General features: G+C 43.6%; 1 protein-coding gene across 4 annotated transcripts; it reads right to left on the bottom strand.

Moving 5' to 3' along the window:
- Positions 1-34,878: 34,878 nt before the first annotated feature.
- CTTNBP2NL (CTTNBP2 N-terminal like) lies at positions 34,879-133,118 on the bottom strand. Of its 4 annotated transcripts, none has more exons than XM_073557292.1 (6): positions 132,952-133,118; positions 101,816-101,964; positions 81,021-81,128; positions 53,799-54,032; positions 46,942-47,049; positions 34,879-45,465 (listed from the first exon to the last, which is right to left on the bottom strand). In XM_073557292.1, exons 3-6 carry the CDS (start codon positions 81,117-81,119, stop codon positions 44,002-44,004), a joined length of 1,905 nt encoding a protein of 634 aa, XP_073413393.1. In that variant the 5' UTR covers positions 81,120-81,128; positions 101,816-101,964; positions 132,952-133,118; the 3' UTR covers positions 34,879-44,001. The 4 variants fall into 4 exon arrangements, with proteins under 4 accessions (XP_073413393.1, XP_073413392.1, XP_073413391.1 ...); XM_073557291.1 differs by having other exon boundaries at positions 101,836-101,964; XM_073557290.1 differs by lacking the exon at positions 101,816-101,964.
- Between the last annotated feature and the right edge of the window lie 11,061 nt (positions 133,119-144,179).

The following is a 144,179-nucleotide window of genomic DNA, read 5'->3' as shown; positions in this document are numbered from 1 at the left end:
CAAATATTTTTAAAGTGTTTTATATTACTATTGCAAATATTATTGTGTGGTGTGTGCACCTATCTCTTGCATTGCCACCATTATACCAACCATGTTTTGAATAAAGGTTTATTTATAATTACACCATGATTTTTGACCAATCAGTTCGTCTCTCTCTCCTTGGTATTCATGTCTTTCCTAATAGTCTCTTCTTTATAAGTCTGGCAGGCATTTGTGATCACATTACTTTGGATTAACCATTTATCCCCATTAACTTTGTTACGTATACTACACGCCCTACCCAAGTTTATTGTCAAACTTTATATTACACCATGTAGTCTGCTATTTGCCATCATGTAAGAAACATATTCATGAAGCCTGTGTGTTAGGCCGGAGTCACACTAGCGAGAAATACGGACGAGTGCTATGCGAGAAAAAAATCGCATAGCACTCGGACCAATGTTAATTTTTGGGGCAGCTCCCATCATCCGATTTTTTGCTCTGCAGTTTTATGCATGTGAGCGAAATAGCAGCATGCTGCAATTTCCAGCGTATCTCGGCCGAGAGTCGCCAATGCAAGTCTATGGGTGTGAGGAAAAAAAATCGGATTACACATGGATTATGCGTGTGACTTGCGAGGAATACGGAAGACTTCTCCAGGTGACAGGAAATTCACTCATCCTTTATCAGGAAGTTTTGGCATGCAAATTACCCTGGCACACTCGAGAGCAATCCAGGAAGCACACCTCCACGGAGTCTAGCATCATGTCCAGACACATCAATGCCGAGATGCTGCTAGTTCTGGTCCAGGAGAGGCCAGAACTTTGGGACCAACGCGATGCACATTATGCGGACCGCGCACGGAAGGAGGCAGCATGGAGGACAATCTGTGGCCATATGTACCCTGATTTTGAGGAGCGACCTCGTGAGGTCCAGCAAGAAATTAGTAAGCACAATCCCAAAAAAATTTCTATAGTTTAACATGAGGTAACAAATTACCATAACCACATCATATGTGATGTGTTTTGTAATATGTGGCATATTTCAGACTAAACACATGCTAAAAGTAGCAGCCCACATTACACTGAAGCCAACATGTTGTAAGCCATACAATGTGATTGATAGTTAATATTTTTTTCTTTGCAGTGACTGATGTCACTAGATGCTGGCGGAGTTGCTGGGACCAGTACGGGTGGGAAGGGCAGCTTTTTGAGCGGAGTGGAGATGCAGCCCCCAAGAAACGCAAATATATTTATTTTGACAGCCTCAATTTTCTGGCACCGGTGATGGATCTCAGACCGTAAGTGCATGCATGACCCCACATCTTTTACACATGCTCTAATGGGCATATTTAAACTTGCTTCTAAAATCCAATTTTTGTTTAACAACAGAACGGAGTCAAACCTTACTGAAAGGAAGACTGCTTCTGACTCCGAGGTCAACATTGACCCAATTTGTGAAGGTGACAAAGTGGCTGGGCCATCTTCAGTACCAACAGGCAGCAACCACCCACCACCACCAGCAGAGTCTTCTGCCACACAGGAGGCTAATCCCGAGGATGAGGAAGGGGCCCACAGCAGCAGTCCAACCATGCCTCTGGATACCTTACGCCAGCCTTCAGCAATACCATGCTGTGGGCGACGCATAAGGGTGCTTGCCACCATTGGCACCCGGGGGGGTAAGTTGACACAGGGGTGTTGGACTATGTGTCCAGGGCTGCCCATGACGATGGTTAGGAAGCATACTTCCGCAGTCTGGCATGCTGCTTGTGGCCCCTTCTGCATACGGTGAGGCTGCGGGCCAGAGGTTCCATACAAATCCTCATCAATGCGTGCACACCCCCATACAACCCAACCCGTTTCTGGAAAGGTGGCAAATGTCATCAAGCAACCTTCTGCCGCTGCAAGATATTCCAGAAGAGCAGCCAGGAACAGATGCTGCAGCACCTCCGCCATATATGACACCGCAGACACAGGCCACCCAAGCCCAACATCAACCCCAACCTGGGCCCATGTATGAGTATTCAGCACCAGCCCAATATGGCCACTTGAGCAGACCCACTGTTGGAGGCTGGTCCCAACATGTGTCTGCTCGACATGGCCATATTGGGGGGTATGACCAAATGGGTCACTCCATTAACCAGGAGTTAATGCAGCCACACCCTCCACCCCACTATTATGCTCAGCCACAGGATCGAGCCTTTGTCCAGAATCCTACCTACCCATCTGCCATACCACAGATTGACAGTCAGGTTGGGCAACAACCTAGGTCCCGTTCGGCACATGCTGGCCTCCCGCCATCACCACCCCCAACCTACCAGGACCTGTAATTTTTTTTTTTGCTGTCCTGTAAGGTTTATCTTTATTTTTGTGTTTTTAGTATTTGCATTGTCCTTTAATACTTTATTATTGGCCCTGGTTAGTAGGCCTAAACTGCCATATGATGTTAATATGATGTATTTTTTTTTTTTAACTATTTTTTGAGTAAAAACATTTAAAACAATATGAGTGTCATGTGGTGTTAGGACGACATACGTTATGTGATTTGTATCAAAGACTATACATAGGTTTAGGGAAAAAAAACCCACACACTACAAACAGTAGCATTACTATATTTAATTTCTAACAAAGGGAAAAAAACACTATATAGAAACAGCATTAAAACCTACACAAAAGCAGAGCTTCCAGACCAACATAGACCAATGTACAAAAATGTATGATATAAAAAATCATGACCGCCACGTGGGTATGCATATGCATCACAGGCTTCCTACAAATGGTGGTGCGGGTTACTGACGTTACAGGAAACTTTTCCTTGACCCACACCATCATTGGAAGGCCGATGAGGGTCATTATTTTGATATCCAGGAAGTCAATGACCTCCCTGGAGATCTTGTATGTAAGTTTTATATTGCGGTCGTTCTGATTGAGGATGCCGATGAACTCATAAGGAGCAGGCTCGGGACCCTGCCAAGCCAACAAAAACATTCTCTATGTACCTGTACCAGCACAGAGCATGGGAAGCGGCACATGCACCATCCCCGAAGAGACCCCTCTCCCAGTAACCCAGGAAGAGATTGGCATAAGATGGCGCACATGCTGCCCCTATCGCCGTGCCTTGTTTCAGTAAATAAAATTTATTCTTAAAAGTAAAAAAAATTGTGAGTGAGAACAAATTTCAGCAGCTCCATGATCATGGAACGCAGGGAAGGATCAAGATCCCCCATGCTAAGGAAGAAGTGTACAGCCTCCAGACCTTCCATATGATTGATGCTGGTGTACAGAGATTAAACATCGGCCGCACGAGGAACATGTCCGGCTAAAGCACCAACCCATCTATTTTCCTCAGGACGTCCGTGGTGTCCCTGAGATAGGAGGGCAGGGTCTCAACTATTGGATGCAAATAATGTTAAATAAATTTGCAGACCTGATCACGTAGCCCTCCCATGCCAGAGACAATGGGACACCCTGGGGGCTCAACTGGGTCCTCTTTTTGCAGTTTGTCTACTTAGCATCTCATTCCCTGGGTAGTTTTTCTTAGGATTTGTGGTGCTTGGATAGTGTCCATTTTGAGTGGATTTCAAGTGTTATTTTTTGTCTCCTCTAAAAATTACTTCATCTGTAATTACTGTGATTATTGTTTTTTTATATGACTTTAATAAAATATATTTTGTATATCATACATTTTTGTACATTGGTCTATGTTGGGCTGGAAGCTCTGATTTTGTGTAGGTTTTGATTATGTAGGGAGTTGCCCATTCCGTTTGTGGAATATGAAGATTCTTGTTACCCATTCTGTAAGCTTAATGAAATAGAAACAGCATTATCTTTCCAGGGAGTAGGTCCTTCTGGTGAAACAAAATAAATGGTTAATACATCACGCACTTTTAGTGCAGAGGGCTGATGACGTGGATGAAGGACATGTGTAGTAGACAAGTCAGTATTTGGTGAAGTTGTGAAGCAACACACACGCTTTTATCACCACATTCACATTGCCTTCACCAAGTTGAATGGATGACTGCAGGACCCGCCATTTGGCACAGAGAATGCTGAAGGCACACTCCACCAGACGTTGGGCACGGGAAAGATGAAAATGATTCTGCGCCGGTGGTCCAGGCCTCTCCGTGGATAGGGCCTCATGAGGTTGTGTGATAACTGAAAGGCCTCATCTGCAACCATCACGTAAGGCACCACTTCCATAGTAGCCCGTGGTAGGTGACGAGGGGGTGGAAAATCTAATTCATTATTGCGCAGCCTCGACCCATAATGGAAGAATTGAAGACTCTGGAGTCTCCAGTTCTGCCATAAGCCCCAAAGTCTACAATTATAAACCTGTAGGCACTGTCGACCAGGGCCAACAGCACTACAGAAAAATACTGTTTATAATTATAATATTGGGACCCTGAGTTCGGTGGCTTATGCACACGGATGTGCTTCCAATCCAGGGCTCCAATACAGTGTAGAAATTGTCATGTGTCCTGAAATCGACGGGCTATACGCAACCAGTCTGCCATTTTGGGCTCAGGCGTGACCACTTGATGGAAGCAGGACCAGATTTCTGAGCACGTAGACCAGACAATGCCTGAGATGGTTGATTTTCCTATTAAAAATTCTAAAAGCCCAGTAGAAAGGAAGCTAAAAGTAAACAGAAAAAGAAAAAAAAATTTGAATCCATGCCACCAAATACTAGTTTAATCATTGCTAAAAGTTATAGTCTATAACTAATAAGCCATGCATTAACAACATTAAACTACATGCAATGGCTTTGATCTTTATTATACAAGCATATATTGTAAATGTATAAATGTGGTTTTTGATACATACAAAAAAATGAGCAAAATAAGTAAGGTATAAGGCCATGAAATAAACTAGACTGCTATAAACATCATCAACATAGAGGATTAATACATACCGTAACGTAAGGATAAGCCGCTCTTCTGCAGAAATACATTTGCGCATCCTGGTGTCCTTAAAGGTGATCCCAGGGCACACAATCTCCAGCAAAATATCAAATGTGGCAAGGCTCATCTGACAATATTGAAAGAACTTGTCTGGATGGCTATGCAGAGATACATAGAGACGGTGGAAAAGGCCTTTAGTGAGCTGTCGCCTCAAAAGTGGATAGACCCACATTCGTCTCCGCCTCCTCGGATCCACAATCGCTGGGTATGGCTCCCCAAAACGTTGGGACAAAACCCAGTTGTAAATCACCCGCTCAGTTGTGTTAAAAGTCTGTCTGACATGTTTGTCACAAAGCACAAATAACACAACACAAACAGAATCTACTGCAAAGATTGGAGGTTTCCACTTGTTGTAGAGCCAATAAATAGGGTTCTTGATGATGATTTAAATTACTTTCAGGCCTAAAAGCAGTTATTTATCCATTTTGCAAGGTGACGAGAAAATCTTGCTATATGGATGTCACACGGATGCTTAGATGGGAGGAAATCGCACCCTCTCATCGCACACGGATGACATACGGATCATGTGATTCTCGTCCGTGAAAAACGGACTGATATTTTATATGTCGTGTGTAGAAATGAGCGACTTTGCCTTTTTTAGGGTCGAGTCGGGTTTCATGAAACCCAACTTTCGCAAAAGTCGGGTCGAACGAAATCGGCCGACTATAGCGAAAAGTCGGAGGCCGACTGAAACACGAAACCCAATGCAAGTCAATGGGGAAGCAAAGTCGGCAGGGAGTGGAGGACAGTAAACAAACTTACAGTGCCCATTTCAATGCCAAAAACATCAATTCTTATAACTGAAGCTTGTCAACCTTAATTTACTTCATAATAATAGTTACGCATTGAAAACTGGGGGTTATTTGGCTAAAGTTGTGGGGGGGTAGGGCTGGCTCCAGGTTTTCATGTGCCCTGGGCCAAAGAGTGTCAGTGCGCCCCTTTAACACATACCACAACTCATGATGCTCTGATACGGCACAGAAATATAGGTATAGTACAATGACAAATACTTCACTGCTACATGACATGACTGATCTAATTTAAATTGTACAATAGCTCAAAAACAGGACAGTATATTACTCCATACAGTGTTATGGCCACCATATTGTGCGCCATACAGACTAATGAGCCCCATATATTTCTCCATACAGAGTAATTGGTCACATATAATGTTCCATATAGTATATGATGAGCTCCACATAATGCTACAGTATATGATGGTCCCTATGGACGATGATCCAGTGTGTTATGGGCCCAAATAATGCTCCATATATAATGGGCCCCATTTCTAATGCTCCAGTGTATTATGTGCCCCATAGATGCTGCTCCAGTGTCTGATCTGCCCCATTTATGATGCTCCAGTATATGATGGGCCTCATGGATGATGCTTCAGTGTATGATGGGCCCAAATAATGCTCCATATATAATGGGCCCCATTTCTAATGCTCTAGTGTATAATGGGCCCCGTAAATGCTGCTCCAGTGTCTGATGTCCCCATTTGGAATGCTCCAGTATATGATGGGCCCCATTTTTAATTAACCCAGGCATAGTATGTGAAAAGATCTCCATGGAGTAATCTGAAGTGTGTGCTGCCGCATCCTTCACTTTTGGTGTGGGTGAAGGACACAAGGAAAGGGGTTGCTCCTGACCAGAAGCCTGCACTTACAACTCAGTGCTTGCATTTTTTTAAACTTCAGAAGAGGAGGTGATAGAGCTGGAGGCTGTTTCAGCAATGTAAGCCAAAAACAGTTCCTGATGCTATGGCTTTAAAAGCAGTCTACCTACTCCCAGAAAAGGGAGCCTTACAGGCCTTCCAGAGCTACAACATGACGCAGGCTCAACACCTCCTGCCTTAGCTGCTATTGTGTTTTTTACACTACCAGCAGATGCACCACCACCACCATCAGTACCAGGTGGCCCCCCATGCCCACGTCCGCATCCTCTTCCACCATACTTCCTCGTGTTTTGGAAAATGGACCCAAAATACCAGCAGATATATGGTACTGTATCAGAAGCGTACAGCTCTATACAGTCTAAGGATAACAGTAAATCTCCGTATATATTTCATGAGTCATACACAGACGCTCACAGGCTCAGAATGGATTATCCAATAAAATAAAAAGTTGAAAAAGGGTACAGTATCACCAGATACAAGGTATATATAGTATAGTGTAAACATTCTGAATCTCTGTATACATTTCAGGAGGCAGACACATAGAATCATAGAATCGTAGAGTTGGAAGGGACCTCCTGGGCCATCTGGTCCAACCCCATGCTCAAAGCAGGATTCGCTAAATCATCCCAGACGGATGTCTGTCCAGCCTCTGTTTGAAGACTTCCATTGCAGGAGAACTCACCACTTCTCATAGCAGCCTGTTCCACTCATTGTCAAAAAGTTTTTTCTAATATCTAATCTGTGTCTCCTCCCATTAAGTTTCATCCCATTTCTTCTAGTCTTTCCTTGTGCAAATGAGAATAAAGATGATCCTTCTACAATGTGACAGCCCTTGAGATATTTGTAGACAGCTATTAAGTCTCCTCTCAGTCGTCTCTTTTGCAAGCTAAACATTCCCAAATCATGCAACCTTTCCTCATAAGACAGGGTTTGAAGACCGGTCACCATTCTGGTCGCTCTTTTCTGAACTTGCTCCAGTTTGTTGATGTCTTTTTTAAAATGTGGCGCCCAAAACTGGACACAGTATTCCAGATGAGGTCTGACCAAAGAGGAGTAGAGGGCAATAATGACTTCACATGATCTAGACTGTATGCTTCTGTTAATACATCCTAGAATTGCATTTGCCTTTTTTGCTGCTGCATCACACTGTTGACTCATATTCAGTCTGTGATCTATTAGTATACCCAAGTCTTTTTAACATGTGCTGTTGCTTAGCCCTATTCCTCCCATTCTGTATATGCTTTTTTCATTTTTATTGCCCAGTTGTAGTACTTTGCATTTTTCCCTGTTAAAAACCATTCTGTTAGTTCCTGCCCACTGCTCCAGTTTATTTATATCTTTTTGAATCATCTCACTCTCTTCTCTAGTATTAGCTATCCCTCCTAGCTTTGTGTCATCAGCAAGTTTAATCAGTTTACCTTCAATTCCTTCATCTAAATCGTTGATAAAGATGTTGAACAATACAGGGCCCAGGACAGAGCCCTGTGGTACCCCACTTGAGACATTCTTCCAACTGGATGTGCAGCCATTTATGACCACTCTTTGGGTCCGATCGCTAAGCCAGTTATGAATCCACCTAACAGTTGCCTTGTCCATTCCATACCTAGTCTTTTTTCAATAAGGATTGTGTGAGATACTTTGTCAAAGGCTTTGCTGAAGTCAAGATATATTATATCTACAGCATTTCCCTGATCCACCCAATCCGTGATTCCATCATAGAAGGAAATTAAGTTAGTCTGACATGACTTATTAGTTACAAACCCATGCTGACTCTGTTTAATCACTTCCTTCTTATCCATGTACTGACATACATGTTGTTTAATAATTTGTTCAAAGATCTTTCCTGGTATAGAAGTCAGACTCACTGTTTCCTCACTATATTTCTGTTTATAGATATCCTGGATTCTTCTATTCCCTTAATAGGACAGTGAAGAACTGTTGATGTTGCATTTCCTTTCTGAGAGAAAACAGATGCAAAATAGGAATTTAAAAGTTCGGCCTTTTCAACATCCTGTCTTACCATTTCATCATTTTCATCCTGTAAAAATCCTATAGCATCTTTGATTTTTCTTTTACTCTTAGGCCCAGTATGGATTACACAAGAATATGAAAAGCTGTAAATGGGTAATGTAACACAAGCGTACAGCTGTATACAGTGTTGGAGTAATCTTAAAGCTCCAAATATATTGCTGAAGTAACAGACAGACTTTCACTGGCTCATTATGGATTACACCAGAATCTAAATAGCTAAAAAGGTTACTGTATCAGAAGCGTACTGCTGTATACAGTGTTGGCCAAATTTGAAATCTCTGTATATATTTCCGGAGTCACCCTCAGACGCTCACTCAGTCTTGGTTTGACCATAATAAAAAATGTTGTAAAAAAGGTACTGGATAACAAGATAGCAAGTATATATATTATAGGGTACAATTGAAATCTCCGTATACATAGTCCCGTAGTCACTCTAAGACGCTTACTCAGTATGGATTTGACCGTAATACTAAATGTCAAACAAAGGTACTGTATAACAAGATACAAGCTGTATCGAGTACAGGGTAAAAATTGCTATCTCCGATTCACCGTATATATAGAAGGCGTAAACCACACATGCTCACTCACTATGGATGATACCGTAATACAAAATTTTGAACAAAGGTACTGTTAGGCATCAGGTTTCTGCATCTGCTCTGCAGGAATCCAGAGCCTCACATTCTGCGGTCTCCTGTTGTCTTTCTACTGCAGAGATTACTTTGCAGCAGACCGCTCCAGAGACTAAGTCCCTTTGTGCTCCTACTGGGCATGCTCACGAGGCGATCTCCCATTGGAGATCGGGAGTCATGTACCCAGGTCCTGCTCCAGATCTCATTGGTCCATCTCGGAGATCTGGAAGGTCCCGCACGGCTAGAAAAAGCGCTAATGACCGTTCGGCAATGCGCTCGTATAGACTATACTGCTATGTGTGAATGGTGACGGATGTATGATTCTGGTGACTGACTTATTATGAAACCCCTTCCCTCTGATATTACGCATGTGGTTAGGGAATTAGTTCAGTAGTCTGCGCCAGTCTGTGGCAAGCCTTAGGCCACTGTGCACACCGCACCTCTGCGCTAGCATCCGACATAACACCTGCTTGTAGCGGTGTCTTCCAGCGGCAGTGTCCTGCGCCGTGCTGCAGTTAGAGCCCTTCTTGGTGTTCGCAGTAGTGATGCCGCACACATGGTAGGTCTAGGTGGACACAGCCCCTCTATCTTAGTTCCTGCTCCTGTGACCGTATACCATGTGTGCATTTACCTGAGGCCTGTGACTCTAACAGGCTCAGCCTTTTGTATGTTTTTGTTGCGGCGCCTCTGTGTGTGAACAGAGCCCCCTCTGCACATTTCAGGTGAAGTTGAACCCGTGCGCATTATATCGCCATATTGCTCGTCTGCCATTACTCAGCAGCGGTTGTAACACCTACTGCATGGTGGACCCTGAGCGGCGAAAGCACTTTATTATTATTTTTATTTAGTGCGTTCCGCTGTTCCTAACAGGTACTGTATCAGCACATACCAGGTGTGGCCAGTCTAGGGGTAATTGTAAATTTCCATCTATACTTCCGGAGTCAGACACAGATACTCACAGGCTCACTATGTATTACACCAGAGTTTAAAAAGTAGAAAAAGGGAAATGTAGTCGAAGCGTACAACAGTACACAATGTTGTGGTACTTTTAAATCTTCGTATATATTTCAATCTCAGTAAGCCATTCCAGACTCTCCGCTACTGGAAACTACATGGATACAAGTACAGATGGAAAGTCGAGTGTTAGCAGAAATTTGGGAATTACTCATTGCGGGAAAACTTCCCGGTAGATGTTGCAGAGGCGATGCAGACCCTCAATTACTGTGTCTGTGGAGACAGCGAAAACGTTTTTTTGTGAAGGATTGCTTTATCGCAGTAGCGTGGATCACATCACCGTTACTTGTCTCCATCAAATTGTGATCACAGGGAGAGATGTAGACATGGTCCTCACTACCTATCATGATGTGTCTGGTCAATTTGGAGTGCAAAAGACAGAAGCCACAGGCCGTAGGCGATTTTATTGGATTGGCATGAGAGGAGACATTGAAAAAAGCTGGCAGGAATGTCACACGTCTGTGACTATCACATCTATGAAAGGTGATCATAAAGCCCCACTGCATAGCTTGTAAGTTGACGTCCATTACAAATAGTAGCCATTGATCATCTGAAAGTAGAGGCCAGTAGCATAGGCCATAGCTACATCTTAACCATCATCAATCAATACACCAAATTTCTAGTGGCTGTCCCTCTGAAGGATTTAACTGCCCAGACTACACAGTGGTGGAGCAGGGAGAGGTAAGTATTGCAACTTGCAAGTGCTGTGGCCATGACCAAGCAGGGGGAACACACTCCTGGTCGACGGTACTGGCACAGGGCCCCTTATAGTACGCTGGTGTGTCTGACGGTGAGTGGGCCCCCCCACCGTCAGAGACACTGTATTGTACTATGAGGGGCCCTGTGCCAGTGCCGTCGGCCATCAGTGGGCCCATCCATCTGTTCAGAGCAACGGCACTTGCCCGGGTGCGCCAGATGTTGACCCCAGCCCTTGGGGGGGGTGGGCAGCCCAGTTAGGGAGGTTTAAAAAATGGCATATGTTAATGTGTTGTCTGGACATTCAGCTGCTGCAAAGGGCAGAATTGGGCAAGTCCGAGGAAGAGGAGGACAAAAGTGAGGAAGTTTTCTGGCAACCTATGTGTCATCAGGGGAAGTTGAGACAAAATCCTCTGAAACCCATGCATGGTTCATTTTAAAGAAGGTTTGATCAGCAACATTTTGGGTTGACAGACGGGTCCTTTTTTCTGTCAGGATTGATCCAGCAGCACTGAAGACTCTTTCAGATAACACACTAGCAGCAGGGCAAGCAAGCTCCTGTAAGGCATATTGTGCCAATTCAGGCCACGTGTCCAGTTTAGAGGCCCAATAGTCAAAGGGGAATGACCTGTGAGGGAGATCATCGATATGGGAGTAGTTTGTAACCATAGCTGACAATTGCTGTCTCCTGTCACTTTTAATTGATGCAGCATTAGCAGTCATGTGAGCGGCACTTGAGAAATCATTCCACAACATGGTCATTAACCTCTGTCTCCAATGCCACTTCGGCTGTGTGCACCATGAACCTCTTCCATTGTGCCCACTACGGCTCGTGGGAGAACCAGCACCGCTGCTGTGCTGGGAAAGCCTCAAACGGTTTACCAGAGTTGCTTGTTTGTTTGCCAATATTAGCTCTAGGTTCTCCAGTGGCATGATGTTGTGTAATTTGCCTTCGTAGTGTGGATCGAGGATGCTGGCCAGCCAGTAGTCGTCATCCCTCATCATTTTGGCAATGCGGGGTTCCCTTTTTAGGATCCACAAGGCATAATCGCACATGTGGGCCAATGTTCCAGGTGTCACTGATGCACTGCCACTGCTGGTTGGAGGAGCACTTTCTGGCAAATCCACATCCCTACAGTCACGCACAAACACTGTACCTGACCTTGGAACGCCAACATTTTCTCTTGCCCCCTGAGAAGCATCCTCCTGCCCAAAATATTCATCCCCCTCTTCTTCCTCCACCTCATCTAGGACAGTTCCCTGACCAGACAATGGCTGTCATCAAGGCTTCCCTCCTCCTCCGCTGCAGACGCCGGATCCTTTATGTGCGTCAAACTTTGCATGAGCAGACGCATAAGTGGGTGCTCATACTTATGATGGCGTCGTCTGCGCTTGCCAGCCATGTGCATTCCTCAAAACACTGAAGGACTTTACAGAGGTCTTTCAGCTTTGACCACTGCACACCCGACATTTCCATGTCTTCCCTCTAACTGCCTGCCCGTGTATCCTACCACAAATGCATTACAGCCTGCCTCTGTTCGCACAGCCTCTCAACCATGTGCAGGGTGGAGTTCCAACTGGTTGCAATGTCTATGATTAGGCGGTGCTTGGGGCTTGGGAAGGTGGAGCAATCACTGCAGCTTCTGCATGAGTGAAGTGGACGTTTGAGCGACAGATGTGCGAGCAGTCTTCGCACCTTATGGAGCAGGGATGTTAACTCCAGATAATTATTAAGGAAGCACTGCATCACCAGGTTCAAAGTGTGAGCCAGGCAAGGTATGTGTGTGTTTTCCATGGGCTATGGCTGCCACAAAATTACGGCCGTTATCACTGACTACCTTGCCTGTCTCAAGATGTAGACTGCCCAGCCATGACTGTTTGTCGCTGCAAGTAGTCGGCCAGTACCTCCGCGGTGTGTCTGTCACCCAAAGACATCATCTTTAACACAGCCTGCTGACGCTTACCACTAGCTGTTCAATAGTGGGACACCTCATGTGCAACACTGCCAGCTGCGGATGTAGTGCTCGTGCGACTGCGCTCTGTGGAAGAGCTTTCACTGATAGACGAGGAGGAGGAGGAGCGAAAGCCTACAGCAAACTGTTTCCTATACCGTGGGCTAGGCAGCACTGTTCCACCACCGCTGTCCCCAGTGGAGACTGCATCCACATTAACCCAGTGCGCAGTGATGGACACGTAACAGCCCTGGCCATGCCTACTGGTCCATGCATCCGTTGTGAGGTGCACCTTTCCACTCACTGACTGTTTTAGTGCATGGACAATGCAGTCTTTCACATGCCGGTGGAGGGCAGGGATGGCTTTTCGAGAAAAGAAGTGACGACAGGGTAGGTCATAGCGATGGACAGCGTGGGCCATGAGGTCGCAGAAAGCTTCGCTTTCAACCAAACGGTAGGGCATCATCTCTAATGGGATTAGTTTGGCAATGTAGGCTTTCAAACAGTGTACGCGGATGAGAGGATGAGTACTTTCTTGTCCTACTCAGAGTGTCTGGTAGGGTGAGCTGGACTGGAGAGCTGCATATGAGGGAAGTAGCAGTGGACCAGATGGAGTGAGAGGGGGTTGGTGAGGGTATTGGTGGTGATGGCCTAGATTCAGTGTTGTGTTGCAAAACCATTGTGATTTCCTGAGTGCTTTGGCCTTGCGACGACACCTTCATATTTAGCGCTGGTGGTATGCTTAATGGTGGCGGTGGTCTTACAGTGGGGGTAGCGGAGCATTGTTGGCTACCTTCAGTCGGAGCAGGTGCACATGTGCTACCTGAGGTTTTGTAGTCCGTCCATGCTTGCAAGTGCATGTTGATTAAATGTCTAAGCATGCAGCTGGTATTCAAAGTTGTTTACCTCGGCTAAAGGTCCTTCTGCACTTCTTACAGGTAACCTTTGCCTCATCAGTAGGATTTTGGACAAAGAAGTGCCACACTGCACTCTTCCTACTATGGTATACATTTTCTGGCCTTGCACGCTGTGCTAAGTTGACCATCTGGCCAATCTGTCCTGCAACTCTTTTAGTTTTTGTTCCACGTTTTTGGACAGCTACGGGCCTGCCAGATAACTGCTGCTGCGATGTCAATGCCTGCTGCGGATCCTTCTCCTTATCTGAACTATTGCCTGCGCCACCCTCCTCCCCCAATGGATGCCAATCTGGGTTATCCATCACCTCCTCTGCAAAGTCATCTGCACCTTCCTCTTTGTCACCATGTAAGGTGGTATAGTATGCGGGTAGGGGCACCTGAGTTTCATCAGGGTCAGATTCTGGCTCAGTAGACTGCGACGGCAATGTAGTGCTCTTGGTGAATGTACCAACAGAATCATCTAGCAGTGGCTGTGCATCCGTGCACTCCATGTCAGATTCATCTTGAACAGGGGAATTCAGGATTTGACTGGTTAACCCAGGCATGGTATGTGAAAAGAGCTCCATAGAGTAATCTGAAGTGTGGGCTGCCACATCCCTAACTTTTGGTGGGGGTGAAGGACACAAGGAAAGGTGTTTTTCCTGACCAGAACCCTGCACTGACGACTCCGTGCTTGCAGGTTTCGAATGTTCAGAAGAGGAGGCAATAGAGCTGGTGGCTGTTTCGGCAATGCACGCCAAAACCTGTCCCTGATGCTCTGGCTTTAAAAGCGGTTTTCCTACTCCAAGAAAAGGAAACCTTACAGGCCTTCTTGGGCCAGACGATGACGCAGGCTCAACACCTCCTGCCTTAGCTGCTATTGTGCTTTTACCAGAACCAGCCTATGCACCACCACCATCAGTAACAGCTGCGCCCCCCTGCCCACGTCCTCTTCCACCATACTTCCTCATGTTTGGGAAAATGTACAAAAATACCAGCAGAGAGATGGTACTGTATGAGGAGCGTCCAGCTGTGTAAGGTGTATTAAAAAATTAAATCTATGTATATATTTTATTAGTTACAGACGCTCTCACAGTATGTATTTGACCGTAATCCAACAAGCAGATATACAGAACTGTATCAGAAGTGTACAGCTGTATTCGTTTTTTGTGTAACTAACAATCTCCGTATATGTATTTACGGAGTGTCACACACACACACGCTGACTCTGTATAGATGTCACTGTAATGCTAACGGCAGATATACAATACTGTTTGAGAATCGGACAGCTCTATACGGTGTCTCTATGGAAAATTGTCAATCTCCGTCTATTTGTATACGGACTGACACACGCTGTTTCTGTCTAGTTTTGACCGTATCAAACAGCAGATATACGAAACTTTGAAAAGCGGACAGCTCTATAAGGTGTAGGTCTGGAAAAATGGAAAATCTCCTCGGCTTGTTTTTCCAGAGTCACACCCAAATAGCTTCTATTCGTCCGTGATACCAGCCCATACACGGTAGTCTGTAAGGAGCGTACACCGCTATAAAGTGTCTGTATGAAAAATTGTCAATCTCCGTCTATTTGTATACAGACTGACACGCCATCTCTGTCTAGCTTTGACCGTAATCAAACAGCAGATATACGAAACTGTTTGAAAAGCGGACAGCTCTATAAGGTGTAGGTCTGGAAAAATGGAAAATCTCCTCAGCTTGTTTTTCCAGAGTCACACCCAGATAGCTTCTATTCATCCGTGATACTAGCCCGTACACGGTAGTGTGTGAGGAGCGTACACCGCTATACGGTGTGTGAAAAAATGAACGCTCGGTAACTCACCAGAACAAAATAATAAAAGTTGGAGTGCTTTGAAAAAAAGCAGCTTGAACAGCAGTGTGCACACAGCAATGTAGCTATCAGGTAGCATTAAAAGGCAGCCTAATCGCCACCAGCGCTGCTGAACACAACAAAAATCCTCCCCTTTCACTGCACACTAACTGTACAGTGAAAAGCACTAAAAGCAGAAGCAATTTTTTTTTCTTCTTCCCTGCCTAACGCTCTCCCTATTCAGAATCAGCAGCAGCACCTCTCCCTATTCTAAGATCGGCAGAAGTAAGATGGCGGCCGGCGGTCACGGCCTTTCATACCCACTGTGACGCCACACAAAGCCAGTCAATCACTTCAATGCCCTTCTCTAAGATGGTGGTGGCCGCTGCCCATGTCATCACGTTGCCCACAGTGTGCGTCCTCCGTCATTGGCTGAGAAAAGGCGCTGGAAGCATTATTTGAAACGCGACTTTGGCACTCGGCTCGGCGACCTCATGGCCGACCTCGGGTTTCGATCGGCGAAACCCGACTTTAGCTTATGTTGGCGTTTTTTGAATTTGACCGACCTGTTTCGCTCAACTCTAGTTGTGTGTGGTTCCAGAACTTCATTAGGATATTGCTGGACCACACAAGTCTGTTTTTCTCCATTCTCACTGGATGGGAAATGAATCCCAGAAACGTTAGTTAGTACTGCTCTAACCGGGCTGATGGGCTGGAAAAAAAAATAAACATTTTTCAACAGTATAAAACAAACTGACTTTGCATGAGTCCTACTAGGCAAAAGCAGCATGGAATTTATTTTTTTTTATATACACATGTATTTTTTGCATTACAGAAAAAAAGGACTAAAATGCTATAGAAGGCTCAAATCTGATCCTGCAAACTGATAAAAAGTGGTTAGTTAATCCTACAAGAAAAAGAAATAAAGTGTGATTGAGACCTAATCAGAGGATATTGTATTTTATTGTATGCTGATTTTATCTGTATGTTTAATTCTCAAGGAAAATTGTGTTGCATTGTCGTGAAGCAGCGACACACCTGGCAACTTCCCCCAGCATTTCTCCTGGATTATTGATGAAACAGGTGTCTCCAGTAATAATAGTTTTGTGTGGCATAAATTTTAGCAATAAAATGTCTACTGCTTCGCAAAAAAACTGTTGGCATGATCTTTCCAGCTGACTGCTGGACACAACATTTTTTGTGGTGTTGGTGCCCCATTGAGGTTACATTGCATGGATTCTTTTTGGTTTCAGTATCATGGTGGTGGACCCATGTTTCATCATCCATGATTTAATAGAAGTCTCCAGGATTTTCACTAAGCACGTCTAAATTTTCTAAGCTGCTTATGCATCAACATTCATGGCACCCACCGGGAACTGACTTTTGACAATCAAAACATTGTAAGATTCTGGAAACCATACCAGATTAAATGACTAGATCAAGAGCTATAACACTGACTGAGACCCGACAATCTTCTACAATCATGGCCTTCACTTAGTGGCACATTTTCTCCGACGATACTTGGACAGGTCGCCTTGAATGGAGTTCATCTTAAGTTGGTTCCTTAACCCTTTTTAGGCTAGTTGGCCCAAAACTTTACTTGGTAGAAGGAAGGTGCATTACCACCAAAATAGCCATCCATCTTTCATGGATTTCTTTTCTACCTTTGTAAGGAAATTAATAATGGAACAAAGCTCCATATTCTTCAATGTCCTTGTAGAGATGTACTGTACTGCACTTGCCATCCTGTCACTTCAAGTGCTTTCATCAGACTGAGCTTCTACTGTGTCTGTTGCATGTCCGGACAAGTCTCAATATACACAAATTCTCAGCTCACTAACACTGACTGAACATGCTGGGGTGACTTATTTAACCTATTCATGACATATGACATAATTACATCATGTCATGTCGCTGACTTTGATGCAGGCTCTGAAGCTGAGCCCACATCTTTCCCTGCACATGAGAGCTGCTTTCATCAGCTGTCATGCGCCTTTAAGAGCTGTGGGTGAAGAAGAGCTCCAGCCATGGCTGTTAACCACTTAAATCCCAGTTAATCTGACAGTGGTACGCAACACGCTCTGGCCAGAAGCACATTGTTCCAGCGCACTGGTCACGTGATTGTGAGACGACAATGTGTTGTCATGACAATTGGTGGTCTGCGGAAGACCACTGAACTTGTCATTACAATGCGAATGTGAATGCTGGCTCGTGACCAGTTTTCTTGGATATCTTGATTTCTGGTACACATTGCAACGCTGTAGCCCTGCTATGTATAGCAAAAGCGATCGGACGATTGCAGCTTTGAGTCTCATAAAGGGACAATTTAAGAAAGTAGAAAGTAAAAAAAAAGTTTAAAAATATGAACACCCCCAACAAAACTTTAAACTATCCACCTTTTGTCCCATTGAAAATAAAGCATTAAAAAAAAAACACTTTAGGTATTGCTGCATTTAGAAATGTCCAATAAAAATATATATTTGCTAGATTAGTAAACAGGGTGGCAAGAAAAAAAAATAAAAACACCAGAACTACATTCTATTGGCCACCATAACATTGCAATAAAATGCAACATCAGGCGATCAAAACATTATAATCTCCCCAAAATGGCATCAATAAAAACATCAGTTCAAGGGGCAAAAATTAAGCCCTCACCCAACCCGAGACTCTGAAAAATAGAAACACTACGAGTCTTGGAAAATGGCCACCGGAAGTACTGACTTGCCAAGCTGCTTAGTAGAGTTGAGCGAAACGGGTCGAAAAAATTCAAAAGTCGCTGACTTTTGGCAAAGTCGGGTTTCATGAAACGAAACCTGACCCTAGGATGAGGTCGGCCACGAGGTCGGCGACTTACGCGCCAAAGTCGCGTTTCAAAAGTTTGTTTTGTGCTCTTTTTCAGCCAATCAGGATCCACGGACACTGTGGGCAACGTGATGACCTAGGCACGGGTCACCACCATCTTTCAGAAGGGCATGCAAGTGATTGGCTTGCTTTGGTGGGCGTCACAGGGGGTATAAAAGGGCGTGCACGCCGACCGCCATCTTACTTCTGCCGATCTTAGTATAGGGAGAGGTTGCTGCTGATTCTGTAGGGAGAGCGTTAGGCAGGGAAGAAGACAAAAAAACTGCTTCTGCTGCTAGCGATTTGGCCTGCACAACACACAAGTCACTGTGTGTGCAGTGCAAGGGGAGGCTATATTGTGGTGTATCAGTGGTGTTGGTTGTTGGGCTGCCTTTTAAGGCTTCCTGACACGCTGGCATTGCTGTTTACCCACTGCTCCGCAAACTGCTTTTTTAAAAGCAATCCAATCTCCCTTATCCTCTAGTCACTTTTGTCACAGCTGTGCCATCGAGCGTGTCACATAGCGCTCAGATATCAGTGGGCCTCACACAATCCACAAGTGTCCAGTGTCCAAAAGTGTACGCAGAGATTCAAAATCTCCATTATCCTCTCGTCACTTTGGTCACAGGCAGCTGTGCCATCGAGCGTGTCACATAGCGCTCAGATATCAGTGGGCCTCACACAATCCACAAGTGTCCAGCGTCCAAAAGTGTACGCAGAGATTCAAAATCTCCATTATCCTCTCGTCACTTTGGTCACAGGCAGCTGTGCCATCGAGCGTGTCACATAGCGCTCAGATACCAGTGGGCCTCACACAATCCACAAGTGTCCAGTGTCCAAAAGTGTACGCAGAGATTCAAAATCTCCATTATCCTCTCGTCACTTTGGTCACAGGCAGCTGTGCCATCGAGCGTGTCACATAGCGCTCAGATATCAGTGGGCCTCACACAATCCACAAGTGTCCAGTGTCCAAAAGTGTACGCAGAGATTCAAAATCTCCATTATCCTCTCGTCACTTTGGTCACAGGCAGCTGTGCCATCGAGCGTGTCACATAGCGCTCAGATATCAGTGGGCCTCACACAATCCACAAGTGTCCAGTGTCCAAAAGTGTACGCAGAGATTCAAAATCTCCATTATCCTCTCGTCACTTTGGTCACAGGCAGCTGTGCCATCGAGCGTGTCACATAGCGCTCAGATATCAGTGGGCCTCACACAATCCACAAGTGTCCAGTGTCCAAAAGTGTACGCAGAGATTCAAAATCTCCATTATCCTCTCGCCACTTTGGTCACAGGCAGCTGTGCCATCGAGCGTGTCACATAGCGCTCAGATATCAGTGGGCCTCACACAATCCACAAGTGTCCAGTGTCCAAAAGTGTACGCAGAGATTCAAAATCTCCATTATCCTCTCGTCACTTTGGTCACAGGCAGCTGTGCCATCGAGCGTGTCACATAGCGCTCAGATATCAGTGGGCCTCACACAATCCACAAGTGTCCAGTGTCCAAAAGTGTACGCAGAGATTCAAAATCTCCATTATCCTCTCGTCACTTTGGTCACAGGCAGCTGTGCCATCGAGCGTGTCACATAGCGCTCAGATATCAGTGGGCCTCACACAATCCACAAGTGTCCAGTGTCCAAAAGTGTACGCAGAGATTCAAAATCTCCATTATCCTCTTGTCACTTTGGTCACAGGCAGCTGTGCCATCGAGCGTGTCACATAGCGCTCAGATATCAGTGGGCCTCACACAATCCACAAGTGTCCAGTGTCCAAAAGTGTAGGCAGAGATTCAAAATCTCCATTATCCTCTCGTCACTTTGGTCACAGGCAGCTGTGCCATCGAGGGTGTCACATAGCGCTCAGATATCAGTGGGCCTCACACAATCCACAAGTGTCCAGTGTCCAAAAGTGTACGCAGAGATTCAAAATCTCCATTATCCTCTCGTCACTTTGGTCACAGGCAGCTGTGCCATCGAGCGTGTCACATAGCGCTCAGATATCAGTGGGCCTCACACAATCCACAAGTGTCCAGTGTCCAAAAGTGTACGCAGAGATTCAAAATCTCCATTATCCTCTCGTCACTTTGGTCACAGGCAGCTGTGCCATCGAGCGTGTCACATAGCGCTCAGATATCAGTGGGCCTCACACAATCCACAAGTGTCCACTGTCCACAAGTGTGTGCAGAAATTCTAAAACTCCCCTGTCCTATAGACACCTTGTACCTTGTTTTACATTACTATATAGTTTGTTGGATTTTGTCTACATTTCTACCAAAAATGAGGAAGGCTGGTGGAAGAGGCCGTGGAATTGGGCGGGGGTTGGCAGCTGGTAATGATGGTGTTGGTGGTGGATCTGATGGTAGTGGCAAGAGCAAAATAGGACCGAATGCAGGAGGTGCTGACCCTGCGTCATCGTCTGGCTACATAAGGCCTCGAACGCTTAGTTTTCTAGGAGTTGGCAAACCGCTTTTAAAGGCAGAGCATCAGGAAAAAGTTTTGTCTTACATTGCTGACTCAGCCTCCAGCTCTATCGCCTCCTCTTCTTCAGTTGTAAAAAGTAAAAGCACTGAGTCGTCATTGGAGGCTCATGTTCATGAACCACACCTTTCCTTGTGTCCTTCACCCCAACCAAGATTGAAGGATGACGCAGGCCATACTACTGATTACTCCATGGAGCTGTTTTCACATACCATGCCTGGATTATCAAGTCAAATGGTGAATTACCCAGGCCAAGATGAATCTGACATGGAGTGCACTGATGCACAGCCGCTGATGGATGATTCTGCTGGTACATTCACTCAGAGCACTACATTGTCCTCGCAGTGTACAGAGCCAGATTTTGACCCTGATGAGACTCAGGTGCCCCTTCCCGCACACTATACCACCATACACGGTGACACAGAGAAAGGTGCACATGACATAGAAGAGGAGGTGATGATGACCCAGTTGTTGACCCAGATTGGCATCCATTGGGGGAAGAGGGTGCTGCTTCCAATAGCTCAGATGAGGAGCATCCACAGCAGACATCGACATCGCAACAGCTGTTATCTGGCAGGCCCGGAGCACTCCAAAGACAGGTTCCAAACATCAAAAGAGTTGATGGACAGCTTGTCCAGAGGGTCAAAAGATCACAGCGTGCTAGGCCGCAAAATGTCTGCCAAAGTAGGAAGAGTGCAGTGTGGCACTTTTTTGAACAAAATCCTCATGATCAGGCCAAGGTTATCTGTAAGAAGTGCGCAAAGACCTTTAGCCGAGGGAAAAATCTGAAAAATTTGAATACCAGTTGCATGCTTAGACATTTAACCAGCATGCACTTGCAAGCGTGGACACAACACCAAACCTCAAGTGCCATATGTGCAACTTATCACAACGAAGGTAGTCAGCAACGCTACATTGTTTCCCCCACTGTAAGCCCATCAGTTAGCACAGCAGCAAATGTTGAGGTGTCGTTGCAAGGCCACAGCAGTCAGGGAATCCCACTGTTATATCAACGAAAGACTGATTCTAGGCCATCAGAAAGAACACCAACTCCATCACCATCATCAACCCTCTCTCAGTCCGCCCTGTCCACCGCTACTTCCACCATATGCAGCTCTCAAGTCCAGCTCACCCTCCCAGACACTATGAGTAGGTCAAGAAAGTACTCAGTCTCTCATCCGCGTACACTGGGTTTGAACGCCCACATTGCCAAACTAATCTCGTTTGAGATGATGCCCTTTCGGTTGGTGGAAAGCACAGCTTTCCACGAACTCATGGCCTATGCAGTACCACGCTATGACCTACCCAGTCGCCACTTCTTCTCTCGCAAAGCCATCCCAGCCCTCCACCATCATGTGAAAGACCGCATTGTCCATGCACTCAAGCAGTCAGTGAGCGGAAAGGTGCACCTCACAACTGATGCATGGTCCAGTCGGCATGGCCAGGGCCGTTACGTGTCCATCACTGCGCACTGGGTTAATGTGGTGGATGCAGGGTCCACAGGGGACAGCGGTGGTGGGACAGTGCTGCCTAGCCCACGGTATAGGAAACAGTTGGCTGTAGGCGTTCGACCCTCCTCCTCCTCCTCCAGAAGCGAAAGCTCGTCCACAGAGCGCAGTCGTACGAGCACTCCATCTGCAGCTGCCACTGTTGCACACGATGTGTCCCCCTATCGAGCAGCTAGTGGAAAGCGTCAGCAGGCTGTGTTGCAGATGATGTGTTTGGGCGACAGACACACCGCCGAGGTGCTGGCCGAGTACTTGAAGCGACAAACTGAGTCATGGCTGGGCAGTGTACATCTTGAGGCAGGCAAGGTAGTTAGTGATAACGGCCGTAATTTTGTGGCAGCCATAGCCCTTTCAAAACTCAGCCACATACCTTGCTTGGCTCACACCTTGAACCTGGTGGTGCAGTGCTTCCTCAAAAATTATCCGGAGTTAACAGCCCTGCTCCAGAAGGTGCGAAGACTGTGCGCGCACATCCGCCGGTCGCCTGTACACTCCGTTCGTATGCAGAAGCTGCAGCGATTGCTCCACCTTCCCAACCACCGCCTCATTATCGACATTGCAACAAGGTGGAACTCCACCCTGCACATGGTGGAGCGACTGTGCGAGCAGAGGCAGGCCATAATGCATTTGTGGGAGGATACACGGCCAGGCACTTTGAGAGCAGACATGGAGTTGACAGGCGTGCAGTGGTCGAAGCTGAAAGACCTTTGTAAAGTCCTTCAGTGTTTTGAGGAATGCACACGGCTGGTAAGCGCAGACGACGCCATCCAAAGCATGAGCATCCCACTTATGCGTCTGCTCATGCAAACTTTGACGCACTTTAAGGAGCAGGCGTCTGCAGCCAATGTTGATGAGGAGGAAGAGGAGGAGGGAATCCTTGATGACATTCAGCCATTGTCTGCTCAGGGACCTCTCCTGGACGAGGTGGAGGAAGAAGAGGAGGAGGAGGAGGATGATGGGGATGATTACTTAGGGGAGGAGGATGCATCTCGTGGGGCAAGTGAAAATGTTGGCGTGGCAAGGTCTGGTACAGGGTTTGTGCGTGACTGGAGGGATGTGGATTTGCCAGAAAGTGCTCCTCCACCCAGCACTCGCAGTGCATCATTGACACCGGGAACATTGGCCCACATGTCAGATTATGCCTTGCGGATCCTAAAAAGGGACCCCCGCATTGCCAAAATGATGAACGATGACGACTACTGGTTGGCCAGCATCCTGGATCCACGCTATAAAGGCAAATTACAAAACATCATGCCACAGGAGAACCTTGACCTAATATTGGCTAATAAACAAGCAACTCTGGTAAATCGGTTGCTTGAGGCATTCCCAGCACACAGCAGCGGTGATGGTTCTCACACGAGCCGTACGGGCCGAGGGCAGCTTGGCAGAGGTGTTCGTGGTGCACACAGCAGAAGTGGCGTTGGAGACAGGGGTTTCATGACAATGTTGTGGACTGATTTTTCAAATACCGCTCACACAACTGGTAATACTGCATCGATGGAAAGTGACAGGAGACAGCAGTTGTCAACTATGGTTACAAACTACTTTTCCTCCCATATCGATGTTCTCCCACACAGGTCATTCCCCTTTGACTATTGGGCCGCTAAACTGGACACCTGGCCTGAATTGGCCCAATATGCCTTACAGGAGCTCGCTTGCCCAGCTGCAAGTGTGCTATCGGAAAGAGTCTTCAGTGCAGCTGGATCAATCCTGACAGAAAAAAGGACCCATCTGTCAACCCAAAATGTGGATGATCTAACCTTCATTAAAATGAACCACGCATGGGTTTCCAAGGATTTTGTCCCACCTTCCCCTGATGACACATAGGGTGACAGAAAAATGGCTTGCTTTGGTCCACCTCTTCCTGGTACTTCACCTATTTCGCCTTTTGCATCAGCTGAATGTCCAACATCAACATATGCCACTTTCTAAAACTCCCTAACTGTGCTGCCTCCCCCCCCATGGCCAGGGTAACTGTCATGATTTGTAGTCTTGCCCTGTCCTGTATTTTGTATAATAGGTCATTTAACTTTCCTCTGATTCATTTGCTGTAAATTAACCATGTCTCCTTCCCCCAATACTTTGCAATGTCTTGTGATGTACCTGGACCATAATCTAATTTAGGCTTGTGTCAACAGCTAGTGGAACTTTGGCTATTGTTTTCCTAAGCAGAAGATAACCTACAATACACATCCTGTAGACTCAGTGGAGCCCTTACATTTCTAGAATCTTCTGATGGACCAAACCATTGAATAGTAGGTGTGACCCCCTACCCCCCTTCAGATGGACTGATCCCAGGAGCCCTGACAATACATTCTTGCTTTAAGATCAGATGTGAGTTGGATGCTAAAAGAGAAGGATGAGGCTGTCTGAGGAAGCTTCGGCCTCTGTGTGATCGTGGTGGATTTCTGGGACTCTTAAAGGACTATGGTTTTGTGATCTGGCACAAGGATTGTCGGGAGGTGCCCCCGAATCAGTTTCCTGTGGACTTATTTTGGGACTCTGCAAATTACCTTCGTGTTGTTCCTGTTTTTTGGTCAATAAATCTGTTGGATTATTCCCAGGCCTGTTGTCCCTCCTTGCTCTGGAGAATACTCCCGTCACAAACTGGTTGGCAGCGGTGGGATCGGAGCAGAAGAAATGGAGGACAACGGCCCATCAACTTCTGGAACCAGAGCATCAGAGTACAAGAACTGGACTGCAAAGAACCTACAAACAAAGGCCCGTGAACTGGGAGTCAGCTGCAAGGGACTCTCCAAGGAGCAGCTGATTGAAGCTTTGGAAGCAGTTCGCCTGCAAGATGATGCTGAGGAAGGATCCTCACAGCAAAGAGAGGAAAGGCGGCAGTCGGAGGTAAATACCCAAAAAAGTCAGTGGGTTGTGTGGTACGAGGAGGAGATGGCCTTACTGGGAGAAGAGGCTACCATAGAAGATAAGAGGGAGGTCATGCGCACAGCCAAGGAGAGGCAGCGCAGGATGGAGGAGAGGGCAATGCTGGAGAGGGAGATCGCTTTGGAGGCAGCGAGAAGCTCCAGACAGACTGTACCCACAGCATCCCCCATGAGGGAACTCCCCAGAGTGTCCCGCAAAGACTTCAAGCCGTTTAATGAGGCTTCCGGTGACATTGAGGGCTTCTTCCTGGACTTTGAGCATCAGTGTCGATTAATGGAAGTCCCGGAAAGGGAGCGCGTCCGACATCTTGTGGGGCTCTTAGAGGGTGGAGCTGCCGCAGCCTATAGAGCTATGGACCCTCGGTGGAACTGTGAGTATGCAGAGATTAAACGGACTGTTCTAGAACATTATGCTGTGACCCCAGACACTTACAGGACCCAGTTTCGTACTTTAGCCTGTAATGAGGAAGTGTCTTTCAAGATGTATGCCCACAGACTCAAACAAATATGTAATCGCTGGCTGGAGGCAGAGGAGGCCTTAACCTGGAACACCTGTCTCCAGGTTATCCTAAAAGAACAATTTTTTGCCCAGTGCCCCGCTGAGATCAGGGAATGGGTGCGTGAGAGGAAACCTGCTACAGTGGAAGAAGCTGCATCTCTCGCTGATGAGGCTCTCACCATCAAGCCTCGGTGGAGAGTTCTGTTGGAGGATGGAGAGAGGCCTACCAGCTCCACAACACCGGTGGCCCCCAGTTCTTCTGTCCCCATTGTTCCCCGTTCCTCTGAGCCACCACCTCGTGTTGATACCTGTGTTAATGTGCCTCCTGTTGCTTCCACTGCGTTTTCTGGAATACGACGAGGAGAGGAAGTAGCAGAGCGCAGGTGTTATGGTTGTGGGCATCCGGGGCATCTGCAGGCCTCATGTCCAGCCAGCTCATGGAGGAATCGTCCTCAAACCCCTACAGCACCTTCAGGTGGGAGCCGACCGGCAGGTTCCCTTACTCCTCGCCCAAGAGGACGCATTGGATGGAGTGAGACACAGCACAGATGCTATCGATGTGGGCAGCCTGGGCATCTGCAAGCCTCCTGCCCAGCTGTTCAAATGAGGATTGATCCTGTACCCAATCATATTATTAATTATGTACAGCCAAGTGCCATGGAGGAAGACGTGTCACCACTAAGTGAGGACTGGCCTAGTGCCTCACCCACCCATGTTGCACCACTAGGAGTTTATGGTGTGCGACCCGCAGCTATGACGACTTCAGCTCATCGAGGTAAGCACTTGCAGGAGGTCGTGCTGGATGGACAAAGACTTGTTGGATTTTGTGACTCAGGAGCTTTCCTCACGCTGGCTGATCCCCGAGTGGTTCGGCCTGAGGCAATCCATAGAGGACCTGGAATTGTCATTGAACTGGCTGGTGGACAATGGAGGACTATTCCCACAGCCACTGTGGATCTGAACTTTGGTTTTGGGGTCAGGCGATGTTTGGTTGGGGTGATGGGTGGTCTGCCTGCAGCTGTTCTCCTGGGCAATGATGTGGGAAAGCTACGATGCCAATTCGTGGCTGCATGAAGCCACATGTAAGTTACGCCATGCCTGTGTGTACTTAACCAGTGACCTGTAGAGGTCCCTAGTACGTACACAAATTAGGAGGGGAAGGGATTGTCATGATTTGTAGTCTTGCCCTGTCCTGTATTTTGTATAATAGGTCATTTAACTTTCCTCTGATTCATTTGCTGTAAATTAACCATGTCTCCTTCCCCCAATACTTTGCAATGTCTTGTGATGTACCTGGACCATAATCTAATTTAGGCTTGTGTCAACAGCTAGTGGAACTTTGGCTATTGTTTTCCTAAGCAGAAGATAACCTACAATACACATCCTGTAGACTCAGTGGAGCCCTTACATTTCTAGAATCTTCTGATGGACCAAACCATTGAATAGTAGGTGTGACCCCTACCCCCCTTCAGATGGACTGATCCCAGGAGCCCTGACAATACATTCTTGCTTTAAGATCAGATGTGAGTTGGATGCTAAAAGAGAAGGATGAGGCTGTCTGAGGAAGCTTCGGCCTCTGTGTGATCGTGGTGGATTTCTGGGACTCTTAAAGGACTATGGTTTTGTGATCTGGCACAAGGATTGTCGGGAGGTGCCCCCGAATCAGTTTCCTGTGGACTTATTTTGGGACTCTGCAAATTACCTTCGTGTTGTTCCTGTTTTTTGGTCAATAAATCTGTTGGATTATTCCCAGGCCTGTTGTCCCTCCTTGCTCTGGAGAATACTCCCGTCACAGTAACCACCTAGCGCACGACACCGTGCGAGTGCCGTTGCCCTGGACAGGTGGGTAGGCCGACTCTTGGGCGCGGGCACTGGCACAGGGTCCCTCATAGTGCAATCAAGTGTCTCTGACGGTGGTGGTGCACACCCGCCGTCAGACACACTGCTGTACTATGAGGGGCCCAGTGCCAGTACCGACGCCCACGAGTGGGCCCCCCTTGCTTGGGCAGGGCCCCAGCATTTGCAATCTTTACCTCTCCCTGCTCCTCCGCTGTGTAATCTGGGCCGTCAAATCCATACTGTGCCTGACACCGTCTGAGCCTGCCTCCTGAAACATATATTTTGAATGTGTACGCTATCCATACATGTTATCCAGGGATACGGTACCCTTTCTAACCTTTGTGCAATCACGTGCAATCCATACTGGGCCTAACACCGTCTGAGCCTGCCTCATGCTGTATAGACATATATTTTGAATGTGTACGCTATCCATACATGTTATCCGGGGATACGGTACCCTTTCTAACCTTTGTGCAATGACGTGCAATCCATACTGGGCCTAACACCGTCTGAGCCTGCCTCATGCTGTATAGACATATATTTTGAATGTGTACGCTATCCATACATGTTATCCGGGGATACGGTACCCTTTCTAAACTTTGTGCAATCACGTGCAATCCATACTGGGCCTAACACCGTCTGAGCCTACCTCATGCTGTATAGACATATATTTTAAATGTGTACGCTACCCATACATGTTATCCAGGGATACGGTACCCTTTCTAACCTTTGTGCAATGACGTGCAATCCATACTGGGCCTAACACCGTCTGAGCCTGCCTCATGCTGTATAGACATATATTTTGAATGTGTACGCTATCCATACATGTTATCCGGGGATACGGTACCCTTTCTAACCTTTGTGCAATGACGTGCAATCCATACTGGGCCTAACACCGTCTGAGCCTGCCTCATGCTGTATAGACATATATTTTGAATGTGTACGCTATCCATACATGTTATCCAGGGATACGGTACCCTTTCTAACCTTTGTGCAATGACGTGCAATCCATACTGGGCCTAACACCGTCTGAGCCTGCCTCATGCTGTATAGACATATATTTTGAATGTGTACGCTATCCATACATGTTATCCAGGGATACGGTACCCTTTCTAACCTTTGTGCAATCACGTGCAATCCATACTGGGCCTAACACCGTCTGAGCCTGCCTCATGCTGTATAGACATATATTTTGAATGTGTACGCTATCCATACATGTTATCCGGGGATACGGTACCCTTTCTAACCTTTGTGCAATCACGTGCAATCCATACTGGGCCTAACACCGTCTGAGCCTGCCTCATGCTGTATAGACATATATTTTGAATCTGTACGCTATCCATACATGTTATCCAGGGATACGGTACCCTTTCTAACCTTTGTGCAATGATGTGCAATCCATACTGGGCCTAACACCGTCTGAGCCTGCCTCATGCTGTATAGACATATATTTTGAATGTGTACGCTATCCATACATGTTATCCAGGGATACGGTACCCTTTCTAACCTTTGTGCAATCACGTGCAATCCATACTGGGCCTAACACCGTCTGAGCCTGCCTCATGCTGTATAGACATATATTTTGAATGTGTACGCTATCCATACATGTTATCCGGGGATACGGTACCCTTTCTAACCTTTGTGCAATCACGTGCAATCCATACTGGGCCTAACACCGTCTGAGCCTGCCTCATGCTGTATAGACATATATTTTGAATGTGTACGCTATCCATACATGTTATCCGAGAATACGGTACCCTTTCTAACCTTTGTGCAATCACGTGCAATCCATACTGGGCCTAACACCGTCTGAGCCTGCCTCATGCTGTATAGACATATATTTTGAATGTGTACGCTATCCATACATGTTATCCAGGGATACGGTACCCTTTCTAACCTTTGTGCAATGACGTGCAATCCATACTGGGCCTAACACCGTCTGAGCCTGCCTCATGCTGTATAGACATATATTTTGAATGTGTACGCTATCCATACATGTTATCCAGGGATACGGTACCCTTTCTAACCTTTGTGCAATGACGTGCAATCCATACTGGGCCTAACACCGTCTGAGCCTGCCTCATGCTGTATAGACATATTTTTTGAATGTGTACGCTATCCATACATGTTTTCCAGGGATACGGTACCCTTTCTAACCTTTGTGCAATCACGTGCAATCCATACTGGGCCTAACACCGTCTGAGCCTGCCTCATGCTGTATAGACATATATTTTGAATGTGTACGCTATCCATACATGTTATCCAGGGATACGGTACCCTTTCTAACCTTTGTGCAATGACGTGCAATCCATACTGGGCCTAACACCATCTGAGCCTGCCTCATGCTGTATAGACATATATTTTGAATGTGTACGCTATCCATACATGTTATCCAGGGATACGGTACCCTTTCTAACCTTTGTGCAATCACGTGCAATCCATACTGGGCCTAACACCGTCTGAGCCTGCCTCATGCTGTATAGACATATATTTTGAATGTGTACACTATCCATACATGTTATCCAGGGATACGGTACCCTTTCTAACCTTTGTGCAATGACGTGCAATCCATACTGGGCCTAACACCATCTGAGCCTGCCTCATGCTGTATAGACATATATTTTGAATGTGTACGCTATCCATACATGTTATCCAGGGATACGGTACCCTTTCTAACCTTTGTGCAATCACGTGCAATCCATACTGGGCCTGAGAACGGCTGGCGAGCTGTTAAGCAAGCTACAGCACCTGTCCAGACAAGTACAGGGATTCCCTAGCAAGGAGACTTATTTGATTGTTTTCAATGTTGGGACAGCAATTTTTGGGGAGCACTATACTCTGGAGAATGATAGATTGGGCCCACCATACACTGGAACATTCCAAAGGTGGACATCAGACACTGGAGCAGCATTTACAGGGCCCATTATACACTAGAGCATTAGAAATGGGGCCCATTATGTTTGGAGCATTATTTGGGCCCATAAGACAGTGGAGCTTCATCCATGGGGACCAACATATACTGTAGCATTATGTGGAGCTCATCATATACTGTTTCAAACATTATATGGGACCAATGATTCTGTATGGAGAAATAGATGGGCCTCGTCATGAGATGTAAAAAGTGAGGTATTTTTCATTGTACTATACCGCTATTTATCTGCCGTATCGGAGCATGATGAGTTGTGGTATGTGTTAAAGGGGCGCTCTTTCGCCCAGGGCACATGAAAACCTGCAGCCAGCCCTCCCCCCCCACAACTTTAGCCAAATAACCATTTTTCAGTGCGTAACTTATATTATGAAGTTAATTAAGGTTGACAAGCTTAAGTAAGAAGAATTGATGCTTTTGGCATTCAAATGGGCACTGTAGGTGTGTTTCCTGTCCTCCTCTCACTGCCGACTTTTATTCCCCATTGACTTACATTGGGTTTCGTGTTTCGGGACGACCCCGACTTTTCCCTATAATCGGACGATCTTGCTCGATCCGACTTTTGGAAAAGTCGGGTTTCACGAAACGAAACGCGACCCTAAAAAACCAAAAGTCGCTCAACTCTACTGCTCAGTTTTCTTGTATTGGCCAAGGCTTCCTACTACACATCTGCCTGCTATTCAAGTCAATAGGAGAAGGATGTCCGGACGGCAGCCACTACAAGAAGATGGCCAGCCAAGTTAGTACTTCTGGCCCATGGCCACCTCTGTAGAAACTGATAACAGTTGATTGGCATGTGTGCCGGACCCTGGCTGATCAGACATTGATGTCCTATTTTAAGGAAAGGCCATTAATGTAAAAGTTTTAAGCTCTTTCCACAGATTCTCGATTGGATTCAGGTCTGGACTTTGACTTGGCCATTCTAACACCTGGATATGTTTATTTGTGAACCATTCCATTGTAGATTTTGGTTTATGTTTGGGATCATTGTCTTGTTGGAAGACAAATCTCTGTCCCAGTCTCAGGTCTTTTGCCACTCTTCCATAAAGGCCAGATTTGTGCAGTGTACGACTGATTGTTGTCCTATGGACAGACTGTCCCACCACAGCTGTAGATCTCTGCAGTTCATCCAGAGTGATCATGAGCCTCTTGGCTGCATCTCTGATCAGTCTTCTCCTTGTTTGAGATGAAAGTTTAGAGGGACGGCCGGGTCTTGGTAGATTTGCAGTGGTATGATACTCCTTCCATTTCAATATGATCGCTTGCACAGTGCTCCTTGGGATGTTTAAAGTTTTGGAAATCATTTTGTATCCAAATATGGCTTTAAACTTCTCCACAACAGTATCACAGACCTGCCTGTTGTGTTCCTTGGTCTTCATGATGCTGTGTTTCAAACAGAACCCTGAAACTATCACAGAGCAGGTGCATTTATACAAAGTCTTGATTACACACAGGTGGATTATATTTATCATCATTAGTCATTTAGAACAACATTGGAACTTTCAGAGATCCACAATGAACTTCTGGAGTGAGTTTGCTGCACTGAAAGTAAAGGGGCAGAATAATATTGCACGCTCCACTTTTCAGTTTTTGACTTTCAACAAAAATTTAAAATAACCAATAAATTTCGTTCAACTTCACAATTGTGTTCCACTTGTGGATTCTTCACCAAAAATTTACATTTGGTATCTTTATGCTTGAAGCATGATATGTGGGGAAAGGTTGAAAAGTTCCAGGGGGCTGAATACTATATATGGTTCCTCTTGCAAGAATTTAAAGTCATATTGTATCTGACTCATTCACTTTTTTAGCCTTTAATTATTATATACTTTGATTATGTCCACCTGGTGGTACACATCCCGAGCTCTTGTGGTACCCAAACGATCTCATTGTGCAGTTGAGGTGACATTTTTCCGGTCTTTGAAGCGCATCCCACAATATTTTTTTTCTGTGTGGAATGCATATTGACTGATCGCGCACACGTGGTCTCCACTTCCAACCGATGGAACACATACACGGTCGGCTGTTTTGGAACTCATGTCTGTTGCACATGCTCTCTGACATTTTTTGAGTGGATACGCATGTTTGGCTTCAATGGATGGAACTTTATGGACGCGGCTCCTCCTGAGCAGGCGTTCTATTAGTAATGGTTGGACCTAGTGTTCTGTGATTGCCGCTGACAGCTGTCTGCAATCGGGAGAACTGCAGTAAGTATACTTACTAGGTATATATATCTGACATGATGGATCTTTCTCTGACTTCCCCTGACGAAGCTACACGTGTTAGCGACACGCGTTGGGACTTTTTGGGCCTCGTTATACTCCGGGTTGTGGCAAGTATATGCTTGATAGTGTATATTCTCTGTAGCTGTGAGCAATGTGTGATAATGCAAATTGCTTACAGCAATTATTTACCAACTTTGGTGTCTCTTTTAGACTTTAAGTTGTTTTGTATTTTTTCCTTTCCTCTCCTTTTTTTCTGTGATTGTGCAATATTTGTTCGCTATAAATTGATTTAAAAAGAGGGGTGGTCTAGGAGGCAATTGCTGCAATTCACACATTTGCCGGATGCTTTTGTATTTATGCATCGTTTTTTTTCTTGCCACTGCTGGCTTATTTGCATGGGAGTTGTACTTATTGAACTGAGGATTTATTACTTTTATTAGCCCTTTAATTTATACTCTATTGGGAGTTTGTGCATGTCTATATATGCTTTTTATGGATGTTTTAAAATGTTATATTTTTTGCACTTTATGTTCTCAAAACCTATTTTCATTTGCTATGTGGGAAATGTGCAATTTTATTTGCGCACTCTTTCTTTTTTGTCCATTACATGTTTTCATGTGCAATAGTTGCACCCCTTATTATTATTTTGTAACTATTATGAGCGGTGCCCGCTAATCTCTCTTTTCCATCCTATCAACCTTGCTGCAGCATTCGGGTGAAACTGAGCAAAAAGTATAGCCCTGAACACTTCAGAATTCATGCGGCTGCTTCTATCTTCAGGCACAATCAATAAACACTAAATGGCCAGTTCCATTAGAAGCCATGCATGCTCATGCCATTTCACTGCCTCCACTATGTTTTAGAGAATGTGGTGTGCTTTGGATCATGAACTGTTGCAAGCCTTCTCTGTGCACTCCTCTTCCTGTCATTCTGCTACTGGTTGATCTTGGCTTCATCTGTCCAAAGAATGCTTTTCCAGAACTAGGTTGGCTTCTTTAGATAGTTTTTTGACAAAGTCTAATCTGGCATATTTTTATGGTTGATTAATGGTTTGCACCTTGTGGCGAACCCTTAGTATTTGCCATCATGAAGTCTTCTGTTTATGGAAGACTTGGGTACTGAAACTACTCCCTGGAGAGAGTTCTTCACTTTGTTGAGATATTGTGAAAAGGTTATTTTTTTTATTTCCTAAGCTCTCCAGTGCACTTTTTTGCCCAATGTACCAAACTGTCGATTTTGCCACTCCTTCCTTTTTGATGTACTTTTTTTTTTCTTCAGCATAATGATGGTCCGTTTATTATCTATTGAGAGCTCCTTTGATCACATGTTGTGGGTTCACAGCAACAGCTTCCAAATGCAAATGCCACACTGTTGCAAACCTTTTACCTGCTTAATTGATGATGGATTAAAGAGGGAATAGCCCATTTAGCCCATAAAGGAGCTTTTGAGATAATTGTCCAATTACTTGTCTATTTAAAAAGGGCAGCTACATATTAACACATAGGCCACTGCCCACTTATATATCAGTATCTGAGTTTATTATTTCAGCCCTGCTTGATATATACGTACCCCAATTAATCAAAATTATACAGCATTATATGAACAATATTAGCATCCTAGTGACTTTCCCTTAGCATCTCAGTGTCTTCAGCAGATAGTTGCTGATTGGGGTTCAGCAAAAAGAGCTGTAATGTGTTAAAGAGCTGTAATTCCTAAACCCTTACTGCAATTAGCATGAGTATAACCCCCAATGTTGATTATATAACTGCATCTTAAATATTTCAATTTTATAATATATTTTGGTAAGCAGATAAAATGCCAAAACTTGTATCACTGTCCAAATATTTCTGGACCTCACTGTTTGAACATGAACAGGGGTTTAACACTGAAAAAAAACAAAAAAAAACCAAAGTGGTTTGTGGGCAGTCTTAACATACTTTGGCACATTCCCTTACCCAGACTCTTGTTGCATTCCATACATGAGTTTAGTTACTTACAAAATAAAAAAACAAATGAATTTGAAGAAAAAAAAATCTTTATTGGGTAATGTTTGACGTATTGCTGAGAACAATTTGTATTTTCTTTAATAGTGTTATATTTACATGTTGGCCATTACAAAAGGCACTTAATTAATCCCATAAAAAGGAAAGCCAGCACACCAAAACGCATTTATATTTTCACCATCCACCTAGCCTTTATAGTAGCTGGTTCTACAGATAGCGTTATAAAGCAAAGATATTTAAAAGAGTTACTCCCAATAATGAGAAATCATTGCTTGTTACAAAACGCTAAACAGTGACCCTGTATTTTCTCTTAGAGTATTGCAGACTGGGTCCTAGTTCATGTGCTGCTTAAAAATTTGGATTAAGTGATGATAGACTATCAAATTCAGTGGGTGCCATGTTAACAGCGACTGTTACTAAGAATTTAGTATGGAAGCTCAAAGATAAGTTTGCATTTCCAAAAAGGTCCAAGCACTACATCATCACTGTAATCCTAGTTATTTCCTACTTTTATTTGCATAAAACCATAAATATACAAGAAACAATCATCTGGAAATATTTACATCTGCAATAATTGATAACAGTACATTGAATGTATTATGTTCCTATATAGTTTTTTATGTGCAATACTTTCATTTATAAATGCTTTCGTGTATTGGTTAATCAAGGTTTCGTCATACAGTCCTGGGAAAGTAATTGCCACTCCTCAGATGTTACCAATTACAATTAATAAAGTTCTTCACAAGGAGTCCAAATGCTTGGGAACCACTTTTAAAGCTGTCTCATCTTTTAAAGTGACGGCATATCACATTGGGAAATGCCATCACTTTATCATCAATGGGGTCCTTTACCAATGCAAAGAATGAAGTTAGTAGAGTGCTAAGGCAATGTGCTCCCTTTATCGTTTTTCCAATCTACGTCAACTACGACCACTCAGCGCTGAGAACCGATTCAAGTGCATAGGGCTATGCCTTAGTTTCCTATGCAACTACATGGCAGATTTATCGATTCAATTTTTTCCCTTAAGACAAGTATTGTGATAAATATACAATAAGTGAAATCTGAAGGGGGGAAATATTTTAAGTACAGAATAACTTGTATGAAATCTTTGGAATACAGTTTTGTATGAAAATGCCCATAGCATTTCATGTTAAATATAGGCAATTACTAAACATGCCAAGTCTAATTTTTCCCCAAACCTGAATGAAACCAAATCTTTATCAGGAAGAATTAATAAGATGTTTTTATAATCAAGTAATCTATTCGCAAAATACATTGTCCAGTGGAATAAAGAAAGGATGCCGGCAGGAAAAAAAAATAATTTGGCCTCCTTTGGTTTAGATAACTCCTTTGTTTTACCAATGGCTCCTACAAATAATTTCCCTTCTCACAACTTAGTTGGTGAAATTTTGCTCGATAGAATCTTGGGGTCCATCTTAATTGGGTTTCACCTCTCTACAGCAGCTGCAGGAGTGGGATCAATATGGCATGTATGACAGCGATATATAATCTTGTGAATGCAGATGAAAATGTATTTATGTACCAAAATTATTAAATTAGTCTTGTTTGGAGTGCCTTGGCTATTATAACTACGCCTAAAAAAATACTGTTTGTCTCATTATTTCTCTTATATTTCTATCATTTCTAATATTTTTATTTTATAGCTTTCCTAACATGGCAAGAAATATTTTTATTCACGGTCAATGGCTGATGTTTCGCTTTAGTGCGAAACTTTAAAGAAGGTCCCTTACCCCGATCTCCCATAAACAAAAACACAACAGGGGTTGGTCCCTTAAACAAATGCAGTTGGTCAACTTTATCAGGAAAAAAAATGTATATATTACAAAGTGACTTCCTTGTGTTAGGTTATTGAATAAACACAAATGCCCACCAAACTTATAGGCCCATTTGGATGTGTCACTTTTGGCCTGTTAATGAGCTCTGATTGACCATATATGAAACGATCAAGGCTCATTTACTGGCCAATTCACTTGGCCAACAAAAGCTGTATGGGAAGAGTGATCATTAATACTTTCTGTCTTCATACAGCATCTTGTTATGTCTACAAATGCTGCCATCAACAATTACATTTATGCCAGAAGAAACTGATCACCAGGATAAAGATCAACATATTTACATGGGCCAATAATCGGCCTATGTAAGGAAGGCCTTTAGGAGGTTAAAACAACTCTTCAATGGCTTTCATATGTGCCTGAACATGGTTCACATTTCATTTTACAGTGTCTTAATACCATTGGAAAGTTTAGCTGTATTGTCCCAATCAAATTTAGTTTAGGCTGTGACCCTAAATGAGTGAATTAAGTAAAAAGATATAGTTTCTAGTGGCAAACTATAGGATAAAAAATAAGGTTCAATGGAACTATCCTCTGCTAGACCTATAAAGTGTAAGAGCCAAGGCCTAATGGAGGATCCTCTGCTGGGCCGGTCCAAATCTTGCTTTAAAATCAGACGATCCTACACTAGTTTTCCAACATTTGGCTTTTATAGCAACACTAGAAATAGGCCCGATGCTATCACATCGGTAGTGCGGAGCTATTCCCCACACAGGGGCAGTAACAGCTGGGTAGAGCGCGCAGTTGTGGCTGTTACTGCGCATGCGTGGGAATAGCGGTGACAGACGTTACCGCTATTCCCGCGCATGTGTAGTAACGATGCAGCTGTTACTGCGCCTGCGTGGGAATAGCGGAGACGTGCATGTCACTTGCGCAGTCGCAGTTTATGGCCTTGCGGCCTCGAACTGCGCCAGTGTCATTGCCGCGGTGCCTTATGGGATTCGGGGACAGCGGCCAGAAGTCCCAACTGGCGATAATATAAGATTATAAAAGATTGACCAGTGTTTGGCCAGTATTGCTACCTTTTCAATTTCCATAAAAACCAGCAACTTTGAATGGTCACTTTTTCATATATTTTTTCTCGATAGTTTAAAGTAATTCAGATTAATCTAGAAATTTAGGGCTACAAAAGAGGTGCGTCATGTAAAAGGCTCTATAAAGCGCTAAAGGGAATCTATCACCATGTTTTTGCCGCCTAATCTGAGAGCAGCATAATGTAGGGATCAACAATAGTGCAGCTTTGATAAAAATCACAGTTACCAGCTGGAGATTATCAGTAGAGGACTAGCAAACTTGCAGCAAGGTAGTCAAGCAGCTGTCTGGTAGCCCCCACCACTTACTGGCAGCGGTATAAACTAGTTGGTAGATCTGCAGCAGTCAAATGAGATTTTTACAAAATGACTGCAGCCCATCAAGACAAATTGGTGGATCAGGGTCTCTGTCTTTACATTACGCTGCTCTCAGATGGGCTAGCAAAAACCTGGGGACTTTTTACTTTTATTAAAAAAAAAAAAAACACAGCATAAACAAGGTATTTTAAGTCCATGTACCAAAAAGGAATACATAAAGAGTCAATGCATTTCCTAACAAATATACAATAAAATGTCATACATTCCTAAAGATATGCTTACATGAAAAAAATGTACTTAGGCAGCACAAAATAAAACATGAACAAAATAAGAGGCCGTAAAATATCACGAGGCTCTCCCAGAAAATAAAATAAAGCATATTCCATTAAAAAAAACTAATCAAAAACCTTTACTTGGAAAATAAAAACATTTTAAAGTATAACTCCACTGATAAAATAGGTAGTACCCAACCTTCCCTCAAAATTTTTTTTTTATATACATTTTAGAACAAAATAAACTGATCAGTGATGAACTGTTCTAGGGTTTGTGGTGAGGATCCAGTGGAGACTGAAAACAACACATGTTTATGCTAAAAGTATAGAAATAAAAGTGACTGAAACGGGTCTTTTTCAGTTATATAAAAGCAAAGGAGTTATCCATCGCTCTTTCCTACATGGAAAATCCTGTACAAACTTTGAAGAATATACAGACCTTTATCAGGGTGAATTACTCACTGACCTTGGCAGCACAATCCAGCTTTAGGTGAAGGGGTACAAAAAGTATTTTCTGGGAGATCTTGTGGTCACTGCTAATAGCACACATCCCATTATTCCTATGAATGCCTAATATTAGTGGAATGTTCAACAATTCCTATGAAACGTCTCATATCAAAGGTCATTGGTAATCAGGCAACAGAAAACTAACATAATAGTATTTGTCCTGGATCCCAAAAGTAAAAAAATAAAAATTAAATCTGTGCAAAAATTGTAAAAGCATGACCTGCTGAAATTTGAGTTCTAGCAATCTGTTCTTTCCATTGATTGTAATAATGACATGTATAGGGTCTGTGAAAACGACCTTTCCATAAACAGTAATGCACTTTATTGGAGAATAACTCCATAATAAATCATGTGTTGGACATGAGGGATTTTTTGTTGCTCACAGATATGTATGCATTTTTGACTCCTTGCATCTCTGCAAAAAGGTAAGCCAATAGACGCAATAGCTGTAACATGAAGCAGATAGTACAGCAATATACAGGAGACTGGTTTTCCATAATCTCCGGTATGTTGTTATTTCTTCATCCAAATTACAGGTTTGATGAGCCCACTAGTGGTCATTAGGAGTGACAAATACAGAACGTCACTTCTGGCTTGCTAATAAGTTGTAGTTATTACTGAACAGCAGAATTATATGAATATTAATAAGTAGCAAATGTCACCTTTAATACTGTATCTACACTTCAAATTTCAGTGTGTAGGAAGCCGAGACCAGGACATGCGTTACCCAAGGCACTTTGGACAAACACTATACAATAAAATTGTTCACATTTCCTCGTCAAATGTTGGTGATCTGTGGGCAATGTGTTAAAATGAGCCATATTCTGAGGGTAAAACATGATTTATGAATAATACATATTACTGTGTCCTCTACTGAATGTACTACTTTTTAGTGGTAGCAGCTATTAGAAAAACAAAAATTGGAAACAAGCCAACACAAGATTATAGTTAAATAGAAACTCAGATTATAGACAAAAACTCTGAATGATGGTCGATAGCAGGGTTGTTTTTGTCCAAAAGAGATCTAAAAATTTCCCTTAGTAGCAAATTCTCTATACCAAGGTAAGACAAGATAAGGATTTTTGGACCTGTTGGCAGTTCTATCAGTGACAGCGGTCAGTCACTGACTGTTCCCATGCGCAGTCCTAACATCCCAACTTTAAATGACTTGGGATATGTTCACATGCCCAGTAATGACCAGTTAGATCAGATCCAGGAGAAATCAGTTGTGCCGACTACTTTAGTCGGTTATTCACTAACTGATCTCTGCTGGTTCCAGCTTTTAACACTGGAGTCAATGGGCAACGAATATGACAAGGAGGCATCTGTTGTCGTCCATTTCTAACGGATCCAGCAAGTGAACTAGACACGTGAACACAGCCTAAAACTCAGACTGTACTATCTTTTCTCACAAATCTGTATATCAATCTACTCAAATACCCCTGCTCAATAACATGGTGCCCGCTGATTGTACCAAGTTTTCATGGTGACAGATTCCCTTTAAGAATGATTTATCAAAATATTTCATAAAACACTTAAAATACTACATGTACTCCATATTTGTCTAGTCACTGATATACACAAATATCATTCCACAGTCGTTTTTGCAGCTAGATTATTGTGGCTAAAACACCAACCAGAAACTGTAATATGCATTCTTGTATGCTTATCTAAATAAGATCACGACACACAGGGAAATTCTGAGGATATCAAATACAAGCCTTCACAAGAACCCGATTCACATTCCCACAGCAACAATACTAGGCACAGAGGCAGCATGTAAGCCATTCACGGGCATGAATACAACATTGCTTATGTTAAGTGCTGCCTCTGTCTCCAGCATCATATCCAAGTAAGATGTCATGAACTTGCAAAAATTGTAGATTAAATGTAATTTTAAGGCACTTGGGGTTAGTTGGAAACACTGATCCATACTTGTCGTGCAATTGCTCCAGTGCAGTAAGCAGCAGTGCAAGAATAATGTATTTTGATTACAATGAAATGGGGGTTTATACAATAGTCACTGACACTTTCCCTAAATCAAATTTTTGGCTAAAATTAACTCTGGCAAATACCCAAGGTAATAAAAACAAGTAGAATTGAAAAATTAATAGTAACAGGTATGCCCCCGTGCCCCCACCGGTGGGCTTGAATTCTGTTGCAAAACTAAATGTTAAGGACGTTTTCAGACTTATCAACTCCTGGGAAATTTAAAAAGAGACCAAAATATAAAACATCTCAAATATATAAATATAGCATTTGGAAAACAAAACAAAAAAAAAAAACACCTGTTTAATTTAGTGATAAAATCTCTGGCCCTTTTGGAAAGGGAGACTGAAGTAGGGGCTCTCTCCCATCTCACTATTTTGACAACTGTGTGAGACTTCTTGCTTCTGAGCTGGGAAACAACTGGGTGGGGGAGATTAAGAGTGCACAGGTGGGACTCTGTGATGTGATCTTACTTCATAATGTATGTGCTTCTATAGGAAAAAGATGTAAGATGTATTCTTAATTATTGTAGAGTAGGATACAAACTGCAGCTGGGGTAAATCCTATTACAGTTTTCTTAGTGTGTTGTGGATGTCTGTACAGAATTTAGTTTTAGAGAAGCTGCCAGCAAAGGGTTAATCTGAGACTTTTTACAGTTTCACCTTTTATAAGCAGCAATGTCCTTCCTATCGCAGATTAATCCTTTAGGAGAAGCGGTCTCTTCCTCCTTTAGCTGATCGTCATAATACATATTGACAATATATCACATGACTGGTAATAAAAATAGTCTCCTGAATTAAAGCATTGAGCTTTGTTGACTGATTTGTGTATCACAGATTCATAGATGAATTAATTCACTAGGACACTTGAATCTCCCATTGTATTCTATGGACAAGTGAGCCTGCAAAATCGGTTAATTCTTGCCAGATCTCAGCACAAGGCTCCATTTACCATTCAGCTGCTGTACAGAGTCTGTCCTATAACTGATCGGTCCTCATTTATATCTATACCCATGCTCCCTTGGGTGAAAAAAAAAAGGTGACTTATACATCCATGATATTAACCGAAGGAAAATTGGGGTGAATATTCAAAGGTAAAACATATATGGGGGAAATCCATACAAAATGCATGTTTTGACATACAGTATATCTCATTAGGTCACAATATGATGCCTGTAAACTTGTGTCTATTATGGAGGAACCAGACTCTGGCACCACTCGGATGTTCATCAACAAAAATCTCCATCATCACATTCTAAATAAACCATTATTGACTTGAGTGGCTAACTGATTGTTTCTCAACTTGCCAAAGATTTTCTGGATGTGCCAAAAAGATGTTTTAGCCAGGAGGTTGCGGCTGGTTCAAACACGAATCCACTGATATTAACTTCTGACACATTATCTAGAAAATAATATTAAAAAAAAAAAATGTTTTTGGATGGACTGGCACTCTAAAATCTTCTTCATCTTTATCAACATGGGGCATCCGTTTGTTTTCAGATACCATTGTCTTTAGAATTTGTTTACATAATGCATATAATATTTTTTACCGCAACCATGTACACCAATGGTATGACATAACAGTACACATTTTGAATAGCAGCCTTGGTAAAAAGTGACATTTACTGTTGAGTCAACTGGTCAGAAATTCTACACATGATCATCTCGTCTCCATTAATACGTAGCTGAATGAGCAGAACGCATGGGTTATAGTAGAAATCCCATTTCCCTGGAGTTACATAGTACCTAGGCTGTACTTGTCCATCTCCAGCAGTCCTGTACTGATTGAATGAAGCACAGGCGTGCATGTGGGGCCACTGCTCTATTCCAAGGGGACATTTTAGAGCCTTATTCTTAAGATTGATGTCAATCTCAAAAGCCCTGTGAATAGGTAACACCTTTAAATGTTGGGAATAACCCTTTAACATGCATTTAGTGTTTTAAATTGGCTCTATTTTTATTGAACCATAAAGATTAAAGCTAGAAATGTTGACAACATGTAGATAACCGATATTTTTGGGTAGTTTTTGAAAGGTACTGACTCACCTTTGAGCACATACAATTCTAGAAGAGAGTCTTTTTCCCTTCACAGAAACACTGCCTGTATGCAAATTAGCTCTCCTCCAGAAAGTAGAAAACCACCTATAGATGGAGCAAGAGTAAAAAAGCTTTCTTCCTTCTGGAGGAGAGTCGTTGTGCTTGGGTATCGGTGGTAACTCCAATCTGGCTCATTTCATACGATGTCCATGATAAATGACAATGGACACTGAACAGATAAACTTTAACTGGAGGAAATCTTGTGCTTTGATTCAATAAAATACAGATTTTCATTTCAGATTTGTGGAAGATCCTTGGCACATAATTACTTGTGTTCCTTCAGCTACTCAAATGAAGAGTATAACACTTTAAAAACTATTTCTCTTAACATACTTTAGCAGTCCAATGCAATCTGAATAAAAAGCGATTACAGCAATTATGGTACAGGGGTAAATGAAATCATTAAAAATACTTCACAATACGATTCCTACAAATCTGCCGTCAACTGCTCTAGTGCAGCTTGTCCCTTTGAACCGTCTGACAGCAGATCTCGACCGAGTGCTAGGGAGAGTTTTCTGTCCAGCTTCCGATTGACATGGGCTTCAGCATAAGAATTAGCAAAGCATCATATTTCCCTTAACAACTCATTACCCTGGAGGAACCAACTTAGAGAAGTGCTCTAGATCAATAATATTCCTTTAAAAAAATTAAAAATGAAAAGCCTCCATAGAGAAAAAAGCTTGACTGCCAACAGGTCATTTGGCATTTCTTATTCAGTTACGTCAAATCTGAATCTTCAAAAGCATCGATTTTCACAGATATAGGTTAAAATGTGAAATTCATGGAATTGTAATTACCTTTACACAAATACAATTTGTCACCATCGTGTCTCATTCTCTTAAATAAAACAAATGAGAGAATGTAATTTTTTTTTTCAAAATAAGACTAAAATTTGTATGTGGTCTTAAAGTTGAAACTCCATACCCCCCAAAAAAACAAACAAAAAAAATACATATAATATACCATATTTTCTACTAGCAAAATAAATAAGTTTGATCGTCTAGACTGTATACATTATTCAGGTGTGAACTGTCAAAATTGACAGAAGGTCCAAAAAGCTCTGTAATATAATTAGCTACCAGACGGTAACATTACTTCAATTTCCTTCCCGTTTGTTATAATGCCATTGTTGGAGCAGTGGTTACTTGATACATCCACTGAAGCTGCGAGTGAGGATGGTTGGGTCGGTGCTTTGGCTGGTGGGATAGGGGATGCAGGGGATTGGGCTAGACCCGGCTTCTTTGGAGGAATGGGTGGGGGGTTTCCTCTTTCCACTCTTGATATGGTAGGGGATTTTATTCCTGGAGAGACAGGACTGAGGGGACTGGAAACTTTCAAGGGATTTGGAGAATGGCTCCCATCACTCTTTTGGCTGGAGGGATTGGCAAGAGTCCTATAGTCTGTACCAAAGGGTGAGCTATTAGGAGGCGTAGTTTTGCCAGGGGTTTGCTGGCTTGTAAAACGCGACAACACCTGAGTGACTGTATTGCGAGCCAGCTGCTTGGCAGCAGAGTTATCTGCCAAGGTTGGGGACAAGTCCCTGGAAGGGGGGCTCTGCAGTCCAGAAACATGTTGATCATGTTCAGCTTGAGACTGAAACTTGTGGCGGGCAGCATGAAAACGCTGGTTGATGCCAGCTTGATAAGGAGACTGGTAACCAGGACTACCAGTTGCCCCAATCAAGCGTCTTGAGAGAACTGGAGAGGAGCATGGAGAGGATGTTAACGAAGAGGTTGCAGTACTGCTGGGAGAAGAGGAGGCCCCACTAGAAGGAACAGGTGTGATCATGTGTAAAGGAGATTCCACTCGGACAGGTGATCCTCCATTCTCTGATAAACTGTCATGACAGGTCACTTTCTCTTTAAGGCTCTCCCCCACATTTAACTTTAGGGCATGTTCAGTACTCTGGGTTGCTGTGCCACAATGTCCATTTACTTTCGAACAAGGCTGAGGAATTTTACTTGGTGTTGACAAAGACATATAAGCTTTTGGTAAAGCATCAGGGATACTCTTATCTTGCTGTACATTTTCAGTCTGGCAGCATACAGAGGAAACCTCTGGCTTCTCTGTAGGGATACTAACACTAGATATAATTTCCTTGATGTACTTTTCAGAGGTCTCTTTGAGGTCAGAAACAGCTGTCATGTCCTTTACAAATTTCTTCAAGGACTCCAGCTCCTCCTTCAGAGCTTTGGTACGATTTTCTTCCCGATTCAGCTTGGCCCTTAGCTGTTCCCGTTCAATGTCAAATTCAGAAAGCTGCTTCTCCACCTGAGCTTCCATCTGTAAGCTACGTTTCTTCTCGATAGCCATCTCGTCCTCAAGATGACTCACCTTGCTCCTTGCCTTCTCCAACTTTAAGTTGACATCTTCCACCCGTTGTCCTTCCTCTGCTGCTCTGTTATTTGCTTTTGTGCACTCTTTTAAAAGAACGGAGGACATTTTTTTGTGACAAGCTTTTTCTTCTTCTAACTGAGCTGATAGTTCCTTCTGTTTCTTCTCGAGCTTCTTCACTTGTGATTTTTCAAACTCCAACTGGCATATGATTGGTTGGCAGTAGCAATTTAAAAAAAATAAATAAAAAGAGAAAAAAATTAGTTACATTCCGCTTTGTGACCATTTCTGATGCAATATATTGAAAAACACTTTGGAAGCCCCTAGAGATATAGAAACAGAGAGATGTACAAACATATTTAAAATAAGTACAGGTATGAGCTGCTGCAGAGTATGATCTAAAATTGGGCAAAAACATTGTATAAACAAAAAAATTCATAAAAAAGTGCCCAAAATGTACGATGCGCTAAAAAAGGCATACCGTATATGGCTCAAGGGTCTTTGTACCATATTAAAGAAAGTGGTGTTCCAAAACTGTGCTGCAGTGACATGAAATGAGAATTGCAGTTGCAGCCAGTGCTCATAATATGTAATTACTATAAATCTAATGATTATTTCATTTTAAACATGAACTTCACCATAAAATGTGTAAAATCGCTCAAAATAATCTATTCTGTAAAAAATGTACAATCAAGTCCATGCTGTATTTCATAAACATCAAGTGGTGCAAACAGTTGTGTGCTCCTTAGTCTGCATCATTGGTGTCAAAGACAACCCAAGTATCCGATAAAGGTATAAAACATTTCTAGGCAATTCTACTGCAGTGGCAGAAAGGTCTGCTTACAATGACTGATTGGTGGCATGATACGTCCGCCAATTGGTAACTTTTACCAATCGGCGGTCGTTTGACTACCTGTTTACACAGGAAGACCAAAGCAAATGACACACACCAAGCCATCTACCCATCTACACTACATCGCTCAGTCTGCATAGGCATCCATGGCTCTGGTCAGTGGGAGTCCTGTTTAAATAAGACGATGCACCAGCAAAAACTATGAACTTCTATGCTGTACAAAAGAGGCTTTCACCCGACGAGCGAGCGTTTTGCTTGTTCATTGGGTACTCGGCAGCCATGGGCAGTACCTTGTATGTGATTGGTGTGCATGTGCCACCACACTATATAAGGCTGCCATTTTATGCTTTGTGTATACTTGATAAAGACCAATTGTGGTTGAAACGTCACATCATGGCGGAATAAAGGCTTTTTTTCTTTTTCATCACCTGGACTGGATGGTGGTTCCTTTCTATTGTTTGTTTACACAGCAAGGCTCGCTCACGATCGTCTTGCAGTGTAAATGCGCCTTTACTGCATAACTCTTACACTTCATAAACCATGTGAACTAAAAACTGTTAGAGCCACTTTTGGCAAATTCACAGGCATAAAGCATAAATGTGGAGTTCACGAAAGCAATGAAAAAGTATTTTAAAAGAAAAGTATACAATAGATCTTATATACAGTTTACTACGTTACTGCCTCTTATAGAGCCAGGAATAATCTTTCATTGGAAATGGGGTGTTTGGCATCCTCCTCTTAGAAGTTTTTACCATCCCCTGGGTCAACATGAATCGTAACCATTGGTCAAAACCATGAGTGGTGGGGTTTAGGAGAGTGATCACCTGCTGAGCTAGCCGCTCCCGCTCTTTCTCCAGCATGTATGTCACATCATCTCCATCAGCTGCATCTTGAGCGTGCCTCCTCCGCTCTTCCTCCAAGTCTAGAATAACCTGTGGAAGATGATAAAGAGGTCCAAGTCAGATAATGCATAAAGTGACCCTTTGCCTTTACTTTCTCGCTCGATCTTACAGCAGCTGTGGCGAAACATAGGCAGCATTTAATTCATATGATCCATGCACAAGAGTCCATGGTAGATGTACAGCTCCAGCAAGCTACTGGGGGCAAAGCAGACCTAACACAACATCTCGGGAAGGAAAGTTGTGACGTTTTGTCACTCAGCAGTTTCCCCTCATACACAGGAAAGCTTAGCTGAACACACCTGTGTTTCTTAAAGGGATATTCCCATCTTCAGGATTCTCTCTCAATATGTAGAAGTTTTAATAATAATTAGAAAATACCTCCAAATTAGTATAGTTCTTCTGATTCTCCATGCTGCTTATCCTATGTGCAGGGCATTGCGGTAGCTTAAGAATCCATAGTTACGGTCACAAATAGTGACAATTAGCTGTTAGTGGTTGTAAACATAAATACCTAGGCTACTGCAATGCCATGCACAGTTGTAAGAGACATATTGAATCAGAAGAACTATGCTACATTTATAAATGAAGGTATTTGCTATTATTACTACACCTAATACATATTGGCGTAGGATCTTGCAGATGGGAATATGTCTTTAAGAGTGCCGCAAACAGCATCATCTAGAGACAATTTTTCTCCCAGGCAACAAAAGGATCGGCCATTGAAAATCAGACATGTCAGATTCATTTGTCCCCCATCATCTGTCAGGGGTGAATTTTGAGGCCGCAATACACATTACACTGTTGGAAGATTGCATAGGTACCGCGGTAGGTCCGACAGGCATTGGCCTAAAGCAGAGGTCTCAAACTGCATTCCTCAAGGGCCACAAACAGGTCATGTTTTCAGGATTTCCTTGCATTGCACAGGTGATAATTTTATCACCTGCACAGATAATGATTCCAGCACCTTGTGCAATGCTAAGGAAATCTTGAAAACACGCATGGTTTGCGGCCCTCGAGGAATGCAGTTTGAGACCCATGGTCTAAAGGTATATTGGGGCTTTTATACAAAGGACAGAAATTGTAATAATAAAGTATCTGGGTCAGCTTTGTTTTCTTGTAAAAAGGTAACAGATGCCATTCCTGTTGCACTGTATTAATGGCTGCAAGAAGAATCTGGTTACACAAAGTTAAAAATTCTACATTTGGGAAAAAAAGAGGACTTAAAACTGTTTTAAGTTAGCAACTTGTGAGAGGGCCACAAGGGGGAGCCATTGTAAGGGGAGTGTAAAGTATTGTGTAACAAAAACAAATACTTATTCAATAGAAAATGTACTTTATTAATAATACCTTATTAAAAAGGAAACTACATATATGTGCATGTATATACTTACTAATATATATATATATATATACTAGTATATATATATATATATACACACACACACTAGTGTATATATATATATATATATATTATATATATATTATATATATATATATATATATATATATATATATATATATATATATATATACACACACACACACACACACACACACACACACACAGTACAGACCAAAAGTTTGGACACACCTTCTCATTCAAAGAGTTTTCTTTATTTTCATGACTATGAAAATCGTAGATTCACTCTGAAGGCATCAAAACTATGAATTAACACATGTGGAATTATATAATTAACAAAAAAGTGTGAAACAACTGAAAATATGTCTTATATTCTAGGTTCTTCAAAGTAGCCACCTTTTGCTTTGATTACTGCTTTGCACACTCTTGATGAGCTTCAAGAAGTAGTCACCAGAAATGGTCTTCCAACAGTCTTGAAGGAGTTCCCAGAGATGCTTAGCACTTGTTGGCCCTTTTGCCTTCACTCTGCGGTCCAGCTCACCCCAAACCATCTCGATTGGGTTCAGGTCTGGTGACTGTGGAGGCCAGGTCATATGGCGTAGCTCCCCATCATTCTCCTTCTTGGTCAAATAGCCCTAACACAGCCTGGAGGTGTGTTTCGGGTCATTGTCCTGTTGAAAAATAAATGATGGTCCAACTAAACACAAACCGGGTGGAATAGCATGCCGCTGCAAGATGCTGTGGTAGCCATACTGGTTCAGTATGCCTTCAATTTTGAATAAATCCCCAACAGTGTCACCAGTAAAGCACCCCCACACCATCACACCTCCTCCTCCATGCTTCACGGTGGGCACCAGGCATGTAGAGTCCATCCGTTCACCTTTTCTTCGTCGCACAAAGACATGGTGGTTGGAACCAAAGATCTCAAATTTGGACTCATCAGACCAAAGCACAGATTTCCACTGGCCTAATGTCCATTCCTTGTGTTCTTTAGCCCACACAAGTCTCTTCTGCTTGTTGCCTGTCCTTAGCAGTGGTTTCCTAGCAGCTATTTTACCATGAAGGCCTGCTGCACAAAGTCTCCTCTTAACAGTTGTTGTAGAGATGTGTCTGCTGCTAGAACTCTGTGTGGCATTGACCTGGTCTCTAATCTGAGCTGCTGTTAACCTGCGATTTCTGAGGCTGGTGACTCGGATGAACTTATCCTCCGCAGCAGAGGTGACTCTTGGTCTTCCTTTCCTGGGGCGGTCCTCATGTGAGCCAGTTTCTTTGTAACGCTTGATGGTTTTTTCATTGCACTTGGGGACACTTTCAAAGTTTTCCCAATTTTTCGGACTGACTGACCTTCATTTCTTAAAGTAATGATGGCCACTCGGTTTTCTTTACTTAGCTGCTTTTTTCTTGCCATAATACAAATTCTAACAGTCTATTCAGTAGTACTATCAGCTGTATATCCACCAGACTTATGCACAACACAACTGATGGTCCCAACCTCATTTATAAGGCAAGAAATCCCATTTATTAAACCTGACAGGGCACACCTGTGAAGTGAAAACCATTTCCGGTGACTACCTCTTGAAGCTCATCAAGAGAATGCCAGGAGTGTGCAAAGCAGTAATCAAAGCAAAAGGTGGCTACTATGAAGAACCTAGAATATAAGACACACAGTATTTTCAGTTGTTCCACACTTTTTTGTTAATTATATAATTCCACATGTGTTAATTCATAGTTTTGATGCCTTCACAGTGAATCTACAATTTTCATAGTCATGAAAATAAAGAAAACTCTTTGAATGAGGTGGTGTGTCCAAACTTTTGGTCTGTACTCTCACACGTCTAGACCCCGAGAGTGTCCTAGGTTATGTTGTGAGGCAAAATTTTAACCCCGTGCGTTCCAATTCACCAAACAATTTTGCCCCTATCTACATAATGGGGAAAAAGTGTGTGTGTATCAAGCCCCACCCCTCATTATGATGTCATAATGGTTGCCATGGCGACGCTGATGTCATCATAGGTTGCAAGCCCCGCCGCTCATTATGATGTCATAATGGTTGACTATGGGATGGAAGATGTGTGATGGGTATATGGGCACTGGACTATGGGATGGAGGATATGTATGACGGGTATATGGGCACGGGACTATGGGATGGAGGATGTGTGATGGGTATATGGGCACTGGACTATGGCATGGAGGATATGTATGACGGGTATATGGGCACAGGACTATGGGATGGCGGATATGTATGATGGGTATATGGGCACGGGACTATGGGATGGAGGATATGTATGATGGGTATATGGGCATGGGACTATGAGATGAAGGATGTGTGATGGGTATATGGGCACACGACTATGGGATGGCGAATATGTGCGATGGGTATATGGGCATGGGACTATGGGATGGGGAATATGTGTGATGGGTATATGGGCATGGGACTATGGGATGGAGGATGTGTGATGGGTATATGGGCACTCGACTATGGGATGGAGGATATGTATGATGGGTATATGGGCACGGGCCTTTGGGATGGTGGATATGTATGATGGGTATATGGGCACGGGACTATGGGATGGAAGATAACTATAATTTTCTATAACTAACCACAGTTAGTTACTATGCCCGGGCAGCGCCGGGCTCTCCAGCTAGTCTAATATATAAAGCTCAATGTGTGTGTGTGTGTGTGTGTGTGTGTGTGTGTGTGTATGTATGTATGTATGTATGTATGTATGTATGTGTGTGTGTCCGGGATTGGCATCCGCACCGTCGCAGCTAAAATTTGGCACAGTCACACGTCTGGAACCCGAGAGTGTCCTAGGCTATGTTGTGAGGCGAAATTTTTACCCCGCGCGTTCCAATTAACCAAATAATTTTGCCCCTATCTACATAATGGGGAAAAGTACGCGTGTGTATCAAGCCCCACCCCTCATTATGATGTCATAATGGTTACCATGGCGACGCTGATGTCATCATAGGTTGCCAGCCCCGCCGCTCATTATGATGTCATAATGGTTGACTATGGGATGGGGGATGTGTGATGGGTATATGGGCACTGGACTATGGGATGGAGGATATGTATGATGGGTATATGGGCACGGGACTATGGGATGGAGGATAATTATAATTTGTTATAACCAACCACAGTTAGTTACTATGCCCGGGCAGCGCCGGGCTCTCTCTCGCTCTATATATGTGTGTGTAGAGAGTGAGAGAGAGAGAGAGAGAGAGAGAGAGAGTGTAACTAACTGTGGTTGGTTAGAACAAATTATAATTATCCTCCATCCCATAGGCCCGTGCCCATATACCCATCACACATCCTCCATCCCATAGTCAACCATTATGACATCATAATGAGCGGCAGGGCTTGCCATGGCAACCATTATAGGGGCAAAATTATTTGGTGAATTGGAACGTGGGGGGTTAAAATTTCGCCTCACAACATAGCCTGGGACGCTCTCGGGGTCCAGACGTGTGACTGTGCCAAGTTTTGTGGCTGTAGCTGGGACGGTGCGGATGCCAATCCCGGACATACACACACACAAACACACACACACACATACATACACTTGAACTTTATATATTAGATATATATATTACACACACATACACACCACGTAGAGAATCAGGACTCAACTATTGATGACACTACCTATTCGCGGAGCTTGACACCCTAAATGAAGCATGCAAGTTATGGCGCCCCTGCACACAGTTGTCTCAACCTGGTAAACACTAGGTAGTCCTGTGTACTACAACCCTTCACAGGATATGTGTAGGGAAGGTGACCTGACGGATGGACAGACCTGTCAGTATAGAGAAGGAAAGGTTTGCACAGTTCAGATAGTTGTCAGTTACTACAGTGGGGAAACAGCTAGGAAAGTGTAGTGGACGTGCAGTACCTGGGTTGACCATTAGAGGGCAGGGAGGAGTGTGAGCAAAGGACTTGACATCAGCTTAGGAAACCGTTGGTCATGGGGGGCGGAGTTACAGGGAACCAGGAAAGGTATAAATTTGAGGGAGGGTTCCAGAAAGTTCCAGTCCCCAGGGGGAGCTCAAGTGACAGGAGGACTACGACAGTCTGTGCACTCTGAGGAAAACCAAAGCAGGGGAGACTGAGGAGAGAGAACGTCAGGGGGGTGGTCCTGACAGGAAAGTACCGCAGAATAGACGAGGCACTGAGGTAAAGCATACCGTATTGAGAGAGACGACTGTTCTGTAGAAGTACTGTTGGTTTACGGGCCTAAGGCGGCCACAGTGACGGATCTGACAGGATCGTCGAAGAGTGAAGAGTGAAGAGGGGACAGTGTATACATACACGTCCCCAGTGTAAAGTACGGTGTGCGGGAAGAGGCTCTGGGAACGGAGGGCCGATAAGTAAAGTGAAGAAGTGAATTAAAGTGCGGTGTACTGCGGAGGCTGTCAAGTGGGCGGCAAGAGAGAATAAAACTTGGACCTGTTGTACCCGATATTTGCCTCCATCGTGTCTCTGTTACATCTCTGCGCGGTAAGAGAGGGACCACCCCCCAGCTCAACCCACCGACCCTACATATGCAATATACAAAATACAACAATATGGTAGAGAATATGAAAATGCATAACCGGAATATCTAGAAGACAGTAACAATGCATAACACAAGGATACTAATACTACAATATATACTTCTCCAAAAATTGCAGGAATGCAACATACCATTGTCAGATATATTCAATACTACAAAGTGTCAGTGCCCATTATAAGATGCTGAGAGTGCTCAACTGATACCACAAAAAGAGAAACGCTCTTTTTAATGAAAGTGCGAATATATAAATCAAACAATTGTAGTACGTCTTCGCTTGTTGTTAAATCTGGAAACCTCACATAGCTACCACCAGTTCACCGTGAACTCACCGCTACCTCCTAAAAAGCCTTCTGATGAACCATGAACAAGAATGGGGAAACGAGTTCAGGTCAAAACACGTATAACACAACTAATGGAATTTTCTCTGATTTTTAGCTGTGAAGGCCCAAGTTACAGCGTTTTCAATGCACTTTAAACATTGGGATTAGTTTTGCTCTTTTTGGTAAATTACAAGGGGGAAACCTGGCAGTTTGATGGAGATTTGCTGACATTTGAAGATTGCCTTTTAGAAAGGCACACGCCTCACGAAAAAACAAAGCTGAAGAGGTGACATCACAGAGTGCTTGACATTCCATCCGGCTGTCAAGGCTCAGACAGATACACCAGGCTGGGATTTGAAGGCTTTACAAGCGGTTTCATTGTAGAACTCAACCTTCAAATATACATAAAGCCTTGCACACAGCAGAGCTCATCCAGCTCCTAAAAGGAAACTTTTCTTGCTGAATCTACAGATCAGAGAGTGCTAAAGGAACTTCCGGGACACACAAGTGGAAAAGAGATAATGCCATCATATATCAAAGCATCACCTTTCTGTGTCTGCTCTCAGCTGCCGCCAACTGAGACAGCATCCGCTCCTGCATAGTCTTGCATTGCTTCATCACTTCGCTCAAGACGTACAAGGGATTGGAACAAACAGGAGGTGGCTTCTGTCCATGATTATCTTCCTTAAGGATCTCATAATCCCTCTGTAGGGCAAGCAGCGGGTCGCTGATGTTGTATTTGCCATAGCGTTCCTCTATGAATTGGTCTTTATGCTGGGCCTGGAAAATCAAAGAGACACAAAATAGCAGAACTAAGAAAAGACAAATTAATATTAAAAAAAATATTCTGTACGGTAGAACTGTGTCCCTACTGATCCATATTATCAAGCCATAAACACTCAATGTGCCATCATATAGTAAGTTGTGATGAGCGAGTATACTCGTTGCTCGGGTTTTCCCAAGCATGCTCGGGTGTCCTCCGAGTATTTTAGCGTGCTCGGAGATTTAGTTTGTGTCAACGCAGCTGCATGATTTGTGGCTGCTAGATAGCCTAAATATATGTGGGAATTCCCTAAGAAACAGGCAACCCCCACATGTGTTCGGCCTGTCAAGCAGCCGCAAATCATGCAGCTACGCTGACACAAACTAAATCTCAGAGCACGCTAAAATACTCGGAGGACACCTGAGCATGCTCAGGAAAACCAGACCAACGAGTATACTCGCTCATCACTAATAGGAAGTATTGTGTGAGAGGAAACCGGAGAACCCGGAGGAAACCCACGCAAACACGGCGATGAACCAGCAACTACTCTTACATCATTTAATCCCATTTTTTATGCATGCCTAAATATTGATGTTGCCAGCACCTCTCCCTGTATAGAAAAGGGATGTGCATACTATTATATTTAAGAACTGCATTTAGACCAAACAATCATATTAATCATTCTGTGCCCCAATACAGTTGCTTTAGCAGATGTAAGGGTATGTGCACATGACATGTAAGACACCAGTGGACCTGCCGAGGTATTGCTAGGCCGTTTTTTGCGAAGGCTCCAAAGTAATTGTGTTTTTACTGTATTTTCAACTGTTAAAAGTGGATGGCTTGGTTTGGAAGCAAGTGACCTTATTTTTTCAATCTTTCTGAACCCTGGAGCAGTTAAAAGATGTAGGAAAAAACTGGACAGGTGCCCAACAATGTAGTTTGTATATTTTTTTGCGGCGATTTTGCAGCGCTTTTTCAGATGGGAACATTTTTTTCCACATGCCCTAAAAAGATCTTTTAATGATCACAAGCTGACTTTTTTTTTTTTTATAAATTGTTGATCAGAGACCATTTGTGCAGGTGGTCTAAACTGCGTCAATAAATCCTCAGACTGCAAAACCCGCCGACCCTAACGTGTTTGGGGGTGCCAGCCAACGAACTTTCAGGAGATGTCGATCTGGCATGTCCCAGTTAGGACTTCCAATCGCTTTGTTATCCTGTTATCCAAGAGATAAGCCACTGGCAGAGATGTCCGGCAGCAGCTTTCTCAGACAGAACACAGGAGCGCTCAGCACTTCTTTTAGCAAAAGGAAACCGGCACTTTAATGGACTTCACCTTAGAGATGTGAAGAATCATTTAGCTCAAAACCATTAAACAAAGAAAAGCTACGCAGCAAATTAAATGTGTGAAACGTTGTAAAAGTGCTCGGTAATGGAGCCTTACTTTAAACAAAACATTACACTTAAGGCTCTCTACAGATTGTAATAGCTATTCAACATGTGGCATTGCCAGCCAGTATTGTAATGTGTTCACACAGAAATGGAGACTGTACGGTAGTCAGAGGAATAATATACCAGACTGGGTGGGACCGTGGTGAAGATCTGCTGTTAATTTTTCCCATAATCTCATGTAACCAGACGGCAACTTAAAACCAAACAGACACGTAAAACTTGTTGTCACAACTAGGAAGTGAAACTTAATGGCGATGCATTCTGGCTTTAATTTGTGTGGGATCACTCAGCAGTAAAGCCATCAGCGCTCTCTAAGTCTGAGGACAAGTAATTAGAGTCGACACAGCAGCGCGCGTCAGACTCCTCATTTATAGATGGGATTTAAAAGGCATTTCCCAGAGTGCACGTCTTCTCTAGCATTTCTGAGGCCCCATGATCTAACACAGCTATTACATGTGTTGTCGTAGGTAAGACAGTATAGCAAAAAACCTCAAAGGGGATGTATGCACTCAGTGAAAAACCAAGCAATGCGCTGGAACGAGAATGTATCTGACAGTATTGTTTTTTTCGCAGTTTCAGGACGCTGCAGACAGTATATCAATGTGATGTCATAAAACACTACATAATTTCATTATTTGTGATACGGAGCGGTATAGCACTGGGATTTGGTGTGATAGAGTGTGTGTGTGAGATCGCAGCTAGGTGGTGTAACGGCAGCCATACTGTTGGTGACCAGTCACACATAGAAGAGTTGTCCAGGTGCGCAACACCTGGAACAGCAGAAGAGACCTGGATTACATAAAGTGCTTTACCATGACCGCGTTATTACCCAACCAATTAGAACCTAATCGGTTCAGGTAAGTCAAGATCCGTAGTAACCAAGCAAACAAAGCTTTAGTAATCCCAGAGGCGGTAAAAAAAGGTGTTCAGAGCTTTTCTTGTGGCATTTAATATTACTCTGCAGAAGATTGCAGCTCATGCTTCATTGCTGCGCACAGATCAGTGCCTGAAAAGTGACACTTCACCACACCCTTATCTTCTGTGTTATACAATCTCTTCTTTATTGGCTGGTCACCGCCCTGATCAAATGCTGAGCGAGGACCTTTGGAACCTATTGTGCTAGATCAGTGGGTGTGCCATAAAACATATGTTGTTTATGCCCAATAAAGCCAGCTTTACTGAGCGACATCCTACCTGCTTCTTATTTATAGGTTTTCCTGCTCAGGTCACTGTTACCAATGATCACGGTATGTGCTCATCACCCATATGCTCTGACACAATCCTAAGATACCTGACATACTTGATTACTGGGTCAAATAGTCTCTCATACTTAGTTAACAATACAATAATTTAAAGGGACTTTTACATGAAGCTTTTCTGTGTGAATACTGCAGTTGGACCAATATTGTCTTAGGGATACAGCAAATATCCAAGTCCCCATTCTGTCGTCGATTCCTCCTGTGGTTACAATTAGTCCAGTAATTAGAATGTGGACAGTACTGGTAACCTGAATCAACACAATGACCCTATGACAAAGCTGAACGAGCAAAACAAGAGCACAAACATTCGTCACATACAAGTAGGTGTAGTGAAACAGGCTTGGGATAGCGACAAGCAATAGTACCTAGTGATGAGTGAACAGAGCTCGGATAAGGTGTTATCAGATCATGATCGGGTGCTAAACTGAGTGACTTCAGCGTGCTTGAGTAATATGTTTGAGCCCCGGTGGCTGCATGTGTCGCTGATGTTCGACAGCTGCAACACATGTAGGGGGATTGACTAACAAACTGGCAATCCCTGCATGTGTTCCGGCTGTCGAACAGCCACGAGACATGCAGCCGAAGACACTCAAACAGGTTTTTAGAGCTCGGCAAAGACACTCGGTTAACACACGAGTTATGGTGTTATTCGAGCACGTTTGCTCATCACTAATGGTAGCCAATCAAGGCAGCTTATAACACAGGATAATGATCTTTTATATATTTCTTATGTTCGAGCAACTGAATTGTCCAATATCGCCCACATCTACTATATTAAATTATCTGTCTGACCTTTCATTCTAGGCATCTATGCTAACTGAACAGCAAAAGAGGTCATCCCCTCCTGACACATAGTGGACATCTTCATTATGATGGATCAGATATACATATCTGCCCAAGTAACAAATTTGGTAATAATCACATAAACAAGTTACCATGCCATAAAAAGATGCACACTGAGGGATTAAAAAGAACATTGAAATTCCCCTGGCATTGCTGCAGCTGATATCTTAGAATGATCAAATAGAGGAGATTGTCAGCATTCTACAGATTCTCCACCCTTACTGTAGAGCAGAGTTCATTACATGGATTAAACTACGCTTGTCGCCAAGTTCTGTTACCAACGTCATCTGAGGGGTGCCAAACTGAAATGATCCATATGTTTACCTACACCAGTCCATGGCATGACCTACAATTCTCGGGGGTACGGACCCTTGTGGAGATCCAGCTGGTATAAAGAATGGAAGACTGTAATATCAAACAACTAATCCTGCTCTGTATTGACGAGGAGCAAGAACCACTAGCTACAATGGGCATTTCTGTTTAGAAGATACCCTTTTTCATGGGTTGGACATTGAACTGCTGGGCCACTATCTAAAAGTGGCCATGAGAGCGAGTCATATTCCTCCTGGAGAGAGAATTTGCATATTGATCTGCAGATTTCGATAAACACCAATTTTAGAGTCCGGTAAAACACATGATTCTTAGGGTGCCTGATAAGGAGGTATGTCCAAGACGGTCAACTTCCCTGCTTAATAATTATCCACTCGAATGGGACGGAAGAAGCAAAAATTAGGTAAGACTTAGGTTTCTTGCTCTGCCTGCATGCTGACTTTATTACAAATAACCCTTTAAATTAGCAAAAAAAAGAAAAAACATACTATAAATTATTGCAATTTCACTTGGAAACTCATATCGAGCAGGATGTATTGGGATCCATCTTGGTTCAGTTTGTTGATTCTATTTATCTTCATACTTTGAAACCTTTGAAGGATTGTTTGCAAAAATACCCCAAAAGTTATCCCCGATCCATAGTTCAAAACTATCAGACCTCATTGATCAGCAAGTCATGTTTGGGGGATAACTTGTTTTTTTTATGGGAACAATCCTTAAAATTGCAGTACATTTTTACACCGTCAGTCAGTACTTGACAACAGCACCATAATATAAACAAGATCTGTAAAATGTATTATACGTCAGTAGGGGTCATATCTTAAGGTTGAATCAGATTTCATTCCACATGACTTACATAATGCAGAAATAGAAAATGCCAGTGGACAAAAGTCAAATACAAAAAATACATGGTGTTGACCATATAAAAGAAATAGAATACATATAACTTGCAAAATCTGAAATATCCATTGTGACAAATATTCTGTGAAGTGTTCACCCACAAAAATAATGAAAAGGTTATCCTTGTGAAAAATTATGGTAACTATTATTTTGTAACGATGTCCTTGAGAACACTATCGGAACTGAAGACATGACCACACATAATAACTTACTATTATTAGGGTCCAGTTTCTAATGGTCATTAGCTTTATTTCCATGCACAAGACTTTGCCGCCTGCTTACAGTATATGGCTTCAGTCAGGTAATTATGGGCACTACTAGAGATCTCATCTGCTCTGTGGACAAATGTTGTGCTTTCCTTCCCTAATACCCGTGGTTTTTTTTTTATCATGGGAACTACGTACTGAGGTCATGGGACCACAGATGAGTTCCAGATGGAGTTTGTCGTTTTAATACATAAACCAATGGTCTCAACTCCCACGTATGGGCCGACTTATAATAAAGTGTTCCATTAGCTAGAATATGGCCATCTGATTCTGCACCACAGCCACTTTTATATATGTCATGTCATTATAAGTAGCAAATGTAAGTGCTTTTTACATATTAGTTCTTCATATAGATGTCCTAATTTATAATCCAGCAATTGCACAGGCAGAAACGGCTTCATCTAAACTTTCACTCTTTACTTATATGCAAGCTCCCGAGAAAGGAATTTGCACAATTGTCCTAAGAAAGGAAAATAATGTCCGTTTAATAGGTCATAGATTAAAGGCGTTTATCAACCCGATAGATATAGTGTGGCATATAAGTGTGCACTGTATTGATATGCTAGGTAGAGGGGCCCACCTTAGGTGACTGATGCCACGTTTAGTCCTATTTAATAAGCCCATGGATGTGTTCTGTAAAGTGCATCCATAAGCCAGTATTCAACTATGCAGAAACTGGTCTATTGTATTGGAAGAAGATTGGTCTATGAGTGGAACCTAGCAATAAAATTGTAATTATTACAATCAATACTAGCTCCATCTCACAGTCAGCCAGTGTAGTAATTGTGTTGCAATATAGCAGAGCTGTGAGAGCTGCAGCAAATGTGTATGTAAGAAAACAAAGTTACATGTCTCACACTGGTAACATCCCCTTTCATTAAAGGGAATCTGTCACCCCATTTTTGGCCTATGAGCTGCGGCCACCAACATCAGGGGCTTATCTACAGCATTCTGTAATGCTGTAGATAAGCCCTGATGTAACCTGAAAGATAAGAAAAACGAGTTAGATTATACTTACCGGGGCGCGGGTGCGGTGGGTGTCGCGGTCCGGTGCCTCCCATGTTCATACGATGACGTCCTCCTTCTTACTTCTCCCTCGGCTCCTGCGCAGGCGTACTTTATCTGCCCTACTGAGGGCAGAGTAAAGTACTGCAGTGCGCAGGCACCGGGAAAGGTCAGGGAGGTCCGGCGCCTGCAAACTGCAGTACTTTACTCTGCCCTCAATAGGACAGATAAAGTACGCCTGCGCAGGAGCCGAGAGAGAAGGAGGAGGACGTCATCGTTTGAAGCTGGGAGGCGCCGACCGGACGGCTACACCCATTGGACCGGACTCCCAGGTGATTATAATCTAACGTGTTTTTCTTATCTTTCAGGTTACATCGGGGGGCTTATCTACAGCATTACAGAATGCTGTAGATAAGCCCCTCATGGCGGTGGCCGCAGCTTATAGGGCTACAATGGGGTGACAGATTCCCTTTAAACATAAGCCCGGAGGCAGATTCTCATGCAGATCGATGTCCAGCCCATAGGCCTGACCAGCTCATTTACATATAAAACATGGATTTCTCTGCAATAAGACATTAGATTGCAGATATCAAGGTATAAATTTAGTCAACATCTTATGACCTACATGCCTATATAGACAGCTCAGGAGGGTTGATCCTAACAGATTCTCTTTAATTCATAAAGCAAGGTCCATAAAAGCAAGGTGGGCGAGTTTGGTGTGGCCCGGCACAGAGCACTAACCACATCAAACACCCTTGGGATTAAATAAAATGGAGATTAAAAGCCAGGACCTCATATCCAACAACATTGTCAGACCTTACAAATGCTCTCCTGGATGAACAAAAATTCTCACAAACACAAACCAAAATCTTATAGAACGTAAAGATTCAACAGAATTTTCTTAGAAAAAAAGAAGCTGCAAAGTGGGAATCAACTCCATATTAAAGCATATAGATTGAGAATAGGAGTTCATAACTCCTGTAGGGGTAATGTGTAGGTATCCAAATACTTTTGTTCATTTAGAGTATCCGATTGCCTCTTTCCCCACCTCCCCATTATATCAAACCATTATGTAAGGGGTGCCCTATTCAACCGAACCGGAGCAGAGCTTTAGTTATCGACAATGGTCACTCCACAACTCTACTCTCCGTTTACATCCACCTACCATTGGAGCTGTTAACATCTGATCTGGGTGTGGGATCTCCATGAATCTAATATAATGACTAGGGCAACAAGGCTTCAAACTACTTTTCACTGGCAATTACTAGATAAAATGTGTATGGGACTAAGCTGTTATCTCAGCATCATTTTTGCTTTTTATGCAGCGAAATTGCTTTTGTTCCATAAATAAGAGCACGGAAGGAAATAAACAAAAGTTCTGGAAGTAGGAGCAGCACATACTTCTGTATTATCAAAGAATGACAGGAAATGACTGGGGAGATGAGAAGCGGGAAAGTACTTTCCTAAGAGCTGGGAAATTTACCAGGCTGGGCTCTCTATATGACTAGGATAAATTCCAAATAACTGCATCAGCCACCAAACAAAACTATGCATAGTGGCCCTTCAAACCCTTCATAACCCTGCTATCTATAAACATTAGTGGCACACATATACCAATTTAGTACTTCCTAATTAGTCTTAATTTCCTACCATGCTGCTGCTATGCAACTCCTTCACATAGCTGGCTGTGCTGCTGCTCACAGATTCAACAGCACACTGTGCTTGGCTGGTGTCAGCTCAGGGCTGACAATCATCTTTCTCTTTCTACCTTTGATTGCTAGAATTTCCTGCAGGAAAAGGGATCGGGTATACAACATGGCATAGAAAACTGCCATTAAGTGCCACATTAGAAAAGAGTCAACCGAACCCACAGATTCTAGTGGTTTGTACCATCACTGAAAATTAAAGCAGAGTCATTTGGATGTAAGGAAGAATAGCCATTTTGTTGATGGCTATTATTTTGTATAGACACCATCAGAGAGGAAGGCGAGGACTCCGTCTACATGGGGATGGATCATACAGGCATGCCCAATGGCGTGTAGAGAATGCCAAATCTGCAGGAGAAGGCTCAGTGGTCTTACCACAAATATACAGTCATAAAGGCTGAACAAAGACAGCATGAGATGGGGGTTGAGACACAGGGATGTGTCATTTATTAGACTATGTGATGTTTCAATATACCGTAACTTATTATGCTTTAATATTTCCCGGCACATTACAGACATTATCATTGCTGTCCCCAAAGGGGCTCACAATCTAAATTCCCTATCAGTATGTCTTTAAAGTGGGAGGAAATCAGAGGACCAGAGGAAACCCATGCAAACATGGGTAGAAACTCCTTACTGATGTGGTCCTTATTGGAATTTGAACCCAGGACCCGGGCACTGCAAAGCAACAGTGCTAACCACTGAGCCACTGTGCTGCCCGTAAATGTTTTATCAGGAAATTTTCACTCTCTAGATCATGTTGAGCTCTGGTCCAACCACACACCCTCCTTTGACAAGCAGTTCACCATCAATGGACAATGTACACAGAAAGCTGTGGTGTGGGTGGGGTTAGCTTACTCAGCTTTGGTGTGGGTGGGGTTAGCTTTCTCAGCTCTGCTACATCTAAAAACACAGATTGTGTCACAACTAGTGCACCCAGTAAACCAAGTGATACAGTGTTGGAATTGGTGGATTTTGGTACATTATGATGCTCTCAGATGAAGTACCAAAAACCTGGTGATAGATTACCTTTACATCTTGATCAACCTCTTAAATCCTAAAATAAATTAGCTGCATATCAGTAATATTGGCAGTACGGAATTAACAAATCTGGTGAGCAATCAGTTGCTCTTTTTTAATAAACTACTGAACGGGATTCTATGTTTCACTGCATCCAGAAATCTGGGAAAAAAAAGCTGTTGACTCTTCCGCTACTTGGAGGATACAGTTTTTACAAGACCACCTCATGCTTGTATTTAGTCTATTAGAGTAGTCAGCGTGTGGCTAAGAGGTTACTGTGACGTCAGAAGCACACACCAGCTTAGTGTGCAGCACATGGCTTGGCATAGAGGCTCATTCAGCTACTTCTCGTCTGCCTAAATCTTACATTCCAAGTGGAGTTTCCCTACAGACAGAGTGCATTCTGTCAGAGCACAAGAAAATAATGGCTATCATTTAAGATTTCTGTATCTCTTATCGGAAAGAATGATTAACAGGGATTTCCATGAGGTTGATGGGTCTGTGGTATAACACGCTATGGAGCTAACCGTTATCTGCAGCCGCTAAGTTGGAAAAAAAATGAGCCCAACTTTACAGTAGCTGAAATGGGCTAAACGCCAGTGCTGTATGAAAGACGTTCTGTGCCTGGAAATGTCATTGCAGCCGGTATAAGGGAAGCCTTTATGATACCAAGCACAGTCAACAGGAAGGGAAGTCGGGAGAAGGGGCCTGGGAGAGTTCAGCGAGATAGACCTGACATGAGGGAGGTAGACGCTGATAACGCTCGAGCTAAATCTTACATATTTATCACATTGCTTTAAAAGTGGGGGATTTATAGACGGCCATATAGCTAGAAATATTTCAAGTATTCACAGCATGTGTACTGATTGCATAAGGACTTTAACATTTATAAATTAATTTCATAGCACAGGACTGATAGGCTTCCCAAAAAAGCAAAGGAATTATTTGCACAAAAAAAACCCCCAGAATCAATTTAAGCAGGAGTGCACAGTATTTAGGCCATGTATATTTGCAGAAAAGTTTCTCTGACATAAATTTCACTTCTCAAAATGTGCATGCAAAGACAAAGATAACCTAAAATGTTTATAGTTTATTAACAAATGAGCCAAACAAAACCATTAAAAACATGTAAAAAGCGCAAATGGCTATAACTAAGGTATACCAGACCCCTGAACTATAGCGATTAGGTCTAATCTGTTTGTCTGAAAGATGTTCAATGGGTAACCAAATAAAATACCAAAATATTAAATAAAATAAGGTGCTTAAGACATGTAAATTACATCCTACACAGGAAATCCTAGACCCTCAGATAAGAGATATAGGAGATATATTTATATGCATAACATTTTGGCATTATACTTGGTTACCCATTAAACATCTTGCAGACAAATGGATTAAGTCTAAGCACTATATAGTGCTGTGGTCTGTTATAACTTTGTTATAGCCATTTGTGATTTTTAAATGTTTTTGTTTGGTTTGTTTGTTAATAAACTAGAAACATTTTTTAGGTGATCCTTTTCTGTGCATACTACTTTTCTTATACATTCTCAATACTTTTCTGGTATGTGACAGGTAGATCCCGGTAGCATTTTGGTGGTGCCCTTCATTACTCAAAATCTGCATGCGTCCCGAATTCCACCCTACGCATTGCAATCTGTGAAATCTGCACGTACGGTATTGTATGTCAGGGTACGTCCACACGGGATATATATGACGCGGCATATTCTCAGCAAACCGGCACAGGAAATATTTGCACCAGATTTTGTGGATAATGCAACAGCTTCCACTGTGTTAAAAAAAAATTGCAAGGGACGAGGAAAATGTGCAGAATAAATTAACGTGCTGTGGACGCAGCACTGGACTATTCACTCTGTGGGTTTTGTCCGCAGAGCATGGATGAAAATTCTTAAATTTCCACAGAGCTAATTCAGTAATATGTATATACAGTAATTATCCCTCGAAGGGATAGTATTGGGGCTATGCTCTTCATGCAGGCAGAAAGAAAGAAGGATTTAAACTGTTCTTATACACAGAGAATGGCCTGATCTTGGGTGATCTTCTACCAGGCAAAGGAATTAATTTTATTGTAATAATTATCTAATGATAAGGGGTTGTCCCCTTTCAAAAAAAAATTTGCACCCTACGACAGTTTGAAATAAAAAAAATATATATTTTTCTATACTCATCATCCAAGACAACTTTAAGAATTCCGGAGACACTTGCACTACATCTACTTGTAAAAGAATATGCCGTTTACAGAAGCACTATCACCAACATTTTAAGTCCCTGTGTGAATATGAATATATATATATATATATATATATATATATACATACACACACACACACACACACATACAGCTTTGAGTAAGATGTACATTGCTCTTTTATTCTAAAAACTACTGACATGTCTCCAAATTTCCAAGCAATACATTTTGTATTTATTTTCATTTATTGTCAAACTACTGTGTTTTCTCTTTTTAAATCATATGACAACCCAAAACATACAAATGACCCTGATCAAAAGATCACATACCCCATTTCTTAATCCCGTGTATTGCCCCCTCTATCAATGACAGCTTGAAGTCTTTTGTGGTAGTTGTGGATGAGGTTCTTTATTTTCTCAGATGTTAAAACTTCCCACTCTTGTTGGCAAAAAGCCTCCAGTTCCTGTAAATTCCTGGGCTGTCTAGCATGAACTGCACACTTGAGATGTCCCCCAAGTGGCTCAATGATATGGAGGTCAGGAGACTGAGATGGCCACTCCAGAACCTTCACTTTGTTCTGCTGTAGCCAATGACAGGTCGACTTGACCTTGTGTTTTGGATTGTTGTCATGTTGGAACATCCAAGTACGTCCCATGCGCAGCTTCCGGGCTGATGATTGCACATCTGCCTCCAGTATTTGCTGATAACGTGCTGCATTCATCTTTCCTTCAACTTTGACCAAGTTTCCTGTGTCTTTGTAGATCACACATCCCCAAAACATCAGAGATCTACCTCCATGCTTTACCGTAGGAATGATGTCCCTTTCATCATAGGCATTGATGACCTCTATCCAAATGTAACATTTATGGTTGTGGCCAAAAATTTAAATTTTGGTCTCATCACTCCAAATTACCTTTTTCTAGAAATTTTGAGGCTTGTCTCTGTGCTGTTTTGCGTATTGTATGCAAGATACTTTGTGGCATTTGCACAGTAATGGCTTTCTTCTGGTGACTCGACCATGCAACCCATTTTTCTTCAAGTGCCTCCTTATTCAAGTGCATCTTAAAAGAGCCACACTTAGTTTTCAGAGAGTACAGTATTTCAGCTGATGTTATTTGTGGGTTTTTCTTTGAATACCGAACAATTTTCCTTGTAGTTCAGGGCAAAATTCTTGTTGGTCTACCTGACCGTGGTTTTGTTTTTAACAGAGACCCTGATTTTCCATTTGCTAATCACAGTTTGAACGCTGCTGACTGGCATTATCCATTCCTTGGATATCTTCTTGTATCCCTTTCCTGTTTTATACAGTTCAAATACTTTTTCCCGTAGATCCCTTGACAATTCTTTTGCTTTCCCAATGATTCACAATCCAGAAACATCAGTGGATGGATGAAAGATGCAATAGTCTGTCTGGATCCCAGAAACTCACTCAGCTTTTATGCGCACACACACTGATTACAAGCAAACAGATCACAGGTGAAGATGTTACCTTTAGTAACCATTCAAACCCATTTGTGTCAACTTCTGTGCATGTTATCAGGCCAAAATCACCAGGGTATGTGAACTTTTGATCAGGGTCATTTGGATGTTTTGGATTGTCATTATGATTTAAAAAGAGAAAACACAGTAGTTTGACAATAAATGGCTTCACCCAACCATTAAACATGAGTGGAGAAAAAGTTTTGGCGTTATCATTCATATTCGCTGGAAAAATTCTGCCGGGGGATGTAAACTTTTGAGCACAACTGTATATATTATATATACATACATACACACACACACACTACATTGTGCTTCCCGTGCGTTGTACACGCAGCAGTATCTGTACCAATCAGCACTGGTGTCACTGTCTGCACCTTCGGAGAAATCGAACATTAAGAGGAAGTGAAAGATCAGCCACAGCCGTAACTTCCTCTTGTTGTTCAATTTGTTTGAAGGCAGGAACAGTGACACTAGCACTGAACGGGCGGCGGGCTCATATGCCATAACAACGAGCCCCAGGATTGCGAGTGCTGACATCGCTGGAACGGCGACGGCACCGGAGGCGAGTATAAACTTTTTTTTTTTCTTTCGGGGCCAAGCATGGGGTATGAGAAAGGTTTGTCCAAGCAATGGTCAACTTCTTTAATATATTCTTTATGGCAAACTAAAACAGGACAGTTTTGCATGGGCAAAAACATTCATCTAGATATAGTAGAATGAGAACAACATCAGGAATATAACAGCAATTAAATGGACATATACAAAAGTATTTGCCAAAATCCATTAGCCAAAGTTAAAGTGTAGAATGCAGGCCACATCTGGCCCTCTGGCTGTTCGAGTACAGTCTGAGGATTGAGACAGTCAAAAGGATAAAAAAAAGTGGCCCAAGTGCGGCACCATGCCCTCGCCCGCCCGCATCCCGATGTGATTAGCGGTGAATACATTGGTGGAGGATGAAGCCACAGGCACCTTCTACCACCAATCAGCGTGTGCAACAGACAGCATATTTGCAAAGGCACTTTTATTGCCCACTATTGAGGGAGTAATTGCAATTATGGGGGTATGCTGTTGTAGGTGTGGAGGTATCTAAGCTCTACAGGCTGACTCTTTGCAATAATACTGGGTGACATATTTACTCTAATGTTTGCCATTTATGGAATTTTCTTAAATTATAAGGGTATGCTTTTGTAGTTGTGGAGGTATGTAAGCTCTACAGGCACACCTGCCGTAATAACATTAGAGGGATATATACACTTTTAATTGAATATCCTTGAATATCTCCTGAGTATGTTGATTTGTCGTTTTTCCGCTTTTGTCTGATTTCATTTTTTGTCTGGTTTGAGGCACCAACAAATATTCTGTTTTATTTTTGTGTATTTTTTCAATAAAAATTGTGATATTAATTCTGTGTATGACACTTCTTGAACGAATTCATGGCTCAGAGGCTATGAGATCAGTATGTTTATTGACTATGTGGAGTGTTACCTTCCCCTTGTGCAGGGAAATGGTTCTGGGTTGTATGTTCATCAGAATTAATTTCAGCCTATTGGTTCGGTCCTCCACAATAGACAAGGGGTCTCATGTGGCTCTTCAAGAAAATGAATTGTCCGCCACTGGTCTAATGTGAATGTGGGCTCCAAAACGATTATTTCGGTGGAGAGAAGGATCCGGCTTCGCAATTTCAGACTGCCAATCATGTTGTTCTTTAAGAGAGAAGCCACCTCCACAGATGTCCAGCAGTGGCTGTCTCATAGAGAACAGAGGATCCCTCAACTTGGAAAGTTGGCTGAGGTAGGCGGTGGCCAAACCACTGTCCATCATCTAACGTGTATGTGGGTCTTTAGGCTATGTTTACATTCTTTCCAAAATCTTGCTCAAAAGAACGCTAGGAAAATTCTACCTAGGGAATCCAATTTACTTTTCATGTGAGGAGTTTGAAATCTATATCTTCCCTGTAGATGTTTTGACAAATGAGGAAGAGGATTAGACATTTAGTGCCACCTATTCGAAGTAGCAATCCTAAAAGTCAATATCGACCCTTTAATGAGGCTTATGTATGACTTTGGAAATTTGAGATTATGGTTTGGCTTTTGCCCTGACATGGTGTTTTGCGGTACTGCCCCTCGTCAGTGCAAGAAGGTAATGCCAGCACCAACATTGTTTCTGATATCACCATATGGTACTTACTGAATTGATTAATGAACCCTGCGAGTTGTTATTTGGAGAAACTTAGTGAATATGTAACTACAAGATCATAGAAGCAAGAGACAAAGACATCTCAGTTTTGCTGAACTGGTCTTTGTGGCTTTTTCCTGGCAGCCTGTCACTTCTGCTGCTGGCCACAGCTCCAGATGCTGATGAAATCATTGCCTAGCATACTAAGCACTTCCTATTTTGCGGCTGCCTAACCTCCCCCCTCCTTCCTGGCCTGCTCCATGACATTTATAATAAAAATCACAACATTAAGGAGAGGAAAGAACTGTGATTGATCTCTTGTATCAAGGCCTCATACAACATTCAGTCATCGTCCACTTATGAATGCACACAAGTGCTGGAAACGATAAATGCCCAAATGTCCATGTAGAAAATCTGAGCTGCCCCTTTTTCTGCCAAGCAAAACTTTGACCATTAAGGAAAGGATTTAAGGATAAATCCTGGGATTTTTTTCCCAGCAATAGATTTTGAAGGACACTGTAGTTTTTCATGGTGCAAATTTACATGTGACTTTTGTGTCCCTTTTTGTTGAAAATGTGGTCTATTTTAGAAGACTATCCCATTTCTTTTTTAATTCGGGAGTAAAAAGCCTGATGAGCAGCTGATCCTGTAATATACACTGCTTAAAAAATAAAGGGAACACTTAAACAACAGAATATAACTCCAAGTAAATCAAACTTCTGTGACATCAAACTGTCCACTTAGGAAGCAACACTGATTGACAATCACTTTCACATGCTGTTGTGCAAATGGAATAGACAACAGATGGAAATTATTGGCAATTATCAATACACACTCAATAAAGGAGTGGTTCTGCAGGTGGGGAACACAGACCACATCTCAATGCCAATGCTTTCTAGCTGATGTTTTGGTCACTTTTGAATGTTGGTTGTGCTTCCACACTCGTGGTAGCAGGAAACAGACTCTACAACCCACACAAGTGGCTCAGGTCGTACAGCTCATCCAGGATGGCACATCAATGCGCGCTGTGGCAAGGTTTGCTGTCTGTCAGCGTAGTGTCCAGAGGCTGGAGGCACTACCAAGAGACAGGCCAGTACACCAGGAGATGTGTAGGGGGCCGTAGGAGGGCAACAACCCAGCAGCAGGACCGCTAACTCCACCTTTGTGCAAAGAGGAACAGGAGGAGCATTGCCAGAGCCCTGCAAAATGACCTCCAGCAGGCCACAAATGTGCATGTGTCTGCACAAACAGTTAGAAACTGACTCCATGAGGATGGTCTGAGTGCCCGATGTCCACAGATGGGGGTTGTGCTCACAGCCCAACACCGTGTAGGATGCTTGGCATTTGCCACAGAACACCAGGTTTGGCAAATTCGCCACTGGCGCCCTGTGCTCTTCACAGATGAAAGCAGGTTTACACTGAACACATGTGACAGACGTGACAGAGTCTGGAGACACCATGGAGAGCAATCTGCTGCCTGCAACATCCTTCAGCATGACCGGTTTGGCAATGGGTCAATAATGGTGTGGGGTTGCAGTTCTTTGGAGGGCCGCACAGCCCTCCATGTGCTCGCAAGAGGTAGCCTGACTGCCATTAGTGTTGTGAATTCTCTCTCCGGCTTTACTGAAGGTAGTGGAGCTGGTCAGATTGACAGAGGGGATGCGAGTTCTCTTTCTGGGCTCCCTCTGGTGGTTACTGGAGGTAGTGGAGCTAATCTGATTGACAGAGGCTTGCCACCTGATAATGAGGAAGACGATTGGAGATCTGGGGTTTCTGATTGGGATTTAAGACAGCTGACTCCCTCCTCTATCCCTGCTGGTGGTTTTCTTCCTGTTCCTTCTGAGGTCTGATGTCTCCTGCTCTTTCCCTGCATGGTTCAGCTATGTGGTTCATTTGCTATTCTGTTTCCATTTGATCTAGTTTTGTCTATCTCAGCCAGCTCCGGCTGGGGCTGTGCTGAATCACCGCCCATATGTTACTGCTTGTGCCAGTTTGTTTTGTCCCCCGTTATATTGGTCCCTTTTTGCTTTGCTTTCAGAATATACCAGAGTGCTGATTGTTGTGAATTCGCTTTCTGGCCTCCCTCAAGGTTATTACTGAAGGTAGTGGAGCTGGTCAGATCGACAGAGGGGTTGCGAGTTCTCTTTCTGGGCTCCCTCTGGTGGTTACTGGAGGTAAAGGAGCTGATCTGATTGACAGAGGCTTCCCACCTGATAATGATGATGACGATTGGGCTTTAAGACAGCCGACTCCCTCTATCCCTGCTGGTGATTTGCTTCCTGTTCCTCCTGGGTTAGAAATAAACATAAGCCCAATACTTTCAACAAAACACAATGCGGCAATCCATGGAAATAAGCCGCCATAATAATATTATGTTCCGCTCCTTAAACATACGACTTTAGGAGAAAAAAGGAAGCAAACGCATCCAAGTAGTATAAAAATATCAAAATCCTTTATTAAATGCGAGCACAGACAATATATATATACCGTATATACTCGAATATAAGTCGAGATTTTCAGCCCAAAAAATTGGGCTGAAAGTCCCCCTCTCGTCTTATATTCGAGTCATATACACCGGGGGGTCGGAGGGGGAGGGGGAGCGGGGGTGTCAGGTCATACTTACCCGTCCTGACGCTGTGTCTTGAGCCCCCAGCTTCTCCCCGTGCTCTCTCTTCCTGCCTTCAGCGGTCACGTGGTGCCGCTCATTAAAACTCATGAATATGCGCATATTCATGAGTTTTAATGAGCGGCACCACGTGACCGCTGAAGGCAGGAAGAGAGAGCGCTGAGAAGCTGGGGGCTCAAGACACAGCGTCAGGACGGGTAAGTATAGCGATACTCACCTGTCCTGCGTCCATGGCTGCTTGCTGCTGTCTGTGTCTGTCATCGGTCAGTTACTTCAGACAGCAGAGGGCGCGGTGACGTGGTTAGTGCGCGTCGCGCCCCCTGCAGTCTGAACGTCACTGACTGATGACGTGGCAGATAGCGGGGAGCAGCCATGGACGCAGGACAGGTGAGAATCTGACACCCAGCGACGGAGACGTGAGTATGTCATTTTTTTACTTTTACATGCAGCAGCAGCATGGGGACAGCATATGGGGGAATCATCTATGGAGCTTCTTATGGGGGCAGCATATGGGGGGCATAATCTAAGGAGCTTCTTATGGGGGGGCAGCATATGGGGGGCATAATCTAAGGAGCTTCTTATGGGGGCAGCATATGGGGGGCATAATCTAAGGAGCTTCTTATGGGGGCAGCATATGGGGGAATAATCTATGGAGCTTCTTCTGGGGACATCATATGGGGGAATAATCTATGGAGCATTTCCCACCCTAGACTTATACTCGAGTCAATAAGTTCTCCCAGTTTTTTGTGGCAAAATTAGGGGGGTCGACTTATACTCGGATCGACTTATACTCGAGTATATACGGTATATATATAAATAACCAGCAAAGAGCAGATGACAAATAGACACCAATATTAAGAAGGCAGGTGGGGGTGAAAAAAAAAAAAGACTGCACCTGTATATAACATTAGCCAGGATAGTTTGTAAAATATGCCGACACAAGGGCTGTTACAAATGCCAAATAATCGCCATATAGACTGGACAAAATATCCTCAGGGCAACCAGCCGATGTGTAATCAGGCAATAGGGCTATTGACGGCAAGCAGAATCCATAACATTCATCATAAGTTACATCATATATCGGCGACAGTGATATGGAAAAAGCTTACCAGGTGCTGCACAGTTACCCCCAGCCGTGGAACAAACCTCCGACATACGTTTCACGCTCAGGAGTAGTCCTTTGGGGTCTGCTCTGGGGCAGTTTAGATTTCCCCTTTCTTGCTTCAGGCTTAGTTAGCTCTCCGGCTGTGCCGAGGCGTCTAGGATCATCGTAGGTACACTCCACGGCTACTGCTAGCTGTGTGGACAGGATCAGGGGTCTGCAATCCGCTTAGGTACCAACCTCTCTGGTTTTCTGTGGCTTAGCCTGGACCTGCTCTCCTCCTCGGTGACCCATTCATAACAGCTGATATAGTGGGGGCGAAGTCGTGCGACTTCAGTGTTTTTTGTGCATCAGACGTGTTGGACTTTTTGCAGGGTTCTTTGCGTGATTGCAGACAGTGTCTTTCCTGTCCTGTCTAGTCAGTGTGGGCCCCATCGTTTGCTCAGTCTATTTTTCTGCCTGCGTTTGTGTTTTCATCTTGTCTCACCGACAATATATGTTTGGGGGCTATCTATTCCTTTGGGGTCTGCTCTGGGGCAGCTTAGATTTCCCTTTTCTTGCTTTAGGCTTAGTTAGCTATCCGGCTGTGCCGAGGCGTCTAGGATCATCGTAGGTACGCTCCACGGCTACTGCTAGTTGCGTGGACAGGATCAGGGGTCTGCAATCCGCTTAGTTTCCAACCTCTCTGGTTTTCTGTGGCTTAGCCTGGGCCTGCTATCCTCCTTGGTGACCCATTCATAACACATTAGGTACCGAGATGAGATCCTCAGACCCCTTGTGAGACCATATGCTGGTGCGGTTGGCCCTGGGTTCCTCCTAATGCAGGACAATGCCAGACCTTATGTGGCTGGAGTGTGTCAGCAGTTCCTGCAAGATGAAGGCATTGAAGCTATGGACTGGCCCGCCCATTCCCCAGACCTGAATCCGATTTAGCACATCTGGGACATCATGTCTTGCTCCATCCACCGTCACGTTGCACCATAGATTGTCCAGGAGTTGGCGGATGCTTTATTCCAGGTCTGGGAGGAGATCCCTCAGGAGACCATCCGCCGCCTCATCAGGAGCATGCCCAGGTGTTGTACTGTAGGGAGGTCATACAGGCACGTGGAGGCCACACACAATGCTGAGCCTCATTTTGACTTGTTTTAAGTACATTACATTCCACTTTAATTTTGTGTGTGACTCCAAATCCAAGCCTCCATTGGGTAATAAATTTGATTTCCATTGATGATTTTTGTGTGATTTTGTTGTCAGCACATTCAACTTTGTACAGAACAAAGTCTTCAATGAGAATATTTCATTCATTCAGATCTAGGATGTGTTATTTGAGGGTTCCTTTTATTTTTTTGAGCAGTGTAGAATATCTAAAGAATGGCGGATAGTATACATGGAGAACCAATCCTACAAAGGACAACCTTTTTCCTCTTCTATGACGTCCATATTCTCTGCAGGAGCTAGAGTTCCTCCTACTCTAATCTACTATATAATTGTCTAATTCTGTCTCTGTCTGTCTGTAATGGAAATCCCACCTCGCTGATTGGTCGCGGCAGTTAGGCCACGACCAATCAGCGACAGTTGCTTAGTCGTCGCGGCAAAACGGCTGCATTGCTTATTGTACAGGCACATTACAGCCGTTAAAGGCATCACTGCTGCGTCGCTCATTACACAGGCACAGTCCTGTACATATTCTGGAGTACAATACATTAGGTAACAGCAGAACAGTGACTGCAGCTCTGGGTGTAACTTGCGTACAATACATTAGGTAAGAGCAGAACAGTGACTGCAGCTCTGGGTGTAACTTGAGTACAATACATTTGATAAGATCTGAACAGTGACTGCAGCTCTGGCTGTAACAGGAGTATAATACATTAGGTAAGAGCAGAATGGTGACTGCAGCTCTGGGTGTAACTGGACTACAATACATTAGGTAAAAGCAGAACAGTAACTGCCTCTGGGAGTAACTGGAGTACAATACATTAGATAACAGCAGAACAGTGACAGCAGCTCTGGGTGTAACTGGAGTACAATACATTAGATAACAGCAGAACAGTGACAGCAGCTCTGGGTGTAACATGAGTATAATACACTAGATGGTGGCCCGATTCTATCGCATCGGGTATTCTAGAGTCTCTGTTAAAATAAAAAATAGTCATATACTCACCTTCCGACAGCCCCCGGATTCTGTCCCGCCTCTCACCACGCTCCCGGCATCTTCCGGTCCCAGTAATGATTAGCAAGAAGGGACAGAGATGACGTCACTCACGTGAGCGCGACGTCATCAGCGGTGTTTCGCGCAAAGCACTACTGGGACCGGAAGATGCCGGGAGCATGGAGAGGAGAGAAAAAGTCCAGGGGCCGTCGGAAGGTGAGTATATAACTTTTTTATTTTAACAGAGACTCTAGAATACCCAATGCGATAGAATCGGGCCACCATCTAGTAATTGTATATACTCCCACAGTACACTGTGCACATACTGGCTTGAATTACACATGTAAGAAGTGTTTATTTGCAGGGATACGAAGGATTTTCATAGACTAAATATTAGATTCACATGCAATGTCCATATAGTAAAAAGCACTATACCCGAGGACCAGCTGGCCACACTGACTTAAGGGCCACTGTGACCGATCACAGGATGGGATGAAAACAAATTTTGTTTCTAACAAGTGGATTTAAATATTTACTGCTCTGAGCCCTTATTAAGGCATTTAAATCAGCTCAGGGGTTTAATCTTGGCACACAAGCCTTTCAGAGTCCTGCTAAAGAGCTCAGAGCTCGGCAGCACTTCTGCAAATGGCCCATATTGGGAAATCAAATCCTTGAATGGCGTGACAGAGCATGTGGGTAGGGCCGTCTCACTGGGATGTGCGCAAAGATACATTACTGATATCATTCCTTATCTTAAAGCCGCAGGTGTATTAAATACAGAAATAAACAATGTGTGCCCTACAAATCCACACATCACTCCAAGTCAAAGGCTACGTTCCCACAACATGCTGCGGTTTTGAAAAACGCACCACAGATTGTGTACGCAGTGTTAAAAAGAAGCACAGCGGGCATGAGATTACTATAAATCTATCCACTTTGCTACAACTGCGAGACGCTGCGTTTTTGACAGGTCAAAAATGCACCAAAAGCTCATTGTGGGAACGTAGCATAGCTGTGCCAAAAATTGTACAAATATATAAAAATGGCACAGGAATTGCAGCAAATCACACTGCATCCGAGAGCTAAATGACAGAATTAAACCTGAAAAGAATAGGCGGCTCACATGCCACAGTGTAGGTTTAAAAGGACAGCGAGATGACAGATCGAGGCCAGCTCAGTCGCGTGTCACAGATAAGGAATGGCAATAATATTGTGCAAACGGTAGTGAGGAATGCAATGACGTGATCTATCCACCCGCCATTGTGCGAGATACACAGGCTCTGCAAAATACTAAGAAACATGTTAAAGAGCATGGGAGAGAGCTCGTAAGAAAAAGTACAAGTAACTTTTTTTTCTTCATACAGTAAAGAGGCCTCTCAGATATCTTAGACACCCAAACAGCTCTAAATCCAGCCTTGCTAGGTTGATAGCCTACTCTTTAAGAGTACGTATACGGAGGTAGCTAGCAGTCATAGATTAGCACCGCCTCCTGGACTCCTAGGCACGGAAAGTGCAGAGATTTAACTCACAGAGTTAAACTTTATACTGGCTCTTTTGTCACAAAACTACGGACCCGACTGTTTAAGGCTAGTTTCACATTAGCGTTTGGAGGCGCAGCGGATGCTCGCCGTGAAGCTCCGCCCCCTGTTTGGCGCAGGTCGCCTCACCGTCAAAAGGACGCATGCGGCAGCAAAAGCATACCTGCGCACGGCCTGCGTACCCAATGCTAAAGATAGAGAACGCAGGCCGCATGCAGCGGCATGCGCCCATAGGCGGAGCAGACTGGAGGAGGCGCGGCAGGGGGCAGAGCTTCACGGCGAGAGTCCACTGTGCCTCCAAACGCTAATGTGAAACCACCCTTAGACAGGGGTTGTGCACGCCAGTCTTAATTATCGGATTGATGGTATAAGATGCGCCTAATTCATTACGAGACCCACATCAACGTAATGACTAAGGCACATATTTAAACTTGTAAGCACCGCCGTGCGCCTTCACAACAAATGTTAATGCAGTCCAGAGACCGGAGTAATATTTCTGGCGTAAAGTACGCCACAACTTTTTATAAATTTGTTGGGAGGTCTTTCAGTCCCCGTCACCCCCCAGCTCCACTCACTGTAGCAAAGCTGTCTCAAATTAGCGAGGAAAACACCAAAAGTCACAGAATTTTTGCACAACTTCATATTCTGTAATAATTGAATGCATTCAAAGGTGAAAAAAGGTGAAAACGGACAAAACAGCTTCATGAATCGAGCTGCAAAAAGTGACGAGAAGGTATATTCTAGCACTGTCCGTGATTGTTGAGAGTTCAACCATAGGAACCCTAAGGATACATGGTAAGCAGCTCCAACAATCATTCTGGTTTTTCACTCCCACCGATTCTCTTCACCTTGCCTGGAACGCCTCGGTGTGGGATATATACCATAACATGAGAATACACTTTCACAGGGATCAGAATCTTTTCTTAGGCAATGTTCCAACATTGCGTTTTTTGCTGCGTTTGTTTCTGCAGACTGCATTTTTCAAGTGCATTTGTCGCTTGTGCATGCTGTTTCTGAGTTTTCTGCAGCAAAACCTGATAGCTGTGCTTTTGCATTTCCTTATTGTTTTCTATAGGTGAAAAAAATGGGGAAAAAACGCTGCAAAAAAAAAAAAACCAGCTGAAAGACATGCTGCAGCTTTAGGAAAAAAAACATTAAGAAATCAGTGTGTGTGCATGGGCTTTCTGAAATCTCAGCTTTTGCTGGTACTGAAAAACACAGCTTTTAATTTGAACAAAAAAGCAGCAAAAAAACGCAACATGTGAACATAGCCTTAGAGAGAATCTTTCAGAGGCTGTACAAAACATTGCAGAAGAAGAATGCAAAAAAGTTATTATAGATTAATAACGGAAAGATATACCGTATATACTCGTGTATAAGCCGACCCCCCTAATTTTGCCTCAAAAAACTGGGAAAATTTATTGACTCATGTATAAGCCAAGGGTTAATGGTGATCCAAGAAGATGCTCCATAAATAAAAACCCCCATATGCTGCTGCACAAGGGTTAATGCTGCCCCGTAAGATGCTCCATAAATACCCCCCATATGCTGCTGCACAAGGGTTAATGCTGCCCTGTAAGATGCTCCATAAATACCCCCCATATGCTGCTGCACAAGGGTTAATGCTGCCCCGTAAGATGCTCCATAAATACCCCCATAATATGCTGCTGCACAAGGGTTAATGCTGCCCATAAGATGATCCATAAATACCCCCCATAATATGCTGCTGCACAAGGGTTAATGCTGCCCCATAAGATGCTCCTTAAATACCCCCCCATATTATGCTGCTGCACAAGGGTTAATGCTGCCCCATAAGATGCTCCATAAACACCCCCATATGCTGCTGCACAAGGGTTAATGCTGCCCTGTAAGATGCTCCATAAATACCCCCGATATGCTGTCCCGTAAAATGCTCCATAAATACCCGCCATAATATGCTGTTGCACAAGGGTTAATGCTGCCCCATTAGATGCTCCATAAATACCCCTTACTTGTTGCTGCCGCTGCTGCAATTAAAAAAAAAAATGACATACTCACCTCTTCGTCACTGGGGGGCCAGGTGCCGGTGTCCTGAGCCTCCGGCACTGGCGATATTTACCAGTCCCTGTTCCAGCGCCGTCCACCGCTGTGTCTCCCAGGTCTCTGCAGTGACGTTCATCAGAGGGCACGCACTGACTACGTCATCACGCCCTCTGGTGAAGGAGGACCCAAAGACACAGCGGTGCACGTCGATGGAACGGGGACAGGTGAATATTGCTCTGCCCCCGTCATACTCACCCCCTCCTGGCGCACGGTCTTCTCTGCAACCCCTGCTTCTCCAGCGGTCATCTTCTTCCTGCGTTCAGCAGTCATGTGGTACCGCTCATTGCACTTATGAATATGCGCATATTCATGAATTTAATGAGCGGTACCACGTGACCGCTGAAAGCAGGAAGAAGACGACCGCTGGAGAAGCAGGGGCTGCAGAGACGTGCCAGGAGGGGGTGAGTATGGTCTCTGACACCCCCGCTCCTCCTCCCACCCCCGGGATATGACTCGCGTATAAGCTGAGAGGGGGACTTTCAGCCCCAAAAAATGGGCTGAAAATCTCGGCTTATACACCAGTATATACGGTATATCTTTGTACCGTGTTAGCCAGTAGATAGCAAAATAATTAGAATTGAGAGTCCTCTGTGGTTGATACCTTTTAATGGCTAACTGAAAAGATGGTAAATTGCAAGCTTTTGAGACTACTCCAGTATCTTCATCAAGCTAGACTAACACAAAATCTGAAGAGTCACATATTTATACACAAAACAGCACAGAAATAACGCAATAGAGCAGCAGATAAGACAAGTGACGTGAAGCAGAACTATCATTATGGGAGAGGGATAAATAGTTGTGGCCATAAATATTGGAACAGTTCATAGATAAGGAGTATGAAAGTTTTATTGTCCTCTGATTGGGGTCTGGTTCTGTGTTGTCATGCCCCCACAAGATCTGAGGAGCAAGTTCCTTAATTGACATAAATCCATGCGACACATTCATTCCTGCACTTAGTGTGTCAAAGGTCGTTATAAGTTTATACTCCCAGACTCTTCTATCGCTCTGAGATTTGAAGTTACCTTTTCATACAAATAATTTCATGTCCATGGTAAAAGGTAACTTCAAATCTCAGAGACAGAGGATTCTGGGAGTATAAACTCATCACAATCTTTGACAGACTCAGTGCAGGAATGAATGTGTCACATGGATTTATGTCTTTTTACATTGTCAGGGATTCTACTTGTCTATCCCACTCTCAGTTCCTGATTCAGAGCTGGTGCCCCCCTTTCCCTCAGGTCAGTCAGAGAACTACACCTAAGGTAAGTAGTTGCTAGAAAGGCTGCCTTGCCGTGTACTGGCTATTGGTTACTCTGCAGTAAGGGCGGTATATCTATCCCCAATCTCAGGCTGGAAATACACACATAAATCTCAGTTCCAGTCACTGCCAGGGTGTCCCAAACCCCCCCAGAACACTATGATTCACCAGCTCCTCTTTTGACATTAAAACCAACATCGGCTCAGGAGCCCAACCACAGGGTAGCGTAATTTAGCACGGAAGTCGTGGCAGTTCATTCTTAGAGCAAGGAAAACTAAACTAGTAAATTTGATAGATTTACTCCAGAAAATATAGGCAGTGTTTACAAAAATCCAAAAGGTGTTACAAAAGAGACAAAATACAGTATATACAGACAGAAATAAAGGGATTAAAATAAGAACTTATGCATATCAGTCAGTGGTATGCTTTGCCCATGGGGGGGGGGGGGGACTGTCCCAGAACAAAAGGGTACACCTACGCAGCTTCATTTAGTTGATTCCCCAGGCAAAAGACCCCTTCCTAATAGGGCATCCAAGATTTATACCTTTCCCTTGCTGATCTCACTGGGGGGGGGGGGGCTGAGCTAGAGGATGTACGCCCTCTTCTCAAAAGTTCTTAAAAACTTCTATTTGTCATAACTCTGGTGAAAACCTTGGAAACGAACAACAGCGGTATCATTTTTCTTATTACGACATTATCTTTCGTTTAAAACCAGACATGACGCGTCTGGGTGGTGTGGGCGGGCAGAAATCCGTTTCTTGGTTTCTGGCGTCCGCATAAGCTACAAAACGCTGCTGTGAATAGCTCTAATTATGCAGATTCTAAAAACTTCCTGTCTCTAGGCTTTATCATGGGTTCTTAAATTTGGGTTTGAATAAACAAAGGACACGCTCTAAACCTTTACTTCCGTCTTGAGCCGGGCAGACCAGGATCTCACATTACACAAACTAGTATAGCTGGAGGGAGGGGGCGGGTGGACATTCCAACAAGGTGGAGGGTAGGGGGCTGGAAGCTGCAGCTACAAGCCTGCATGAGATGATCAGTGCTACACCGCAAAAACGAAATGGGAGAGGGGCAGCACGAGCACTGGAAGTGTACATAGAATTTTAGGAAGTATTCATATTTTCCTGACATACATCAATTAAGGAATTTTCTCCTCAGACCTTGTGGGGGAATCACAACTCAGAACCAGACCCAAATCAGAGGACAATAAAACTTTCATACTTTTTATCTATGAACTGTTCCAATATTTATGGCCACCAGTGTTTACCCCTCTCCCATAATGATAGTTCTGCTTCACGTCACTTGTCTTATCAATTGCATTATTTCTGTGCTGTGTGGTGTATAAATGTGACTCTTCAGATTTTGTATTAGTCTATGCCTGATGAAGAGACCGGAGTAGTGTTGAAAGCTTACAATTTGTTACCATCTTTTCAGTTAGTCATTAAAAGGGGTCAACCACTAAGGACTCTCAATTCTAAATATTTTTTATAGATTAATAAATGTTTTAAGTCACAGATCAAAAATGTGTTGCTTTTTAAGTTTTCATTTTACTTCTCTGTCGGTAGAGTTAAACAAAAATAATGAGCGGCAACACAAAACGTACCTTAATTGCCTCGATTACAAGCTCTCGGGCTTCCAGCTCCCCCTCTAAGATGCTTAGTAGTGTCAGCAACTCTGGTTTGCTGAGTTTTTCTAGATTCATGGTGCTGCCCTAAAGTTAGAAAGTAAAAAACAAAAAAATTACATGATTAAAAAAAAAAAAAAATTAATGGTAAAAATAATAGAATATTTTATATGGCTATTCTCCATGACGAAAAGGTTATTACTATAGACCAAAAATTCAGCTTGAAAAATGCACCAAAGAGTGTTATGATACAACACAACCACACATGACATTTGTATGAATGTAGAAATTCAAGGCCCATTTAAAAAGGAAATAATCATGCATAGCCGCAGGCATGAGGATTTGCCATGGTTTGCTATCAGGGAATCTGTAACACAATGAACAGAACATGTTTTTTAATCGGAGTTTCTAGACATCAAATTTGAGAAAACTAAAATTTTTGACAGGAATTGCTGATTTCAGTTTAGAAATGTAGTGACACACCTGACCCTCTGTGGTGCCACATGGTACCCAGTGCCATAATAGCAGTATTCTTCCCCAGAAGTGGTGTTGCATAGTATCTGCATAATACAGCACAACCTGAGACCCGACCGAATAAATGAAATATGAGGCAAACAAGTTTAAAGTAAAAATCATATAGACGTACGGCCAATAAAGAGAACAAATTTTTATCCAAAATGCCCAACTCCCACGCCACACCCACACAGATCACCTTACTCATACCACGGGTGAGGCAGACACACAGACACGACATAGTAGTGAGTGAATCACAAAATACACCGTCCTGTCTTGCTGTGAAAGGATTTCTTAGCAAAGAATGTATCAGCTAAGATTGCAATATGGTTACAATGATCAGGGGAGTGTAGAGGGGTGGCAGCCATTTTGTATGTATCTTCTATGTTCAAGAGTATTCTCCAATGAGTTGGTTTACTGAGGAGGTTGCAAAATGATTTACACATTACACCTGTGGTTTACATCTGCCCCTCAGTAGTGCTTTATTAATGTCACATGTTGAGGGATTTTAGGGGCTTCAATTCACTGCCCAACTTATATAGTCTGTGCTTGTTTTATACAAAGAATGCTGCTATCTGCCTATCAAACGACCCTTAAAATGAATAAACTAGTAGGGACCATACACAGACATCTCAAACTAAGGCAAAATTCATGCCCATGGTCAGAGTATGGGCCATAATGTGCCGACAAGCCACGAATCTCCTGACCCTAACTTAAGGCCCCTTTACATTTAGCGATGCACCAGCGATCCCGACAACGATACGACCCCGTCATGATCGCTGGTGCATCGCTAAATGGTCGCTAGTGAGTTGCCACACAGGCAGATCTCACAGCGACGTAGCGACGCAGCAGCGGTGGTTACTTACCTTTCACACGCCGGGATCCTGACGTCCTCCCACCCACGTCCACGTGTCGCTCGTCGGCGCCAGCAGGAAGCAACCGACGAGAAATGGAGCTGCGCGATCAGCGACAGACAGCGAGGGAGCCGGTCGGAGGTAAGTATCACACATATCGCTGCTGCGTCACAAAATCGGTGACGCTTTAGCGATATCGCTATGTGTAAAGGCCCCTTTAGGCACGTATGAGGCTATTACGTTCAGGTCAGTAGCCAGTCAATTTTTTCTCCAGTAATCCCATCAACAATGAATTAGAAGTCCAGCAAATGCAGCTCTGCGGCATTCACACAACGGCTCTCCAGAGCATGGTGCCCAGGTACCCGCTCTCAGGAACACTGGGGAACATAGAGGTTGGACCTACAGCATTGGGGAATTTGTCCTTCATACTATAGAATAATCCTTTGACGCCTTAGGCACACGGCCATACAGTACATCGGATCCATGTTGCATGGATCTGTAATACAGCAATGAACATGCAGTATGTACATAGATTATGTAGTATCATCTACAGGGGTTGGACAAAATAATGGAAACACCTAACGTTTTTGCATCATAATCTTCGAAAATGTTATAAACATGCAAACCGTGACATATGGTAATGTTTTGTAGTTGATTATTTGTTTTATGTGATATGTGTATGTAAATTAACTGTTTGTTTTGCAGAATTGTAAGAACATTGATGAAAACCTGATACCAATGGCAGACCTCTCGGATTTTAAAAGAGGCCAAATTGTTGGTGCTCGTATGGCAGGCGCTAGTGTAACAAAAAGTGCCCGAATGCTTGGCATGTCAAGAGGTACTGTCTCCAAAGTAATGACTGCGTTTGAAAGAGAAGGAAAAACGTCCGCAGCAAAGCACAGGTCCAGCCGAAAGTCGAAGTTGACTGAGAGAGACCGTCAGACTCTAAAGCGAATTGTGAGAGAGGATCGCAAGACCATGGCTCTGAAAATCACTGCTGAGCTCATTGAACACCTATAGAACCCAGTTTCCACGAAAACTGTTCGTCGGGAGCTGCACAAATCTGGATTCCACGGAAGAGCTGCAATTAGGAAACCGCTGCTCTCAATGACAAATGTTTCCAAGCTTTTAGAGTGGTGTAGAAACCTCCAGAATAGGCCCCACGAACAGTGTAAACATGTGATATTCTCAGACGAATCATTGTTTACCCTATTTCCGACCTCGTATACGTTTGGAGACAGCCGAAAGAAGCATTCCATCCAGACTGCCTTCTCCCAACCGTAAAACAGGGAGGAGGTTCTGTGATGATTTGGGGTGCTAATTCGTGGAGCTCCGCTGGGCCAATGATATCCCTTCATGGAAAAATTAACAGCCGCGATTATTTAGGCATTTTGGGCGACCAAGTGCATCCTATGGTTCAAGCACTGTTCCTGGAGGGGAACGCCATCTTTCAGGATGATAATGCACCAATTCATACAGCTAGAATCGCTAAAGCATGGCACGAGGAACATTGTAATGAAGTTGAGCATCTCATCTGTCCCCCACAATCCCCAGACTTCAACATTATTGAGCATTTATGGTCGATTTTAGAGATTCAAGTTAGACGTTGATTTCCGCCGCCATCGTCGCTCAAAGAACTGGAGGGTGTTTTAACTGAAGAATGGGCTACAATTCCTTTGGAAACAATTCACACCTTGCATGAATCCATACCTTGGAGAATTGAGGATGTAATCGCCGCAAAAGGTGGACCTACACCATATTAAACTAACTTTTGTTGATGTTTCCAGGTGTTTCCATTATTTTGTCCAACCCCTGTATGTATGCCTCACTTTAAAGAGAAGCTTTTTCTCATGGAGTCAGAATCTAGAAACAAGCAGCTTCTCCTTTATGCCTGCAGTGATCCGAAGCCACTATGCCTTTACCTACACCCATTAATGAGCCCTCTGAGGGAAAATACATTGATGCATGATAAAATAATTATTTCTTACACGAAGAGTCTCACTTGCCAAGATCAATTTCATTGCTCAGTAAAATTCCTTTAGTCTGGCACCAGCACTATAGCTCAACACATGTTTGCATCACCAAACTGCAAGATGTCTAGAAAATCAAAGCAGGACACGTGGACTTGGGGGGATGCTCACTTCACACATACAAATTTTCGGCTAATTTGAGACAAATCTGTATCGAAATCCATGGCAAAATCCGCATGTATATGTTATGTTGATGTGTTGCAGATCTTGATTCAGATTTTTTTTGGATTTCACCTTATGGGTTGCAAAGTATTAAACCTGTTAGGGTATGTGCACACGTTGCGGATTGTGCTGCGGATTTTGCTAAATCTGCAGGTAAAATGACCTGCGGATTTAGTGCAGATTTCCTGCGGAAACCACACAAAGAATTGACATGCTGCAGAACTGAACCCGATTTTTCCACAGCATGTGCACAGGGTTTTTTATTTTACATAGGATAGAATAGTACTGTACAACACAGGAGAACCTGCTGCGGATCTGCAGGGCCAAATCCTCAACGTGTGCACAGGGCCTTATACAGTGGGTACGGAAAATACAGTTGTGCTCAAAAGTTTACATACCCTGGCAGAATTTTTTGCTTTCTTGCCCTTTTCTCAGAGAAAATGAATGATAATGCAACAATTTTTTCTCCACTCATGGTTAGTGGTTGGGTGCAGCCATTTATTGTCAAACTACTGTTTTCTCTTTTTAAATCATAATGACAACCCAAAACATCAAAATGACCCTGATCAAAAGGTCACACTGTGTTTTGCCCCCTCTAACATCAATGACAGGTTGAAGTCTTTGTGGTAGTTGTGGATGAGGTTCTTTATTTTCTCAGATGGTAAAGCTGCCACTCTTCTTGGCAAAAAGCCTCCAGTTCCTGTAAATTCCTGGGCTGTCTAGCATGAACTGGGCGCACTTGAGATCTCTCCAGAGTGGCTCAATGATATTGCGGTCAGGAGACTGAGATGGCCACTCCAGAACCTTCACTTTGTTCTGCTGTAGCCAATGACAGGTCGACTTGGCCTTGTTTTTTGGATTGTTATGTTGGAACGTCCAAGTACATCCCATGCGCAGCTTCAGGGCTGATGATTGCACATTTGCCTCCAGTATTTGCTGAAATTTGCTGCTTTCATCTTTACTTCTATTTTGACCAAGCTTCCCGTACCTTTGTAACTCACACAGCCCCAAAACATCTGCAATCCACCTCCATGCTTTACAGTAGGAATGGTGTTCCTTTCATCATAGGCCTTGTTGTCCTCTCTCCAAATATAAAGTTTATGGTTGTGGCCAAAAAGTTCAATTTGGGTCTCATCACTCCAAATTACCTTGTTCCAGAAGTTTTAAGGCTTGTTTCTGTGCTGTTTTACATTATGTAGGTGAGATACTTTGTGGCATTTGCACAGTAATGGCTTTCTTCTGGCAACTCGACCATGCAGCCCATTTTTCTTCAAGTGCCTCCTTATTGTGCATCTTGAAACAGCCACAACGCTAGTTTTCAAAGAGTCCAGTATTTCAGATGATGTTGTTTGTGGGTTTTTGTTTGCATCCCGAACAATTTTCCTGGCATTTGTTGACCAAATTTTTGTTGGTCTACCTGACTGTGGTTTTGTTTTTACAGAGCCTCTGATTTTCCATTTGTTAATCACAGTTTGAATGCTGCTGACTGGCATTATCAATTCCTTGGATATCTTTTTGTATTCCTTTCCTGTTTTATACAGTTCAATTACCTTTTCCCGTAGATCAGTTGACAATTCTTTTGCTTTCCTCATGACTCACAATCCAGAAATGTCAGAGTCTGTCTGGATCCCAGAAACTCACTCAACTTTTATGCACACACACTGATTACAAGCAAACAGGTCACATGTGATGATACTACCTTTAGTAGCCATTCAAACACATTTGTGTCAACTTCTGTGCATGTTATCAGGCCAAAATCGCTAGGGTATGTAAACTTTTGAGCACAACTGTATTCAGACCCCTTTAAATTTTTCACCCTTGGTTTCATTGCAACCATTTGGTAAATTCAAAAAAGTTCTTTTTTTTTTTTCCTCATTCATGTACACTCTGTAACCCCATCTTGACTGAAAAAAAACAAATGTAGAATTTTTCGCAAATTTATTAAAAAAGGAAAACTGAAATATCACATGGTCATAAGGATTCAGACCCTTTGCTCAGAAGAATACTTAGAATTGAGAGTTCTCAGTGGTTGATACCTTTTAATGGCTAACTGAAAAGATGGTAACAAATTGCAAGCTTTCGAGACGACTCAGGACTCTTCATCAGGCTAGACTAATACAACATCTGAAGAATCACATTTATACACAAGAAGTTGTATTAGTCTAGCCTGATGAAGAGACCTGAGTAGTCTCGAAAGCTTGCAATTTGTTACCATCTTTTCAGTTAGCCATTAAAACGGTATCAACCACTGAGGACTCTCAATTCTAAATATTCTTCTATCTACTGGCTAAGGGCGGTTTCACATGTCCAGATAATTCCGGTACCGGAAAAACCAGTACCGGAGCTATCCGTGTCCGTGTGGATACGTAGGCCATCCGTGTGTGATCTGTGTGTACCATCCGTGTGTGATCCATATGCTGTCCTTGTAGTGAAATAATTGGTTTCAATATTAACCCTATGACTCCTAAAACCGCACACGGACGGCACACGGACGCCATCCGTGTGCGGTACGTGTTTACACGGACCCATTGACTTGTATGGGTCCATGTGATCCGTGCTGTTGCACAAAAACGGACATGTCAGTGTATTTTGCACACGGACACACAGTCTGTGAAAACATGCTGACGTCTGCATAGACACATTCATTAGAATGTGTCTATGTGTGTCAGTGTCTCCGGTACGTGAGAAAACTGTCACTACACGCAGCGTCGGACTGGAACACCTTGGGCCCACCAGAGAAAATCATTCTTGGGGCCCACTATGTAGCTGCATAGAGTTAAATACCAGACCACCAATTATGCGGTAAAACACGCTAATATCCGGGTATAATATAAGGTTGTACATGTCTTAATTATGTAGCAGGAGTTGGGGTAGCCCCCTCATAGAATATAAAGCAGCCCCCTCACATAGTATAATGCAGCCATCTCATAGAATATAATGCAGCCAGCTCATAGAATATAATACTGCCCCCCTCATAGGGTATAATGCACCCCCCTCATAGGGTATAATGCACCCCCCTCATAGGGTATAATGCACCTCCTCATAGGGTATAATGCACCCCCTCATAGGGTATAATGCTGCCCCCTCCTCATAGGGTATAATGCTGCCCCCCTCATAGGGTATAATGCTGCCCCCCTCATAGGGTATAATGCTGCCCCCCTCATAGGGTATAATGCTGCCCCCTCATAGGGTATAATGCTGCCCCCCTCATAGGGTATAATGCTGCCCCCCATAGGGGTATAATGCACTCCCTCATAGGGTATAATACTGCCCCCTCATAGGGTATAATGCTGCCCCCCATAGGGGTATAATGCACTCCCTCATAGGGTATAATACTGCCCCCCTCATAGGGTATAATGCTGCCCCCCATAGGGGTATAATGCACTCCCTCATAGGGTATAATGCTGCCTCCTCATAGGGTATAATGCTGCCCCCTCATAGGGTATAATACTGCCCCCCTCATAGGGAATAATGCCCCCCTCATAGGGTATAATGCTATATAGATATATAGATATAGAGTTAGATAGATATAGATAGAAAGATAGATGTAGAAATAGATATAGAGATAGATAGTAGATAATGGATAGAAAGTAGATAATGGATAGATATAGATAGAAAGATTCATAGAGATAGATAGAGATAGATAGAGATAGATATAGAAAGAAAGATAGATAGATAGATAGATAGATAGATAGATAGATAGATAGATAGATCGATAGGTAGATAGATATAGAGATAGATAGAAAATAGATAATGGATAGATAGATAGATATAGAGAGATAGCTATAGATAGAAAGATATAGAGATAGATAGATATATAGATAGAGATAGATAATAGATAGAGATATACAGATATAATAATAATAATAATAATATAGACATATATAGATAGATATAGAGATAAATATATATATATAGATAGATGGCTATAAATAAAAATAGATATAGAGATATATATATAGAGAGATAGATAGATATAGAGATATATATATAGAGAGATAGATAGATATAGAGATAATAGATATAGAGATAGATAGATCGATATAGAGACAGATAGATATAGAAAGATAGATATAGAGATAGATATAGAGATAATAGCTAGATATAGAGATATGTATAGAGATCGACAGATATAGAGTTAGAAAGATAGATATAGAGAGAGATATAGAGATAGCTAGATAGATAGATGGATAGATAGATATAGATAATAGAGATAATAGATAGATATAATAGATAGATATAGATATAGATGGATAGATCAATAGATAGATAAAGAGATAGATAGATAATGAGATATAGAGATAGATATAGAGATATAGTGTTAGATAGAAAGATAGATATAGAGATAGATAGATAGATAGATAGATAGATATAGAGATAGATATAGAGATAACAGATAGATATAGAGATAGATATAGAGATAGATAGATAGATAGATATAGAGATAATATATAGATAGATAGATAGAGATAATATATAGATAGCTATAGAGATATAGAGATAGATATAGAGAGAAACAGATGTAGATATAGAGATAGATAGGTAGATAGATATAGAGATAATAGATAGATATAGAGATAGATAGATATAGATATAAAGATAGATAGAGATAGAGAGAGCGGTAGAGAGATAGATATAGAGAGATATAGATAGAGATCGATAAATAGATAGAGAGATAGATATAGATATAGATAATAGATAGAGATAGATAGATAATAAATATAGAGATAACAGATAGATATAGAGATAGAGTAAGATAGAAAGATATAGAGATAGGTAGATATAGATAATAGAGATAGCTAGATAGACATAATAGATAGATATAGATAGATATAGAGATAGATAGAAAGATAGATATAGAGATAGATATAGAGATAGAAAGATAGATATAGAGAGAGATATAGAGAGAAATAGATATAGATATAGAGATAATAGATATATATAGAGATAGATAGATATAGATATAGAGAGAGATAGATACAGAGAAAAGATATAGAGATAAATAGATAGAGAAAGATAGATAGTTATAGAGATAGAGCGATAGATAGATATACAGAGAGATAGATATAGAGATAGATAGAGATATATAGATAGATAGCTATAGAGAGAGATATAGAGATAGATATAGAGAGAAATAGATATAGAGATAGATATAGAGATACATAGAGATAGATATATATAGATATAGAGATAGATATAGAGATAGAGCGATAGATAGCGAGAGATATAGATATAGAGATAGATAGATACAGAGAAAAGATATAGAGATAGATAACGGATAGATAAATAGATAGGTATAGAGATAGATATAGATATTAGATAGAGATATATATATATATAGATAAAGATAGATAGATATAGATGGTAGCTAGATAGATAATAAATATAGAGATAGATAGAGTAAGATAGATAGATAGATAGACATAATAGATAGATATAGAGATATATATATAGAAAGATATAGAGATAGATGTAGAGATAGAAAGATAGATATAAAGATAGAGCGATAGATAGATAGATATAGAAATAGATAGATATAGATAATAGATAGAGATAGAAAGATAGATATAAGAGAGATAGAGAGAGAGATATATATAGAGATAGATAGAGAGAGCGAGAGAGATATAAAAAACAAAACAAAACACAATACTCACCTCTCCTCCTCGCTCCCACGCTGATCCCGGCTTCAGTGTCAGGAGCTGCCCCCTCTGCCAGACACACAGCGGGTGCGTGATGTAGTGACGTCATCGCGCACTGGCTGTGAGCCAGGAGTAGAGAGGACTGAGGGCGGCGCCGGCCCTGATTTACAGCTGTAGTCTGCAGAGCGGCTTACTGGGCTGGGGGCGGGGCCTCTGGGGGTGGAGACCTGAAATGATATTCACTGCTTCGCAGTGAATATTCATTTCTCTTTAGCAGCGGGGACAGGGGCTCCTGCCTCCTGACACCCGCTGCTGCTCCGCTGGCAGGGGCCCCCATAGCAGCTGCATGGTGTGCGACACACCACTGGCTGGGGGCCCCTGGAGCAGCGGGGACCCTAGGCAACTGCTGGCCCTGTATGCCAGCAGGTGCCAGGGCCCACCAGATGCCAGGGCCCACCGGAGAATCCACCGGTTCTCCGGTGGGCCAGTCCGACGCTGACTACACGTATCGGAGCCACTGACGTGTGAAACTGGCCTAACACGGTACAAAGATATATATCTTTCCTGACCCTTTGCTCAGACACTCCTTTTTAATTCACATGCTGCCCATTTCCTTGTGATCCTCCTTGAGATGGTTCTACTCCTTCACTGGAGTCCAGCTGTGTTTAATTAAACTGTTAGGACTTGATTTTTAAAGGCACACAACTGTGTATATAAGACCTCACAGCTCACAGTGCACGTCAGAACAAATGAGAATCATGAGGTCAAAAGGAACTGGCCAAGGAGCTCAGAGACAGACTTGTAGCAAGGCACAGATCTGGCCAAGGTTACAAAATAATTTCTACAGTACTCAAGGTTCCTAAGGGCACAGTGGCCTCCATAATCCTTAAATGGAAGAAGTTTGGGACCACCAGAAGTCTTTCTAGACCTGGCCGTCCAGCCGAACTGAGCAATCATGGGAGAAGAGCCATGGTGAGAGAGGTTAAAAAGAAGCCCAAGATCACTGTGGCTGAGCTCCACAGATGAATTAGGGAGATGGGAGAAAGTTCCACAAAGGCAACTATCACTGCAGCCATCCACCAGTCAGGCCTTTATGACAGAGTGGCCTGACCGAAGCCTCTCCTCAGTGCAAGATATATGAAAGTCTGCATAGAGTGAAGATTTTTGGCACTCAACTCGTTGCAAAGATGAAAAATTTTTATTTGCAGCCACAAATATAGATGTTTCGGCTGTATCAAATAGCCTTCATCAGTAAACAAGACTGCTCCTATCTCTATAATTTTGTGGACATTATATTGTATGACCAATAGTAAATTAGGTGCTATTGGAGGTGATACCATCCACCATGTAAGAACTGGTATATAAACCTGTAGATTTCAATGAGAAGGGGTAGTAGAGAAATATTCCAAACGAGGTCATATACAGGATTATTAGATCTGTGACTTTGAAAAGCTCCAAAGGTTGCACCACCAGAAGTTGGCATAAAAATCCTATGGCTATACCTGAAGGGAATTGTCCCAAAGGGGATTACTTGTGGGATTGTTAAATCCTGTGACTCATAGAAAACCCCAATTTCACGCTGTAAGAACAGCAGCTGGCTGTAGTTTCAAATGTCTTGTTGGTGGGTGGCAGCAGGACCTGTGTGAACACGGCATCCACCGCTGGTGCCAGCGGTGGATGCCGTGTTCACACAGGTCCTGCTGCCACCCACCAACAAGACATTTGAAACTACAGCCAGCTGCTGTTCTTACAGCGTGAAATTGGGGTTTTCTATGAGTCACAGGATTTAACAATCCCACAAGTAATCCCCTTTGGGACAATTCCCTTCAGGCATAGCCATAGGATTTTTATGCCAACTTCTGGTTGGTGCAACCTTTGGAGCTTTTCAAAGTCACAGATCTAATAATCCTGTATATGACCTCGTTTGGAATATTTCTCTACTACCCCTTCTCATTGAAATCTACAGGTTTATATACCAGTTCTTACATGGTGGATGGTATCACCTCCAATAGCACCTAATTTACTATTGGTCATACAATATAATGTCCACAAAATTATAGAGATAGGAGCAGTCTTGTTTACTGATGAAGGCTATTTGATACAGCCGAAATGTCTATATTTGTGACTGCAAATAAAAATTCTTCATCTTTGCAACGAGTTGAGTGCCAAAAATTTTTTGATTATTCTATACTGGTGTGGGAACCTTCTTTGGTGCACCGACACAGCTGTGCCACGTTATACTATTGAATGCATAGAGTGAAGGACTCCCAGACTACGAGAAATAAGATTCTCTGTTCTGATGAGATGAAGACAGAATTATCACCTAAGCGGTATGTGTGAAGAAAACCAGGCACTGCTCATCACCTGCCCAATACAATCCCAACAGTGAAACATGGTGGTGGCAGCATCATGCTACAGGGGTGTTTTTCAGCTGCAGGGAAAGGAAGACTGGTTGCAATTGGAGGAAACATGAATGCTACCAAGTACAGAGATATCCTGAATGAAAACCTCTTCCAGAGTGCTCTGGACCTCAGACTTGGCCATAGGTTCACCTTCCAATAAGACAATGACCCTAAGCACACAGCTAAAGTAACAGAGGAGTGGCTTCAGAACAACTCTGTGACCATTCTTGACTGGCCCAGCCAGAGCCCTGACCTAAACCCAATTGAGCATCTCTGGCGAGACCTAAAAATGACTGTCCACCAATGTTCACCATCCAATCTGACAGAACTGGAGAGGATCTGCAAGGAAGAATGGCAGAGGATCCACAAATCCAGGTGTGAAAAACTTGTTGCATCATTCCCAGGACTCATGGCTGTACTAGCTCAAAAGGGTGCTTATACTCAATACTGAGTAAAGGGTCTGAATACTTATGACCATGTTATATTTCAGTTATTCTTTTAATAAATTTACAAAAATTTCTACATTTCTGTTTTTTTTTTCAGTCAAGATGGGGTGCAGAGTGTATATTAATGAGAAAAAAGTGAACTTTTTTGAAATTACCAAATGGCTGCAACTAAACAAATAGAGAAAAATTTAAAGGGGTCTGAATACTTTCCGTAGCCACTGTACATATCCACAGAATAAAACTGACATGCTGTGGACTAAAGATCTACACCACAGGTCAATTTCAGCTGCAGGGTTTGTTTTGTTTTTTGCTATGCAATATGCCCCATATTCGCCAAATACAAACCCAGACAGAATATCTGCAGTATATGTGCCCCATGTAAACATAACCCGAAAAATACAGAAGCAATAATGAGGCTCCACTACATAGAAAGCACAGCGATAATTACACATTTTTTATTCATCTTATATAAGTGCTATTTTCTCTTAGAGTAGGTTTTCACCCACATAAAAACCTTCAATAACTGTCATCTTCTCGAGGTAGAGGAGGTAGGAGTGCACAGTTCTTAAGAGCACAAAGAAAGCAAGTCGAAATGGTATCACTTCGGTAATAGCGTCTCTGAGTGAGAGTCACTTTGATTCCAATACAGCTGGATCCTATGGAAGGCTCGATGCACCACCACTCTCCAACCCGTAGACCACGGGCTGCTGTAGACTCACGGCCTACAAGACGTTAATCTTGTAGAAAACTTGGCACTCAGGTAAATGTTGTAAGCAGATTATTTTTGGATTGCCTGAACACAAAATTAAGACGTTTCGGTTCTACAATAACCTTCATCAGTCAGACAGATTGCAGTGTGCACAGAGTTACAGGCAGAATGCTTACAACATTTACCTGAGTGCCAAGTATTCTACAATATTTACATGGGATAGGATGCTACTTGGGCATCATCCACAGGAGTGCCGTAATTACCAATTTTGATCATACAAAATGTTAATGTCCTGGCATTAGTACTTATGGGGGGTCATTTATTTTGGAGTCATTATCTGGTTAAAGGGAGTTTTATTACTGGGTTAAACCTGCTTTGCCCTGGGCACTGACACCAGACTACGCGCCACTGACTATCATACAACATGTTTGTAAGTCCCATCTATATTTTTTGCAAATAGCCTTTCCTCGTCATAAAGGTCATGCACTTCTCTTACAGACTAAAGTTGCTACATAAAAAGTGCCCATATGATGAGGTCATGTGTTTGGAAGCTTCTGTTTTTTTGGCAACATGTGTGTTAAAGAAACACCTGTGGATGTATTTTAATGCACACCTGAAACACACTGCTTCTTTGTGTAGCATAATGGGAAAGTCTAAAGAAATCAGCAAAGATATCAGGAAGAGAATTGTGGAGTTGCACAAGTCTGGCTCATCCTTGGGTAACATTTTAAAATACCTGAAGGTGCGTTGTTCATCTGTACAAACAATTATACGCAAGTACAAACAAGATGGGAATGTCCAGCCATCATACCGCTCAGGAAGAAGACGGGTTCTGAGTCCCAGAAATGAACGTACTTTGGTCTGACATGTGCATATCAACCCAAGGACAAAAACAAAAGATCTTGTGAAAGATGATGGTTGGAAGCTGGTAAGAAAGTGTCAACATCCACAGTGAAACGAGTACTGTATCAACATGGGCTGAAAGGCCACTCTGCATGAGATCATGTATATTTTGCACATAGCCTTTCCTCGTCTGACAGATTAAAGTTGCTACATAAAAGCCTGCCCATATCCTCTGCCGTAATATTTTTGAATGCCTATCAAAAAGCATTTAAAAAAAAAATAAGATCTGTTACCCATTAGGTAGTGAACGTGTTTTTATAAACTGCTGCTCTATAAACTAGATTAGATATTTCCTCCTGCTTTATTATACTGCCATTGTGGATTTCATGTTAGTAGATTCCTTTGAGCAAACACTATTACTACAATTCTCTTACAACAGCCATAACGTACGTCTCCTATAACAATAACTGGGGGGGGAACTTAAAATGACGGATTAAGATATGGGCTACAGGGCTACTTTTTATAGCGCTACTTATGCAGTCCACCTACTTGCAGACCACTCAATGTATTCTTTTGGACTGCAGCTTTAGCTAAATGGATAAAAATGAAATCAGTAGTGCTGCAAAAAGTTGCAGCGTAAACCAGTCTATCATGCTCCTGGCATGGTTTTCTTGCGTGTATACTGTATACCGGAGGCGGACATTCTCCGAGAGTACACTGCTCACTTGCAGGCATTCAGGAGAAAATATCATCATGTAATTTGTTTGGGTGTGAGCCATTGTAATATACAAAAGGTGGAATCTGTGAGATCAAAGCTCGGCTCCATTATAGTCATTTACTACCAAATTGCCTTGTCAATTTGTGTGATCTAATGTATATGGCAAAGCTCAGTAATAAGACTAAAGGGTGGCTGAACCCGGGCGAGCATGCTTGTGACATAGGTGAAAAGAGAACGGCTGTACAGACCACCATCGAATTTATACCGGCACTTTAGAGCTAGGGTCTTTAACAACATACTATTATGTCATGGTAAGTAGGTTATTCCTGACGATTGACATTAAAGTACCTGGTGACCAAGGAGGGCTCAGCAGTAACCAACAACCCATTTGCGCAATTGCAATAAAGCTACTAAACCTTTCCATTTTTTTACAAAAAAATATTTTGTTAATGTAGGTTCACACTGAGTTTTAAAGCTGACTTGTATTAAAGTCCACATCAAAAACTGCTTCAAATACTCTTTAATATGGACTATGAAGCAGATCAGCTTCATAATCTATTTATCGTACCATAAAGAAACTATCGCATAGTAGAAAATGTAAAAAAGTGTTCCCTATCCAGTGCAGTTACTACATGGGGGGGGATCCTTCACATGGAAGCTGTATGAATATCAAAAATGGATGATTTACATCCCGGGATAAATTAGCTTATAAACTCCTGGATACATTAAAGGCCATCATTGTTGATTAATGTCTAGACTGATGAGTCCTCGGATTAACCACATCCACAGAAATTATTTGGCTAATTTAGAAAAGGTAATCATCATGAATGTAGATATCTGGAATCCATACAAACCACACTAAAATGGCATAGGCACAATGACAATGCAACACAAATGAAAAAGGAACCCAAAATTTGAACCTTGAACCACAAATAAAGAAAAATATGGGCATCACTAGATGGACTTCAGAAGTTTCATATGTGAAAAAAATGGACTGATTGTCATCAGTTTTGGATCAGATATTCAGCAGTGGTGAGTGCATCCGTGTTTACCGTCAGTGATTCATCAGATTCTTCTACCCAATACAATGATGGCATCAGTGCGCAGTCTGGGACTTTCACAACCCTATACACTCGCATGGGTGATTTTTATCTGTAACTCGGATGAAGGTTTTTGTTTTTTTTTTCCTTTGGTGGATACAGGATCTGCCAAACACGAACATGTAGACAGCAACGTATGCTATATATGTGCACACGTCGAGTATTTGGAAGGAGAAAGTTCTGTACCATTTCTACATGCCCTTGGTATTTCTTGGCATGAAAACCGCAGCAGACAAAACGCAAGTTTTTGTTCAGCGAAGATGGCTATTAGTAACTTATAACGCTAGTTGACAGAGGGAAAAAAAAAAAGCTTATATAAAAGAGAGATCGATAGATAGCTATGGGACAGCCAGATATCAGGCAAATATATAATCCCACAACCCCAAAACACACTAGTGCCTTGTGGGTTTAGCTAATTGTACATGTATTAACCGATTAAATAAAGAAAAACATTTTTATAACCAGCAAATGTAAAGTAGACACCTGAGAGCCGATATCAGGCTGGGAAGGTCCCCGATTATTGGCCTCTTCCCAGCCTAAAAATACAAGCCCGCAGCAGCGCCACATGTGCAGCATCACATGCTCCAATTCTGGTGCTTCACCTTCGCTCTTCCCGATTGCCCAGGTGCGTTGGCAATCTGGGTAATGGGGCTTGGTGTGATGTCAGTTGTAATCCACAAACCCCAGTATAAATAAAAAAGGAAGCATGATGAGATCCATTAGCATAAAAATTCACTTTTATTAATGAATAAAAAACAAAATACATGAATAAAAAAGCAGAGTGCCTCACCAAGGAGACAGCCCAGACTTCCAATAGATGACAATCTAGAATTATGAAAATATAAGTAACCGAGATAGGGACTATACCGTTTTCAAAACAAATGAGGTCACCCAATAGAGAAATGTACTTATCAGTACAAATAATTGAATAAAGTGCCTAGTGCTTAGCAAATTTGAATGTCCTGAATCAATGTATTCCTATCATGCTCTGAAGCAGGGGTCCCCAACCTTTAGCTCGGGAGCCACATGTGGCTCGCGGTCCCATAAATTGTGGCTCTCGGCTGTCTGCCAGCATGGTGCATTAGTTCCAGGTCTAACAAACAGGTATGAAGAGAACATCACAAAATTCACCATTTTGAGAGTAGCCCTGCACAGAAGAGCAGATCTGGATGCAGTTTACCGGTCTTAGGGGTTTAGAGATGTTTTATGTATGGTACGCTAGAGGATGACACTACATGTTAGAGGAGGTGCTCAAAGCTGGTTGTGACAGTGTTGGGAGTCCTTGATGGGAGAATACTGAATGGGGGTATTGTGGGAACCCCTGGATCTCAATGTACTGCTTTGGAGTGATTTTTGTGGAAAAGCTTTGGTTATCATTATACCTGTAATGGGGGCTTGAGATGACAATACTTTGAAGAGGGTGGGAGCTGGATGTGGCTCGTAACCCTCACTCAGTGCTGATGTGGCTCTCAAGGTCAGAAAGGTTGGGGACCACTGTTCTAAAGATTTTCCCTTGAAAGGGAGGATATAAGTAGTTAGTAAATACGAAATTCACAATGCATATCATTAGATCATAGTAACAGGTCTAAGTATAGCGTATAAGGTAATAGCAAATAGTAAGGAGGGAAACAAATGGCCGAAGACCATAGAAAAGATGTTGGCAAAGTAAAGGAAACGGATTCACCTTGGAGAGTCTGGAGTAGCGTATCCGCACGTATCCTCACCCCAAATGTATTTTGTTTCTTTAATCATTAATAAAAGTTAATTTTATGCTAATGGATCTCTTCATTCCCCCTTGTTTATTTATACTGGGGTTAATGGATTACATATTGATGTGAAGTGCCATTGCCTGATAGTGTTTGGAGACCTTTTTGATAAATTGATGTCAGCTGTGTAGTGTTTAAAAACACAGCCAGCTTCCAGTCCTAGTGTTAGCAATGGAGAGGCGTTCATCAGACCGCCCCCATTAATAAATCAGTAATAAAAAAAATCCTACACGGGTCCACCATAATCCAGTGAACGGAAACCTGAAATCATCATACACACAAAACACGGAAATAAAACCAAAACCAAGACACTTTCCCTCATTCACCACTGTTTTTCTTTTTTATTTATTTATTTATTTTTTTTTTAAAATTTCCCACGCAGGTCCGATGTAGTCCACCAACTCTGATGTACAAAGCTTTGGAGCCTCGCTCTTTTGCTCCATAAGCTTTTTGCAAACGGCCACTTTCGGGACCCGGCGACTCTGAAGAGCGGTGACGTCAGTGACACCAACACTCATCAGAGGCGCCAGGTCTCACACAGCAAAGCGTGACTCGGAAGAGGAGGTTATAAGGCCGGGATCACACATGTGAGAAACTCGGAGGAGTCTCGAATGTTAATACCCAGCACTCGGGAGCGGAGCGTGCGACTATGAATTGCTATGCGGCCGCACGGTCCGATCCGAGTGCCGGGTATTAACATGCGAGACTCGTCTGAGTTTCTCGCATGTGTGATCCCGGCCTAACACACACATGCTCACACAAAATGGTGGAGCATTCTTTGGAGCAAAAACATTACAAAAACTTAGCAAATCTGCAATCATTTTTATACCTGTGCTTTTATAACATTTGTGACTGACTTCATTGTAGTCAATGGGTGAAAAAAACGCTGCAAAAATGTTGAAAGTATTGACGTGCTGCAGATTAGAATCTGCACCAAATCAGCAAGTCACAAATAAGCAGCGTGTGACACTTCAGGACTCTCATTCACTTCGCTGGTATGAGGAATCCGTACAGCTTTTCTGACAAATCTGCTCATCAAAAATGCAACGTGTGCACACAGCCTAATGAACGCCCTCCCCTTAGTGAATACAAGGGGGGGTCGTATGATAACGCGGCTCCCATATTAATTTGATGGTGTTCAGTTGGTTTGTTAAGCTCTGGTTTACAAAGAGTTAGTGTTTCAGTAAGCTGTGATATTTCATGAGCAGGTTCCCTGTTGTCAGGCAGATTTGGCTTCCCGCTCTTTTTTTGAACATGCTTTGATTGGCTGACAGAGTATGAGCAGGAAGAACTTGTTATATAATCAGCTGTGTGAGACAGTTACCTCAGTTTACCTCAAGAAGATTTCAAGATCCCTCCCACCCTGTTAACCCCTTAATGAACCCTGCATGAACCCTTAACAAAATCTAAAGGGAGCGGAAACCTAAAGGAGCAAGCGGTACTTATAGAAGTTTCTTGAACTAGAATGGTTAGAAACTGGAATTTTTAGTACCCCCGTTATACCACTGTGCATACCATAAGCAGGAGTGGGAGTGACATCCAAGCAAGCGAACTCGGTTCTCTATGGCGCTTCCATAGAAATGAATGAAGAGAGCCTTGTTCTCAAACTGAATGCGAGTCCCAGAAGCCTAACACACTGCGCTAACAAATTTTTGGCATATCTAGCAAATATGCTCTAAAATTTGATTTGATGGTTACCTTTAGGTTTAAAAGCAAAAGGTTATTAAAATTAGGAGCCTGGGACTGCGTAGCGGCGACACGAGAAGACACATGATGCCGTTAGTTGGGGCCAAGAATGGTGTCTAAAATATGAATGGGAGAATTCAGTCTTCATACACCATGTGAACCATCTAGGACGTTAAGCACTTGTACAAAGTGATTGAACACAGGTTTCACAATGTTCAATTGAAACCACTTAATGGGAACTTGCATTGCGAAAAGTCATCAATGAAAAAGCTCTACCATTTTGCAGCTGCAGAGTGTCTGGTTGCTTTACTCGACACATACTGTAACATGGCGGTAGGCCCCCCATTCACTAGATGGGGGCTCAAAGTCTAATCTTTTGGCTGATAAGGAAGACTTGAATGATGTTTAAATGTATAGACGGCACTTTCCTATACAGAGGGCTACTGTAAAGAAACCTATAACAAGCAGCATAAGTTGATTTACAATGAGTCCCTGTGGTGGACAGATGCCCATCGGGATCATACCTCCTGAGTGTATACGTCAGACAATGGGCACAGATGTCGTGTGGGCCGAGCCCAAGTGCTTTTACCTAGCAGAGTGCTCTGCAAAATTCTCTAAGTTCTATGTGACTGTAGAGTTGGGAATCCTCACATTGCGAGCACTGCATGCTGTGAAGATTCTCCGATGCCAGAGAGGGTGGTCATGTGACTGCAAGTAAGCGATTTGCATACTGTTGGCCACATGCCAACTAGACTCTGTCCCACCTAGATGGGCGTGGCTCTAGCTTAATGCAAGTGTATTGAGCGAGGTGGCGCCCATCTAGTCGGCATGTGACTGCATGAATGCAAATCACATACTTGCCGTCATGCCTCGGCCGTTCCTGGCATAGGCACAGAAGTATCCTCATTAAACGGAGAGCACATGATGTGAGGATTCACAAGTCTACAGACACGTAGGCTACAAGTCTGTAGTCGAGCTAAAGGCGGAATACCACTTTAATGATCCTGGCACCGGTGTGGCCATTAGGGCACAGACAGATGGCTATAGCTCTCATGTGAGGATGACATCGCAGTGCATGGACTGCGTGATGTATTTCTATGCAGCTGTCACGCTCAGGGCAGGAGAGCACACAGTCAGTCCAAGGATTGCGATGCAATCCTCCCACGAGAAATGCGTCTGTCTGCTCCCTTTCATCAACAAGTAGAGATTTTAAAAACTTTAAAGAATTGACATCAGACATATATTATACAAGTTTATATGTGTTATGGCAGAACTCATTTGCCGAGGTGGATATCCAGCTGTCACTGTCCCTACACACCCCTTGTCCCTGGAGTCCCTGAACAGTCAGCGATAGGATGCAACACTATGAAGCCATCCTGGGTATTTTCATGACACTTGAGAATAAGATAAAATCTGATTAAAGAACAAAAAACCTGCTATATGACACAAAGCTGAAAATACGGTAGGTTTCCTTCATTTCCTCTGGAAAATATTAAACCGCAGTATTTAATACAAGTATATACATGTAGCTTCTAGGTGATCACTCAGCGAGCTCCTGGTCTGCGCTTCCTCTTTAGCACTTGCCGCAAGCACACAGGACACCAAGATCTATTGTAAATGGAGTCTACAGCCCGAGGCTACAGAATTAATGCGGCTACATTCCTGACCCCGTGAGAGGTTTAATGTTTAATCAGTTACAACTGTTGTCTCAAAGGCACAAAAAAAAAGGTAAATTACCGTAAGCCATGTACTCAAGTGCATGGGCTAAAGCACAATACAGGACACAATGTACATCCACAACAGTCCTAAATACAGAGAAGATGTAGGATTACAGCCCCTAGGGTATAGTGTTAATGGGTAGTCATATGGGTAACAGAATTAGCTGCATGCAGAATAGACTCATTACCCATTCACACCATCCACCACCTGAGTCCGGGTTAGGAGAGTCCTCCAGCTTTTCTTCCTCCCCTTTTCCGCGTATTCCCAGGGAAGAGTCGTATACACTCGGCAGACACAATGGAGCAGCACAGTGGCTTTCACTCTGTTAGAGGACGTCTGCATGACAAGTGAGAAAGTGGCATATAATTAAAGCCATAACCAGATTCTGCCTTGGAAATTAATTTTCTGGTCAGAAACATAATAATCTTGTGTGTACAACAACCACAAATATGAACTCGCTGCTTTGTCTCTTTATACAGAACAGATCTGATAGATTTTCTAATGGATCCTGAAGAATCGACTTCGGTGGGATGTCAGGTTTACAGCTTATGTCATGGGCAAAGCTTCAATTTATCCTTGCTCCAGGGTATTTTGGTCCCTTTTATTAGTGCTGAATTCCAAGTTCATGGTATGGGTATGTATCCCAAGACTTGTTTTATACTGCATTTATGGTGCGTGCCTAACACTCTGTCCAAGGCTCAATCTAAATCCCATTTTTCAGGGAAATTGCAGCTTGCAATATGTAAAAATTAAAAAAAATACGAATCAAAAGACAAATAAGAATTTTTATCATTTGTCATAGTACATTGAGGGTTGAAATGTGGCTCCATATACTTGCAATGTGGCAGTACCATAATTTTTGGCCGTATGACATGCACAGTCTTGCCCCAGTCTCAAAGTAAATATTTTATCACATTTTTGTATTTTTGTAGTATAATATGAGAACAGCAGGTTGTAAAGTCAGAGAGCCTGATTCCAGTGTGTTTAATCAGGAGATTGTCACTCCAGGACTAGGAGTTTTGTGCCTCGTAATCAACTGCTCTGTGTAACCACACCCACAACACTGATTGGTAGATTTCTTACAGAGTTACTAGAAATCTGCCAATCAGTGGTGTGTGGGGGCGGGTTATACAGAGCTCAGCATTCTGAGAACTGGTAGATCTGCAGCAGAGAAAACAATTTTATCAAAAGGACAAGCAGCAGCCCAGAAAGTGACACATTGCTGAAGTCAAGGCTACTGTCCCTACACTATGCTGCTCTCAGATTATATAGCAAAAACATGGTTACAGATACCATTTAAGCTGCACATTACACTTACGTGGTTGACTGAAAGCTTGTTCGACTAACAGCCATCTCACTTGTGTATATACTGTAGGTGAACGCTCGACAAGGAGTAGCGTTCATATGTTCTCTAAGGGGAGAGCAAAGAAAAAGCCCCCATACATAATAAACAAAAGTCAGCAGAACCTGCCGATTTTCTATCTAAGGGCAGGTGCAGATGACTTGCATGGCCGAGTACGATCTAAATATCGGATCAAATTCAGACATGCAGCAATTTTTTCCTAGGACAAATTGTGTCCGAGGGCAAAACATCGGACATATGCACACCTCACAGGCTAACTCTGATCTGGGTGCGATCTGATGTTTTGTTGAATTGCTAATATGACTGTTTGCACTTGTCCTAATGTGAATAGTGGCATCTGACTGTCCCGTAACGGGGGAGAGAAGGAACCAGTCATTGGAATTTGAACAGCTGACTCGTGTTTGGCAGCAAAATAAGCCGCAACTCTTGTAGGTAGAGAAGAGGAATGCTCGACCCCTGTCAATTTGTACCCCAGCTATCTAATGTGTATGGCCAAGTAAAAGGCCCATTTAGATCAACTAAAAATTGTGAATGTGAACATCCACTGGGGATTCCATTCCATGAGGAAAGGGATGGAGGAAGAAAGCAGTATATTTGTTTCGAAAGCACTTCCACTTAGTATTTAGGGCTATTAAAGAGAGTATTACAAATGTGATAAAGAGCTCCTAATTACTACCATCTAAGGGTTAATACAGAAGACAGGTTCCCTTTAATGCACACCTAATGATGCTACAATTCTGGCTGCCTTGTCTAAACCTGCCATTAAGTGACTGACTGCCGATGAACTTGAATATACGGTAGTCGAAATTCACCTTTAGCCATTAAAGACTTACCTGGAAAACAAAAGGAATGCTAAAGCAGGGGGGTCTATGTGCAGGTGCCGGGCAGGTTTATCACGCTATTATCCAGCAGATTAACAGCGTTTTTTCATGTGACAGGTTCGCTTTAAGATATATTGCTGATCACAGAGGATTTGATCGCAGGGACACCTGGCAATCTCAAGATCAGTGCGCTGAAATCCCAAGAACGGCTGGGAAATGCAGAAGCATCTCGAACGGAGCGGGGGAGAGCAACCTCGACCTCCGCTCAACATCATTGTATCACTGGCAAAAACAACATGAAAAACACTGTGAAACTAGCAAAAATATCTACCAACAGAGAAACTACAATTGCAGCCATTTCCAACTCTCAAAAGTCCCGTTTCCTCAATATGTGCATGGTAATAGACCCCACGCAACCGGAACCATGTAATGTTAGTATATTACAGGAAGGATGTACAAGGTGGAAGTATAGTAAAAGCAAATCTAAAGTTATTACAAATCTCAATAACTATTGCCATGGAGATACAAACTGGAAATTACTGATCCAGGTTCTGTACGTCAGTGACAGCCACCCTGATCTTGGCTTCAGTTCAAGCTCGGAGTTTCACTTCAGCAAGAACAAGGCTTGCATCACTCCGAACTTTACCAGTACATCAGCTCTGCCAGCCGTCCACACCTCCACCCACCCACAGAGCTGTGATTCATGAGGGGAGAGAAGTAGAAAACACCTGGCCTGCCAGAAAGACAAGATATGTAGAAGCCTGCAGAAATTCCAGTCAGGGGTTGTCCATTTTAAACTATGGCTTTTTGTCAGAGGGATCTTCCCTCCGCAGGTTGATCACACTATGGCCCTTTCCTTGGGAACCCAGGAAACCAGAGGCAAGTGCGCAACTTCAGTTTCATATTCAGGGCTGTGGAGTCGGGAAAGTCTGGGAAATTGAGTTGGAGGTTTGTCTTCACCAACGCCACAGGCCTGAGCAAAACGATCGATCCCTGGCTGAAATTATATATAAAGCTTTTAAAAAGAGGACTACCAGGTCACAAGTGTCCAGTACTGCTTTTGTTTTATCCCCTCTGAGCCCCAGAACATTTTTTTTTTAATCTAACATATTGTTCCTTTTTATTTCGTGCCCCAATAAATGGATTTTTTTCGTCTTTACCAATCTACTGTTGCTCACACTGTAATATAGAGCAGCCTAAAGCAACTCCACAGAGGATACTTTGTGCCACGTCCCTTTCATAAACACTATAAAAAATTAAAACTAAATAAAAAATATATACCTCTGGTACTGTACATCGGACATTAAAAAAAAAAATGTGGAATACTCAGGGGAGCAGCAGGAATAAAAACTTCTGACCTGATGACAGATCATTCTAAAAATGATCGTTCTCAGCATAAATAGGATAATGTACTGCCGACAACAATGACTGCCTATTTTCTCAGGAGGATCACATTATTGATTATTCCGTGTGTATGGGAGAGTGGACAGTAGGTTATTAAATGAGCGCCAACTGGCTTGCATGCAGTGGATTGGTGGTGGTTTAATAGACGTGGAAGGCCTGTGTAAATGAACCCTATGAGAATCTTTTGAGCCATGCTCAAGTTTTTATTATAGTCATAGATACAAAGGATTAAAAAAAAAAAAAAAAAGACATAGGTCCATCAAGTTCAACCTTTCTCCACCATTACAGAATGCTGTAGATAAGCCCTGATGGCGGTGCCGGCAGCTGAATGGGGTGACAGATCCCCTTTAACTCCATACATTCTGTTCAGCTTCTTAATCATTTAAATGATTTCTCTCCCTAGCTCTGTGGCCAAGAAGTGACGTCCTTGCACTATCCGGATTCATCCAAAAATGGCAGCTTCATTTCCTGCTTCTGTCTATATATAGCTTAAGATATTCCATACTGATTGTGTTATGATTGGGTCACCGAGAAGGAAAACAAAACCAAGCTAAGTCACAAAAAACAAGAGAGGTTGGTAACTACGCGGATTGCAGACCCCTGATCCTAACCACACAACTAACAGCAGCCGTGGAGCGTACCTACGATGATTCTAGACGCCTCGTCACAGCCGGAGGACTAAATAAGCCTAAAGCAAGAAAAGGGGAAATCTAAACTGCCCCAGAGCAGACCCCAAAGGAGTAGACAGCCCCCACACATGTATTGACGGTGAAACAAGATGAAAGTACAAACACAGGTAGGAAAATAGGCTGAGCAAACGATGGGGCCCACATTAACTAGAAAGGACAGGAAAGGAAAGATACTGTCTGCAATCACGCCAAAAAACCCTGCAAAAAATGTCCAACACTTCTGATAGCAAAAAAACCCTGAAGTCACTAGACTTCACCCACTATATCAGCACTCTGGCATATTCTGAGAACAGAGCAAAAAGAGGCCAATCTAATAAGGGACAAAAAGCAAACTGGCACATACAGTAACATAAAAGTGGAAATTCAGCACAGCTCCAGCCAGGGCTGGCTGACCACACAAAACTGGATAGACAAAACCAAATCAAATGTGAACATTAGCAGAGAAAACTTAGCTTGAGAAGACAGGAACTGAGCTGGAAACCAAGACCTCAGGAGGCAGGAAAAAATCACCAGAATGGGAATAGGGAGTCAGCTGTCTTAAATCCAGTCTGAGACTCCAGATGTTCAATCGTTGTCCTAATTATCTGGTGGCAGGTCTCTGTTAATTAGATCAGCTTCATTACCTCCTGCCACCACCAGAGGGTACCCGGAAAGAGAACTCACAACTCCTCTGTCAGCACAAACAGTTCCCAAACCAGAGGCAGACCAGAAAATGAGTTGACAACAGATTGGCTGTGTTATATCATGTGATGGGAATACCCGCCAAGTACAGATTTTATCAGCCTCTGGCTTATGTAATCTTTTGCAATGTGAAAAATGGTGGCACCAGCAAAGCAAATTGCAAGATGCTTAAATTCATAGAGTTCAGAAAATTCATAAAAATGTCATCTATGACTGCTATGATGAACAGTGATCTAGTCACTCAACACCTACATTAACCTCATCTTGCCACGGACAATTTTTATTTTTTGTGCTTTTGTTACTACCTCCTCTTCATCTAGAACTTGACTTGAACTTTCAAATCATATCAGCCACTTTACCATATAAAATACTGAAAAATGGGGTGAAATGGTGAAAAGAACCCATGCCTTTCTGCCCCTTTTTTCAGTTTAATTTTTTATTGCATCCATTATGCAAGATAAGCTGTATTTTTACTGGTAGCATTTTTGGGTGCATACAACTATTTTAATTCAGTGACAGGGGAGCAGAAATGACCTAGAAAGGGCTTTTCTCAGATGCAACATAAACAGAGTCTCAGTCATAAGATTCTATGTCCAAGTAGAGAAGAGGTCGCACTCAACGAACTGGTGGATTAATGGCTTGATTTATTGTTACATGTTACACATGTCAGGCATGATGACCCGTCGAAGCGCTTGGATAGCGGGAAACGATGGTTGTCAGCTCCCTCTGCACTCCTGATGTCACTCCCCCGGCCTGACATGTGTAACATGTAACAATAAATCAAGCCATTAATTCACCAGTTCGTTGAGTGCGACCTCTTCTCTACTTGTACAGAGTTTTGTGGATTCTCAGGTCTAGCACCCGAAGCTGCCAGTGATCAGTGCCCCGAATGCCGCACACCATCTGAGGATACACAGTAACAGCAGTGCCGTCCGCGTTTTTTCTTTCATTTCATGCTCATTCATAAGATTGCCCTATACATATCATTTCACACATTTTTTCACGTTGGACAATGTCGCATAGTATGAAAGAAAAGCAATTATTCAATAACTTGCTGTATTTACTGTTACAGATAGATAACGCTCCACATCCGGTAGATCCGTAACCAACCTCAACAGAAGCAGCACAGGCCAGTGTAGGGAAAGCCGGCAGGTCACTCTGCGTAAAGCCACTTGAATAATGGGATTTGCAGGCTCCATCTACACAGCATTCTCTCAATGGGAAGCTCATGACCCAGTGGTACCTTTCCAATTACATAATGCCATTCTAGGACTACAAATTGCACATTTTAAAACTGCTTATTTCAATCCCAGCACAGCTCGTGAATGCTGGTTACACGTAATCATGTTCTGACAAACTACTATACGTTGGTTAGAGCAACATAAAGACTCAAAATCAAACTTAAGAAATATATATTATAGTTACCATGGTCACACTTTGATAATGGTCACTTGCAACTTGTACACTAGTAGCAAATTATCGAAGATGCGTCAAAATTTTCTACAATTATTTTCGTTGCCATGTGGCCATTATCTTAAACAGAACAGTGGCTCAGTGGTTAGCACTGTTTTCTTGCTGCACTGGTGGAGGCTCTATCTTCTCCCTTTTCGCAGTGGTTTTCAGCTTGATACTCCAGGTTTCTCCCATTCTCCAAAACCGTTCGCCTAGGTAAGGCTATGTTCACACTTATATGTCAGTGGGGACAGGATATGTTGGTGCTAGTTGGTAACCCGCAAGATAAATAGACATGCTGCGGTCTGGTAAGACACACCGCATGTCCGGATACACAGGGCCACCGGTTGCGGCCCTGCACGCATAGTGGAGATGGGATTTCATAAAATCCCATCCACTATACTGTAACATCTGGACGCTGCGGCTGTACACAGCGTTCAATCTGCAGCAATTCCTGATGTAATCCGGCCCGTGGAAACTTACCCTGAATGTCCAAAGCGCCGGTAATCCGGCGCATGCAAACATACCCTTATAGGACATTTCATAACGTTCCCAAATTATTATGAAAAAATACTCAGCACATGCTGCATTGTAATACTGTACCCAATTTATTATATATTTTAGGAGTCCAAGTCGGTCCATTCTATACCGATTCCCATCAAAATGGACACTGACTCCATGACTCCGGCTCCACAGCCCTGATAATACATATAATACTTATATCATGTTTTTAGGGGCACATTTTGAAACGTTTGCCAAAATAACGCTTCAGAACAATTACCTTTTTAACAATCTTCAAACAAAGCATGGCCCCCAGGAAATACCTCAGTCCCACACTAGACAGCTCCCTTTCAACTCTGAAAGCAAAAGTGCCCAAAAGATAATGGCAGATAATCATATGGTGCTTTACCTCTCCACTGAATAGGAACTGAAGCGCTTTATGTACTGATCACCTCGCCAGCGGCCGCCATGCAACGAACAGTGAAATAACTGTGTATACAGCAACTCAGAACATCCTGGAAATCTGATGGCTATGGCTTTGGGCGCGAGAAATAACTCATGGAAACGCTGCAAACATGGCTTTCTGCATGATCAAAGACCTGATCACCCAAAGACAAATGAGTAATGATGGATTTTTACCAGCTAATTCACGCACTACACTTAATGCAGCTATACGGGTCCAGAATCGCGCTTAGGCTGGCACATAAACCATATCATATCGTTACGTCAAGTTCAAAAGACGGTATACGGTATTTGATCCGTATGCTGTCAGTGTGAAAAAAAGTTGAATAACGTTGGTCCGTCATTATTTTCACGGACAGCACTTGGACCAAAAATAGGGTCATGTGAACGTAGCTTAATGCTGTGTCCCATATATTAAGCCCATAAACCTACTACTAGGCGACTACTATCAGTCATCTGGCTACTATTGGTGATCATCATTCGCCACTATTGTATCATTTATACACATCTTTGCCCTCATCACAGATGGGTCCAGGAGCTGCCTGCTATTTCATACATTATTCTGGTCTGTAAAATGGACTATAATAATGTATTCAGATTTTTGCCTTTGGTTGGGGGTGGAAAAATTGCTTGAGTATGTTAGCACAAGGTTATACATTGGACAGTGTGTTGTCCTTTGCGTATAACCAGCAGCAAATCTCGACGAAAATACGTCCTTAAGCATAACGTAATATCAAAGGAAATGTGAAACCACCATCAGTCCTTGCCACTACCCAATATTTCAGATTGACATGTAAGGGGCTGCAATAAAGCCCAGACAAGTTTTATTTTTAATTTTGCTGATAAACCTGAACAGAGAGCCAAGGCATGCATAATTTTCATGACCTCTCCTCTTAGGATTTTCTGCTATGTGAAATTAAATACTGAAGATACCCAAGAATGTATAAGATCTCTTTAGGAGAGGCTCTGAAGTGCACATAAGAAGGTGTCAGTCCTCCTGTAGAGAGTGCTTAACACTTTGGCACTTGCTGTGGACAGGCCAACTCACATCCAGAAAACCTTAATATAAATAATCCACTTAACCCCAAGTTATGAGTACTGCATGGTGGATAAGTATTCGTCTGTATTTCTCAGCACTGAGCATTACAAGAAATGGGCAACATTGAGGACTGTAGACACAGTGGTTGCCCAAAGTGCAGCAGATGAAAGACACATCATGTTAACTTTCTTCTAAATTGGAAGATGTTCAGCAGTGCCATCAAGTCAGAATGGGCAGCAACCAGAGGGACCCAGCTACACCCATCTACAGTTCAGAGAAGTCTGATCAGAAATACAGGCAGATACTTATCTTTCATGTAGTACCATCAGGGAGACATCCAATTGACTCTGCATAAGGAAAATGAGCCGAAACATACTACCAATATCATTATAAACCAACACGAGCATAAAGAAAAACAAGGAGGTCCGGAAGTTATGATAACGCCCCCCGCAAAGCCTTGATTTCATCATCAAATCTGTTTGGAATTACATGAAGTAATAAACAATATTTTCTCCACCCACAAATCTGATATTGATGACCTATCATAAGTAGACATGAGCGAATATCTTCGGCTCCCTCCTTATTTGGCAAGCTATAGAGCTTACCGAACAAGCTGCCGCGGGAACCCGGATACATGGATCACTCCTGCTTATCAGCTGTTCAGCGCCGCAGCTGCATGTGTCACGGTTGTGTCACAACACATGCATGGAGAGCCTGTTTGTTGGGCTCGTTCGATAAGCGCTATAGCTTGCCTAATAAGGAGGGAGCCAAAGATATTTGGCCATGTCTACTCATAAGTATTGATTTATCACACTAGATGCTCAAAAAAAAAAAAACAACACTAGGCAGCCCTGCTTAATCCCATAGAAAATAAACACACTATAAATATATGTTGAGGCAACAATTGCCGACAGTTGATGTGACACTGCTGTAAAGTGTTCGCTTCAGCCATTGAGTATTCCATGATCAGTTACAGCCTTTACCATTTAGTCTGAGTGGACCTTCACTCGGATGGAATATTGATGAGCTGCAGTTAATCAGTTAGCCGCTGATTGGCTGCAGTGGTCATGTGACAATGTCACATGACCTGCTAGAAAAAGCAGCACTGACCTCACTGGAACGACTCCATTAGTAGCCATTCAAACCCATTTGTGTCAACTTCTGTGCATGTTATCCCTGTGCAAAATCACCAGGGTATGTGAACTTTTGATCCGGGTCATTTGGATGTTTTGGGTTGTCATTATGATCTAAAAAGAGAAACCACAGTAGTTTGACAATAAATGGCTTTACCCAACCACTAACCATGAGTGGAGAAAAGGTGTTGGTGTTATCATTCATATTCTCTGAAAAAAGGCCAAGAAAGCAAAAATTCTGCCTGGGTATGTAAACTTTTGAGCACAACTGTATGCTTTAATCCAATGTCTGAGTCATGTGTCTATATAGCATCACAAAGTAATGGGATAGAAGGATAACGCTCACAAGAGAACTAAACACAGTTATTGTCTATCGAGTACATTATGGATTTCTCAACTTCCATCATGTAATTTCTAGTAAACCGGGAAGTAATGATGAGAGGTCCTATTCATTCTCCGTACACATAATGGAAACTTCAGTCCTACGACTCTGGGTCAGAGAGGAATTCAAGGAAAATAAACAAGCGAAGCTCCATTCATGACTAAATATAGCTCTGTGCCATAAGGATTCAATCAAATGTCCATAATTGCCTGGAAATTGGCTGAAAAAGCCATCTTTTATAAGGACAATGGCTACATTACGACCAGCATGGAGTTATGAGAAACCAAAGAGCAAGTATCACAGGATACTGGAGATTCTTAATGGAATCATGGGGCAGCTCTTTAAGAGTCCCATGTGGCTTACAAAAAGGGAAATGAGTACATCAGCAAGCTCAGCCAACAAACTAACGTGTATGGGGGCCTCCCGACTTTCTCCAGACAGATGAAGAAGTGCGGTTTCTGATCCTTTTGTTCTCTCATAGAAATCATAGGAGATCTCAGAAGAGTGAGTGCTCATATATGGAGAAGTCGGAAACAGATAGCAGTCAACTAAACAATCGGCAAAACCGTCATTCAGTCAACAACCATCCATTATGTATGGGGCCCCTTAGGCTACGTTACCAAGAAAGCTATTCGGGCTGTGTGCCGTCTGTGGTCACATCAAAGTGCATAGGACCAAATGTAGCCTAAGGGCTTGTCATCAGGGAAACACTCACTATTTTGGTCCATTTTACAGGCCAGAATAACGCATGTAAAGGACCCAGTAATTTCCCTCATGTGAAATTAGAGAACGTGGAAGTTCTTATGCTTTCTCTACACAAAATTGAAAGAGAAAGAAGGTAGAATTTTACACATCTTTGAATAATAAAGAAAGGTATAAAGAGTCCTGATTGTTTATAGGGACATGTTGCGACCCTAGAGCAGCTGTGACTTTGACCCCACAGTCAGCAGAAATCCAACTGTGTTGGATTTGTGTGCGTCTCTAATCATCATCACTACTTGCGATAGTGGTAGTGATGCTACTTACATTTTAATTATCCTATCAAGTCAGAAAGCTGATCTGTAATATTAACAGGGATAGCTGGTTGAAAGTAATTAATTCTTTATCACTATATAAATGAAAACTTCTGCTTTACTGTCCTGGTGGAATGTGAAGGCAGCGGCCCAGAAGCGGCCACAGATTGGCAGCAGCCGTCATGTGACATTGCATATGTCTGGGGATTGGTGGAGACACCGAAGCCAGGACATAAGAGAGTCGTCGGTCTGTGAGGCAAGAATAGTTTTTTTTATTTTTAAATTCTCCGTCCTTGGCCCAAAAACAATAAGATAATACAAGGCAAGTTCCGGAAAACCCTTTACTTTCTCACCAAGAGGTTAGTTTTTAGATTGTGAATAAAATAGCTCTTGTCCTGCTTCAAAATAACAAATACATGCAAAATTTTGCCTGTTTTTCATCAGGGAGAAAGAAACATTTGCAACATACATTAATGAATATGGTACAACAGGTTGCTGTGTTCTTTAGGAACCAGTCCGATCACTCCAGGAGCCAACCGAAATTGATTAATGGCTTAAAAATAAGACACCAACAGAAAGATGCCTGGCTCTTGGGACCTATACAGCTCTGCTAGACTGTATTACTATACTTGCTCCCCTCACCTAGTCACGGATTACATGGCTTCAACATATTCTTCAGTGCCATACTATTAAGGATCCATTTACCCCAACAGAGAGCGGGGACACCATTAGCAATAGATTGTTCGACAAAAACATTTGTCTAGTGGATACTTTATACTGGAACCAAAAGACAGGGCAGAGTACGAAAAGGGGACATTAAAAGCTTCTAGGGAGTGACTCAGAACAGAATTAGCCATCATTTAGGATTATCCAATAATCAGGAAAAACATGTGCCGTTTCGCCCCTCAGGCCACCAATCAATATGTCCAAATGCATGAAAAGAATACAGTAGAACTGCTTAACGATCTGTATTAAGATGGAAAAAGCTATTTGGATATCCCAATATAGTGTGGAGGTCGATGTTCGGATTGTAGAAGCAATGCTACTTATCCCCATGACAAAACTTCCTGCACTTGTGTTCAATATTTTCAACTTGTAACAACACAGGAACGAGGTAAAAACAGTCCCATTATAATCCAACTAATGGGGGCTGTAGTAAGCAGCCATTAAGAAACATGGCTGGTTTGTGCCAAGAAAAGAAAGAAAAAAAAGCACATATCCCTGATAATTGTTTTAATATATTTATGTATGGTATCTTATTGTCACGTGTACTATTGATTTATGGAGTAAACATTAAAACAATGGTTGTTCTTTAAGGGACTCTGTGGACAGATGTAGCGCTTACGGTAATTTATTGTAAAAGCCATGTTATCTTAATTTTTTTAACCCAAACTTTGGAAAGGAGAAGAATTATACATGCCTTACCAACCCTCCACCACACCGATCAGGTTCTCGACATCCTGACCTCCAGTAATTTTGTCTCAACTCAGGCATGTGAACACTGCAGCCAATCACTGCAGCAGCCATCACTATGGCCACTGCTGGATGCAGTCCATGATTAACATTGTAGTGGATTGGAGAAGAATGGTCATTTATATACCGTAGTTATTTTTCCAGATGTGAAAATCAATGATGAAACACTGATGGTAAAAACTGACAATGAGCAAACACTACGCGAAAAATCACAGATATCTGAATGAGGCCTTACTGGGTAGGTTATTTTGTACGATTGTTATCTTTTGTTAACAATTTAAGGGTATGTGCACAGGGTCAGTAAACTCTACGTAGTTGCGCAGCATCCAACCAGCAGGGTTCAGATGTTACAGCATAGTGGATGGGATTTTAATAAATCCCATGCCCACTAGGCGTGCACAGACGCCCCCGGCTTACTTGCGGAGACGGACATGCGGCACGTCTTTCCAGACCGCAGCATGTCTATTCATCTCAATAAATTTCACCTGTATTGGATGCGATGAGTCGTCACGGTTCAGTGAACACATGCGGATTCACCTGCGTTCAATAGCCGGCAGCGCTTTGGACGCAATGGACATGTGCTGTGTCCAAAGCGCTGCCAATTACTGAAGGTTTGCACATAGCCATAAGGATTGTCCAACCCCTTTGGAGACTTTGTCCCGATGAACAGGCCCTGCGTGACCTTGAAATACATTGTCTTTTAAACCTGTTTAAAGAAATGTTTTACCTTCACTTAGATTTTGCTATCGCATGAGTGATACCTCAGTCTTCCTCTTTATGTGTGGCTTACATGCATTTTCAGTGTTTTCGCATCGGAAAGGCACCAAAAACACATATGCCTTTTTTTTACCTGTCGATTTTCCGCATCTACTGCAATTCTATAGTGAACATCCGCCGAGCAGACCAAAAGGTGCAATACATAGCGGATTTCAATCATAAACCGCTGGTCAACACAAAGATTCAAAAAAGTACAGTGGGCATGACATTACTATAAAGCCCATCCACTTTGCTGGAGCGTTTTTTTTTTGTGCAGCGAAAATGTGCAACTTCAAAAACTTGCCAATAAAGTAATCTGAAGAACTTAAACTAACAAGAACGGCAGTTAAGTATGGGAAATAAATGATAAATACTGTGGTTACTAGGACTGCCTCAGACCCCCAACTTACAATGTAGTCATGCTGCAGCCATTAATTACAGTGAAGCCAGCAATGCCGAAAAATAGCAGGTAAGCATTAGCTAAGGGTATGTTACCCAGTGTTTGATTATTTTTCAATATCTTTTCTTCAGGAGCTCCCTGCTTGTTGCATTGCCGCGGTCGGTGCTGTCCTGAAGACTGACAGTGTGGCCGCTCCGTGGCTCCAAACTGTGCTCCCCTCTAAAGCAGCATGTGAGAATGACAAGATCCGAACTGCTACAGAGCAGATGTAAAACATGGAGTCCGCTAACAGGACACGCTACTAACCCCGGTAACCGGCCAGTCAGACTGCAGGGTGGCTGGTAACCTAGGCAACAAGCTGTACACTATAGAGTTAAAAAAGCTGAATGTTTTTGAGAGCAGAGAGGATTTGTAACAAGCACTTTGTCATTTAAATAGGAAATTTAGACATCGCCTTTAAGATCAATTTTAAACAGCGTGAAGACAGCACGGAGGGTCAACCGTCACTTCTACAACCTATGTGACCACCCATCGGCCCAGCAGAGCTTGTATAAGAGCGGTAGGTGTACACCGTGGCCATGTGTGAGAGATGCGTTTTCCTCTTCCTGGCAGGCGGCCAGATGGTACGGCACAGGGTGCTGGAAACATTCATCTGGTGATAACAGAGCCGGATCGCAGCGCTTTCTGTCAGTCACTCACAGGTACATCAGTATGGCTCACTATTAATAGAGCATGACTCAGAATAGAACATTCCTGCTGATAGAAAGAAAAGAACAGATTTCACCGGAGGATCCCACCAACTGAAAGCTCTTCGAATGTGCACTACAGGTGGCATTAACTACAGTGGAAGATGAGGCATTAGAGGTCACAGACCTCCAATCCACATTATACGTGATACATGGATGCCATGTTCATACCTCCATAGGAAGGGGACAGCTTCCTGATTGCTGGGGAGGGGGGTCTAACCACTGGTATCCCCAAGCTATCTGGAGAACAGGAGCTCCAAGAACCCCCTTGTGAATGGAGAGGTGGTAAATCATGCGCATCTCAGCTCCATTCATTATCAACCAAGCGCAGCATTTCACTGTTTTTTTGTCAATCTTATTAGATGTGAATGGAGCCGAGAAACACATGATCGACCACCGACTCATTTACAAGGGGCTCTGTTCTCGGAATTAATGGAGGCCCAACAACTGGAAAACCACACAGATCTGCTACAGAGTGAACTGTGTACTGAGCGGTGACTGTAGCCAATTCATGCACTCTTCCGAGTCAAAGCCGGCACCTCCCCAGAGGAATAAAGCTCATTGTCTCCCAGTGGCGTCCAGACAGCAATGTGAGGTCGGGATCACACGTGCGAGAAACTCGGACGAGTCTCCCCCTGCACTCGGGAGCGGAGCATGCGGCTCCATGTATTTCTATGCAGCCGCACGCTCCGCTTCTGAGTGCCGGCGGCAGTGCCGGGTATTAAGTTGCAAGACTCGTCCAAGTATCTTGCATGTGTGATCCCGGCCTAATGCTGTTAACCTGCAGATTAGCCCTATATGTGCAAGCTAACAGCATTTGAGTCAGGTTACCTTGATGTAAAACATCCTTAGGCTACGGCCACACTGTCAGTATTTGTTCAGTATTTTTTCTCAGCATTTGTAAGCCAAAACCAGGTGAGCAACAATCAGACGACAAGGTATAGTAGAAACAAGTGCACCAATTCTGCATGTTTGACCCACTCCAGGTTTTGGCTTACAAATACTGACGGGAAATACTGACTAAATACTGATAGTGTGGCCATGGCCTTACCGCCACTTACTGAACAATTACCAGTCTGCAATTCTAGTAATACTTTTATACCTGCATTCAGTGGTAGTGGTGTGACATTAGTGCACCTCCAAACCCATGCCTGACTTATTGCAGGGCTAGGAGGAACTATTGTATGCTGCTTTCTAATTCTCTTATAGGAGTCAGAAGAGGCTGGTGTATGAGCGGATGATATTCTTCTACGGCCTTTTCCCCCATGAATGCTGCACATCAGTTTGGTAGTAGGGGTGTACAATTGAAAGTTGCATCTGGGGATACCAGTGCCCTCTGCCAAGCTGCTATTCCCCCGATAGAGGTCATTTAGGATAAATTGGGTGACAAGTGTTCTGAACAGGTATATCTATTGCCATGTGGCTGATGTGCAAGACAAAGAGTTGGTGGCCACCTTACAGGAGATGCATGTCACCCTGCTTTCCCATAACAGTTACGGTGACTTAAAGGAGATGTCCACTACTTAGATACTGATGATCTATCGACACCCAGCAAGTCCCAACTAGCAGCGGTATTCATTTCTCGCAGAGTCAAAACAGCACAACCACATCTATAAAATGTAGTGGCCATTATCAAGCGTTGATCTCAACTACAATAACGTTAATAGGAGCTAAACGGTAATATTAACAACGGCCACTACACAGTGTACAGGGCAATGCCATTACAACCCAATAGACCTATGGTATAGCTGGCCGACATGCAGCGCTGCAAACAGCAGGTCAAAATGGGTGCTGGATAGCATATAAATATGTAAGTAGTGGTACAATGGCCCTCACAGTCCCCTGATTTGGGCATCATTGAAAATCTGTGGCTAGGCTTCAAAATAGCAGTGCATACAAGACGACCCAGGAATCTCACAGAACTGGAAGAATTTTCCATGGAAGAATAGATGAAAATCCATCAAACAAGAATTGAAAGACTGGCTACAGAAAGCGTTTACAAGTTGTGATACTTGCAAAAGGTGATGCTAATAGGTACTAACGCAGGGTGCCCAAACTTGTGCACAGACTCAATTTCCTTTTTGTAATTTTTAAAATGTAAAAGATGAACCAGATTTATTTATATTTATTCTTTTGCCAAAAACATAATGGAAATGTGTCATCTTTAACTTTAGCCCTTTTAGAGATCATTTAATCATCAACTTGCTTATCTGTTCAAAACAGTAATTTTGACCAGGGGTACCCAAACTTTTACAGGCCGCTGTAGCTAGTGACGGCATATTCTGATGGTACCCTGGTGATTACATGATCACTGTGCAAAGCCCTGAAAGGCCAGGAGTCACTTAGGAGTTGGGCTTCAGCACAAAAGTAATAAAAGTGAATTCATTCATTTTACAAAGGAAAAACACAAAGGTCATGAGAAATACTAAGTGAACTCTATGGACCCAGAGAAAACGTAAGAGCAAAAAATAAAGCTGCGCAGGAGGCAGAGGAGACAAAACACTGGAAAATATTATTCCGGATTATTAATAGTACGGTTTTATTCTAATTTACTGAATGTCTGGAAAATGTTAGGTAGGAACTCGGCACTGCTGGACACACAGAAATAACTATAAGCAGAGGGACCGGCGGGCACATGTGCCATGTTTACCAGTGGCATGGACAACATTTAGTACTGAACGGAAATATCCCCTCACATCCTTCTGTCATATACTATACAAAAAGTTTCCAAGAGTCTCCTCCAGACATGTCCACAGCACCATAGAAGGTACATGTTCCATCAATAAAAAACAGAACCATCTACATAAAACACAGATACCTCAATGTGGCCACGATACGGCTCCCTTCATATACTTTAAATGGAACATATCATGTCGCTAAATGATATTTACCTGCAGACAAAGAGTTAATTGAGTTCCAATGCGGTCCAGCCATTACTGAAGGCATGACTACTGAGAGAAAGAACTTTAGCGCCCAGGAGCCACCAGCTTTTAATTAGCTGTATGCATGGAGACGTTACAGCCTAAGCATTGAGCATGCTCCGACACTTTGATTGACAGTTCGCTCTGCAAGGCAAGTGTGCAGAGTGAACTGTCAAAATACCATGCTTGTTTACAGCTACCACTCACTGTGTACTGGGTAGTGGCTGAAGCCACGTCATCCACACCTCTAACTGAAAGCCAGAGGCTGCCTGGGGAAGATCATCTGCTTCAGGCAGCCACGCTTTCAGTAAAGCAGCCAGCCAACACTAACACTATTAATCTGGAGATTAACCCCATTTCTGCAGGTTAATAACATTTGGGGACATGACAAGTTCCCTTTAAGGTACTGTCACACTTAGCGATATCGCTAGCAATATCGCTATAACTTGTGACGTTATAGCGATATTGCTAGCGATATCGCTGTGTGTGATACTTACCTACGACCCGCTCCCCCGCTGGTTATCGCTGATCACGCGAGAACGGCCTGGACCGTTTCTCGTCGTCGGCTTCCTGTGGAGAGACGAGCGTGGACGCGGGCGGGAGGACGTCAGGATCGCCTCGTCTGACAGGTAAGTAGCGACCCCCGACCCCTGTGATGTCGCTGGTGAGATCTGCCTGTGTGGCAGCTCACTAGCGACCACTTAGCGATGCACCAGCGATCCTGACCGTGTCATATCGCTGGTCGGGATCGCTGGTGCATCGCTAAGTGTGACAGTACCTTTAATAGAAGCTGTAACCTGATCCTACAGTGAGCAGTTTTTCAGAGAGAATGAGGAGCCCATGCACTCATCATTAGAAATGAGCAAATATCTTCAGTTCCCCACTTATTCCGCAAACTATAGCGCTTGCCGAATAAGCTACAGCGGGAACCTTAATCTCGCCGACTGAACAGCTGATCTCCACCGCAGCTGCATGCGTCGCGGCTGTGTCGCTGTCACAGCACATGCATGGAGAGCCCAACACACAGGCTTTGCAAACATGTGATGTGACTGACACAGCTGCGACACATGGGATCCAGGAAGTCGGGTTCCCGTTGTAGCTTATTCGGCAAGCGCTATAGCTATAACCATCCACAACCTGTCTCCTCCAAACACGGTACTTACCTGCACTCAATCTCTGATCCTCACAAGATCTCCTTATCTACTCCCCTCTTAGCTCCTCTTCCTACAATCACATACAAGAATCCTCCCATGCATCTCCCCCTTACTCTGCAACTCTCTACCTCAACTTATCAGGCTCTCGCCTAACACGAAAACCTTCAAAAAGGAACCTGAAGACCTACCTCTTCCGACAAGCCTACAACCTGCAGTAACCACCGATCCACCAAACCACTGCACGACCAGCTCTACCCTCACCTACTGTATCCTCACCCATCCCTTGTAGATTGTGAGCCCTCCTGGACCAGTCGTGACTTGTATTGTTTAAGATTACGGTTCTCGTTTTTATGTATCCCCCTCCTCACATGTAAACTGCCATGGAATAAATGGCGCTACAATAATAAATAATAATAATGATTCCAGGACACAGAGAGAAGAAGTGGCTAATAAGTGGATACATATATTTATTTGGTAAGATGTATTACAAGGTTTTACATATTCACTTGTATTACGGATTTTTGAAAAGTTTGTTGAAATGCCAGTGACCATTGAACCAGTTCGGAGTATGAATCTGAACGGAGCGCGTCCAAAGGTAACATCAGCATGAAGTTTACGTGTTCTCCGTTTCCCACCCACATTGTAGACCACTTATAATGGCCACCTATAAAATTGACACTGAAGTGTGTGAACAGATGGGAGAATGAATTAAGATTTGTATACGGCGCCGTTGTTGATCATGAAATGGTCGACCATCCAGTAGGTATACATGTCCTATACTGACTGACAATGGCATCCCTCAGCCGCTTCCTCTGTTGCATGTAAGGATTTGCGTTATCTATATCAGTTAACCCTTACTTCACAACACACTGATGACCTATTCTATGGCATAGGAGCTTTGTGCAGTATGTGGCAGCTACACATGGAATGGAACGGCATTCTCCCGGAGGCAATTTCATGTCGCAGCCAGAACAGATGAACGGGTGTTGGGCCCACAATGATTTGATATCGATGACTTATCCCACAGATAGATCTTCAATATGCTGTGACCAGATAACACTTCTATACTTTATTTTTTCATACCTTGGGAAGCTTCATATTAGGGGCTTCACATAACTAGTTTCCAATAGTTTTATATCTCAAGTTTCAATAGTATCAGGAAGAATGTATATATGCAAGTAACTCTCCATACAGGTTCAGAATCAGTAGTATTAGTATATATCCAAACACACACAATACGTACCAGTCCCCGCACAGAGGGTATACAGCTCCAGCATCAGTATATACCCTGGCACAGACACTATGCACCAGTCCCCACACATAGGGTATACAGCTCCAGTATCAGTACATACCCTGGCACACGCACATACTGTACCAGTCCCAACACACATGGTATACAGCTCCAGTATCAGTACATACCCTGGCACACACACAAACTGTACCAGTCCCCACACACAGGGTATACAGCTCCAGCATCAGTACATACCCTGGCACACGCACATACTGTACCAGTCCCCACACACATGGTATACAGCTCCAGTATCAGTACATACCCTGGCACACATACTGTACCAGTCCCCACACACAGGGTATACAGCTCCAGTATCAGTACATACCCTGGCACACGCACATACTGTACCAGTCCCCACACACATGGTATACAGCTCCAGTATCAGTACATACCCTGGCACACATACTGTACCAGTCCCCACACACAGGGTATACAGCTCCAGCATCAGTATATACCCTGGCGCACACACATACTGTACCAGTCCCTACACACATGGTATACAGCTCCAGCATCAGTATATACCCTGGCACACAGACATACTGTACCAGTCCCCACACACATGGTATACAGCTCCAGTATCAGTATATACCCTGGCACACACACATACTGTACCAGTCCCCACACACAGGGTATACAGCTCCAGCATCAGTATATACCCTGGCACACACACATACTGTACCAGTCCCCACACACAGGGTATACAGCTCCAGCATCAGTATATACCCTGGCACAGACACTATGCACCAGTCCCCACACACAGGGTATACAGCTCCAGCATCAGTATATACCCTGGCGCACACACATACTGTACCAGTCCCTACACACATGGTATACAGCTCCAGCATCAGTATATACCCTGGCACACAGACATACTGTACCAGTCCCCACACACAGGGTATACAGCTCCAGTGTCAGTATATACCCTGGCACACACATACTGTAACAGTCCCCACACACAGGGTATACAGCTCCAGTATCAGTACATACCCTGGCACACACACATACTGTACAAGTCCCCACACACATGGTATACAGCTCCAGCATCAGTATATACCCTGGCACAGACACTATGCACCAGTCCCCACACATAGGGTATACAGCTCCAGTATCAGTACATACCCTGGCACACACCATGTACGCACAAAGGGCATCTCAAGTTTCAATAGTATCAGGAAGAATGTATATATGCAAGTAACTCTCCATACAGGTTCAGAAACAGTAGTATTAGTATATATCCAAACACACACAATACGTACCAGTCCCCGCACAGAGGGTATACAGCTCCAGCATCAGTATATACCCTGGCACAGACACTATGCACCAGTCCCCACACATAGGGTATACAGCTCCAGTATCAGTACATACCCTGGCACACGAACATACTGTACCAGTCCCAACACACATGGTATACAGCTCCAGTATCAGTACATACCCTGGCACACACACATACTGTACCAGTCCCCACACACAGGGTATACAGCTCCAGCATCAGTACATACCCTGGCACACGCACATACTGTACCAGTCCCCACACACATGGTATACAGCTCCAGTATCAGTACATACCCTGGCACACATACTGTACCAGTCCCCACACACAGGGTATACAGCTCCAGTATCAGTACATACCCTGGCACACGCACATACTGTACCAGTCCCCACACACATGGTATACAGCTCCAGTATCAGTACATACCCTGGCACACATACTGTACCAGTCCCCACACACAGGGTATACAGCTCCAGCATCAGTATATACCCTGGCGCACACACATACTGTACCAGTCCCCACACACATGGTATACAGCTCCAGTATCAGTATATACCCTGGCACACACACATACTGTACCAGTCCCCACACACAGGGTATACAGCTCCAGCATCAGTATATACCCTGGCACACACACATACTGTACCTGTCCCCACACAAAGGGTATACAGCTCCAGCATCAGTATATACCCTGGCACACACACATACTGTACCAGTCCCCACACACAGGGTATACAGCTCCAGCATCAGTATATACCCTGGCACAGACACTATGCACCAGTCCCCACACACAGGGTATACAGCTCCAGTATCAGTATATACCCTGGCACACACATACTGTAACAGTCCCCACACACAGGGTATACAGCTCCAGTATCAGTACATACCCTGGCACACACACATACTGTACAAGTCCCCACACACATGGTATACAGCTCCAGCATCAGTATATACCCTGGCACAGACACTATGCACCAGTCCCCACACATAGGGTATACAGCTCCAGTATCAGTACATACCCTGGCACACACCATGTACGCACAAAGGGCATCTCAAGTTTCAATAGTATCAGGAAGAAGGTATATATGCAAGTAACTCTCCATACAGGTTCAGAATCAGTAGTATTAGTATATATCCAAACACACACAATACGTACCAGTCCCCGCACAGAGGGTATACAGCTCCAGCATCAGTATATACCCTGGCACAGACACTATGCACCAGTCCCCACATACAGGGTATACAGCTCCAGTATCAGTATATACCCTGGCACACACATACTGTAACAGTCCCCACACACAGGGTATACAGCTCCAGTATCAGTACATACCCTGGCACACACACATACTGTACAAGTCCCCACACACATGGTATACAGCTCCAGCATCAGTATATACCCTGGCACAGACACTATGCACCAGTCCCCACACATAGGGTATACAGCTCCAGTATCAGTACATACCCTGGCACACACCATGTACGCACAAAGGGCATCTCAAGTTTCAATAGTATCAGGAAGAAGGTATATATGCAAGTAACTCTCCATACAGGTTCAGAATCAGTAGTATTAGTATATATCCAAACACACACAATACGTACCAGTCCCCGCACAGAGGGTATACAGCTCCAGCATCAGTATATACCCTGGCACAGACACTATGCACCAGTCTCCACACATAGGGTATACAGCTCCAGTATCAGTACCTACCCTGGCACACACACATACTGTACCAGTCCCCACACACAGGGTATACAGCTCCAGTATCAGTATATACCCTGGCACACACATACTGTACCAGTCCCCACACACAGGGTATACAGCTCCAGCATCAGTATATACACTGGCACACACACACACACAGGGTAAACAGCTGAATTATCAGTATATACCCTGGCACACACCATGTACACACACAGGGTATACAGCTCCAGTATCAGTATATACCCTGGCACACACACACACACACACAGGGTATACAGCTGAATTATCAGTATATACCCTGGCACACACCATGTACACACACAGGGTATACAGCTCCAGTATCAGTATATACCCTGGCACACACATACTGTAACAGTCCCCACACACAGGGTATACAGCTCCAGTATCAGTACATACCCTGGCACACACATACTGTAACAGTCCCCACACACAGGGTATACAGCTCCAGTATCAGTACATACCCTGGCACACACACACACAGTACAAGTCCCCACACACATAGTATACAGCTCCAGCATCAGTATATACCCTGGCACAGACACTATGCACCAGTCCCCACACATAGGGTATACAGCTCCAGTATCAGTACATACCCTGGCACACACCATGTACGCACAAAGGGCATCTCAAGTTTCAATAGTATCAGGTAGAAGGTATATATACAAGTAACTCTCCATACAGGTTCAGAATCAGTAGTATTAGTACATATCCAAACACACACAATACGTACCAGTCCCCGCACAGAGGGTATACAGCTCCAGCATCAGTATATACCCTGGCACAGACACTATGCACCAGTCCCCACACATAGGGTATACAGCTCCAGTATCAGTACATACCCTGGCACACACACATACTGTACCAGTCCCCACACACAGGGTATACAGCTCCAGTATCAGTATATACCCTGGCACACACATACTGTACCAGTCCCCACACACAGGGTATACAGCTCCAGCATCAGTATATACCCTGGCACACACACACAGGGTATACAGCTGAATTATCAGTATATACCCTGGCACACACCATGTACACACACAGGGTATACAGCTCCAGTATCAGTATATACCCTGGCACACACACACACACACAGGGTATACAGCTCCAGTATCAGTATATACCCTGGCACAGACACTATGCACCAGTTTCCACACACAGGGTATACAGCTCCAACATCAGTATATACCCTGGCACACACACACAGGGTATACAGCTGAATTATCAGTATATACCCTGGCACACACCATGTACACACACAGGGTATACAGCTCCAGTATCAGTATATACCCTGGCACACACACAGGGTATACAGCTCCAGTATCAGTATATACCCTGGCACAGACACTATGCACCAGTCTCCACACACAGGGTATACAGCTCCAGTATCAGTACATACCCTGGCACACACACAGGGTATACAGCTGAATTATCAGTATATACCCTGGCACACACCATGTAAGCACAAAGGGCATACAGCTCCAGTGTCAGTATATACCCTGGCACACACACACAGGGCATACAGCTCCAGTATCAGTACATACCCTGGCACACACACATACTGTACCAGTCCCCACACACAGGGTATACAGCTCCAGTATCAGTATATACCCTGGCACACACATACTGTACCAGTCCCCACACACAGGGTATACAGCTCCAGCATCAGTATATACCCTGGCACACACACACAGGGTATACAGCTGAATTATCAGTATATACCCTGGCACACACCATGTGCACACACAGGGTATACAGCTCCAGTGTCAGTATATACCCTGGCACACACACACAGGGCATACAGCTCCAGTATCAGTATGTACCCTGGCACAGACACTATGCACCAGTCCCCACACACAGGGTATACAGCTCCAGTATCAGTACCTACCCTGGCACACACACATACTGTACCAGTCCCCACACACAGGGTATACAGCTCCAGTATCAGTATATACCCTGGCACACACATACTGTACCAGTCCCCACACACAGGGTATACAGCTCCAGCATCAGTATATACACTGGCACACACACACACAGGGTAAACAGCTGAATTATCAGTATATACCCTGGCACACACCATGTACACACACAGGGTATACAGCTCCAGTATCAGTATATACCCTGGCACACACACACACAGGGTATACAGCTGAATTATCAGTATATACCCTGGCACACACCATGTACACACACAGGGTATACAGCTCCAGTATCAGTATATACCCTGGCACACACATACTGTAACAGTCCCCACACACAGGGTATACAGCTCCAGTATCAGTACATACCCTGGCACACACATACTGTAACAGTCCCCACACACAGGGTATACAGCTCCAGTATCAGTACATACCCTGGCACACACACACACAGTACAAGTCCCCACACACATAGTATACAGCTCCAGCATCAGTATATACCCTGGCACAGACACTATGCACCAGTCCCCACACATAGGGTATACAGCTCCAGTATCAGTACATACCCTGGCACACACCATGTACGCACAAAGGGCATCTCAAGTTTCAATAGTATCAGGAAGAAGGTATATATACAAGTAACTCTCCATACAGGTTCAGAATCAGTAGTATTAGTACATGTCCAAACACACACAATACGTACCAGTCCCCGCACAGAGGGTATACAGCTCCAGCATCAGTATATACCCTGGCACAGACACTATGCACCAGTCCCCACACATAGGGTATACAGCTCCAGTATCAGTACATACCCTGGCACACACACATACTGTACCAGTCCCCACACACAGGGTATACAGCTCCAGTATCAGTATATACCCTGGCACACACATACTGTACCAGTCCCCACACACAGGGTATACAGCGCCAGCATCAGTATATACCCTGGCACACACACACAGGGTATACAGCTGAATTATCAGTATATACCCTGGCACACACCATGTGCACACACAGGGTATACAGCTCCAGTGTCAGTATATACCCTGGCACACACACACAGGGCATACAGCTCCAGTATCAGTATGTACCCTGGCACAGACACTATGCACCAGTCCCCACACACAGGGTATACAGCTCCAGTATCAGTACATACCCTGGCACACGCACATACTGTACCAGTCCCCACACACAGGGTATACAGCTCCAGTGTCAGTATATACCCTGACACACACACAGGGTATCCAGCTGCATTATCAGTATATACCCTGGCACACACCATGTACCCACACAGGGTATACAGCTCCAGTGTCAGTATATACCCTGGCACACACACAGGGTATCCAGCTGCATTATCAGTATATACCCTGGCACACACCATGTACCCACAAAGGGCATACAGCTCCAGTATCAGTATATACCCTGGCACACACACACAGGGTATACAGCTCCAGTATCAGTATATACCCTGGCACACACCATGTACACACACAGGGTATCCAGCTCCAGTATCACTATATACCCTGGCACACACACAGGGTATACAGCTCCAGTATCAGTATATACCCTGGCACACACACACAGGGTATACAGCTCCAGTATCAGTATATACCCTGACACACACAGGGTATACAGCTGCATTATCAGTATATACCCTGGCACACACACAGGGTATACAGCTCCAGTATCAGTATATACCCTGGCACACACACAGGGTACACAGCTGCATTATCAGTATATACCCTGGCACACACCATGTACCCACAAAGGGCATACAGCTTCAGTATCAGTATATACCCTGGCACACACACAGGGTATACAGCTCCAGTATCAGTATATACCCTGGCACACACCATGTACACACACAGGGTATCCAGCTCCAGTATCAGTATATACCCTGGCACACACACACAGGGTATACAGCTCCAGTATCAGTATATACCCTGGCACACACATACTGTAACAGTCCCCACACACAGGGTATACAGCTCCAGTATCAGTACATACCCTGGCACACACACATACTGTACAAGTCCCCACACACATGGTATACAGCTCCAGCATCAGTATATACCCTGGCACAGACACTATGCACCAGTCCCCACACATAGGGTATACAGCTCCAGTATCAGTACATACCCTGGCACACACCATGTACGCACAAAGGGCATCTCAAGTTTCAATAGTATCAGGAAGAAGGTATATATGCAAGTAACTCTCCATACAGGTTCAGAATCAGTAGTATTAGTATATATATCCAAACACACACAATACGTACCAGTCCCCGCACAGAGGGTATACAGCTCCAGCATCAGTATATACCCTGGCACAGACACTATGCACCAGTCCCCACATACAGGGTATACAGCTCCAGTATCAGTATATACCCTGGCACACACATACTGTAACAGTCCCCACACACAGGGTATACAGCTCCAGTATCAGTACATACCCTGGCGCACACACATACTGTACAAGTCCCCACACACATGGTATACAGCTCCAGCATCAGTATATACCCTGGCACAGACACTATGCACCAGTCCCCACACATAGGGTATACAGCTCCAGTATCAGTACATACCCTGGCACACACCATGTACGCACAAAGGGCATCTCAAGTTTCAATAGTATCAGGAAGAAGGTATATATGCAAGTAACTCTCCATACAGGTTCAGAATCAGTAGTATTAGTATATATATCCAAACACACACAATACGTACCAGTCCCCGCACAGAGGGTATACAGCTCCAGCATCAGTATATACCCTGGCACAGACACTATGCACCAGTCCCCACACATAGGGTATACAGCTCCAGTATCAGTACATACCCTGGCACACACACATACTGTACCAGTCCCCACACACAGGGTATACAGCTCCAGTATCAGTATATACCCTGGCACACACATACTGTACCAGTCCCCACACACAGGGTATACAGCTCGAGCATCAGTATATACCCTGGCACACACACACACAGGGTAAACAGCTGAATTATCAGTATATACCCTGGCACACACCATGTACACACACAGGGTATACAGCTCCAGTATCAGTATATACCCTGGCACACACACACACACACAGGGTATACAGCTGAATTATCAGTATATACCCTGGCACACACCATGTACACACACAGGGTATACAGCTCCAGTATCAGTATATACCCTGGCACACACATACTGTAACAGTCCCCACACACAGGGTATACAGCTCCAGTATCAGTACATACCCTGGCACACACATACTGTAACAGTCCCCACACACAGGGTATACAGCTCCAGTATCAGTACATACCCTGGCACACACACACACTGTACAAGTCCCTACACACATAGTATACAGCTCCAGCATCAGTATATAACCTGGCACAGACACTATGCACCAGTCCCCACACATAGGGTATACAGCTCCAGTATCAGTACATACCCTGGCACACACCATGTACGCACAAAGGGCATCTCAAGTTTCAATAGTATCAGGAAGGAGGTATATATACAAGTAACTCTCCATACAGGTTCAGAATCAGTAGTATTAGTACATATCCAAACACACACAATACGTACCAGTCCCCGCACAGAGGGTATACAGCTCCAGCATCAGTATATACCCTGGCACAGACACTATGCACCAGTCCCCACACATAGGGTATACAGCTCCAGTATCAGTACATACCCTGGCACACACACATACTGTACCAGTCCCCACACACAGGGTATACAGCTCCAGTATCAGTATATACCCTGGCACACACATACTGTACCAGTCCCCACACACAGGGTATACAGCTCCAGCATCAGTATATACCCTGGCACACACACACAGGGTATACAGCTGAATTATCAGTATATACCCTGGCACACACCATGTACACACACAGGGTATACAGCTCCAGTATCAGTATATACCCTGGCACACACACACAGGGTATACAGCTCCAGTATCAGTATATACCCTGGCACAGACACTATGCACCAGTCTCCACACACAGGGTATACAGCTCCAGCATCAGTATATACCCTGGCACACACACACAGGGTATACAGCTGAATTATCATTATATACCCTGGCACACACCATGTACACACACAGGGTATACAGCTCCAGTATCAGTATATACCCTGGCACACACACAGGGTATACAGCTCCAGTATCAGTATATACCCTGGCACAGACACTATGCACCAGTCTCCACACACAGGGTATACAGCTCCAGTATCAGTACATACCCTGACACACACACACAGGGTATACAGCTGAATTATCAGTATATACCCTGGCACACACCATGTAAGCACAAAGGGCATACAGCTCCAGTGTCAGTATATACCCTGGCACACACACACAGGGCATACAGCTCCAGTATCAGTATATACCCTGGCACAGACACTATGCACCAGTCCCCACACACAGGGTATACAGCTCCAGTATCAGTATATACCCTGGCACACACATACTGTACCAGTCCCCACACACAGGGTATACAGCTCCAGCATCAGTATATACCCTGGCACACACACACAGGGTATACAGCTGAATTATCAGTATATACCCTGGCACACACCATGTGCACACACAGGGTATACAGCTCCAGTGTCAGTATATACCCTGGCACACACACACAGGGCATACAGCTCCAGTATCAGTATGTACCCTGGCACAGACACTATGCACCAGTCCCCACACACAGGGTATACAGCTCCAGTATCAGTACATACCCTGGCACACGCACATACTGTACCAGTCCCCACACACAGGGTATACAGCTCCAGTGTTAGTATATACCCTGGCACACACACAGGGTATCCAGCTGCATTATCAGTATATACCCTGGCACACACCATGTACCCACACAGGGTATACAGCTCCAGTGTCAGTATATACCCTGGCACACACACAGGGTATCCAGCTGCATTATCAGTATATACCCTGGCACACACCATGTACCCACAAAGGGCATACAGCTCCAGTATCAGTATATACCCTGGCACACACACACAGGGTATACAGCTCCAGTATCAGTATATACCCTGGCACACACCATGTACACACACAGGGTATCCAGCTCCAGTATCAGTATATACCCTGGCACACACACACAGGGTATACAGCTCCAGTATCAGTATATACCCTGGCACACACACACAGGGTATACAGCTCCAGTATCAGTATATACCCTGGCACACACACAGGGTATACAGCTCCAGTATCAGTATATATCCTGACACACACACAGGGTATACAGCTGCATTATCAGTATATACCCTGGCACACACACAGGGTATACAGCTCCAGTATCAGTATATACCCTGGCACACACACAGGGTACACAGCTGCATTATCAGTATATACCCTGGCACACACCATGTACCCACAAAGGGCATACAGCTCCAGTATCAGTATATACCCTGGCACACACACAGGGTATACAGCTCCAGTATCAGTATATACCCTGGCACACACACACTGGGTATACAGCTCCAGTATCAGTATATACCCTGGCACACACCATGTACACACACAGGGTATCCAGCTCCAGTATCAGTATATACCCTGGCACACACACACAGGGTATACAGCTCCAGTATCAGTATATACCCTGGCACACACACACAGGGTATACAGCTCCAGTATCAGTATATACCCTGGCACACACACACAGGGTATACAGCTGCATTATCAGTATATACCCTGGCACACACACAGGGTATACAGCTCCAGTATCAGTATATACCCTGGCACACACACAGGGTACACAGCTGCATTATCAGTATATACCCTGGCACACACCATGTACCCACAAAGGGCATACAGCTCCAGTATCAGTATATACCCTGGCACACACACAGGGTATACAGCTCCAGTATCAGTATATACCCTGGCACACACACAGGGTATACAGCTCCAGTATCAGTATATACCCTGGCACACACACAGGGTATACAGCTCCAGTATCAGTATATACCCTGGCACACACACAGGGTATACAGCTCCAGTATCAGTATATACCCTGACACACACACAGGGTATACAGCTGCATTATCAGTATATACCCTGGCACACACACAGGGTATACAGCTGCATTATCAGTATATACCCTGGCACACACACAGGGTATACAGCTGCATTATCAGTATATACCCTGGCACACACACAGGGTATACAGCTCCAGTATCAGTATATACCCTGGCACACACACAGGGTACACAGCTGCATTATCAGTATATACCCTGGCACACACCATGTACCCACAAAGGGCATACAGCTCCAGTATCAGTATATACCCTGGCACACACACACAGGGTATACAGCTCCAGTATCAGTATATACCCTGGCACACACACACAGGGTATACAGCTCCAGTATCAGTATATACCCTGGCACACACCATGTACACACACAGGGTATCCAGCTCCAGTATCAGTATATACCCTGGCACACACACACAGGGTATACAGCTCCAGTATCAGTATATACCCTGGCACACACCATGTACCCACACAGGGTATCCAGCTGCAGTGTCAGTATATACCCTGGCACACACACAGGGTACACAGCTGCATTATCAGTATATACCCTGGCACACACCATGTACCCACACAGGGTATCCAGCTGCAGTGTAATCTGAGGCTGCCGCCAGCTCGGCCGCTGCTACCTCCAGTACAGCATCCCGTCCGCCCCCATGTCGCCCCCTGCGCCCCCGGCCCGGGCTGTACTCACTTGTCCCTTTGTTGCAGAGCAGGACTCACAACCTCCGCTCAGGTTTCCTCCCAGCTCTCTACAATCAGGACAAGGCTGAGCCCCGGCCGCGCTCCGTGTAAACCGCGCCACGATTGGCTGCAGTCAGCCGCCAGAGGAGATTGGTCCGCTCCCCACACAGGACTGGGAGAGGCCACATCCATCCATCCATCCATCCATCCCTGCTCTGTCATCCGGGGCTGCAGGGAAACAATAGTGCAACTTCTGCGTCCCCCACCCCCTCCTCACATCTGTGATAATGGGGGTCATAGTGGGGAGAGGAGGGGGCTGGTGTGCCCTATGGCCAGGCACTGATGCGCTCAGACTGCGGGTGTGCAATGTCCTGGAATAGCCCACGGTCTGTGCAGACCCCACGGTGTTATCACTACAGAGCCCAATGTGGACGGAAGATTTGGGGAAAACTTCACTTTACTCATTTTCAATTCTGTAAAATGGCTGATAAGACGTCACAATCAGCAAATGCCTAAGATTTACCGGATGGCCGAGTCGTAAAATTCTTGACACTTCGTAAAAAACTTTAGGGTATGTGCACACATTGCGGATTTGGCTGCGGATCCGCAGCAGTTTTCCATGTGGCTGTACAGTACCATGTAAACCTATGGAAAACCAAATCCGCTGTTCCATGCTGCGGATTTTTCAGCGCAGATTTGCTGCGGTTTATTTTCCGCAGCATGTCAATTCTTTGTGCAGAATCCGCAGCGTTTTTACACCCCTTCCATTATAGGAATCCGCAGGTGTAAAAGCGCAGGCGAAATCTGCACTAAATCTGCAGGTAAAACACGGGTCATTTTACCTGCAGATTCAGCAAAATCCGTGCGGAAAAATCCACAGCAGAATCCGCAACGTGTGCCCATACCCTTAGAGAATCGCAAAATATTTACACAACGCAAAGCAATTTGTCATTTTCACACCATTTTCGCCCAGCGCAGACAAAGTGAGGAAGCTGGGTAGTGGTTACCCCATCTTCATGACAAGCGGTGGTGCTTCTTTTCCCCAAATCTCTCTGTGGAGCCCTCGGAGGTCCATTACCTTGTGCCTCACCTGACTATGGAGGTGTGCGCCCGGTAATGGATCCGGAGTGTCGGACCATCTGACTATAGAGGTGGGCCCGGTGATGGATCCAGAGTGTTGGACTGTCAAACTATAGAGGTGTGCCCGGTAATGGATCCGGAGTGTCGGACCGTCTGACTATAGAGGTGGGCCCAGTGATGGATCCAGAGTGTTGGACTGTCTAACTATAGAGGTGTGCCCGGTAATGGATCCGGAGTGTCGGACCTTCTAACTATAGTGGTGTGCCCAGTAATGGATCCGTAGTGTCGGACCTTCTGACTATAGAGGTGAGCCCGGTAATGGATCCAGAGAGTGAGACCGTCTGACTATAAAGGTGAGCCCTGTAATGGATCCAGAGTGTCAGACCATCTGACTATAGAGGTGTGCCTGATAATGGATCCGGTGTGTCAGACCGTCTGACTATAGAGGTGTGTCCGGTAATGGATCCAGAGTGTCAGACCGTCTGACTATAGAGGTAAGCCCGGTAATGGATCCGGAGTGTCGGACCGTCTGACTATGGAGTTCAGCCCGGTAATGGATCCGGAATGTCTGACTATAGAGGTGCGCCTGGTAATGGATGCAGAGTGTCGGACCATGTGACTATAGAGGTGAGCCCTGTAATGGATCCGAAGTGTTGGACCGTCTGACTATAGAGTTGTGCCCGCTAATGGATCCGGAGTGTTGGACAGTCTGACTATAGAGGAGCGCCCGGTAATGGATCCGGAGTGTCAGACTATCTGACTATAGAGATAAGTCCGGTAATGGATCCGGAGTGTCGGACCATCTGACTATAAACGTGAGCCCGGTAATGGATCCGGAGTGTCGGACCATCTGACTATAAACGTGAGCCTGGTAATGGATCCGGAGTGTCGGACAATCTGACTATAGAGATGAGCCCGGTAATGGGTTCAGGAGTGTCGGACTGTCTGACTATAGAGGAGCGCCCGGTAATGGATCCGGAGTGTCAGACCGTCTGACTATAGAGGTGCGCCCGGAAATGGATACAGAGTGTTAGACCATCTAACTATAGAGACGCGCCCAGTAATGGATCCGGAGTGTCAGACCGTCTGATTATAGAGGTGTGCCCGGTAATGGATCTGGAGTGTCGGATTATCTGACTATAGAGGTGCGCCCAGTAATGGATCCAGAGTGTTGGACCGTCTGACTATAGAGGTGCCCAGTAATGGATCCGGAGTGTCTGACTATACAGGTGTGCCCGGTAATGGATCCAGAGTGTCGGACCATCTGACTATAGAGGTGCGCCCGGTAATGGATCCGGAGTGTCGAACCGTCTGACTATGGAGTTCAGCCCGGTAATGGATCCGGAGTGTCTGACTATAGAGGTGCGCCTGGTAATGGATGCAGAGTGTCGGACCATGTGACTATAGAGGTGAGCCCTGTAATGGATCCGAAGTGTTGGACCGTCTGACTATAGAGTTGTGCCCGGTAATGGATCCGGAGTGTTGGACAGTCTGACTATAGAGATGAGCCCGGTAATGGGTTCAGGAGTGTCAGACTGTCTGACTATAGAGGAGCACCCGGTAATGGATCCGGAGTGTCAGACTATCTGACTATAGAGATAAGCCCGGTAATGGATCCGGAGTGTCGGACCATCTGACTATAAACGTGAGCCCGATAATGGATCCGGAGTGTCGGACCATCTGACTATAAACGTGAGCCCGGCAATGGATCCGGAGTGTCTGACTATAGAGGTGCGCCTGGTAATGGATCCGGAGTGTCGGACAATCTGACTATAGAGATGAGCCCGGTAATGGGTTCAGGAGTGTCGGACTGTCTGACTATAGAGGAGCGCCCGGTAATGGATCCGGAGTGTCAGACCGTCTGACTATAGAGGTGCGCCCGGTAATGGATCCGGAGTGTCGGACCATCTGACTATAAACGTGAGCCCGATAATGGATCCGGAGTGTCGGACCATCTGACTATAAACGTGAGCCCGGCAATGGATCCGGAGTGTCTGACTATAGAGGTGCGCCTGGTAATGGATCCGGAGTGTCGGACAATCTGACTATAGAGATGAGCCCGGTAATGGGTTCAGGAGTGTCGGACTGTCTGACTATAGAGGAGCGCCCGGTAATGGATCCGGAGTGTCAGACCGTCTAACTATAGAGGTGCGCCCGGTAATGGATACAGAGTGTTAGACCATCTAACTATAGAGGCGCGCCCAGTAATGGATCCGGAGTGTCGGACCATCTGATTATAGAGGTGTGCCCGGTAATGGATCTGGAGTGTCGGATTATCTGACTATAGAGATAAGTCCGGTAATGGATCCGGAGTGTCGGACCATCTGACTATAAACGTGAGCCCGGTAATGGATCCGGAGTGTCGGACCATCTGACTATAAACGTGAGCCTGGTAATGGATCCGGAGTGTCGGACAATCTGACTATAGAGATGAGCCCGGTAATGGGTTCAGGAGTGTCGGACTGTCTGACTATAGAGGAGCGCCCGGTAATGGATCCGGAGTGTCAGACCGTCTGACTATAGAGGTGCGCCCGGAAATGGATACAGAGTGTTAGACCATCTAACTATAGAGACGCGCCCAGTAATGGATCCGGAGTGTCAGACCGTCTGATTATAGAGGTGTGCCCGGTAATGAATCTGGAGTGTTGGATTATCTGACTATAGAGGTGCGCCCAGTAATGGATCCAGAGTGTTGGACCGTCTGACTATAGAGGTGCCCAGTAATGGATCCGGAGTGTCTGACTATACAGGTGCGCCTGGTAATGGATGCAGAGTGTCGGACCATGTGACTATAGAGGTGAGCCCTGTAATGGATCCGAAGTGTTGGACCGTCTGACTATAGAGTTGTGCCCGGCAATGGATCCGGAGTGTTGGACAGTCTGACTATAGAGATGAGCCCGGTAATGGGTTCAGGAGTGTCAGACTGTCTGACTATAGAGGAGCACCCGGTAATGGATCCGGAGTGTCAGACTATCTGACTATAGAGATAAGCCCGGTAATGGATCCGGAGTGTCGGACCATCTGACTATAAACGTGAGCCCGATAATGGATCCGGAGTGTCGGACCATCTGACTATAAACGTGAGCCCGGCAATGGATCCGGAGTGTCTGACTATAGAGGTGCGCCTGGTAATGGATCCGGAGTGTCGGAGAATCTGACTATAGAGATGAGCCCGGTAATGGGTTCAGGAGTGTCGGACTGTCTGACTATAGAGGAGCGCCCGGTAATGGATCCGGAGTGTCAGACCGTCTGACTATAGAGGTGCGCCCGGTAATGGATACAGAGTGTTAGACCATCTAACTATAGAGGCGCGCCCAGTAATGGATCCGGAGTGTCGGACCATCTGATTATAGAGGTGTGCCCGGTAATGGATCTGGAGTGTCGGATTATCTGACTATAGAGATAAGTCCGGTAATGGATCCGGAGTGTCGGACCATCTGACTATAAACGTGAGCCCGGTAATGGATCCGGAGTGTCGGACCATCTGACTATAAACGTGAGCCTGGTAATGGATCCGGAGTGTCGGACAATCTGACTATAGAGATGAGCCCGGTAATGGGTTCAGGAGTGTCGGACTGTCTGACTATAGAGGAGCGCCCGGTAATGGATCCGGAGTGTCAGACCGTCTGACTATAGAGGTGCGCCCGGAAATGGATACAGAGTGTTAGACCATCTAACTATAGAGACGCGCCCAGTAATGGATCCGGAGTGTCAGACCGTCTGATTATAGAGGTGTGCCCGGTAATGAATCTGGAGTGTCGGATTATCTGACTATAGAGGTGCGCCCAGTAATGGATCCAGAGTGTTGGACCGTCTGACTATAGAGGTGCCCAGTAATGGATCCGGAGTGTCTGACTATACAGGTGTGCCCGGTAATGGATCCAGAGTGTCGGACCATCTGACTATAGAGGTGCGCCCGGTAATGGATCCGGAGTGTCGGACCGTCTGACTATGGAGTTCAGCCCGGTAATGGATCCGGAGTGTCTGACTATAGAGGTGCGCCTGGTAATGGATGCAGAGTGTCGGACCATGTGACTATAGAGGTGAGCCCTGTAATGGATCCGAAGTGTTGGACCGTCTGACTATAGAGTTGTGCCCGGTAATGGATCCGGAGTGTTGGACAGTCTGACTATAGAGATGAGCCCGGTAATGGGTTCAGGAGTGTCAGACTGTCTGACTATAGAGGAGCACCCGGTAATGGATCCGGAGTGTCAGACTACCTGACTATAGAGATAAGCCCGGTAATGGATCCGGAGTGTCGGACCATCTGACTATAAACGTGAGCCCGATAATGGATCCGGAGTGTCGGACCATCTGACTATAAACGTGAGCCCGGCAATGGATCCGGAGTGTCTGACTATAGAGGTGCGCCTGGTAATGGATCCGGAGTGTCGGACAATCTGACTATAGAGATGAGCCCGGTAATGGGTTCAGGAGTGTCGGACTGTCTGACTATAGAGGAGCGCCCGGTAATGGATCCGGAGTGTCAGACCGTCTGACTATAGAGGTGCGCCCGGTAATGGATACAGAGTGTTAGACCATCTAACTATAGAGGCGCGCCCAGTAATGGATCCGGAGTGTCGGACCATCTGATTATAGAGGTGTGCCCGGTAATGGATCTGGAGTGTCGGATTATCTGAATATAGAGGTGCGCCCAGTAATGGATCCAGAGTGTTGGACCGTCTGACTATAGAGGTGCCCAGTAATGGATCCGGAGTGTCTGACTATACAGGTGTGCCCAGTAATGGATCCAGAGTGTTGGACCATCTGACTATAGAGGTGCGCCCAGTAATGGATCTGGAGCATCCGACTCCAGCACACCTCATTAAGGTCGGAGTAAAAATGCCGGTCTTGATAAATCGGAGCCTGTGTGTCTTTGTGACCATAATGTTATATACACTCATCAACATATTGCAACACTAAGAAGGGAAAGTCATGGAATTGTGGAAATCACAGGATGGATTGATATGGTAATCATATGCAAATGATGAAAAAATGGAAACATTGTCAAAACATCTTGATTTATTCAGGTGTGAGTGCCACGCACAGAATAACACACACACATTGGCACAAATGAGTTTATACATGTTTGATTAATATTCTGCCAAACTGAATGCACTTGGCACAGAAATCATCAAGATCTTCTGCTGGCAGCTTCCTTTTTAATTGCTGACCAATGACATTCTCAATGTGCTTGATGGGAGACAACTGTACATATTGTGCCAGGGTTTCCATGGGACTCAGGATCTCATCTTCCATCCTTCTGCTGTAGACGTTACGGAGTAGAAATAGGAATTCAGTGCCCAGCTTGTACCAATGTAGTGTTTCCGGTTTTCAGAAACAGCCTAATATTTGTCTGAATGTGCGACAGGGCTCTAGAATGAGTGTTCAATACATTTCTGTTGAAGTAAATGACTTATTCCACACTCTGCGCTGAGCATTGAATTCACATGAAACCCCAGAAAGATCCGTTCACTATAGTGAGGCAACAGAGTTACTCTGGACTCCATCTAGCCTCTGTTCAGTGGTGTCCTTTTTACAGAAGTGCACAAAACTGGCGGGCTGCACTTTTATGCAATCCTATGCAAAATAGACACTGTCGGATTATAGGACAGACGGCGTCCACAGTGCCTTCATCTGCCCCATTATAGGGAATCTTCCGCCGGGGGTTCCATCTGAATCACATATTTCAGAGATTTACACAGAAATTCCAGTGTAAGTGCTCAGCCCAGAGTGCAGTATAAATGTGCGCCGAGCCTTACTACAATTTTTGGGAGTCAGAAAGAACAAATCAACAGCAGGTGAAGAATTGGTTTTATCTATTTTTACGCAGCTCCTCGTGTGGTATAAGTGATTAGGCGACTTTATCGGATCATTTCAATTACTGCGATACCAGATTTATATTTTTTTGTGTTTTGGCACTTTTACACAATAAAATGTACTTTATAGAAAAATGAATTATTTTTGCATCGCTTTATTCTGAGAACTATAACGTGTTTATTTTTCCGCTGATGGAGCTGTATGGCAGCATGTATTATTGATTGTGTTTTGTTCAACTTTTTGTTCGACGGTATGATGAATGTGCGCCAAGCCTTACTACAATTTTTGGGAGTCAGAAAGAACAAATCAACAGCAGGTGAAGAATTGGTTTTATCTATTTTTACGCAGCTCCTCGTGTGGTATAAGTGATTAGGCGACTTTATCAGATCATTTCAATTACTGCGATACCAGATTTATATTTTTTTTGTGTTTTGGCACTTTTACACAATAAAATGTACTTTATAGAAAAATGAATTATTTTTGCATCGCTTTATTCTGAGAACTATAACGTGTTTATTTTTCCGCTGATGGAGCTGTATGGCAGCTTGTATTATTGATTGTGTTTTGTTCAACTTTTTGTTCGACGGTATGATGAAACAGCACAGTTTTTTGCCTTGTATTTTTTTTTTCTACTGTGTTCACTGAAGGTGTTAGGCTGGTTTCACACTTGCGTTTTTTTGCACTGTGTTTTAGCGCAAAAAAAGCATGCTTTTTTTCCCTATACTTTAACATGGGTGCGCATATGTGCGCATACACATGCGTTTGTACGCGTTTGTATGAGCATGCGTTTTTTTGTAGTGTGCGCTCGGGCGCACAAAATGCATCCTGTTGCATTTTTTGTGCGTCCGACTTGCCCCAAAAAACCGCATGCGCACGCAATGCATTTTCTTTACAACAAAACACCCATTAACCCCTTCACCACAAAGGGTGGTTTGCACGTTAACTCCCGGGCCAATTTTTACAATTCTGACCACTGTCCCTTTAGGAGGTAATAACTCTGAAATGCTTCCATGGATCCTGGTGATTCTGACAATGCTTTCTCGTGACATATTGTACTTCATGTTATTGGTAAAATTTCATTCAAATAACTTGCGTTTATTTTTGAAAAAAATGGAAATTTGGCGAAAATTTTTAAAATTTTGCAATTTTCCAACTTTGAATTTTTATGCCCTTAAATCACAGAGCTACAGCACACAAAAAACGTAATAAATAACATTTCCCACATGTGTACTTTACATCAGCACAATTTTGGAACCAAATTTTTTTTTTGTTAGGAAGTTATAAGGGTTAAAAGTTGACCAGCGATTTCTCATTTTTGCAACACCATTTTAATTTTACGGACCACATCACATTTGAAGCCACTTTGAGGGGTCTATATGATAGAAAATACCCAAAAGTGACACCATTCTAAAAACTGCACCCCTCAAGGTGCTCAAAACCACTTTCAAGAAGTTTATTAACCCTTCATGTGCATCACAGGAATTTTTTTGAATATTTAAAAAAAATGAACATTTAACTTTTTTTCACAAAAAAATACTTCACGTTCAATTTTTTTTATTTTACCAAGGGTAACAGGAGAAATTGGACTGGAAAAGTTATTGTGCAATTTGTCCTGAGTACGCTGATACTTGATATGTGGGGGGGAACCACTGTTTCGGCGCATGGGAGAGCTCAGAATGGAAGGAGCGCCGTTTGACTTTTTCAATGCAAAATTGGCTGGAATTCAGATCGGACACCATGTCACGTTTGGAAAGCCCTGATGTACCTATACAGTGGAAACCCCCCACAAGTGACCCCATTTTGGAAACTAGACCCCCCCCAAGGAACTTATCTAGATATGTGGTGTGAACTTTGAACCCACAAGAGCTTCACAGAAGTTTATAACGTACAGCCGTACAATTAAAAAATCATATTTTTTTCCACAAAAATGATCTTTTTACCCTCAATTTTTATTTTCCTAAGGGTAACAGGACCCTAAAAGTTATTGTGCAATTTGTCCTTGGTACACTGATACCCCACATGTGGGTTTAAACGACTATTTTGGGGCATGGCAGAGCTCAGAAGGGAAGCAGCGCCGTTTGGCTTTTTTGGCTGGAATTGAGATCGGACACCATGTCGCGTATGGAAAGCCCCTGATGTACCAAAACAGTGGAAACCCCCACAAATGACCCCATTTTGGAAACTAGACCACCTAAGGAACTTATCTACATGTGTGGTGAGCACTTTGAACCCCCAAGGGCTTCACAGAAGTTTATAATGCCCGGGCATGAAAATAAAAAAATCGTATTTTTTCCACAAACATGATCTTTTAGTCACCAATTTTTTTATTTTTCCAAGGGTACCAGGAGAAATTGGACCCCAAAAGTTGTTGTCCAATTTGTCCTGGGTACGCTGATACCCCATATGTGGGAGAAAACTACTGTATGGGCACACGTCGGGGCTCGGGGGGGAATTAGTGACGTTTTGGAATGCAGAATTTGATGGAATGGTCTGCAGGTGTCATGTTGCTTTTGGAGAGCCCCTGATGTACCTAAACAGTGGAAACCCCCCACAAGTGACCCCATTTTGGAAACTAGACCCCCTAAGGAACTTATCTACATGTGTGGTGAGCACTTTGAACTCCCAAGTGCTTCGCAGAAGTTTATAACGCCCGGGCGTGAAAATAAAAAAATAATTTTTTTCCACAAAAATGATATTTTTGCCCCCAATTTTTTATTTTCCTAAGGGTAACAGGAGAAATTGGACCCCAAAAGTTGTTTTGCACTTTGTCCTGAGTAGGCTGATACCCTATATGTGGGGGTAAAACACTGGGCGCATGGCAGAGCTTGGAAGGGAAGGAGCACCATTTGACTTTTTCAACGCAGAATTGGCTGGAATTGAGATCAGACGCCATGCTGCATTTGGAGAGCACCTGATGTGCCCAAACAGTGGAAACCCCCAATTATAACTCCAACCCTAACCCCAACACACCCCTAACCCTAATCTCAGCCCTAACCCTAATGGGAAAATGGAAATAAATACATTTTGTTTTAATTTTATTATTTTTCCCTAACTAAGGGGGTGATAACGGGGGGTTTGATTTACTATTTATAGCGGGTTTTTATGTTTGCCAGCTGTCGAACGCTAAAAGACGCTTTTTATTGTAAAAATAGTTTTTACATCACCACATATTGAGAGCTATAATTTTTCCATATTTTGACCCACTGAGTCATGTGAGGTCTTATTTTTTGCAGGACGAGTTGACGTTTTTATTGGTACCATTTTCGGGCATGTGACTTCTTTTGATCACTTTTTATTCCGATTTTTGGGGCGCAGAAAGAACAAAAACCAGCGTTTCATGAATTTCTTTTGGGGGGTGCGTTTTCACCGCTCCGCCTGCGGTAAAATTGATAAGGCGCTTTTATTCTTCGGGTCAGTACGGTTACAGCGATACCTCATTTAGGTCTTTTTTTATGTTTTAGCGTTTTTATGCAATGAAAACAATTTTATATAAAAAATAATTATTTTTGCATCGCTTTATTCTGCGAGCTATAACTTTTTTACTTTTTTGCTGATGATGCTGTATGGTGGCTCGTTTTTTGTGGGACAAGATGACGTTTTCTGCGGTACCATGGATATTTATATGCATCTTTTTGATCGCATGTTATTGCACTTTTTGTTCGGCGGTATGATAGTAAATCATTATTTTTTGCTTCGTTTTTTATTTTTTAAGGGGTTTGCTAAAGGGGTTAACTAATGGGACAGTTTTATAGGGCGGGTCGTTACGGACGCGGCGATACCAAATATGTGTACTTTTATTGTTTGTTTTTTTTATTTCCAAAAAATGAATTTATTAGGGAATATTTTTTTGCGTATTTTTTTTTAAAAAATGCACCATAACCCGCAAAAAAAGCATACAAACGCATGATGCGTTTTTTTCATGCGTTTGTGTGCACAAAAAACGCGCAGCAAAAAAACGCAAGTGTGAAAGTAGCCTTAGCTAGTGTGATTGTTTTATAGGTTGGGTCTTTCTGGATGTGGCAATACCAAGTATGCATACTTTTTCGTTTTGTTTTTTGTTTTTTACAAAAAAAATTATGGGTACAATATATTTTTATTTTTTTATTATTATTTTGTAATTTAATCCCTCTAACACCGAGGGTGGTTTGCACTTTAATGACTGAGCAATTTTTACAATTCTGACCACTGTCCATTTATGAGGTAATAACTCTGGAATGCTTTAACGCAGTGTTCCCCAACTCCAGTCTTCAAGGCCCACCAACAGGTCATGTTTTCAGGATTTCCTTTGTATTGCACAGGTGATGGAATTATCACTTGGGCAATACTAAGGAAATCCTG

Source organism: Dendrobates tinctorius, unplaced genomic scaffold (assembly GCF_039654945.1).
Source record: "Dendrobates tinctorius isolate UK_male_01 unplaced genomic scaffold, ASM3965494v1 ptg000246l, whole genome shotgun sequence".
Taxonomy (NCBI): Eukaryota; Metazoa; Chordata; class Amphibia; order Anura; family Dendrobatidae; genus Dendrobates; species Dendrobates tinctorius.
The sequence above is the reverse complement of the archived record's forward strand: the minus strand, read 5'-3'. Positions and strand labels throughout refer to the sequence as shown.

What these genes read in the sequence shown, in the direction of transcription:
- CTTNBP2NL (XM_073557292.1), bottom strand. Translation starts at nt 81,119, where the DNA reads ATGAATCTAGAAAAACTCAGCAAACCAGAGTTGCTGACACTACTAAGC. An exon ending in TTGTAATCGAGGCAATTAAG is followed by an intron (nt 54,033 to 81,020) that starts GTACGTTTTGTG and finishes TTGATTTTCCAG; the next exon opens with GCCCAGCATAAAGACCAATT. An exon ending in GGGAGCGGCTAGCTCAGCAG is followed by an intron (nt 45,466 to 46,941) that starts GTGATCACTCTC and finishes ATCATATGCCAG; the next exon opens with TTGGAGTTTGAAAAATCACA.